Source organism: Rhineura floridana, chromosome 9, assembly GCF_030035675.1.
Source record: "Rhineura floridana isolate rRhiFlo1 chromosome 9, rRhiFlo1.hap2, whole genome shotgun sequence".
NCBI lineage: Eukaryota > Metazoa > Chordata > Lepidosauria > Squamata > Rhineuridae > Rhineura > Rhineura floridana.
This window is the reverse complement of record NC_084488.1, coordinates 86,130,775-86,274,953: the sequence shown is the minus strand read 5'-3', so window position 1 is coordinate 86,274,953 and position 144,179 is coordinate 86,130,775.

Genomic DNA, 144,179 nt, shown 5'->3' with positions numbered 1-144,179 from the left:
TACTAAACGTGTCTTGGGGCAATTTTCAGTCTCACTTTTTTATGTTGGGGATTTGGGTTTCATTCCTTATAGGACAGTAGTATGATAAAATCAGAGAGGAAATGTGAAACTATTATTTTACCTCTCTTTCCTGAGCATCAGAAACTAAATGTTTTAGCTCTATGGTGATTTGGTATAAAAGCAGCCTTCTGAAACAGTCACTGATTGCTCCTAGGGAAATTAAATATTGCTTTAACAAAAGTTATATATAGGCATTATTGAAAGGAATAAGTTACCACTTGAGGGCAGACAGTGGGGACAAGAATACTAGCTCTGCCACCTTCTGGTCCTCCATGGTCTTCCCATACAAGAAGGCTCTTCAGAAACAAGAAGCTGCCTTTCACCTCAGGGAAGGCAACAAAAATGAGCACAGAGAGGAGAGGAACCTAATGCACTCATCCCCACTGCCCCCCTCATGTGGCAACTCTTGCTTGTTTAAATAATGCCAATGTTGAGTTAAAGGGTAGATCTCAAATAAGCTCTTACATTGGGACACTAGGCAGGAAAAGTGGCAGGAATGTCAAGGGGTAAAACTGACATGAAGACATGTACTCCTGCATGACGTGGTGGCCTGAAAGCATCTTCTAACTTCTTTGCTGAGATCTTACTGGGTGGTGGTGGGAGAGATCTTGGAGTTAGTGAATTGATTGAACTGCAGATTCTAGATCTTGTGCTGAGTTAAGGAGGGGTGGGATATTTCATGAACATTTCCAGTACACACAATTGTGAATTGACACTGCTCCCCCCATTTTAAAAGCACATTACCATCTGATGGAGAAAGGATGTGAAACTGTCTGCAACAGGGCATGCTGGTGGGGAGGGGGAGAAAGAGATGGAAGCTTGCCAAGGTAGAAAGCCTTCTGTGTTGGAATTTTTGTCCAAATGCTTACCCATTAAAAGGTATTACAGTGCAGAGAAACAATATCCACACTTCAGTGCACAATAGCATGTGCACCTGAATGCAATGTTTTTCCTCTGCACTGCAGTAATTCCAGTAGGATGTTCATTTGGGTATACAGTGCAATGTAAGGGCAGCTGGATGCTTTCAAGAGAAATTAATGCTCTTTTTCCCACACTCCAAGAAGCCATGGTCTGCCTTCAAGTCGATTCTGACTTATGGCGACCCTATGAACAGGGTTTTCATGGTAAACGATATTCCAGTTGTGTACCGGGCCCAATTCAAGGTGTTGGTACTAACCTTTAAAACCCTATACGGTTCTGGCCCAGTCTATCTGAAGGAACGGCTCCAGTATCACCAAATATGCCGCCAAACAAGATCAGCCTCACAAGACCTTCTCTCGGTCCCACCGGTGAAAACAGCTAGACTGGTGCGGACCAGAGAGAGGGCCTTTTCGATTGTGGCCCCCACCCTCTGGAACCTGCTTCCTTTTGACCTTCGTCACGCCTCCTCCCTGATGGCTTTTCGCCAAGCTTTAAAGACCTGGCTGTTCAGGCAGGCCTATGGGATTTCGGGGGTGGGTTAGGTCTTTATATTGTATTACTGAAGGATGGTTGTTGAATTGCTGTTAATATTGTAACTTGCTGTATGTATATGTTTTTACATTGTTTTTATATTGTGTACATCGCCCAGAGTGTCCGCTTAGGCGGACAGATGGGCGACTAATTAAATAAAATTTTATTATTATTATTATTATTATTATTATTATTATTATTATTATTATTATTATTATTACCATTGCCTTCCTCTGAGGCTGAGAGGCAGTGACTGGCCCAGGGTCACCCAGTGAGCTTCATGGCTGTGTGGGGATTCTAACCCTGGTCTCCCAGGTCGTAGTCCAACACCTTAACCACTACACCACACTGGCTCTCTCTCCAAGAAGCCATAGACCATTGAAACAATGAACAAACACACAAAAGGTGTGCAAAAATGGAAGGAAAAGTTCTTCCTTGGACATATCTCTGCCCCAGCAATGAAACCTTTTGCACTCCCTAGATTTATGGACAGAGTGAAACATCTATGGGGCATGAAGCACGGGGGGCTTTCCCTCATACTGGAACTTTTAGGAAGGCTTGGGGTTACTTGGGGATATAGGTGTAGTGCATATTCACCCTTCTGGCTTGCCATACCAGTAAATGCCTGAGGCAGTTCTCAGTTTTAAGTTTCAGTTGTGTAGTGCAGGCAGCAGGCAGCTGTACGACTTGTGTAGCCACCCTTGGAATACATTGTACAGTTCTGGTTCCCTCACCTATACAGGCACTAGAAGCTTGTAGCACTGGAAATGTTTTTTTAAAAAAGGTGACCAAAACCATCAAGAAGATGAAGCAACTCCCCTGTGAAGAAAGATTACAACATTTGGGGCTTTTTAGGTGAGAAAAAAAGTGAGTAAGAGAAGACACGCTAGAGGTGTATAAAATTACGCATAGTGTGGAGAAAGTGGATAGAGAAAAGATTTTCTCCCTCTCTCATAACACTTGAACTCATAGCCATCCAATGAAGCTGAATGTTAGGACAGGCAAAACAAAGTACTTCTTCAGACAGCACATAGTTAAGCTGTGGAATTCCCTCCCACAAGATGCAGTGATGACTACCAACCTGGATGGCATTAAAAGATAATTACACAAGTTCATAGAGGAGAAAGTATTACTGGCTACTAGCCATAATGGATATGTTCTATTTCCCCTGTCGGAGGCAGCATGCCTCTGAAAGCCAGTTGCTGGGTATCACAAATGGGAAGAGTGCTGTTGAGGTCAGGCCCTGATTTTGGGCTTCCCTAGGCATGTGGTTGGCCACTGTGAGAACAGGATTCTGGACTAGATAGGACTTTGATCCTTATGTTCAATGTATTTATGCTCCTCTGTAAGTCCCTTGCAAAAGGTCTTGTTGGTTATGCTTCCTCTGTGTGGCCTCCTTCCATGATACCTTTTCAATAGGATCCCTGAGGAAGAATCTTGCTGGTCTGCTCTACATAACTATTTTATATATCGCTTCTCTTCCACAGCACTCAGGGAGGTATAACATACACACACACATACACACACAAGGTCTCCTTTGCCTGAGCCCTTTTTCTCCTGTTACCCTAGTAGCGTAGGAACTGCTATGGTGCAGGCTGGTCCTAGTCCAAAAGGTAACTCAGGCAATGAGTATTTTTGAGCTTTCCCTTCTCCTCATTGTAGCTCAACTACAAATTGAATTACCAGCAAAACACTTTGGTCCAGACCGGCAGTAACATTTCCCCACAAATATACTTTTTTATTTTTTAAATGACTCTTAGCACAACATTGGTCATAGAAGCCAATGACCTTTATAAGTGAAGATGAACTGTTTGTACTATTTGTTTCAGCAGCTGAGTTGATAGCTGAGTACCTTGTCAGGTGTCCTGTGAGCCCAGAACAGTGTGTGCTTTGTGGTTATGTGGGACAGGGTCTTCTCTGTAGTGGTGCCCCAGTTGTGGAATTCAGTCCATCTGAAGGCTACCTCGTTAGTAAGCTTCCAATGCCTGGTTAAAACATACCTGCTCTCTCAGTCTTTGAAGATATTTGTTATGTTGCTTTTAATTAGTCATTAAGGTCTTAGTCTGTATACTTGCTACTGTTTACTTGTAATGGGTTTATATTGGATTTATGTTTATTAGCATTGTATGGTCTGATACATTTGTATTATGTTTTTAGATATTATGTTGTAAACCACCCTGGGAGTACTATGTAATGAAATAAATCTTGTTAATAAACGAATAATATCCCTCACCCCTCTGTGCCTGGTACCTCCCATGCACTCTAATTGCCTGCCACTGAATTCATTTTTGCTGCTGCTTCCCATACTTGAAAGTAACTTCAGAAGCCCCTGACCACATGGAAGGAGCTAGTGCTTTACCTGTGTGTGTGTGTGTGTGTGTGTGTGTGTGTGTGCGTGAGTGTGTGTGTGTGTGTGTGTGTGTGTGTGTGAGAGAGAGAGAGAGAGAGAGAGAGAGAGAGAGAGAGAGAGAGAGAGAGCACCGAGTGCTTTATATAGCACAGCAGGACAGTGTTCATACTTGAGGCCTGGTTCAGCTGCTCAGGAATCTTTTTGCTTTTTTAGTATGCATGGTCAGATGGCAGATCCTGACCTTGGTGGATGCAAGACATGGAAAATAAGGTTTACCTGGTCTTCTGTAGGGCTTTGAAGAAAACATCCCTGGTTGTGATGAGACTGGCTTGTTGTGGTCTGCATTAGGAAATGTTGTATTAGGCTTCTGGTGGGATTTTGTGTTTTATTTTTTTTAAGAAAAAGATTTTCCTGTCCTTGGGGGAATTGCAAGGGTGTCTCACAGTGCTCTTTGTTGCAACCTCTCTGGCAAGTTTAAGTGGTATGCTTTTGTAAGTGGAAAATCTTTAATGCCTGAGAGGTTTTTTTTATGGCTTCCCACCTGCCATGTGGAGTGTAAAAAACTACAGAATTCTCTGGGTGAATCCTGCAGTGTTTTAGATACTCTAGACAGAGAAGCAAGCAACTGTGCTGTCAGGAATAATTTTTCTTGCACTAGAACACTGCTAAGCAGAAAAACCATTCCTTTCACCTACAAAATAAAGAGGTGGGTGGAGGTATTTATACCAATACATGAAAGTACTCCTAACAAGGTCCTTCAAAAGCACCTTCTACCCTTTATTCATAGGAAAACCTTCCCAGGATTGACCAGCTCAGCATTCAGTAGGATTTACAACTTACTCTCCAATGCCATTTCTACAGTGTCATGTCTATTATCTAATGTATGCAGTTAAGTTCAAATAGACCCAGCAATAGAGGAATACTTGTTTGTAAAGTTGTTCAGTTGTTGCATGTTTGTCCTGTTCCGCTTACCTGGCGAAGCTGGGCGAGCGGAGCGCAATTGCGGCTGAGGGTGAAGCCGCAGAAGCCATGGAAGTTAAAGGCAGCGTTGCACATTGCGCTGTGATGATGCGTGACATGCAGCACGGAAGGGGGGTTTCCATACAGCATTTTAGGGCTGAACTCTATAGGGCCGATGGCGTTCACCTTTCGGATACAGGGAACGACATATTTTTGCAAGACCTGCAGAGGAGTCTGCTGGAAGTTCTCCTACGCAGTGGGGAAAGGGGGACTAAATAGAGATTTGTCCCCCTTTTATGGTGGTAAAGTGCGGGATGGGGAATAGGTAACAACAGCTAGGTGGCCCCCTTAGGCACCTTTGGAGGTGATTGGTGGTTCAGAAGCCTGCCTCTCAGGGTTTTATGGCCCAAGGGCAGGATATGGGCTGCTTTTGGGGCCATTCTTACCTCATCCACCCGAGGGTTCTACGGCCCCGGGGGGTTGGTGACGTGGGAAGGCCTCCCTACTCACCTACAAGGTGTGTCCAGTACAAGGGATAAGCAAAAGGGGCTTGCCCTTTGCCCCAGCAGGGGCTGGTCACCCGAGAGCTGTAGGGCAAGCTGCTTGCCTAGAGTTAGTTCCCGCACTTAGGTTTCACCTCTGCAAGTCACTTTAAAGATTTTGTTTATAATTTAATAAAGTGGCCCTTTGTTCAACCATAGCTGCTGTTGTCTGCGTATTATTTCACCCATCAACCGCAAGTCCCGTTCAGCTTACCTGGCGAAGCTGGGAGAGTGGAGCACAATTGTGGCCGAAGGTGAGGCTGCAGAAGCCATGGAAGTTAAGGGCAGTGTCGTGCGTCACACTGTGATGACACGTGACGTGCTGCACGGAGGGGGCGGAGCGCCTTGGCCTATTTAAGCCTGTGCCGCACCCTCCTTCTTCCTCTTGGCTCGCAACGCCCATCCCGCCCTCCCTCTTTTATGATGTGTCCAGGGTCGCTTCAGGGCCTAGTAGGAATTTTTATCCTGCCCACCCTTGTTGGAGGGCAGGTTTTTCGCCTACTCCACACTCTTGGAGATGGAGGGAACTGGGTTAGGGGGTGTTGTGATTAATAGGTTATTTTGGCTAATTTGGCTAATTTGGTTTTAAATCAACGCCTACTATGGGCATGTTTTGGGACATGGATATGGTAAAGTGTGGGAAAGGGAATAGGTAACGACAGCTAGGTGGCCCCCTTAGGCGCCTTTGGAGGTGATTGGTGGTTCTGGAGGCTTGCCTCTCAGGGTTTTATGGCCCGGTGGCAGGATATGGGCTGCTTTTGGGGCCATTCTTACCTCATCCACCCAAGGGTTCTACGGACCCAGGGGGTTGGTGACGTGGGAAGGCCTCCCTACTCACCTACAAGGTGTGGCCAGGGCAAGGGATAAGCAAAAGGGGCTTGCCCTTTGCCCCAGCAGGGGCTGGTCACCCGGGAGCTGTAGGGCAAGCTGCTTGCCTAGAGTTCGTTCCTGCACTTAGGTTTCACCTTTGCAAGTCCCTTTAAAGATTTTGTTAATATTTCGTTCTAATAATCACCCTGCTACTCTCCAAAACCTAATTGTACAAAGAAGATCCTATAAAACACTACTTAAAAACAAAAAACACTCCTATTACCAGGCAAACTGGAGGACCTTAGATAACGCAGCTCGAAAGGGAAACGAGGCAGTCTTCTGGCGATGTCTACAGGGGAAACTCGACCCAGAAAACAATACCCCGATGCCTCCTATAATTCAGGGGGCCTGGATAGCTCACTTCACTTCAATCTTTGGCAGTTTCCATCCTACCAAAGCCGTAGACATCCCTGAAATATTGACTGACCTTCCGCTCTGGCCACCAGTTACCATCGAGGAAATTACAACGCTAATGTCCACCTTGAAAGCAGGGAAAGCCCCAGGGGAGGACATGCTACCACCTGATTTCTTCCTCCAAGATTCATCTTGGTGGGCCCCATTGTTTGCAGCTCTTTTCACTTACATAAATAAAACTGGCAATATTCCCCAGGGCTGGCTCACCAGTATCATAGTCCCTATCTATAAAAAGGGCGACCCTATGAAACCAGCCAATTACCGGCCAATCAGCCTCCTGGATGTCTCATCCAAACTCTATGGTCATTTGCTATTAAATAAATTAAACAAGTGGGAACAATCTAACCTAATAATACACGAAGAGCTGGCAGGCTTCAGAGCCAATAGATGTACCATCGACCAGGCCTTTATTCTACACCATTTAATTAAAAAAACAAGATCCAAAGTGTGGCCATCTCTCTATATTGCATTTGTTGACTTTACTGCGGCCTTTGACACAGTCGATAGAGGGCTACTCTGGCAGAAATTGGCCCAAACAAACATTGACCTAAGGCTCCTCTGGTTGATTAGAGCCCTTCATCAATCTAATACGATCCAGGTTCGCCTGGACCAAAATGGCTCTCTATCACCTAAAATTCCTGTCCACAGAGGGGTGAAGCAGGGTTGTACACTTGCTCCCTTCTTGTTTAACTTTTTCATTAATGACTTGGTAACGGCACTATCATCGCCCACCTTCTTCCCCCCCTCCATAGGGACCAAAAAGATTTCAACCTTTCTTTACGCCGACGATGCGGCTCTTTGCTCCCTAACCAAAATCGGCCTTAAAAGAATGCTCTTCAAACTAGAGGAATATTGCCAATCCCAGAACTTAGCGATAAATCAATCTAAATCTAAAATCATGATATGCGGCAAATTTATGAACACCAAAAACAACTGGTCTTTAAACGGGGTCCCCATCGAACAAGTCTCCGACTTTAAATATCTCGGAATTCACCTGTCTAATAGGCTCTCTTGGGCTCCACAGCTAAAAGCAGCGACTTTAGCGGGTACCCAGATTTTGGGCCTAGCTAAAAGGTTTTTTTTCACCCATGGTGGCCAACTTATTCTCCCCATGCTCAAAATTCTCAAAACTAAAATACTCCCGAAGATCCTATATGGATCAGAGCTGTGGGGAACATCTCCTAGAACCACCTTAGAGCCAATTCAAAATCAATTCATGAAACAGGTGCTAGGCCTTCCATCGGGGACTCCGACTCCCCACCTCAGAGCGGAGCTAGGCCTCCCCTCAATTGCTGCATGTATTAATCTAGCCCACATTCGCTACTGGCTTAGAATCCTCAAAATGGATGACTCTGCCTTGGTCAAACAGTGCTGGTACGAACAATTGCGATCTGGTGGTTGGGCATCAGATTGCAGCACAATACTCTCTAAATATGAACTTTCCCAAGATAAACTGCTGGAATTAAACAAAGTTGCCCTCTGCAAATGGTTTTTTGACTGTGATGCTCACCAGGACCGGGCATCCATAATGTCAGCTCCCTTTTCGCCCTGGTATCCCCATTTCAAACTCAACCACTCTCTGACAAACTACATGAGCACGCTCGATAGAGGTAATATTAGAAGGGCTTTTACTGCCCTCCGTTTTCAGGCTATGCCAACAGCTTACTTAGAAGGCTGTTATAGTGGCATACCTGTGGCTCAACGCCTTTGTATATACGGCTGCAAGGCCATAGAGTATTTAGCTCACTATTTACTTTATTGCCCACTCTATGAAAGTCCTAGATGGAAGTTCTTATCGCCTTTTTTAGAGGTTTTAGTACCCTGTCCAGATAAGGAATTGGTCAGTATGCTTTTATGCGATAATTTTAACCCAGTGACTATTGCAGTAGCCAATTTTGCTCTGGCCGCCCAAAAACTAAGAGAATCTTTCATCATAAATTCTCCAAGCTCAATATAGCCACTTATTATTTTACAAAATGTAATAAATTTTTAACGGAAAGCATGTATGTATTTCTACCTGTATCTGTATTTGTGCATAAGGCCTATGGTTCAAAGTCACAATAAAATTAACTACTTTAAAAATTTTGTTTATAAATTAATGAAGTGGCCCTTTGTTCAACCATAGCTGCTGTTGTCTGCGTATTATTTCACCCATCGACCGCAATTGTTTGTTGTCCTATTGTTTCTGAATGATGATGCATGGTCCTTTGCTTTGAACATGTGGAAGTGCATTGTGACAAAATCTGCCCTCCATCTTCATTCATCAATCTGTATGAGTTACAAAAATCTGTTTAGTGGTGGTTGTTTTGCTCAAATACCTAGATCTGAAGAACTTGCAAGATTCAACATCTCTGCATCTAAACAACCTGTCACTTCAGTAAAATATATCCTGTAACTTATTCTCTCCAGGGCTCAGCTAGCATACTGTGGAGCATATAACTTATCCAGTTGCCTCATTAGGTATCCCTTCTGGTTTGCACAGTACATATCCAGAAAGACCATTACATATTTTTCCCTTTATCAAATGGGACTGGGTGTCTCCACCTGAACTCTGGGTATTGTAGTTCTGTGAGGGGAATAGGGGTCTCCAGTCTCAGTAGCCTTAACAAACTACAATCTATTTATTTATTTATTTATTTATTATACTTGTATACCGCCCCATAGCCAAAGCTCTCTGGGCGGTTTACAGTAACTAAAAACAAATACAATTATTATTATTTATTATTTATTAATTAAACTTATATACCGCCCGACTAGCAATAGCTCTCTGGGCGGTGAACATCAAAAAATACAATAAAATTACACAATCTCATAAAACGAAGTATATAAAAACTGTACAAACTGAAATCAGATTACAACAATTTAAAATTAAATTAACTTAAATTAAAATGCCTCAGAGAAGAGGAAGGTTTTAACTTGGCGCCGAAAAGATGATAGTGTCGGCGCCAAGCGCACCTCCTCTGGGAGACTATTCCATAGTTCGGGGGCCACCACTGAGAAGGCCCTAGATCTTGTTACCACTGTCTGGGCCTCCCTATGGGTCAGGACCCGGAGGAGGGCCTTCGTAGTAGACCATAGTGAATGGGTGGGTTCATATCGGGAGAGGCGTTCCGACAGATATCGTGGTCCCGCGCCATATAAGGCTTTATAGGTTAGTACCAACACTTTGAATCTTGCCCGGAAGCATATGGGAAGCCAGTGTAGGCGAGCCAGAACACGTGTTATATGCTCAAACCGCTTGGTTCTTGTTAGCAGTCTGGCCGCCGCAGTTTGCACTAGCTATAGCTTCCGAACCGTCTTCAAAGGTAGCCCTACGTAAAGCGCGTTGCAGTAGTCCAGACGCGAGGTTACCAGAGCATGTACCACTGATGTGAGGTCTTCCTTACTCAGATAGGGACATAGTTGGGCTACCAACCGAAGTTGGTAGAACGCATTCCGGGCCACCGAGGCTACTTGAGCCTCGAGTGAGAGGGAAGAGTCTAAAACGACTCCCAAACTATGAACCTGCTCCTTTAGGGGGAGTGTAACCCCATCCAGGACAGGGTATATATCCACCATCCGATCAGAGAAACCATCCACCAACAGCATCTCAGTCTTATCAGGATTGAGTCTCAGTTTGTTAGTTCTCATCCAGTCCATTGTCGCGGCCAGGCAACGGTTCAGCACATCAACCGCCTCACCTGAAGAAGATGAGAAGGAGAAGTAGAGCTGCGTGTCATCAGCGTACTGATGACAACGCACTCCAAAACTCCGGATGACCGCACCCAGCGGCTTAATATAGATGTTAAAAAGCATGGGAGACAAAACTGAACCCTGCGGGACCCCACATTGGAGAACCCACGGTGTCGAGCAATGTTCCCCAAGCACTATCTTCTGGAGACGACCCGCTAAGTAGGAGCGGAACCACTGCCAAGCAGTACCTCCAACTCCCAACTCCGCGAGCCTCTCCAGAAGGATACCATGGTCGATGGTATCAAAAGCCGCTGAGAGATCAAGGAGAATCAGCAGAGTTACACTCCCTCTGTCTCTCTCCCGACATAGGTCATCAAACAGGGCGACCAAGGACGTCTCAGTGCCGAAACCAGGCCTGAAACCCGATTGAAATGGATCTAGATAAGATATAATATAAGATACATCTTTTAAAAAACAATTTAAAACACAATTTAAAAATTTAAAACAATATAAAACACATGCTAAAATGCGTGGGAGAAGAGGAAAGTCTTGACCTGGCACCGAAAAGATAACAGTGTTGGCACCAGGCGCACCTTGTCATGAATATCTTTCCATAATTTGGGGGCCACCACTAAGAAGGCCCTCTCCCTTGTTGCCATTCTCCGAGCTTCCCTCGGAGTTGGCTCCCGGAGGAGGGCCTTTGATCTTGAACGTAGTGTACGGGTGGGTTCATATCGAGAGAGGCGTTCCATCAGGTATTATTTGGAGGAAGCTATGACTGTTTACAGCAGAATAAATGTATGGTGTGAATTTGGCCTAAGAGGGGATTAGTATCAGACATCAATGTCAGAGGCCACTACAACATTGACAGAATTGATTTTCACTTAAAGAGCATTTTTGGTAGGAAATTATGGTACAATCAGCAGTGGCTGTTCATGTCATCTGATCAATTAAGCTCTAGGAAACCAATATTAAGAGATAGAATAAAGTATATTTCTGAAATACTAATTTGAGGGCATATAAGTTTAGAGTGTGGTTTAGTCTTCTGATTACAGCAGCAAAACATGGAAATCAAGCATACTGATACATATTTAAACATACATTCAGTCCAATCTGATTGTGTCCCAAATTCGAATGTAATTGTAGCTGCTTTCCAAAGCACAATTAATCTAGCTTTTCAGAAGATCTATAAAATGTAATCATAAATATGATTAAGAAGATTTATAGTAATGCTTCTGTGCACAAGGAAGAAGCAGATTTACTGATTATTGAGGTGATGAGAATTAGACTAGACAACAGTCTATTAATTGAGAGGCAGAGGGTTTTTTCCCCTTAAACTACATTATTGTAACATGAATTTGGTTCATATAATCAGTGTTGTATTAAAAATGGGCACCCTTGGAAATGAAAATATTTGTATTTTCACTTTAAGTGGGATATTTATCTAGACGTTTTATTTCTGTTTTATCATTAAAACATCTCTATCATTATATGCCTTTTATATATTTTTGTTTTGTTTGGGGGTTTATGAGAAAATAAGAAGGGAACTGCTAGATCAGACCAATGGTTCACCTAGTCCAGGCTTTCCCAACCTGGTGGCCTTCAGATGTTATTGGACTACAATTCCTATAATGCCTATACGTTGCCTGTGCTGGCTGGCCCAGATGAGAGTAGAAGTCCAAAAATCTGGAGGGTATCAGACTGTAAAAGTTTGAACTTGTGCAGAATGTTTTTTTTGGTGAGGCTTTTTCATGCATTTCTTCCACACAAATAGCCTCCTGACTATGAGTATTTGCTCTGCCATTATTGCCCCCAACATACACACATTAAGCAAAGAGAATTGCACGTAAATGTTCCATGTGATCAGAACCCCATTTCATGCAGCTGACCCAATCATGTGAACCATCTATGTACAAGCAACTGCTCATGTGCAGGCACTCCTTTCCAGACATGAGCACTCAATGTGTGGAAGTTTGGAACAGGCTCACTCCATCCTTCATGTGTTATCCCTATGTGTGGAGGTAACATGTGCAAAAGACTACAACGGCCAACCAGATATTTCTAAGAAGCCACCAGCAGGCCATGAAGACCATAGCGTTCCTTCCTTTCCACACTGTTGCCCCCCACCTCTACAGTCACTAATATTGAGTGGCATCCTTACTGACTATGATGCTGGAGATTGGATATAGCTATGAGCTGTGATCAGTCTGGGAAATCACAAGTTGTCAGGCTTATCCTTGACTGTATGTAGGGATGGGCCAATTTCAGTTTTCTCAGTATCTCATTTTTCCAATCTTCAGTTCTCCACATTTCCACATCAGTTTGTAATGTTTTAAGTCCTCATGAAAATGCATCAGCATTCGTGCAAATTTCTCCTAATGTATGCAATTTTCTCTTGTATGTAATTTTGCCTAATATGTGCATTTTTGCAAAGCAATTTTCCCTAATATAACGTATTTTTGTATGCTGTGTTTATTAATATTTTTTATGCACACTTTACCGTAACTGGCTGGAGAACCATATTGCAAAATTGGAGAAGTGCAAATTTCGAAGGATGGCTGTTCTGGTTCTTGTATTATTAAGGAAATAATGGATTTGGTAGATTCCCCTTTCATTGCAAACCAAATCAAATGTCTCCTCCATCTCTAGCTTTATGTGACATTTGATTTCTCAGAGTCTCCCTCCCTATATTCCTGACACCTATGGTCTTTTACATGTATGCCTAATTATTGAATATTCTATCTTCCAGGAATATACTTGAAAAAAATGCAAATGGACTACCTGCAAGTTGATCCCAACTTATGGCGACCCTATGAATAGGGTTGTCATGGTAAGTGGTATTCAGAGGTGGTTTACCATTGCCTTCCTCTGAGGCTGGGAGGCAGTGACTGGCCCAAGGTCACCCAGTGAGCTTCATGGCTGTGTGGGGATTTGAACCCTGGTCTCCCAGGTCATAGTCCAACTCTCTAACCACTACACCACACTGGCTCTCAAGAATATACTTATCCTCTCCTTATAACCTGTGAGGATTTCCCCCTACCATCTCCCTGATTCCTTAGACACTGGCCTTTTGGGTGCCCATTCCCAGATTGCCCTTCCTCCCTCATATGCAGCATCCCATCATCTTCTTTCTCTAGCCAAAGCTTACCCAGAGTTGAGGGAACTGCTGTAGGAGAAAATGTGCACATCTGGCAGGAAAGGCATTTGCATGGGAATAAAGCCAATGTACTCTAGGCAAAAGTAGGATGGATGGAGTGGCAACGAAGCAGGATCAGAGGAAGTGTGTGTGTGTGTGTGTGCATGAGAGAGAGAGAGAGAGAGTCCCAGATCCAGTCCTTCTAGGTCCTTGCCTGGTCTACACTTGTAGCCCGCACACCTATCCCTGTTACAAAAGGCAGCACCGCCTTACGGAGAGTTAAGAATTCTCATTTGAACTGTCCAGTTTTGCAAAACTTTAACAAACGATGAAAACGACTCACCTCCTTCCATGTATTGATCAACAAACAATTGTAGTTAGGGAATACTGGAAAGCATCGTAGATGCCTGGGTTACCAATGTGAGAACATGCTACTTCACTGTTTGATGGCTGAATGACTACTAGGCGCAGAGTTGCCCGATAGTTGGCCAGCTAAGTCGCACGAGTGTCTGTAGACAGGAAGACTGTGATCACATGCGATCTAGCGGCGAGTCTAATACCTACCATAATTTCAAACTAGTGATGAGTGTAAATGACATTTTGAGATATCTCCAACAACTGTAATGTGATATGAAAATATCTGTGATTTCTATTGGTGACAAAGTCACAGGTACTGCTAATGGTACTGTAGTTTGTTGCCTACATTCATAATTGAAGGAAATGCTAAATTTCAGTTAGCGGCTAGTGAAAATAAAGATGTAATTTTTTTCCCCATCCAAGTTCACAGACCCCCTGAAATCTATCCACAGACCCTTGGGGGTCCGTGGACCCCAAATTAAGAACCCCTGCTCTAGGAGAAGCAAAGATCCTCATCTGAAACTCTGGAAAGCAAATGCTGGTCAACAGACAATACTGAGCTAGATGGGCCAACGGTCAGTATATGTCAGCTTCTTATATTATCGTCACCCAACCATTACATCTATCCTGAGACCATTCTGATCTAGGTAAAAACCTGGCTGTAAATGCACTGAGAGCAGGAGTTAAAGCATATATTTTTTAATGTAGTTATGACTCAGATTGCTAAACTGGCTCACTGTTCTTTTAATCACAAGGTTAAAAACAAAGAAATTGTATTTCCCTTTTACTTCAAATAAACAACATTCATATTTGGTTCAATTAAAAGAGGACGAGATCTTCAGCCTAGTTCTTCTCGTGTTCAGGTTGTTCTTGCTTTTATTAAAAGGAAAGGAAATGTTTCTTTTGTTCTGAGAACCTTATTTTCTCTGTAGTAGGATCAAAGGAGTTTTGTATCTTCAGTTTTTTCTATGTTTGCAGCCTCCAGTGACTATAACTTCTTGACTTCTCTCCTGGTATCTATTTATTATGCATACAATTTCCTATAGTTCACAATTCTTTTGTAAAATCATAATATTTCTTCAATAACAAAATGAAACTAAACAAATGAATAATGCTGAGCATGCAATAAGGAACGCAGCAGACATGGAGCCCCTGAAGTTTCCGAATAGTCTTTAACAGTTTGATCCTAAGGAAGTACTTTAGGTAAAATATTTCGAAAACCTATTTCCACCCTATACTTAAAGGGGAATGACAAGATGTTCTGCCCCCCCCGCATTTACTGGTGGGAGGGAGATGTTCGTTTTAGAATAAGTTCAGATAAGCAAAAAAGCTTGACACCTAGATGTGTTAATCAATATGCTTTATTTTACTATAGCTAACAGATATTGTTATAATTGTAAATAGCAGATAACATACAACTTGATTCAGCAACTGGGGAAGGCCCCCTCCCTTTATACTGTGAAAGGAGCCTTCAGGACACTATTATCAATGTTCAAAGTCTGATATTCAATGAGTTGTGTGCTTCCCTTGCTCCAAGCCTCTATGCTTTATATCAGACAGAGACACCTGTTGTAAGTGGACAATAGGTGGTACTTCCACATCACAGAACACTTGCCTGGATGTTTACTGCTCTGCCCCTACACTTTCTCATGACTTTACCCTCTATAGACATCATAGCAATACTGATAAGTCACCTGTTACTGTTATTGCTTCTGTCTATTTCAAAGGAGCTGTCTTGTGCTTATGATCTAATACAAGAAAGAATCTGAACTCCTGGGAGAGAGGTCACAGCTTGTTTCTACATAGGACCAAGCTGACTCATGCCCTACACAGCTGCTAGCTCTTTACGAGCAGTGTCAGACCCTTACTTGAGGCTTGAAATCCCCCTAAAGGGGGTAGTTGGGGGACTGCATATATATGGCAGACCCTTTTCCAATTCTCAAGAGAGGTATCTTTCTTGATGGTACTTGCAATGGAAAATGGAAGCCTTGCCATCTTCTTATGCCTCACTGTTCATACATTAATTTAAAATATTTCTCCCAGAATTTAGAAAGTCTGAAACACGTTACTGGTTAAATTTGCTAGTTTTCTCCTCATTGCTCACTCTGACAGATGGATGTATATACATTAGCTCTGACTTATCATTCTGGGAGTCATTGGTTTCTATATATCAGGGCTATATTTCTCCACAAAGTATTGACCTTTTATGGATAAAAAGTTGCATGATATGAATTCATCGACATGATGATATATTGAGACCACTTACTAAATTCAGAGTTATATTAAATACTCAAATATTATGCTATACTGCTTGAAGTACAAGAAACAAAAGTTGGTATCAAAAAGAGGTGGGAAACAAATGTTTAAGAATATAAACTTCAGTGGGAGGGCTCATTCCATCTGCTCTGTTGAAAGACCAGTTCTATAAAGCCTCCTCCCTTCAACTGTCATCTGCCTCCTCCCCTCAACTGTCAACAGCCATTCCATCTGGCTGCCTCAGTGGGAGAAAAGAAAAGCAAGGTTCATTCCATCACATTCCATCAACTTTGCCAAAAGACCAGTTCCATCAGGCACTTCCTCCCCCTGAACTGTTTTTATGCCAGCTGGTCATTATAAGAACTACTATTCAAGAATTGGTGCCTGAGTTTGCTTTTATTTTTCTTCTTCCTTCCCTATACCTTTTCCCTTGTGTGTCATGTTTTTTAGATTATAAGCCTGTGGGCAGGGAATGTCTTGTTTTATTTATTGTATATAAGCTGCTCTGGGAGTCTTTTTGCCTTAAGAATGGGGTACAAATTCTCTAAATAAATAAGTAAATAATGACTGGCCATGATTTGCCTATTTTGTATTGCAGTGGTCAAAATATTATATGTCATTGTGGCAAGGGGAAAACTATAAGATATTGTATGCATGATATCTCACTCCATTAGGCTACACAAAATTTACAAGCTACCAACTGTATTATGTTGATGGTATGGACAGGACCAGGCAAAGTTTAGTCGTATTTGATGGTGGTGCAAAATTAAGATATATGGAACCAAACTTCAAAGAAAGATTGATGAGATTATAGGATATAACTTAAAATTTGATCTCACAGTTATATTGCTAGGAAAATTAAATCTCAAATTCCCTTTCCTACTCCCCCAAACTAAGAGACATGGTAGGGAATGTGTTCACAATAACTAGAATGTTGATAGCTAAATCCTGGAAAAGTCAACAACTGACTTCTATATGTGCATGGCCTTAGGAACAGGCAATCTGATGCTTCAATACCATATTAGAAGAAGTAGGATAGTACAGCAATAAAGCAAAAAATACTAGTTGGAATATTACAACACTAGCACACAAGAGGAGACAGAATGACCGTGGCACCCTCCTGGTGGCAGTGCTGCATTCACTGGGACAGTAGCAATATGATGCCACCACTAACCCAGAGCTCCCTTATCCTTGCCTCTGCTTCACCCCATTCCGGTCCTGGTGAACAGGTGAACAGTGTGTCTCTGTCAGAGAATACCTTTGCCACTGCAAGTGAACAGTATGTCTGGTAGAGTATCATGTGTTGGTTATGATTCAGCAGCCACCTCTTACTCTAAGGAATTAGAGAAGATGATGTAAAAAAAAAAAAAAGGAGAGAAAGAGAACTATTTTTGTTCCTGATCCAGATTATTTTAATTTTGGTTCCAGATACTGCCTTCCCAGAAGCCTCTACAATGACACAAAGACCTCCACAGCACCTTCTGGATTAAGAGCAAGACTTTCACACTGCTTTTGGCCAAGCTGGTACCAACTTCCAACCTCTGATCCTTTGTTCAGACGGTGGTTCTCACTTAGTTGAAAGCAAATGCAGAGAAAGCTTGTGTCATGCACCACTTTTCATGCTGAGGTGCACCTCTCTTGGAAAGCAGTGGATGACTGTCTTCCCACACCCTCAAAATTCAACTGCCCCTGCTGCCTCAGAATTCATTCTATCCTAGCAATATCATGAGTCATTGCTATACCTTAAGGAAGTATGTCAGAGGAGAATGGCTGCCACTTTTCCGCAATTCCCCCTTCTCTATACAGGTAGCATATCTGCTGCCCATCAAATCCAACCTACTTTAGAGAAAGGAAGCAGAGTTTTCCCTTCTCTGCTCTTTTAGCACTCCACTTTCCAACAATGTTTAGAAATAAGATAGCAAACTTTCTGAAATCATTGGCTTTGAGTGTAGGCAGATTCATACTACATGATTAATGTGCAACATGTACTTCGGCTCTACATGCGGTTGCACCCCCAGGTAGCACAATCTAATTAATTTGTCCAATAGAGATGCTATTAAAATGGCAATCTGCATGAAAGGATTATTTAAAATGTTATTCATATAATATATCTTAAAACAATGTTGTCCACATGAATACTTTGCATCAGAACACATCTGGACAAAACTTCACCTGCCACCAACATAAAACAGTGTCAGTTGTAGGTTGTCTTTCTTTGTGAATGCTCTTTCAGAAACAATCTCTGCCACAGGTTTTACAGATGGCAAATAAATTGACAGTGGATTATGAGGAAGAAAAGCCTCAAGTACAGATGTCTTATTAAATAGTTATCACATTTATGTTTCTCATGCTCACATTTCAGTGCTCTACAAAGGCAGTTCAAGGGTTTACTAATTATTATATCTTTGCTGACAGAAGCCTGAAACAGAGGCAAGGTGATTTGGCAAAGGTTACAGAGCACATCACTGACAGCTCCAAATGATGACTGTTCTAGGGTTCCCTTCTGACTTACTGTTTTGTGGATGGGACTGAAGCACTTACTGGCAAAGTTTATTTTGCACAATTAAAGTGCTCTGCTGCTCTTAAACAACAAACCCACCTTAAATAAAGTCAGACTTTTTGCGGTAAGGAAGGTGATGGGAAAATGCAGTAGAAAGTGTGGGATAGCAATCATAAGAACATAAGAAGAGCCTGCTGGATCAGGCCAGTGGCCCATCTAGTCCAGCATCCTGTTCTCACAGTGGCCAACCAGGTGCCTGGGGGAAGCCTGTGACAGCCTTTCCTGGCTCTCCCTGTCAGGTTCCTACCTGCGCGTGGCTACTGCCTGTCACTAGGCACCACCAGGGACTCCACCAGTCTGGACTGTCCTTTTTTATTGTTTCTCTCCCCGCTCTAGCACAGATCTCAACAGATCCCCCTGCTAGGCAACCACCAGTCACGTCCTAATACTAGTATTCCCAGAGACTCTGAATACTGGTATTGTTATTCTCTTCACCGCTGCCACCATTTGTTACAGTTTCCCTTCAGCCTTGGTCATTACCTTACCCTCCCTTCTGATCTGTGAAACCCCAGCCAAGGATCAGGCCTTTGGTAAACCAAATTAAGTATTCATTAAAGATAACAAAGCTAACAAGATTAACAAGATTTCTTCTTAAGGCACATAAGCATATGGTTTTACTCAATACTAATCCGAACTCCACCCCCCTCCTTCTCCACTCTCTCCTGGCAAACAACTCTCTAAACCCCACCAAGCAACCCACTCAGTTTCACCTCATCCACCCCCCAGATTCCACTCTCACTCTTCCTTTTATACGTTCAGCCATTTTAAACACTCAGCCAATCATCTAGCATTCTACTGCCCATTCACTCCCCCTCCTCTTTCACTCCACTTACCATGTATCTTCTAAACAACCAACACTTACCATATATACATTAATATAGGAACATCACATTGCCCGCAAGCAGGACCCGAGTGCAAGGACACTCTCCGCTCCTGAGGCTTCCGGCAACTGGTTTTCAGAAGCATGCTGCCTCTGACTAGGGTGTCAGAGCACAGCCATTATGGCTAGTAGCCATTGATAGCCCTGTCCTCCATGAATTTGTCTAATCTTCTTTTAAAGCCATCCAAGCTGGTGGCCATTACTGCATCTTGTGGGAGCAAATTCCATAGTTTAACTATGTGCTGATTAAAGAAGTACTTCCTTTTGTCTGTCCTGAATCTTCCAACATTCAGCTTCTTTGAATGTCCACGAGTTCTATATTATGAGAGAGGGAGAAGAACTTTTCTCTATCCACTTTCTCAATGCCATGCATAATTTTATACACTTCTATCATGTCTCCTCTGACCCGCCTTTTCTCTAAACTAAAAAGCCCCAAATGCTGCAACCTTTCCTCATAAGGGAGTCGCTCCATCCCCTTGATCATTCTGGTTGCCCTCTTCTGAACCTTTTCCAACTCTATAATATCCCTTTTGAGATGAGGCGACCAGAAATGCGGCCGCACCATAGATTTATACAACGGCATTATGATATCGGCTGTTTTATTTTCAATACCTTTCCTAATTATCGCTAGCATGGAATTTGCCTTTTTCACAGCTGCCGCACACTGGGTCAACATTTTCATCGTGCTGCCCACTACAACCCCAAGGTCTCTCTCCTGGTCAGTCACCGCCAGTTCAGACCCCATAAGCATATATGTGAAATTAAGATTTTTTGCTCCAATATGCATAATTTTACACTTGTTTATATTGAATTGCATTTGCCATTTTTCCACCCGTTCACTCAGTTTGGAGAGGTCTTTTTGGAGCTCTTCGCAATCCTTTTTTGTTTTAACAACCCTGAACAATTCAGTATCATCAGCAAACTTGGCCACTTCACTGCTCACTCCTAATTCTAGGTCATTAATGAACAAGTTGAAAAGTACAGGTCCCAATACCGATCCTTGAGGGACTCCACTTTCTACAGCCCTCCATTGGGAGAACTGTCCGTTTATTCCTACTCTCTGCTTTCTGCTTCTTAACCAATTCCTTATCCACAAGAGGACCTCTCCTCTTATTCCATGACTGCTAAGCTGCCTCAGAAGTCTTTGGTGAGGTACCTTGTCAAAAGCTTTTTGAAAGTCTAAGTACACTATGCCCACTTGATCACCTCTATCTATATGCTTGTTGACACTCTCAAAGAATTCTAATAGGTTACTGAGACAGGACTTTCCCTTGCAGAAGCCATGCTGGCTCTGCTTCAGCAAGGCTTGTTCTTCTATGTGCTTAGTTAACCTAGCTTTAATAATACTTTCTACCAGTTTTCCAGGGACAGAAGTTAAGCTAACTGACCTGTAATTTCCGGGATCCCCTCTGGATCCCTTTTTGAAGATTGGCATCACATTTGCCACATTCCAGTCCTCAGGCATGGAGGAGGACCCGAGGGACAAGTTACATATTTTAGTTAGCAGATCAGCAATTTCACATTTGAGTTTTTTGAGAACTCTCGGGTGGACGCAATCCGGGCCCGGTGATTTCTCAGTTTTTATATTGTCTATTAAGCCTAGAACTTCCTCTCTCGTTACCACTATTTGTCTCAGTTCCTCAGAATGTGTTCCTGCAAATGTTAGTTCAGGTTCAGGGATCTGCCCTATACCTTCCACTGTGAAGACAGATGCAAAGAATTCATTTAGCTTCTCTGCAATCTCCTTATCGTTGTTTAGTACTGCTTTGACTCCCTTATCATCCAAGGATCCAATAGCCTCCCTAGATGGTCTCCTGCTTTGAATGCATTTATAGAATTTGTTGTTGTTGGTTTTTATGTTCTTAGCAATGTGCTCCTCAAATTCTTTTTTAGCATCCCTTATTGTCTTCTTGCATTTCTTTTGCCAGAGTTTGTGTCCCTTTTTATTTTCTTCATTCGGACAAGACTTCCATTTTCTGAAGGAAGACTTTTTGCCTCTAAGAGCTTCCTTGACTTTGCTCGTTAACCATGCTGGCATCTTCTTGGCCCTGGCGGTACCTTTTCTGATCTGCGGTATGCACTCCAGTTGAGCTTCTAATATAGTGTTTTTAAACAACTTCCAAGCATTTTCGAGTGATGTGACCCTCTGGACTTTGTTTTTCAGCTTTCTTTTTACCAATCCCCTCATTTTTGTGAAGTTTCCTCTTTTGAAGTCAAATGTGACCATGTTGGATTTTCTTGCCAATTGGCCATTTACATGTATGTTTAATTTAATAGCACTGTGGTCACTGCTCCCAATCAGTTCAACAACACTTACATCTCACACCAGGTCCCTGTCCCCACTGAGAATTAAGTCCAGGGTTGTTGTCCCTCTGGTCGGTTCCATGACAAACTGGTCCAGGGCACAGTCATTTAGAATATCTAGAAATTTTGCTTCTTTGTCATGACTGGAACACATATGCGGCCAGTCTATGTCCGTGTAGTTGAAGTCACCCATTACTACCACATTTCCAAGTTTAGATGCTTCCTCAATTTCATATCTCATCTCAAGGTCTCCCTGAGCATTTTGATCAGGGGGACGATAGATCGTTCCCAGTATTAAGTCCCTCCTGGGGCATGGTATCACCACCCACAACAATTCTGTGGAGGAGTCCACTTCTTTTGGGGTTTCAAGCTTGCTGGATTCAATGCTTTCACGTATAGAGCGACACCTCCACCAATACGTCCTTCCCTGTCCTTCCGATATAGTTTATATCCAGGGATAACCGTATCCCACTGGTTTTCTCCATTCCATCAGGTCTCTGTTATGCTCACTATATCAATGCTCTAAGACCAAGCACTCCAGTTCTCCCATCTTGGTTCGGAGGCTCCTAGCATTAGCGTACAGACACTTGTAAGCAGTGTCTCTCTTCCAGTGTCTTTGGCACTTTTGGTTTGGCCTGTGGTAATTTTGCCCTTGATATCCTGTGCCCCTGCTCTCACAATGCCTACTTCTAGGCCTACCCCTTTTAAAATTTCATCATTTCTTTGGTCTTTATCCCAGAGGGGAGGTTTATTCCAAACCGGACCTTCCTCAGCTCCTGTCGGGTTTTCCCCCTCAGTCAGTTTAAAAACTGCTCTGCCACCTTTTTAATTTTAAGTGCCAGCAGTCTGGTTCCATTCTGGTTCAAGTGGAGCCCGTCCCTTTTGTACAGGCCCGGCTTCTCCCAAAATGTTCCCCAGTGCCTAACAAATCCAAACCCCTCCTCCGTACACCATAGTCTCATCCACGCATTGAGACTACAAAGCTGAGCCTGTTTGGCTGGTCCTGCGCGTGGAACTGGTAGCATTTTAGAGAAAGCCACCTTGGAGGTCCTGGCTTTCAGCATCCTACCTAGCAACCTAAATTTTGCTTCCAGGACCTCACGGCTGCATTTCCCCATGTTGTTGGTGCCAACGTGCACCACGACCACTGACTCCTCCCCAGCACTGTCTACCCAACTATCTAAACGATGGGCGATATCCGCAACCTTCGCACCAGGCAGGCAAATCACCTTGCAGTCTGCACGCCCATCACACACCACACTGTCTATGTTCCTAATGATCGAATGATCCACTACAATGATCCCTCCACCCCCCAAAGATATATCCTTGGCACGAGAGGATAGCTGCTCATCCCCCAAGGAATGGGTCCCTTCTAAGGGATCGTTTCCCTCTTCCTAGGCTGGATGGTCTCCTTACCTGAGACCATATTTCTCCATGATAGCAGGAGAGCTATCATCCTTGGAGTGGGACACAGCTATAACGTCCCTGAAGGCCTCCTCCACACACCTCTCTGCCTCTCTCAGCTTTTCCAGGTCCGCCACCTTGGCCTCAAGGAAATGAAGTCATTCCCGGAGAGCCAGGAGCTCATTGCACCGCAAGCACACCCATGACTTCAATTGGTGGGGAGTCATATAACATCCATGCAACCAAATCAGAATTAATGCTCGATAAAGAGTGGGTGTTGTATACCCTATGCACAAGCTTTGTGCAAACAAATCAGGATAAACGTTCAATAAACAGATGCCTTGTGTCTTAATTCCCATCCTGCTAAGCCATTTTGTCCCACCCCAAAGATCTCTTCTTTTGCAATGCTGCTAATGTATAGAATTGTTAAAACAATGTGAAATCTAAAACTATTTAGACACTGAAGGACATCCTGCCCAAAATAACAATGAATGCTGAATTAGCAACAGCTGAGTGGAGATGTTCAAACAGCATTTTCCAACAGCAAACTTGCATCTGTCATTAACCACCCTGTTCAGATCTTGTAAATTCAAGTCTGTGGCTTCCTTTATGGAATCCATCTCTTGCTTGGCCTTCCGCTTTTTCTACTTCCTTCCTTTTTTCCCAGCATTATTGCCTTTTCTAGTGAATCATGTCTTCTCATTATGTGTCCAAAGTATGATAACCTCAGTTTCATCATTTTAGCTCCTAGTGACAGTTCTGGTTTAATTTGTTCTAACACCCAATTATTTGTCTTTTTCACAGTCCATGGTATGCATAAAGCTCTCTTCCAACACCACATCTCAAATGAGTTGATTTTCCTCTTATCCGCTTTTTTCACTGTCCAACTTTCACATCCATACATAGAGATCGGGAATACCATGGTCTGAATGATCCTGATTCTAGTGGTCAGTGATATATCTGTATGTTTGAGGACCTTTTCTAGTTCTCTCATAGTGCCCTCCCCAGTCCTAGCCTTCTGATTTCTTGACTATTGTCTCCATTTTGGTTAATGACTGTGCCAAGGTATTGATAATGCTTGGCAAATTCAATATTTTCGTCAAATTTGAAGTTACATGCATCTTCTGTTGTCATAACTTTAGTGTTCTTGACGTTCAGCTGTAGTCCTGCTTTTGCGCTTTCCTCTTTAACTGTCAACAGCATTCATTTGAAATCATTAGTGGTTTCTGCTAGTAGTATGGTATCATCTGCATATCTTAAATTATTGATATTTCTCCCTCTACTTTTCATACCTCCATCTTGGCCCAAGTTTGTTCAAGTTTGCTCATTTTGGAAACTCTATGAACAGAGTATCCAAAATGGAGCAAACTTGAACCCACAATTTTTTTAATAAAGCTACAACAGGGTGAGGGCCTTATCCTGTCTACTAGCCATGATAGCTATGCTCTGCCTCCATAGTTGAAGGCATCATGCTTTTGAATGCCCGTTGCTGGAAACTGCAGGAGGGGAGAGTGTTGTTTCACTGAGATCCTACTTTCCCATAGGCATCTGGTTGGTCACTGTGAGAACAGAATGCTGGCCTGATCCAGCAGGCTCTTCTTGTGTTCTTATGTCTATTTTATAGCTTACTCAGAGCTTGGAAAAGTTACTTTTTTGAACTACAACTCCCATCAGCCCAATCTAGTGGCCAGGCTGGCTGGGGCTGATGGGAGTTGTAGTTTAAAAAAGTAACTTTTCCAAGCTCTGACTTACTTAATTACAAAGTGCAGCTGTGGGGGGTGGGAGTGGGGCCTTCAGCATTCTAAAGAAATAATCTTGTCATTAAAACTAAGATAGGAATGTAAAAAGTGAAGCCAAAATTAAATTCAGGACACAATTGAGAAGTGTCAGGTTGAATGTAGTGGATAATAGCAATGGGAAGGACACAGAAAGGAAATGAAGAGTGCTTGGAGAGAGATGCCCAGGGGTTACATGAAACAGAGCAGAAACCTGTACGAGATGAGCAAAGGTGTGAATGCACAAAGCAACACCTAAACAAGGTCAAGAAAAGACTCAGACTTGCAGTGGTTGCACTCATCTGTATAAACATTACAGTAGCTATAACAGTAAAAAGTCAAGTTACAATGATTAGATTAAAAAGACAAGAATTTACAATGACACCATTTCAATTTTTCTTGAAGGGGGCTATAGGATGATCTGCTGACCACCATCATTACCACCTGTTAATCACTACTTTTCTTTATTTCAAAGAATAATCTATATGACTACAGCTCTGGATATCAGATAACAAAGCACAGCCCTCTCTTAACTATTTTCATGCTCTTTTTCAATGGGCAGTTTCATAAAATGTTGGAACATCTGTTCCAGAAAACAGCCGTGTCAAGAAAATAACAGTGGGCTTAGACTAGTTCAAGGCATGAAATTTTTAAATGGGCTATGTGAAATAGCAGCAGGGTGAGTTGGGTCCATGAAAGAACTCTGCAATGTTTTTGTTTCAGGATTGCACAACCATGTGTTTTGAAAATTGCTTACAGAGAAGCAACATTCTTAGAGAGAGCCACATCTGGCATTGCAAGCAGAAATTAGGAAGATGCTTGCTATTTTTTCCATTGGCAGGAGAGAGAGAGAGATACTAATAATGGCTTTTAAAAGTTCTATACCTAATTATTCGCATTCAAATATTTTGCAAACATAATATGATTTTTTTAAAGGAAACAAATGAATACAGAGTTATTGAAATTAAATCTAAATAAAAACATATCTTAATAAAGTATATAAAACTATCTCATGAAAATATTTGTACCAATATGGTCAATAAATAACAACGGTAATAAGAAGGTGAGGGAGAGTATGATTACTCTGCCAGCCTGGAGTTGCTACAGCAATTGGACCAGAATTGATCCTCTAGGATGCACACCTTAACGTGATGAGGGGCTTTGAGAGTGTTGAAGAAGTTGACAGCAATGCCGTCAGGAGTCTAAACCAAGAGGCTAGACTCCTCTAGCAGGGGCACCCACGGCGGAATGGTCAAAGCTGAGACACCAGAGTAAGATGCATCCAAACTCGGAGGAAGGCAATGGTAAACTACCTCTGAATATCGCTAACCACAAAACCCTATGAACAGAGTATCCAAACTGCAACATGAGATAGTGCTGCAAGATGAGACCCCCAGGTCAGAAGGCACTCACTGAAGAACAAAGGACAAGTATGAGTAGTGCTGTGACTAATGATGCAGCTGGGTCAAAGCCAAAAGGAAGCCCAGAGGCTGATGTGCACAGATGCGAAAGGAGAGTCTTGAAGTTGTGTGATGCACACAATAGGAACATGAAATGTGAGAAGCATGAACCAGGGAAAGTTAGAAATTGTCAAGCATGAAATGGAATGCATCAACATTACAATACATGGCGTGAGTGAATTAAAATGGATGGGAATGGGACATTTTCAATCAGGCAAATACAAAATATTTTATGCAGGAAATGAGAAATTAAGAAGAATTGGGGTTGCTTTAATAGTGAGAACTGATGTAGCAAAAGCAAATAAGAGCTATAACACAAGGTCTCAGCAAGTAATATCAATGAGATTTAATGGGAAATCTATTAACATAATTATCATACAACTCTATGCTCCAAGGGCAAATGCAGAAGAAAAGGGAGAAATTTTATGCAGAAGTACAGGAAGAAATTGATCACACACCAAAACAAGATGTGCTGATAATCATGGGGGACTGGAACGCAAAAGTAGGGAACAGAGAAGAACTAGAAATTGTGGGAAAATGGGGGTTAGGCGATAATGAAGCAGGAGACTTATTGAATTCTGTGAAGCCAATAATGTTTCTTGTGAACACATTTTTTGAGCAACCAAAAAGACAACTGTACATGTGGACATCACCAAATGGTCAATATAGGAATCAAATTGATTATATAATTGGTAGCAGAAGATGGAGAAGTTCCATACTTTCTGCGAAAACAAGACCAGGTGCAGACTGTGATACAGATCATGAACTGGTAATATCGAAAACCAGAGTAAAGCTAAAGGAGAACAACAAAGCAATCATAATGCCAAAATACAATTTAAATAACATCCCAGAAGAATGTAGAGATCAAATAAGGAACAGATTTGAGGCTTTAAACTTAGTTGACAGAGAACCAAAAGAACTATGGAGTGATATCAGAGACATTATCAGGGAAGAATGCAAAAAAACAATACCTCTAGTTAAAAAGAGAGAAAGAATGGATGACTGATTAAATGCTTAAAATGGTTAAAGAGAGAAGGAAAGCAAAGGGAAATAGAAACATGGTTAGAACCCTAAATGCAACAGTACAGCAACTAGTACGTAGGGACAAAGAAAACTATTACAATAGTTATTGAATAGATATAGAAGAGGACACAAAAAGGGAAGAACAAGATTAGAGAAATGAAAGGGAAATTTAAACCAAGAGTAGGAATGTTGAATTATCAGCAGGGAAACACACTGACTGACCAAGATGAAACAAAAGGAAGATGGAAACAATACACTGAAGAATTATATAAAAGAGATGCAAGGATGACAGATTCATTCATGGAGGAACCGATGAAGAACCAGAAATTTTAGAATGTGAGGTAAAAGCTGCTCTTAAAATACTTGGAAGAAACAAATCTCCAGGAACAAATGGCATACCAATAGAGTTGCTGCAAGCTACTGAGACTAAATCTGTCCACATTTTGACAAAAAATTGTCAAGAAATATGGAAAACTGAAGAATAGCCCACAGACTGGAAGCGTTCAATATACATCCCAATTTCAAAGAAAGGGATCCCAGGGAATGCAGTAACTATCGAACTATTGCCTTAATATCCCATGCAAGTAAAGTAATGCTCAAGATTCTACAACAAAGGCTCTTACCATATACGGAGCAAGAAATGCCAGACATCCAAGCTGGATTCAGAAAGGGAAGAGGCACCAGAGATCATATTGCAAACATACGTTGGATAATTTAACAGATCACGGAATTTCAGAAGGAAATCACCCTGTGTTTTATAGATTACAGCAAAGCCTGTGATTGTGTAGATCATGAAAAACTATGGAATGGTTTCAAAGAAATGGGGGTGCCACAGCATCGGATTGTCCTAATGCACAACCAATGCTCTGGACAAGAGGCTACTGTAAGGACAGAATATGGAGAAACCGATTGGTTCCCCATCGGAAAGGGTGTGAGACACCTTACTTGTTTAATCTATACACAAATCATACAGAAAGCAGGATTAGTCCAAGATGAAGGAGGTGTGAGAACTGGAGGGAAAAAAACAATAATTTAAGATATGCAGATGATACCATACTACTAGCAGAAACCAGTAATGATCTGAAACAAATGCTGATGTAAGTTAAAGAGGAAAGCACAAAAGCAGGACTACAGCTTAATGTCAAGAAGACTAAAATAATGACAACAGGAGATTTGCCCCCACACCCAAGAAGACTCGTGACACAAGTTGGAATAATGTTATATTTATTAAATATAACATTCTACATCAAATGCAGATAAGCCAATTCATCTGATTAAATTGCTTCGGGCAGGTGAGGCCACCTATATATGTGGGAATACTCCCACGCCTTCTAAAGGCAAATAACTCTCTTCAGACCTTAACTCCATAGTCAAGGACGTGGGGGAAAACCTCCCTCCTTGCTGCTGAAGTCAGCTGTGGTTCCAACCTCTGCACCATGGCCCCGCCGTACAGGCGTTCACCATGATGCGCAAGCAGGTCCCACAAGGACACTCCTCAGTTCGCCACCAGGCATTAAGCTTTGATGGTTCCCTGGGGAGTGCCCCTTACCTGTATACCTTAACCGCCTCAAAATAACCCAATATACCTCACCTGCCCGAATTCCATGCCACAAGAGGGGATCAGCTCAAGCTTGGTCCCCTCAACCCAAGGAAGAAAACAAACTCCCCAAACCCAACCTCAAATCCTCTAAAAACAAATCACATCCCCACTCTGACAGGTGGATGCCGTCGTCCCTAAACAATTGAGGGGAATAAAACCTTATCCTGGCATGGGTTATGCATGCCCCCCCAAGGGATAAAACCAAATCCCTAACCTTCCTATTCATCCATTTGCGCGACCTATCGATCTCATTTGGGTGAAGAGCCCCCCTCCATACTCGTCTCACGAGCATAGCTGACCACACCAAAATTAGAGTAGAATAAGAACACCTAAGCCACGTGAGATCACGAGTGACCTTGAGCAGCAAGTCCATACCGGGGCGCTGCACAAGGTCGTTCTCTCCCAAGTGAATTAACAAAATGTGAGGCGGGGCCGCTGACGCCATGGTACGGCACACCAATGGCAACAACGCATCCCATAACATGCCCCTCCGCGCCTCCCAGCTAACTATCGCTGATGCAGAAAGCTGCAGCTGCGTTCCGGAAAACGACGAAGAGGCCCTCCTATGTGCCCAAAACAAGATGGAAAGGCCACACAGAACGATCCGCACAGGAACTGGAAGACTTAAAATACCTAAAGAAAAACAAAATTAAATACAATATTAATACCGAACATAAGACTGAAAAGCGGAGGAATGCCATCTGCCAATCGCTTGGATGTCGCTAACGCTCATGCCCACGAGGGCAGCAGCTGTGGCCGCTCCAATCTGAAATGAATGCAGCCCATAGACTCCAGCATCGCGACCAGTGGCCAACAAGGCCTGCCGAACAACGGCCCAAAATTGGAACTGAGTCAGGGCAGAACCATCCGCATGTATAAATAGATAACGCAGGCCCGCTGGCTTTAGAAGCAGGAATTGACGCATTGCAGACACAGGGCATAATTCCAAAACTTGGCAGCTGCGTAAAGACACAAGACTGCCACGGCCCTTCTGATCAGTCTTAGAGACTCGCAGGGAAAACCTAACCATATCAGCACCAAACGTGCAATCGCCTGAGCATAAGGCTCTGTAAGACACATCGCGCTTAGAGAGGACTAACACTTCACTAGGGCGAAAGCACCATAGAACATCGTCAGAGTTACTGCGGCGAAAAGGTGCACTTCATACTGGGATGAGCATAAAGAATGAAACAATGCCAGGATCTGGAGGAGGACATCGGGCGTGATTGGCCTCCTCCGGTCAGCGGGCCTGGGAGCGGAACGCGACCAACCCTCAAGGACCTTTCTGACCCTAAAATCTACAGAATGATCCGGCAGTCCTCGTGCCTTAGAGATAAAGGCCAGCGCAGAGAGGTGCCCAGCGATAGTGGAAACAGAAGAGCCGTGCCCTCTCAAAAGCAACATATACTGTAACAATTGATCCGCAGGAATAGGCCATGCCATAGGTAAAGCAGCACTGATTCTGAAAGCTTGGAACTTCGCAAAAGAACGCTGATACGCTTTCTGAGTACTGGGAGCAAGAGCAGATGCAATAGCGGCCCCAACTTCTAAGCGCCAAAAGCTCCACAGGAAAGGAGGTAACGCTGGCTCGTATAGCCTGAATACTATCTGGACACATGCCCACGAGGGCGATGGTCGCTGCCGGTCCACTTTGAAAAGAAATACGTTAGTGCGAATCCATCCAGATGTATGAACAGGTAACGCCGGCTTGTATGACCAGAAAGCTGCGAGAAAGCAGGTCTACGAGGGCAGCAGCAACAGCTGCTCCTGTATGGAAGAAATATAACCCTTTCCCTCGGGTATCACACCCACGGGCCCTCATGGCCCTGGGAATATACCAAAATTAGAATTGAGTCAATGCATAGCCATTGATGCATATAAAAAGATAGCGCTGGCCCGCTGGCCTGACAGAAAGAAAGCTCCTTTAGAGCAAAACCAGACACCAGGTGGGCCATGGGTAGCACCTCAGCTACAACACCCAGCTACTACCCCCCTGGTCCGTAGTGAGTATATGCACTGAAAACATCACAGAAATGTAAGCGCAGGGCTCCACATGACGTGACTTGCCTTGAAGGCTAAGATATTACCAGGGCAAAAGGCTCCCTACAAACCATTAAGGCCACTTCCAGGAATAACTTTCCCTCGTAAAGAGGGAAACACAAAGTGCTGATGGAAGGCAGGAGCATCATGAGTACATCAGGGGTAAATGGCCACATAAAACCGGGTGGCCTTAGGGTGGAGAGCCACAATCACCTTTGAATTTCATGAAGTGGGTTTCAGAATGCGCTTGGCATGAAAATTAAAGGTCAGGCAGAAAGGTGGTTGGATATATTACTTATGATAACACCCTGCCCCTTTTAGGAGAACATGAACTATGAAGGTGTAAAACTGATATCAGCCACGCCCGAAGTGGGGGATACCAAGATGGCACAGCCGCATCTGTCTGCAAACCCGGAACATGCCGAGCCATGAGCAAATTATAAGAATGTACATTGCAGAGCAAACACATGCACAAGGCACATGGCACAAGTAGAGCTAGGGGTCTGGGAATTTACCAAAGAACCAATAGCCAGGCTGGACTGAAAATGTACCATTTAATTCTGAAGGGCAGAAGGCCACACATGTACCACAAGCACTATTGGAAAAATAGCCCAAGAAAATAAAATCCAGGGGAAACCCCATGCCCCTCATGGAAGCCAGCCATTTCTCAGCACACCAAAGGACCTGAAATTAACACCAAAATTCCAGCCACCAACTGCATCAAAGCTTACCTGCAGTGCATCCTCCAGGACAAGTCCGCTTCTCCCAAACAAAGAATGGCTGCTGAGGTCCTTCAAAAAGTAAGCCACAGGGGATATCCACACACCTCCTATCTGAGACACCACTGAAATAGAAAACGTGAGCACACCACTTCCGTGTTCTCACAAAGTCACTGAATTAATGCTTTGTCAGAAGGAAATGACCTAAAAGGTTAAGTACAAGTGACCAAGCAACTCCTACATATCAAAATATTCCTGCCATACTCCTGCTGAATAAATAAGTTTTTATCAGCTAATCCGCTACTAGAGATCCTTAAAGAAAATTACAATTAAACTTAATCCTACAAAAAAGCCATACATCTGATTCAGCGAATTTATAATCTTTTCAATTTAATCATTAGCATAAACCTCTTAGCTCATAATGACAGCCACAATGATGAATTTTAACTGGCTAAGAGCATTTCCTTTAAACTTACATGGCATACATTGCCTTTCACTGAATCTCACTATATTGACATATTTTAAAGAGTGTTCTTGCACTCGGGTCCTGCTTGCGGGGTTCCCCCAGGCACCTGGTTGGCCACTGTGAGAACAAGACGCTGGACTAGATGGGCCACCGGCCTGATCCAGCAGGCTCTTCTCATGTTCCTATGGCTCTTCTTAAATCCTCATAGGAATTCTAGGAGGCAGGATTTTTATTTACCCAGATTAAAACATCTATTATGCCCTCCAAAGGTGATATTGCATAGGCATATCATTTTATTGTTATTTTATTTTAATTTATTTATTATTTTGTATGATACATAGAGCAGAATTAAGAGGCTAAATAATCTAAAACAGCATTATAAGGCAAACCTTGAACTCACCAAGGAACAACAATGAAGTGATTGCAAAACAACCAAATATAACTGTATTGAGTTCAAGCTAATCCAAATGAAACACAAACCACATAAATGGCACTTAATTAATTAATTGATCAATCAAATCAATCAACCAATAAATTATTTATTTATATATTCATATATTTATTTATATTGGAAAAATATGCCCAGGGGAGAAATCAATTAATTGTACCCCACAATGAAATACCCCAAACCCCTAATGAATGAAGCTGCACATAAAAATTAACTTGAAAGCCTGGGAGAAAAAAGGAAGGGGGGGTAATAGAGAAATATGAGCATAGGGCTGCAGGCGCGCTGCAAAACAAAGAAACAAACAAGGTACCCAAAGGACCAGCACCACTTAACCCCCATATTGTACTGCTGTGGCAACTAAATGCAATATGCACGCCAAGTCTGCATGACGTAATCAAATTAGTTACATATACAATTAAAGTGCACACAAGGCACAAGGCTACAGACACTCTAGAGCAGGCTGAGGGCACCCCTCTAAAGCCAATTGCATAACCTACCCATCTGCAGAAAGATATCCTATTAAGTACTTAGAAAATAAAGCTCAGGCAAGGCAGGCGGCTACTGCTTCCGCTCTATAGCAGGCTGGCGAGGCCGCTCGAAGATGCATAGCTCTACCTACACTCCCTTCAGGTGATAGCTTCAAAAGCATCGAAAGCAGGGGCAAAGGCAGGGAACAAACTAAATGCCTGCGTGCAAGTAAATACAGGCGTGCTATGCACCCGCTAAACAGCTGACATGCGGGAATGAAAAGGAAAGAAAACCACCACCTCAACTCTCAACAATTCTCCTAAGCTGGCAGGCAAAAGGAGAAACAAATCAAGCGGCATATTTAAAACGCCTGCATGTTATACTATGAAACTATCCACCCGCTGAACAGCTGATGCACGGAGATAAAAAGGGGGAGGAAACCGCCCCCCCACTCTCTATAACTCACAGAAAAACAAGCAAACGGCACATTTAAAACGCCCGCCTGCTATTATACCGCGAAACAATCCCCCTCTGCAGAGCAGATGCATGGGGATGGGGGAGAAAGACGAATCCTCCTCCCCCCACACACACTCCCTAACACTCCGAAGGTGGTGAATGGGAGCGGAATACGAGGCGAGGAAGGCGGGAAACCGCCACATTACCACAGCCTACTTAAACAATAATAAAGCAAGCCGAATAACAAGAGCCTAAGAAATAACGAGGGGGGATTAAAGCAAGACAACGGGATTAAACTGATACCAATCAAACTAAGTGATCTGTCCATGATATGGCCCCCAGGCTGCTTTCCACAGAGCACACTCTCTTAGTGCCAGATACATTTCATATATGATTGCCTAATCATACTGTAATGTAGACTCTTTCTATATACTCCTGCAATACTGCATTTCCCACCACTGTCTGAACAGGGTAAAAGGGGGAAGTTAAGAATGAGTGATGGGGAGGTAAGAATGACCTAGAAGATTAGGATAAATTGTTACAGAAATAAAGGAGTCAATACTCCTCAATATCTGAAGAGAGATCTAGAAGATATAATATTAGTATTTATTTATTAATTAAATTTATCCTAGAAGGAGCCCAGGGCAGCAGCATGGTGGGGCAGAGGTGCTTGCCTGATCTTCTGACAGGTGAGTCGCTATTGCTTACTGGGAGGAGGAGGAGATACAAGGCAGTGGGAGGATGATGCTGTGCAAATGCAGCAATGGACCCAATCCAACATTCCTGCCAGCGCATTTGCATCATGCCACCTTCCTCACCCCTCCCCTTCCTCCAGGGAAGCAGCAGCGACTCACCTGCTGGGAGGTCAGGTAACCACCCGTGCCCCACCACACCTCTTCTGCTGTGCTACACTTACTCTCATTGCAGGTGTGAAGAGATAGAAAGATGACTCTGATTTTCTTCTTCCCATTTTGCCTCAGTAGGGTGGAAGGAGAAGGGAAGAAAAAACAAAGTCCTGTTGATAACCCCTCTCCTTGTTCATCTCATTCCAGTGGGTCAGAAAACTAGTGGGCTCAGACACTTGCTTACAATGAAATAGTGGCAGTGAGTAGAATCCATGAGGGTCTTCCTAGTTAAAAATGTATCAGCTCAAGGAAAAGAGGCAAAGGATATTGAAAGCAAGCTAACCAGCATTTGATGATTTGTGCAGTTGTTACCTCATCTGTAAGGGACCATCTGTAAAACTTCCTGCGCTACAATATATTGAAGCTTCTCAAAATGTGGATGTGTTTCAGAAGCCACAACCAATGTGGATTCTTCTATTGACACAGTGCTAGGTGCCATACACTGCTCACTGATGAGAACCGTGATCAGAATGCAGTGCAGCTGTTCCATGACAACATACATGACCACAAGAAGTCAGCATTTAGGGATGATGGAGAAATTCAATTCAGTTTGCATTTAATCGATACACGAATTGAAACACATCCATCCTTTGAAATTATGCAGTTCTCAGAATTATGCAGTGTAGTTCTCCAGCCGAATACTATGTAGAAAAAATCATATATTAGGGTGAAGTGTGCATAAAAATACATACATTCGCAAAAATCACATACAAAAATGCATGGTTAGGAAATATTTTCAAAAATACATAAAATTACATAAAATTAGTCAAAATTACATAAAAATGCATATAAAGGAAAATTTGCATTAAAATGCTGATTTTTTTAAAAAAAACAAAGTGATGTGGAAATGTGGAGAATTGAACTGAAAATTGGGAAAACAAGAAACTGAGAGAAACTGAAATGGCCATATTTGCCCACCCTTAACTATGGTACAACTCTGGTAAACAATTGCCTATTCCTAACTCATTGACCTCATTAGTATATCTGAAAACAAAACAAAAACTCTTGCCTCAACATCAGACCACATTATTAAAATTCCTGATTCTAATATTGGCAATTCTTTTGACAAATAAAGCTGCTTTGTGAACAAATGCTTTGAACTGAAGTTTAGACTGACTGTTGGAGGACTACATCTCACTTTAAGCAGTTAAACCCTCACTTAAGGAGAAGTAAGCCTTTGCATCCTGTGCTATTTGTTGTAAATACATAAACCACATATTTGCATATAATTTAGTTTCAAAAGACGTAACAGATTTTTCTACCACCAGAAGGTCCCGATTCATGACTTGACTGTAATGTATATTAACACTATTGCCCTAGATGTTCTGAATTCCTTATGCTTAGCTGATTAAAAAAAAATGACCTTCATTTCTCTAGCAGTATTTTCTGCTTGAGGTACTAAGCAGAAATGTACACTCTAATGTTTCCATTATTAACATCTGTCTCTCAGCTAAGATGCTTTGGAAAAATTATTTGGACTAAATGTTTTCTTTATCCATTGTAGCCAGTAGATATAGAAAGTCAGCCTTTCATTTCAGTAAAAAAATCAACTTGTAACTTCTTATTTTTGACACAATTTTGATTTCAGGTGGCTTGGTTCCTTGCCATTAATGGAATAGAGTGCACCTAAATATCTGCTCTTCTGGCTTGGGGGACCCTCGGTAATGATGTAGGTAATGAGCTCCAGATGGAAGGGGATTTGGCAGAAACTGCCCCCTTTTTATGTGAATGGAGGAACAACTTAGAATTCATTCTACTGTGTATATACTAGTGTGATATGCAGGTATGTTTTCCTGGGGGGACACTCCGGGATGTAGATCCATTACCTTTTTTGAAGCTGGCCCCCTGCCGGAGTCCCTCTATTTGTCTCTACAGCCAATCAAGCCACCGCAATTCCAAAACTCAGAGTGTATGCTTACATTTAAAAGCTATGCCCTTTCCTCTTGCCTTCAGAAAGCTGGAGAATCCAGCAAAGTCAGAAGTCGTTATGAATCTCCTTACATGCTTTTGTTATGAGGAGGAGAGAAACACAAGGAGGGAGGGAGTTAGCAGGAGTTAAGAGAGGGAGGTTTACTGAGAAGAGGAAGGACAGCCAAGCCTGATTTAAGAGGGGAGTCATACTAAAATGAAGGGCTTTCAAACAGTCCTATGCAGACCCATAACAGCAAACACGGAGGGTAGGTGAAGACAGCCATACACTGGGGGGGAGGGAGGATGGGGCTAAGAGTGAGGCAAAGGAGTGTTTTCTCACAGAGAAGGGGGATGAAGGAAGGAAGGCTGAAAGAAGGAAGGCTGCTTGTAAAATACAAGGCACATCGCTTATAAAGCATTTTTCCCTCCCTCAATGGTGCTTTTTGGAGATTGTCTGGGAGAAAGTGGAGTGGGGGGGAGAGAAAGGGCTCAGAAGAGTGGGGGTATTTTGCACACATCACTGCATGAGACACCACACCTTCTCACAGCTGATCTACAAAACACAGGTTTCTTCCCCTTGTAAAATACAGGCAGCCTCATTCTAAGCCTGTTCTGTCTTCCCCCACCCTATATGAGGCTCTCTCTCTCTTCCCCTCCACTTTCTCACAGACAATCTGCACAAAGCTGAGGGAAAAAGAACGGCTTTACAAGCAATTCCCCTTCTGTTTTACAGGCAGCCTTCCTTTGCCCCCTCCTTGGTGAGGAAATGCCACATCTCCTCACTTTCCATCCACTCTTCTTAGCCCTCTTTCTCTCTCTCCCCACATACCCTCTGTTTTGGCTGCAGTGAGTCTGTGCAAGGAGGAAAAAAACACTTGTCCAGCAAGGCCCTTGTATTTTACAGGCATCTTGTGTGAGGGAGAAGGCCTTCTCTCAGCTGATATGCAAAATGCAGAGGGAAGAAACCTGTTTTTTGCAGATCAGCTGTGAGAAGGACCTTTCTTGCAGTCACAGTGCCTGTAAAATACCAGCTTCTTTGTCCCCATCCCCCATGGGAAGAGGAGCAACAACCACTTTGCTAGCTCTGTGTTTGGTGCTTTGGGAAGTGCGGATCACAGGGCTAGCAAGGCCCCATGTGCAGCAATTTCCAAGCACTTAATTACCAGCAGGGTTGTGGCTTGGGAACCCCCTGCAAGGGGTTTTGATAAATGGTTTGGATAATGATGTCATGTGATTGACAGGTGGGTGCCCCTAATTACCTGTCAATTTTGGCCTGTGAGGCCAATTCTGATGACTCATGAAGGGACCCCAGACTTCTATATTTGCCACTACACTGCTGGTGATATGTCACAATATGATCAGGACTTTTTAAAAAAAAAATGTAAAAATGGAGACAATAAGAACAGATTTGTTTGAGACTGTGGTTAAAACATACAAATCCAACATACAAGCAAACAAATAATACTCCAGATTGACTTCTTTGTGATTTTTTAAAGAACCTTCAGCTGCAATTGCCAACACACCAAGGAAGACTCGGGACACATGTATGGTTGAAATGTTATATTTATTAAAATATAACACATAATCAATCAAATTCCAATCCGCCAATTAATAATCTCAAATCCTTCGGGCAGGTGAGGCTCAACCTATCTATGAGGGTCTAGACCCTCCAAACCAGGAGGCAAGTCAGTCACATTGTACTGCAACTCCCCAGACAAGGATGTGGGAAAACTTCTCCCTCCTTGCAATCGGAGTCAGGTTTGTGGTTCCAACCTCCGCATCCTGGCCCCATCGTACAGGCGTTCACCATGATGCGCAAGCCGGTCCCACGTGGACACCCCCCAGATCCACACCAGGCATTACGCCTTGATGTTTCACCAGGGAGTGCCCTTTACCCAAATGCCTCATCCACCTCCATTTTTAACCCCAATTACCTCACCTGCCCGAATCCAACGCCAGCCAAACCGGAATCACCACAACCCACCCGGAACAAGCCAAATGAATCAAACCCAAGCAGTATGGAGTAGACAAAACCAAAGAGATTCAGAAATCAGAATCTCCAAAAAAAAATTCCTACTCAGCCCCCGCAGGCGACTAGCTGAGCCCATACTGACAAGGGAGGGGTGGGTGGGTGCCGCAAGGCAAAAAAGGTGCGCTCTTAAAGTGGAGCAGGCTATATATAGCCACTCAAAACCCTTACCCCATTGGTCAAGATACCCCACCTGACCTCTTACACAATTTCTGGAACCTTCCCAAGCCTTCCTAGAAATAGGGGGTAGGCAAACCCGCCCCTACCAAATGGGCAGGACCGTCATTGCCAACACACCAAGGAAGACTCATGACACATGTATGGTTGAAATGTTATATTTATTAAAATATAACACATAATCAATCAAATTCCAATCCGCCAATTAATAATCTCAAATCCTTCGGGCAGGTGAGGCTCAACCTATCTATGAGGGTCTAGACCCTCCAAACCAGGAGGCAAGTCAGTCACATCGTACTGCAACTCCCCAGACAAGGATGTGGGAAAACTTCTCCCTCCTTGCAATCGGAGTCAGGTTTGTGGTTCCAACCTCCGCATCCTGGCCCCACCGTACAGGCGTTCACCATGATGCGCAAGCCGGTCCCACGTGGACACCCCCCGGATCCACACCAGGCATTACGCCTTGATGTTTCACCAGGGAGTTCCTGTGATGTTCCTATATTAATGTATATATGGTAAGTGTTGTTGTTTTAGAAGATACATGGTAAGTGGAGTGAAAGAGGAGGGGGAGTGAATGGGCAGTAGAATGCTGGATGATTGGCTGAGTGTTTAAAATGGCTGAATGTATAAAAGGAAGAGTGAGAGTGGAATCGGGGGGGAGAAGAGAACTGAGTGGGTTGCTTGGTGGGGTTTAGAGAGTTGTTTGCCAGGAGGGAGGTGGAGTTCGGATTAGTATTGAGTAAAACCATATGCTTATGTGCCTTAAGAAGAAATCTTGTTAATCTTGTTAGCTTTGTTATCTGTAATAAACACTTAATTTGGTTTACCAAAGGCCTGATCCTTGGCTGGGGTTTCACAGACCAGAAGGGAGGGTAAGGTAATGACCAAGGCTGAAGGGGAACTGTAACAAATGGTGGCAGCGGCGAAGAGAATAACAATACCAGTATTCAGAGTCTCTGGGAATACTAGTATTGGGACGTTACTGGTGGTTGCCTAGCAGGGGGATCTGTTGAGATCTGTGCTAGAGCGGATAGGTAAACCATAAGAGAGTGCGGTCCGGACTGGTGGAGTCCCTGGTGGTGCCTAGAGACAGGCAGTAACCACGAGCAGGTAGGAACCTGACAGGGAGAGCCAGGGAAGGATGCCTCACACGTGGTGTCAGTAGCGGTGGGATACGAACAACAGAGAATCCAGATACAGTGGTGTGGCAAACAGAAATAACAAAACAAGATTACTTGTGAGAGTGACTGGCAAAGAGTGTGTGGCAAAGAGTGAGTGAACTCAAACACCATGGCTGAATATATAAAAATGAAAAGAGAGGAGCTGGTGGAGAAGTGCATAACATTCAATTTACCTCACGAGGGTAAAGGGGTAGATGAATTGAGGGTAGCACTTATAGGATTTGCAACTGCCCAGCAAAAACAACCTGTCAGAGAAGAGACCCCAGAAGGATATTTAAGCAATCCCGCATATATAGAGAGTACTTGAGAGAGAAGTTAAGATGGGAGGCTGAGGAAAAAGATAAACAGCGAGAGTTGGAAGCTGAGAGATTGAGGATGGAAGCTGAGAAGTTGAAGATGGAAACTGAGAGAATGAGAATGGGGTTTGAGGAGAGGGAGAAGCAACGAGCAGTGGATGCCGAATTACAAGTAGAAAAGTTAAAATTTGAAAGAGAGAAGTTTCATTCTGATGAAACAAGAAAGGACAGAGATGGAGCAAAAATAAAAATTACTCCAAAGGACTTTGCTGTCTATGAGCCTGGTCAAGATCCTCAAATTTACCTCAGCACCTTTGAAAAAGCAGCTCAGTTGTGGGGGCTACCTGAAGATAAATACATGCAGTATTTATCAAATCTGATTAAAGGGGAATTGGCTGAGGTATACCAATATTTCCCCTCAGACAGGTCCGTCACCTATGCTGAATTCAAAGAAGCAGTGTTTAAAAGATTCAGACTGGGGCCTGATTATTTTAGAAAGCTTTTCAGAAATTGCCAGATACAGACAGGGAGGTCTTTTGTGGAACTGGGAGCAAAGTTGATGGATATATTTGGAAAGTGGATGAGTAGTGCCAAAGCTCAGTCAGTGGAAGAGGTGAAAAGCCTCATGATACTGGATCAATTATACCATCAGTTACCACCAGAAATAAGGCTCCTGGTCAAAGACCGTTCCCCTACATCTGTGCAGAAGGCCGCAGAGATGGCGGATCACTTCGCCTCCAATAGAACTGGCTGGGTGGGGAAAACATCAAGAGAGTTTAAACCCAGACCATATAATGCTGGCAGAAGGGATGTGGTACCACAGTGAGTGAGTCCTCCAGTAAAATCTGAAGGGCACAGGACACCCCAGAGTGAATCTGTGTACCCTAAAAGTGAGGAGAAATTATGCTACAAATGTGGTAGACCGGGGCACCTATGTTTTCAATGTGAGGTTGCCAACCCCATTAGTAATCCTGCTCAGACAAGGGCAGTGAAAACAGAGCCCAAGGCTTTAGAAACAGTGAAAAAGGTTCAGTTCTGCCAGATAAACTGGACAGAAGTAACAGACCTTGATTCAAGTCTGAGAGAGGAAGTGAGTGTACAAGGGGCAAATTATTGGGCATTGCTTGATACTGGTGCCGCTCAGACATTACTGAGGCCAGATTTAATAAAATCTGAGGTAATATTACCTCAGGAAACTGTGACTATCCAAGGAGTGAGAGGTCAACCAGAAAGTTTGCCTGTGGCCCTAAAAACCAAAACATGAATGTAGGAGTACAAACAGAACTAAATATAAATTGATATAGGGAAAAGCATTAAACAAAAGGAACGGGGTGTGTGTTAAATTTACATATATATCTATAAATATATTAAAATGAATTCATGTATTTATCTATTTATTTATTTAATAAAAAAATATATATCTATAATTATCCTAAAATTAAATTATGCAATTATCCATTGATTTAATAATAATAAAATTGTATGATATATAATAAATTAATAAGACAAAACAGACACCCCACCACCCTTTGAAGCAACTCACACCTCCCCCATGAAAGTGGCAAAAGGAACAAGAGGGGGTGCAAGGGGAAGTGGTAAACGACCCAACTTCCCACAACACCCAATAAGGGGTGGGAGAATTACAGAGCAGGCTGAATGGAAGGGGGGGCGTGACAGAGGATACCAACAAGTGGGGGGTGCTCGTGCAAAACGCCTCGACAAATCCCAGTCCAGGAAGGCCCCAGTAGGGCGCAAGGAAGGCCCCTAAAACAAACGGGGGGGAGGAATGGTGCTGGAACGCACTATCAAAAGGCCCTCTTCAACAAGACCTGCACAAAACATGCCGCTCAAAAGGCCCCTAAAAAAAAATTGGCGTGGGGGAATCACTATAACTCACCAACTGTTGCAGAGCAAGCAGCAAGATTTTAAAAACAAAACAAAAAAGGAACGCTTGCCCGCAGTTTTTTGAAACTGCCCGCTATCTACCCGCTGACCAGCTGACGGGCAGGGATAAAAGGGGAAGGAAGCGACCCCCCAGGCTCTAAATAGCGCCGGAGCAGGCAGGGAGCAAAACAGGCAAAGAAAAACAGACAACAACGACAACAACAAAAGCCAAGCAAGCAACGCCTGCCTGCTATTACACAGGGAATTTATTCACCCGCAGCACAGCTGAAGCGGGAATGAGGAGAAAGAAACTACACACACACACACTCCCTAACACACTGGGGTGGCATGTGTGAGGGAGCAAGTGAAGGGGAACACGCAGCAAGGAAGGCGGGAAAACCGCCACAAACCAACACCGACTCTGTAACAGCCCAGCTGCTTCGCTGCAACGGGAGGAAGGAAACACAGGAACGAAGAAATCCAGCGAGGGAAGCTGAAGCCATCCAACAAAAGAGCTAAATGCAAGCGTGCCGCAAGGCAAAAAAGGCGCGCTCTTAAAGCGGAGCAGGCTATATATAGCCGCTCAAAACCCTTACCCCATTGGTCAAGATACCCCACCTGACCTCTTACACAATTTCTGGAACCTTCCCGAGCCTTCCTAGAAATAGGGTGTAGGCAAACCCGCCCCTACCAAATGGGCAGGACCGTCATTCCTGTAGTTTCCATGAGACTTTATTGGGTCAGAGACATAGGAATGATTACTCAATCATGTTCTAGAGCATATGGCTCTAGACATGGGCAACCAGTCACAACCATTCCCAAGCCCCTCCCCAATGTACATACACAGAGGGCCAGCATCAAGAATTGAGATGGTTGGACAGCTGTCAAGGGCTCACATTCCAGGTAAAGGTCCCCTGACAAGGCCTTCCCCTCCGGTCTGTTCTTCCTTTCCACCACTGCAATCTGCTTCTTCAGTCTCCTCTTGCTCTGGCCGAGACAATGGCAGTGGTATGAAGGACCAATATATGCCACTGCCTGCTTGCTCACTGATTTGCTGCCTGGAAAGCAAGCAAGATACAGCAATGATGAGGAAGAAAAGAAGAAGCAGTGGTGGCAGAAGCAGCTGCTTGTGATAATGTGAGGGAAGGTGGTCTCTGGTGGGTTTCTTTCCCAAGGGCTCTCCAAAACCTGGAGCCAGCACTGTGCATACAAATGCTTAGAGGAATCAGGAAACTTTCATTATGCCTAACCTACTTCACATGGTTGTTGTGAGGATGAAACGTAGAGGAGAACCATGTACACCACCTTGAGCGCCTTGGAGGAAAAGTGGGATATAAAAGGTAATAATTACATCAAGAATGTAATTATCTCCAAGGCTGCTTGCAAGGCATTTAGGAACAGAGGGCATTGCCTTGTAGCAGGCCAGGCTCTATGTCCATCTACTACAGCGATTGCTTGCTCTGACTGGCAATAGCCCTCCAGGGCAAAGTCCTTTCTTATCAGCTGCTCCCTGATCCTTTTTTAAAAACTGGAGATGCCGGGGATTGACCCTTGGACCTTCTGCATGCAAAGCACGTGCTCTTCCATGGAACGATGGTCTCCCACCTTTAACAAGAACAAAAAAAAGTGCTGGATCATTGAACTATGGTCGTTCCCAATTCATCAGAAATATTCAGATTTGTAATTCATATATTTGCTGTTTCTTTGGTTGAAGAATCCCAGCATGTTCAAATTTGCAGCGTTTCTTGTCAGAGAGGCATGAAACGTGTCATACACATGGTTTTTCAGCACCAGCATGTTACCCAGGCTATTTCATGGCAATAGCTTAGAAGCAAGGCTGTGGCATTTCTGTCAAGCCTTCCTTTGATAGCCAAACAATGTGCCGCAATATGCTGCAAATCTCTGTTTCTTTCTCAGTCTCTGCCATATTTTGGAGAAGCCCATTTTCCTTTGTTCTTGCAGGCTTTGTAATGCAAAACAGTTTGTGCATTTCCCATCCAATTTAAATGTTTAAAAAGTCTTTGACTGCAATTTCTTTTGTGCACCTTAGAAATTGCTCTTTTTTCATTTTAAGTGGGAATTGCCTTTTCTATTTGTTGCGAAAAGTTGTCCATTTTAAAACTTACAGATCATGTAGTATTTTATCTCAGCTGATGGTTAAAACTTTTTTGGTTAGCCACTAAACTATATGTTGTATTGTAGACAATTTGAGAGAGACACCAGAGATCAGTCTTCATCCTCTTTATTCCAGCCACATTCTGCTCCACCCGTTCAAACTCCTCCCCTTCCTGTTCTATATCTCCCAGCCTTATTTTACTACCAATCCCAATATGCAATTCCCTTAGCACGATATCACATATCCCCTTTATCTAAGAAAACTACTTCCAACCACCCTACCAAACATATATGTAACACAGCAAACAATAACCAACCTAGTAAACTTCTTTGCTTTAGAAATTACATAGTCTTTAGCCCACACAGGTGGTCGCCTGCTGCGTGGCAACTGTTGATCGAGTGGGAGTTCTGGTTGGCAATTTTGTGCATGAGGCAATCCATTAGAGTAATCAGTATGAACTAGGTTATCAGTAATATTATTAGCTGGATCACCACAATCAGGGGCCAGATGCATAGCCCGCCCAATCTGGTCATATGAAGTTGGGTCATGCTGAATAGGGGCCAGATGGCGGGCATTCCATATGTGGCCATCTGACAGTTTATAGGTGTATTTCGCTACTCTGGCAAGTACCTTGAAGGGGAGCGTAAATCGTGGTTCCCCTTTCCGCAGGATGCCTTGTTTCCTGACCCGTACAAATGAACCACATCGTATCCCTGGTTCCTTAGCTCCATTTTGGCAATCTGCATACCTCTTATATTTTTGTTGTTTTTGGTGTACTATTTGTTTCATGCCTGGCTGTAAAGAAGCATCTGACTTAGGCATGAGAAGTCCAGCAACATTCAGCTTTGTGCACATCTCCCGTCCATGTAACAATTCAGCTGGGGACTTTTGTGTTGTGGCATGCCGGGTAGATCTATAAACTTGTAAGAAATCTGTGACAAAGGGTTTCCATGCTTTACCTTCTAGTTCAGCCATTTGTAGACTTTGTTTCAAACTCCTATTAAAACGTTCTATCTCACCATTTGCCTGCAGAGAATAAATTGATGAACGCCTGTGGCAAATATTTCTTTCTGACAGGGAAGTCTCAAATTCTACTGAGGTAAACTGGGTGCCATTGTCAGAAATCAGTTCTGTTGGATCTCCTTCTCGACTGAAAACAGCAGAAAGGAAGGTGATAACAGCAGCAGAAGTAGCGTGGGAAGTAAAAGCCACTTCAGGCCACTTACTAAAATAGTCTATAAGGGTAATGGCATAATGACAATCAGCAGGTGCCCTCTCGAATGGGCCCACAATATCAATGGTCAACTTCTCCCAAGCTGAATCAGGAAGTGGGACAGGCTGCAATGGTGGCACATGTGTGATTGCAGTCTTGTCATGACGCTGGTAAGTCACACAAGATTTAATAGTATCTTCAACCTGCTTATCCATACCAGGCCACCAATATAAATCATGCAATCGTTGCTTCATTCATACAATCCCTTGGAGTGTCTCATGGGCCAATTGTATCAATTTTGCTTGTAACTCTGGTGGGGCAATGAGATGATGAGTACCACGGATTACAAGACCATCATGTAGAGACAGCTCATCACGTATTTTAAAGACAGGCAACAGAGTCTGATCCTCATTAAGCATGTGGCGTGGCCATTTCCCTTCATGGAAATCCCGCAACTTGCCGTGTATTGGACAGGCCAAACAAGCAGCTGTAAACTGCTCTTTGGAAATGGCTGTCGGGGCAGGTGCAATGAGAGCAACCACTTCTGCATCATCTTCATGCTCACTGTCTGTGGACGGCAGAGGTAGGCGGGATAAACAGTCTGCTGTTACATTCTCAGTCCCAGGCCTGTACTCCATCCTGTATGTGAAAGCCAACAGCTTAGCTGACCACCTGGCAATTCTCATTCCAGCTCTCCCTAAACCTTTAGATGTCAGCAAGGTTGTCAAAGGTCTGTGGTCAGTGTGTAATGTGAATGTGCGACCCCACAGATATGTGCGTCATTTCTCTGTGGCCCAAACACATACAAATGCCTCTTTCTCAACTGTAGAGTATGACCTTTCTGCCCCTTATAATGTCCTGGATGCAAATGCAACTGTCCTTTCTTGTTCGTCTCCATGAACTTGAGTTAAAACAGCCCAGAGTCCATAATGAGAGGCATTGGTAGTCACAATAGTAGATAATGCTGGATCAAATAAGGCTAGTGCTGGGCTATGTACAATCAAAGACTTCACTGCGTCAAAACTGGATTGTGCATCTGATGTCCAAGCCCAGGTTGTAGATCCACGGAGCAGCCGACATAGAGGTTCACTATAGATGCGTAATCAGGCACAAATTTTGCATACCAAGATGTAAGACCCAAGAAGGAGCATAGTGCTTGTACATCTTTAGGTGGTGGGGCCTCTGTAACTGCTCTAACATGGTCTGGATCAGGTTTTAACCCATCTTGTGATATATGTCCCCAAAAAGGTAGCTCAGTCCATCTGAAGACGCATTTAGAAAGGTTCAACTTTAATCTTGCATCAACTATACACTGTAAGATGGCATGTAGTCATTCATCATGCTCTGCTGGTGTCTGTCCCACCACAATGATGTCATCCAAATAACACTGTACTCCTGATTGGTTCTTAAGGATGAGTGACATCATCTTTTGAAAAGCACTGGGAGCCGATGCTAAACTGTATGGGATACGCTTAAAACAAAACAAGCCATCATGGGTGATGAATGCTGTGAAGTCCCTACTATCTTCATGCAATAAAACTTGATGATAAGCACTTTGCAAGTCAAGAGTAGAGAATACTGTGTCCCCTCCCCAGTTCAGTGAAGACTTCCTCTATATGAGTGGGTGGCTATCAATTACCACTGCCTTGTTTGGCTCCTTCAAATCCACACAGAGACGAATACTCTTTTTTTTTTTGTAATACCACAAATGGAGAAACCCACTCAGAAGAATCAGTTGCCTCAATGATGTCATTCTGCACTAATTTTTTAAGTTCCTGTGATACAGCCTCTCTCACAGCAAATGGCAACCGGCGTAGCCTCTGTTGTACTGGCTTCACATTATCTCTAATCTTAATGCCATGAATGAACCCCTTTGCACAACCCACAGGTTCCTCCCCTCTGTGAGTGATTATAGTTGCAAGTGATGCTGGCTCCATAGTACTGTTGGAAGGTATTGAAGTGATAGTTCCATTCAGTACTTGCATATGCAATGCAACAAACAGTCTCTGCCCAGAATGGGAGTTCCCTCTGGTACCACATAGAATTCAGCTGCCACAGCATTTTTCTCAAATGCTACTGTTGCTGCTAGACAACCAAGAATTGCAATTGGATTCCTTGAATAACTTATGAGACGCAATTTAGGTGCTGTAAGTGGTGAGCTACAAAAGTATTGCATGTAAACTGACTTGGGTGGTATGGAAACTGCAGAGCCTGTGTCTAACATCAACTCAATATCCTGAGAAGTGTTTTCTGCAAGGACAGACACTATTACAATGCATGTCAGTCTATCCACTATAGAGGCCTGAGCAAGATCATCCACGCTCAAAACAGTAACTTCTGGTACAGCAACTTCATTTGTAGATTGCGAGGACTGGGTACTCTGTCAGACCCGTGCAAAATGTCCTTTCTTTTTGCATTGAGCTTCCTTTGCAGGGCAGTTAGCATAATTTGCTGCATGTTGCATTGAACCACAGCGGTAACATTGTACACATTTTGCAGGTTGCAACGTTTTATTTGCACCATCTTTAACATTGCCCAAAGATCTTTTTTGTTTTCTGCAGTTGCAAAGGCTGCACAGCCTGTACAGGTTCTGTCATGCTTTGACCCATTAACTTTGCTTCTGCCACTGCAGTTTCTATCTGGCTAGCAATTGTCATGGCTTTCTGTAGGGTAAAGTCAGGTTCTAGCAAGAGGCGTTCCCTGATGCGAGGCATCCCTGTCTTCTCTATCAACTGATCACGAATCATTTCCTCTGCCATATTTCCAAAATTACAAGTAACAGCTAATTCTCTTAAAGCAGCAATATATTGATCTGTCTTTTCTCCATGCTTCTGTCCCCGCTGGCAAAATTTATAGTGTTCTGCCACAATATTGACTCTAGGCACAAAGAAATTCCTTAAAGCAGTCAAAGCTGTCTCATATTTATCATCCACAATAGGCAGATTATAGAAGATTCTCTGAGCTTCTGCTCCCAAACAATGAATAAGTAATGCATGCTTTCTTGCCTCTGGAAGTTCCTCATCATGAATGGCTAGTACATATGTATCAAACATTCTAATCCAAGAAGTAAATGGAATCACAGGCTCACCCGGGGTTTGAAGGAAAGGTGGTGGGGGAGACAAAGGCAAAAGCGCCATCCCACCTTCGTCGCCAAAATTGTTGTATTGTAGACAATTTAAGAGAGACACCATCCTCTTTATTCCAGCCACATTCTGCTCCACCCATTCAAACTCCTCCCCTTCCTGTTCTATATCTCCCAGCCTTATTTTACTACCAATCCCAATATGCAATTCCCTTAGCACGATATCACACTATACTAAAACTATTCATCTGTAGACTTAATACTGTCTAACCACTCAAACACAGAGTGCCATGAGACTGTGCGTATTTTGCAGGAGGGATTCAAGCACATATCAGGAAATTCAGGTTTGTGCAATGAAAGTGAATTCAAGTCCTCCGTTGTCCTGGCACAATAAACCCATTAAACACACACACAAGCAGACTTTTTGCAATTAGGAAAGTGACAGGGAAATGCACTAAAAACTATGGAATAAACCAATGTTTGGCAGGTAGACTCTACAACAAATCAGGATGGATGCAGGATGAATGCTGATTGTTGTACAACCTCCCCACAAGCAAATCAGAATGAATGTTCAGTAAAGATCAGATATAGTCTAACCTCTGCATAACTGGTAACATTTGAAACTTTGTTCAAAACTGGCAAGGTATGTTTATCCAACCTTCAAATCATTCTAATAGATATGTTTGAATAGTGTCATTTTATTTTTTATATTTAACCTTTTTAAAGAAAAAAATATGTTGTTAAATACCTACTGTGGCTCATCCGAATAAGGCAGGATACTCACTGACCTTGTGTACATCTGTGAAAGTTGTGTCCCATCTCTGATAGTAGGATCAATAAGTTAATACACTGCCTAGTAGGCTTTTGCAAATTGAAAGTCCATTTTATATTCACTTTATCTCCCAAAGTTACCCTAATAAGAAACTCTCTTGTTAACCTGCCTTTGTATTTTAACTTCCTTTTTCTACTTTTTGATCAAATATATGATAATTTGTATAAAATAAAACAGGAAAGATACCAGAACAGTACCTAATCTGAATGCAAATGAGAATTTTCTAATTTAGAGGGCTTATCTTTTTATTACTATCTCAGAAAGCAGGGCAGTCTGGTCAGAGCCAGGGGCTAAATCAGAAATAACTTGACAACCTACTGATAATATGGCATTTTCAGAATATATTCCCTGCTCTAAACCCAAGTAATGAAGTCTGAATCACAAATTGCACAAGTCAATCAGCCCAGGATTTTGTTTTTACAAGAAGCATTACAAGACTGTCTCATCTAAAACAGGAACTTTCATTTGGAAAATCTATGGCGCATGGTAAGCATTATAGGCCAAAAGCCATATCAGAAAAAAAAATAGATTTGGAATAACTAGAACTCTCTTTTAAACATTCTAAATGCAATCCATTTTTTTTTAACCTCAGTGGGTTGTTCTCTTTAAAAGATTATCTATGGGTCATTTATCATGTCATATTTTCCACAAGCAAATATTCTTGCAAGTCAAAAAATGTGTATACTTGCATATTTTAAGGAAATCAGATGTGCAATCACACCATTCCATGCAGAGAGGAGACAGCTCAGGTGTTATTACTGGACACTTTACTGTGTCCTTGCAAGGATAGCCTTATCCTGCAGTCTGCATGTCTTGCATGGTGAATTTGCATATCCAGAAGGACTGGCTCAAGAACACCACGGACCTAGGCCTACCCAGCTTCTTATGTGCTTGCTTATGCAAAGCATCTCCTTTCCACTAGCATGGTCACCAGAGTAATTGTTTAATAAGGTAATTTATTTTACCAGTACAGTTTCTCTGTATCAGCACCAACCAGGCGAGCATGCAGAGATAGTAATGTCCAGTAGTGGCCAGTGAGGCAGCATGAGTGAGGCTCCATTGTTTTCCCGGCTTCCGAACATAGTGGGTCATTGCCACTGATGGAGAGGGAGAGGGGGAAGTGCAGGGAGCTTGGTGTAGTGCCAAGCGGCAGGAGCACTGGATAAGCCCTGGCACCACACACTATGCCTCTCACCTCACGCCTTGCCCCTACCCCTCTCCCTCAGCAGCAGCAACTTGCTGTGTTCAGAAGCTGGAAGGGCAACAGAGCTCCACCTGAACTGCCTCACTGGCCACTATTGGTCATGTCCATGCAGCCTGCTGCTCTGGGTGAGGATCTGTGGACTGTGGAAGGACTTCCACAGTGGCATTTAAAAAGGAATAAAACATGATCTTTCTGAGCCCCCTCTCAAAGTCACACAAAGAGAAAATTAAGAACAAGGCAGTTGATCTTTCTGAACCATATTCTACTAAATCCCAGAGGGATGACTGGGCGGTAATGGTGACATTCGCCTCACAAACCCAATGTGGATCAGCAAGGATCCACTGCCTTTGGACATTCAACTTAACCAGGTCTTGCTTTATGATCCTATCCCTCCCTGGAAATGTGCCCCCCCCAAGATGCTGGAAAATCACTGCTAAATGTTCAAGAATAGCTCTTCTACTAGTTGCCTGTGATGCATGCTGGAGAAACACATGGAAGGATTCATAGTCTTCTGAATTTGCCCTACATACTCTCTCATTTCCAGATTAGGAGTTGTGCCTTTATCCATATCAACCATAGTCCACTATTTCACCCCCATTAATGATATATCTAAACATTTCAGTGTTCAAGTGAGCATGCATACACATCAGCCCTGGCTGTTGTGCCTGAACAGGATATATCAAGCCATGGAGGAGGTGTATGTGCCACCCTCCCCGCACATCCCTGTGCACATAGGTGCCACCTTTGTACTCACACTTTCCATGTTGAGTTGGGGAGATCTGAAGGGGGATATCTACTTGTATTTGCCTGAATGTGAGTAGGACCCTCCACATGTTAAAACAGGGCTCCCAATCACAAGGCTTCTACTCGCATTCAAGTGAACACAGGTAGGTAGCCCCTTTTGACCGGTATGGAAGAAAGTAAAAGAGTAACCATTTTAACTATTGAAGTAATATATTTTTTATTTGAAAATCCTTCCTGTTTACCGGTGTTGTGCACCACCCCAGTCTCCAAGCAGTGTGAAACTTCTAGGGGTTCCTGTGCTTACCCAGCATTTGCTACCCATGGAAAGAAGGTCAGCAGAGACAATGATGTCTTATAGGATATATGGTTTTTATTTACACATATTCACAACCTGACCTTAAGATGGAGGCATTCAAAGGATTAACAATCCAATAGGTCTTTTTTTTCCATCAGGCTTGTAGGGAGGCATCCCAAAGCCATGGCACAGAGAGTCCTTGCTTCTCCAAACTAGACTAAAAGGGCAAGCTTCTCCTTGGCTCCAGAATGGGGGGGGGACTCCAGGCGGTGGTCCCTTTCCTGAAAGAATTCTAAATGGCTGACACTGCCTCTCTGGCAAATTCTTACATTTGTTAATGGGGACACTTGACAGACCCATTAGCCATTATGTTAGATTAACAAAGGAGACTAGTCTGACCAGTTGTGCAGGTTTCTTCCTTTGCAGATAGTATCTCTTACAGGCACACAATTATAAACTAGAAAGGGTCTCACAGATAATCATCCAAAGCCATTCCCACCATCCTATAATACCAGCTCCTCCCAAACTCCCCTTCCTGATTCATGCTCCAGATTATATCTCCCAAGCCAAACATCTAATTACTACGCTTGAGTATATCCAGATGAAGCAACAATATTGTGTGTGCCATGAGGAAACTCTGTTGAACCAGAATATAATTGTATCAAATATTTGTTCAACATCAAAAGCAGCATTTTCTTTTGTAATTTTATGATTTTACCTTCCTTAATTTAACCTTCTGTATGCTGGAGTTGTCTGTTTATCTGATAGATACAGCATAAGGTGAACATAGTATACATTTATGAATATGAATTCAGATCTTCTATCTATTATGAGAATAAATAAAAGCAAAGTATTCATAAAGTCATCCATAATTTTTGGTTGACTTGCTGGGGCTGGCAGGAACCTTCTTTCCAGTCATTCCCTATCTCTGTAACCTTAGCTTGTCAAATCACACAAATATATTTTCAGGGCAAGAGAGAGTTCTAAGCTTTCCAATTCATTTTCTGTTTCTATGTGATACTCAAACTATTGGGCAGTCTTACATAAAAAAGGTGTCTTTGTAAATTCCTTGCCATTTCTTCTTATCAGTCCCTTCCCCCTTCCTAAATATAGGCGGTGAGGTCTGTTTCACCATATGTTGACAGAATACAAATATTCCATGCTTATTTTACAGCAGCATATATCTTTTCATGACTAAACTGCAAGGAAATTTGTAAAGAACACATCACTGCTCCCATAATGTAGAATTATGACCATATATAGCGACATTATGCAGGGGCGTACTCACAGATCAGGCAATGCAGTTCCTCAAAAAGGGAAAATTGAATTAGAACAGCTAATCAATAGGTCAGCAAAAGGCGAAGATTAATACATCAGTTTAGGGGCCAAGTGTCTACAGTAGCTGTCAAGTGTAATAATGGATTGTAATATCACCCTTGAGATCTATTTTCATTATAGATTTTAGCAGCACTGTTCACACCATTATGACAGGTGTTATACTATTCCCATTTTTAAAAAGTGTGTGTTTGCATGCACACAACTGAACTGACTGAATTAGAATTATTTACTTACCCTGTCCCATATCCTCATGGCTGCACACAATACAGAATTTCTGTACATATGTATCCACATAAAAGATACTGGGGAGGGGGAAACTTTTCCTAACCTCATTTTGAGATTTGCCTTCCCGCCTCATCTTGAAATAGTCTGAAGAAAGGGAATAAAAATTGAATCAGATAATAAAAACAAATAAAATATTGCCACCATTTAAACTCATTTACACAAATAATAATCTAGTCACAACAATGGTCTGAATGGATGAGTAAGGGTGTGGGAAAGGGCTATTTTGTTTGATCAACCAGTTACTATTGTTGGCATTGAGGTACATGTTTTTGTCATGTGTAGGAAAATGCTAAATAGCACAGCCACAGACTGTGATCATGGAGTGGTCTAATTCCCGCCAATCATTAATTAAGAACATAAGAAGATCCTACTGGATCAGGCCAATGCCCCATCCAGTCCAGCATGCTATTCTCACAGTGGCCAGCCAGATATCTATGTCGATACCTGAGATGTATATTTTCAGGACCCACCCTATTTTCTGGAATGTTGTTGAGGTTGCTTTTAACAGTTTTTAATTATGTGTTTTAAAATTCTTTTAACCTGCCCTGAGACCATTGGATGAAGGACAAGTAATAAATTCTAACAATAATAATATGAAATGCTCACAAGAATAACAGCACTCTTCCCACTTGTGATTCCCAGCACCTGCATTCAGAGGCATACTGCCTCCAACAGTGGAGGGGGAACATAGCCATTGTAGCTAGTAGCCATTGATAGCCTTCTCCTCCATGCATTTGTCTAATCCTCTTTTAAAGCCATTGCTAATTCTTAAATCAATTCTGTGTTAACCTCAACTTTTGCAACACCAAAACACCAAATTGTCTTAATACCATTGTTATGCTTAGCTTTGTCCTATGATAACTCACTTGCATGGCAAAACCAAGAAGGTACAACTTGGGACAGCTATTGCATCTGCTGTGTTGACATTTCAAGATGGTGATATCCACTGTCTCTTCTCTCAGTTGAACAATTCAGAAGAGCTTTGCCTATATATGAGAATCTGGGATGTGCTTTGGATAGGCTGAAATCACATAATTTATTGGAGTAGGGAACATTTTTTTTCAGCCACATTCTTTCATGGGAAACTTTTCCAGGGCCAGATGACAGCGATGGGCAGGACCAGAGGCAAAACCTACATTCTAGCTACACAAAAGTCAGAGGTGACTACTCACAGATATCTCTCCATCCCAGAGCTTGGAAAAATTACTTTTTTGAATGACAACTCCCATCAGCCCAATCCAGTGGCCATGCTGGCTGGGGCTGATGGTAGTTGTCATTCAAAAAAGTAACTTTTCCAAGCTCTGCTCCATCCAGTCACGCTATAAGAATATCACAGTTGAAGGATGCATTTCAGCCTGGCAAAAAGAGGAGAGATGGAACAGGTTCAGTGAGGGGTATGGCCTGGTGGGAGTGGAGTGGCCTTGGGAAGAGCATGTGTGCTGGGGAGAATCCCAAAGGCTGGAGAGGCCTGGAAGGCTACATTTGGCCTCTGGGTGTGAGGTTCCCCATCCCTCATGTAGGGAATGTAGAATGGAATGATGTAGAATAGATGTAGAATGGATGTAGAATCTTTGACGTAGAATGGAAAAAGGAGACGTTTGCTCATCTTTTCTCACCTTTGCTCACCTGACAAAAGGAGACGTTTGCTCACCTCTATGTGTGTGTGTATGCGCGCGCCCTTTTCACTTGTGGCATATATGTTTGGCACAGCATGCCTAGATCAGGCCTGCTGAGCCTGTGACTCACCAAGCCAAACAAATGTACCATCTTTATATGTTGCCCCACTGGGGTCACAATACATTTCTGGCCTTTGCTGCCTGCCCATAACTGCAAAAACGAGGGTTTTCTCAACCACTTAGACCAGAATACATTGCTGGTGGGCTGTGCTCAGATTCAAAATAATGAGTCTCAAATTTTACAGGTGTTCAGGCCCTCCCTGATTGGCCCAATGGGCCCACGTGGCTCTCTGCTCCAACCACCCCTCTCTTTGGGAGCCAAACTCCTGAATCTTCCTTGATAGAAGGATGGAGGCGGAGGCAAATGCACTTCCACCCTAAAAGCAGGAATGGCACTGTATAAGATGAAAATTATTGCTGTACCAAACTCTACTGCTACACTACAAGAAAAAACAATTAAATAGCTTCAGGTGCTGTGTGCAGCAGAATAGTACAGCTATTAATATATACCTGTTTGTTTTTCAATTGGGCTTTTATTTTTAACAATGCCTTAGTTAAACTGTATACTGTACTGGCTATATTGTTTATTGTATTTTATTATGTTTTATTGTAAGCCGCCTAGAGTGGCCATTGGCTAGATAGGTGCCCTATAAATTAAAGTTTATTATTTATTATTATTATCAATTGGAACATTAAAATGCAATCCTCATGTTTATAATGCAATGCTTCTGAAACCTATGAGGTAATATTTTGATGTCAATTAAACTAAAGCAAACAGATTGGTTTTAACACTCAATGACATTCTTTTATGGACTCTAATTTTTTCGTAGATCGCTTAGCTATAAATAATGCATGCAAACAGCAATTAGTCTATTTCCTGCTTTTATGTGGGTAGGCTTCATGCCTGTGTGGCATAAAATCTTTTAAAGCACTAAAATATACCATTCTGAGCGCATTTCTTGAAAACATCCGGCACACAGTTTGAAAAGACCCTGGGCTCCTACTGGGAGGGCGGGCGGGATATAAATGTAATAATAAATAAATAAATAAATAAAATATACCACATGGCTTCTGAATGGAGAAAGGCAAGTAGATTGCTGATGATTAGCTGCCAAAAACTAAAGCAACATTTTATTTTATTTTTTGTAAGGCAGGACAGTTTGTGGTCTAGTATATTAAAGATCTTGGTTGTAGCCAGTTTGGGATGGCATGTTTGAATGTTCTTCCATGTGGGGACAAAACCCCTTATAAAAACAACTAATATGACTGTGTAATGTAAGGTTCAGGATTGCCTTCTCCCTGACCTGGGCCCATCTACACTATACATTTAAAGCAATATCATACCACTTTAAGCAGTCATGGCTTCTCCTAAAGAACCCTGGGAACTGTGCTTTGTTAAGGGTGCTGAGAATAGGGCTGTGCACTGGATTTCTACAAATCACAAATCAAAAACCAAATAGTAGGACTGGATTGAGACATGCTGAGGTCCTAAGCCATGTCAAGGTTCAGTGCCCCATACCATTTAAAATAAATACCATTTAAATAAAATAAATAATAAACTTAAAAAATTATAATAAGTAAAATTAAAAATAAAATACCACTTAAAATAAAGAGAGAGAAAGGGGTGGTAGGAGAGTGGCAAGGAGGAGATTAGCATAAATGATGCCTGATGTGGAGCGGGACTTTAGAATGTGTTAGTAGAATAGCTTCCGTTGTCTCCTCTTGAGGTCTGAGGTGAGGATGGACAACCAGTGGATGATGCAAATAGTCAGTAGCCCTGGAAGGGAAGTTGATGGGATTGGATGTGGATTGGGACAGGAGGGGTTCAGGGTTTAGAATTTTTGTGGTGGATTTTATATGAAATGTTGCTTTTGTTTGCACCTATGTGTGTGTATGTGTGTGTGTGTGTAATCATCAGAGGTAAACAGCCCTCCCCAATATCATGCAATAGCATATTTCTTTTTCCAAAATCCACCATTTAATTCTTTATACAATATGTTCTCTTCACTAAAAGAAACGGGACAGATATAACAAGAAAGACACAACAGAAGAGCCATTGCTAAAATGAACCAGATAAATTATCTCCATTGTTTTCATCCATGGATACTGCTTCTTCTCTTAATTGCAGGACAATATTTTCAGTATCTTTTCATTGCTGTCACAAGATTTGCCTTCCATCATTTGATCTGAGTCCAATGAGTAATGGAATTTAATATATTCCCTTTGTCCATTTATGATTGTGGTTATCAGGACAAATCAAATCTGTTCTCTAATTGAAGGGCTATCAGAAAACAGCTTTCTGTTTTAAAGACTGCTGCACTTCAACGGCTGTGTAGTCTATATCTGAAAGACAAACAACCATAAACAGGGACAGCGGAGCTCTTGAAGTTGCCCATCAATAGTTAGCACCTCGAGAATAGACTGAGCACGTGAACATCCCCTCATCACAGTCTTACCCACTATGGTGAGATGTTTTGGGTTTTTTAAAAATTTCAATTATAGTCATTATTTCCAAATGTGCATCTACGCATATAAATTAGCATATGCATATTTTAAAGAAATCCATGTCTTCTTTTGATAATGTGTAAACCCACTGTGCTGTCAATTGCTTCAAGTTCTCTGAGTTTTCTTGTTTGGGGACTTTCAGTCATGAGACGGGGTCCTTCCATTCATGGAGGGAACTGAAATCCAGCACAGGTTCCTACTGGAGGAAGGACGTGGGAGGCAATTCACCACCCCTGGAGCAACTGCCTCCCATATTCAGAAGGTACAGGGGGCTGCAGAGGAATAGAGGAATCCCTGAAAATTACCTTCCACTTCCTCCAGTGGGTGTGTCCTATGAGCTGTGCATTATGTGTAATGGAGCTAAATGGAAATATCAAGCTTCAAGAGGGGGAAGGTACTGAGACAGAAAAGAAACACTGAGCAAAAAGCCTCTGAAATTAGACACTGCTATACTGCTACATCCTGGGGGAAAGACGAATAAGAGCACAATGAATGCATAATAAAATATCTTACCCACCTCATGTTTACAAGTCCTTTATTCCAATGAACCATTCAATTCACACTGGGTTCTCCAGAAACTGGTCTACCACCTTAGTTCTGTTACTCATGAATGATGCAAGAAGTATTGGCATGTCACAAATTGTGCAGTCCTGAGTTAGGCCAACTTATTTGTATTCCTCTTTCAACAAGCCTTTTAAGTAGAGACCTTATCACAGACTGCATCTGTGTTAGAATTGTTTTTTAAGATGTTTTTTTCTCATTAATTTTTTTTATTCAAAGTTTCAAAAAACAAAACAAAACAAAACAAAAACAAATTAATAACTAATACAATAAAATAAAATGTTGACTTCCGATTTGTCGCAGATCAGTTATAGGTCTATAATCAGAGCTTGGAAAAGTTACTTTTTTGAACTACAACTCCCATCAGCCCAATCCAGTGGCCATGCTGGCTGGGGCTGATGGGAGTTGTAGTTCAAAAAAGTAACTTTTCCAAGCTCTGTCTATAATATATAACAAACCTGTCTCTTAATATATTACAAAATCACTTTCCTCCAGTAGTTATCTTAATTAATCATCAAATCTCATTAACTTCACTTTATTCTTTCCGCAAAAAGTCAAAGAGAGGTTTCCAGTCCTTGAGAAATATATCCATCGATTTTTCTCCAAATAAACATGTCGATCAATCCATCTCATCAAGTCTGCTAGGTCCAGTAATTTCAATAGCCATTCTTCCATTATCAGTGTTAATTCCATCTTCCATCCTTGCATCCATAATAATCTTGCTGTCATAGTCATAGTCATATAATAAGAGTCTGATGGGAATTTCCTTCCTCACAAATATTTCCTTGCCATCAATTCTGAATGTGTTACTGAAATATTGTTGTAAAGTCATATCTCTGTTCCTCTTTTTTACGAAATGCACTAGCACATCTCTTGAGAGTTTTTCCATTGTCACATATCTGTAATTAATTCTATAAATTTTCTCTATTTCAAGCTCCATCACATCATTCCAGTCCAGAAATTTTTTCGAAACATTGATAGCTTTATCTCTGATATCTTCATCAATTTCTTCAGGGACAACGCTGAATTCCAAACAGTAACCTTTATCTCTAAGGTCCATAAACTCCAAATCTTTTTCCAGTTCCACATTTGATATATCTATTCGAATCTCCAGGACTTGCATCTTCCCTTTAATTTTTCTTTCTTTTTCTATTGCTTGTCTAGTTATATCTCTGATCTCATCAACCTCCTCTCTCATAAAATCCCCTATTTCTTTCAGCTCCTGCTTCATTTTGCCAAATTCAATTTTCAACTCTTGTTTGCCATGTCTAAGTTCTTGTTTCGTTATCTCAATCTCATCCATTATTTTCTGAAACATATTTACTTCCAGGGTCTCAGCCACTTTCTTAATTGTCATTTTTAAAACCAAGAAGAAGAAAAAAAACCCTTCAATTTCCAATATAGCACTATTCCCAAGCAAAGAGCAATTTATTTCTTTTTCCAGCAACAAAGGAGTTAATATTCCAAACCTGATGACATCATAATGTAGACAGCACAAACTGCCTTATCTCTTATGTGTCCAAGAATGCAAAACAAATTTAGTTCACAGCTTCCAAATAGTTAGTGGCATAAAGAACAAGCAGATTCATCAAAATGAAGTAGACCAGAAAAAATAGTCCCAGACATATAATACTCAAAAGTTCATATAAATCAAAATTTTTCTCCTCAGATTAGATATCTCTCATCTGTTTGTATCTTTATAATTCTCAATTCCAGGCCAGCTTTTTGCAATAAAAACAAAGATAAGCTATTTCGATTTCCTTCCGCCTTAATTCCGTGTATAAAAGAGAAAAGTTTTAACTCACCCAGGGATTCTTTACTGCTGATTCTTTTAACAAATCTCTTTACTGAAACAATTTAAGCCAAATGATAAGGATAGAAAGAAGAATGCTTGCCTGTTAGAATCTGTTTTTCTTTGAAGAAAAGAAAAACGTCTCGCTTAATCAGTTTGAGCTTGCTTGAAATTCCTTGGCTCCGTCCAATGTTGCTGGCTGGTCCTTCGTTCATAGGCAATCCTAATGAATTCAAGTCCCCCAACAAACACAACGAAGCTTGTGGATGATCTCTTCGTTTCTCCCTTGCCTGGGAGAAAGTTTTTACCAGTCAAAAAAAAACTTTTGGCTGGTTTTAAAACTGAAAAAGCTTCCTCTGAGACGAGAGCTCGTCTCAGAGGCAGGCACAAGCGAAGCAATCCTTCCTGGAAGTCGTTTTTTAAGATGTTTTGAAATCTTTGTTAAAAAAGATGTTATTAAAGATGTTTGGTTTTAATATGTTTTAATGTTTTGTTTTAACGTATTTTAATGTCTGTTTTTTGATGTTTTAGAGTGTTTTACTGTTTTTGTTTGCTATTCTGAGCTCCTACTGGGAGGAAGGGCTGGATATAAACTTAATAAACAATAATAAACAGTAATAATATAACCATGTTGTTTAGACTTTGCCTACAACTCCATTCCCCATCTTCTTCTTCTTTTTAGTTCTAGTGGATGAATGTTCTTTAAACAGGAACAATACCACCAGCAGCTCTATATTATTAACACTGTACCCAAGGACTCAAGTGTTATGTGCAGTCCACACACAGCACAATGTAGGCATGTTCTGGTGTAACAGGAGAGTTTTCCATGCAAGATCAGATCAGCCTGCTGAAAAACATTCCTGCAATGCCGTCTACAGTAGAAAAAAGTAGGGGGGTGTTAATTGGTAGAACCAGTTCAATCTTTCTGTTTCTCTCATTGGTGCTAAAGTGAGGAGAATCTGTTTTGGAAAACATATTCAAGGACAGAAGGGCAATGATCAGTGACATTTTAATAATATCTGATAAGGGATTCAAGATATGGAACACTAGCAAGAATATTAATCAGGTTTGCTCTTATGCTTGTTCTTTTAAGCAAATTCATTGTGCAGGGAAAGGTTTAGCATAAGAAAACAGAAGCTTTGAAATACCTGGGCTAAGTATAATAGAGGGAGATGAAACTAATTGGGCCACTTTGAAGATCTTGAAATGAGAATTTAAAATGGGCTACAAGAGTACACACTTATGATAATGAACACACAAGATAAAACGTGGAGGCATTTTACACATTACTAATGCCTAAAATAGTACATCTTCAGCTTTGTGATGGGCGGCTCATTTTTCAACCCAAACTTCTGAAAAAGAGAGTGTGGAAAATGTGAATGCATCTCTCAGGAATGATGAGGTCATGATGAGATACTCGTGGACCTGCTGCAGTGCTTGCTGTGTTGTATTGTACAGAAACAACACAGAAACATAGCACACTCCAAAAACTTTAGGCCAGCCAACATAATCTTCAAGCCAAGAAATTCAAATTCCAATCCCATTCTTAACTAGAAATCACAACATTAAATTTACAGATCTCAATCCCATGATTGAACAATAGGCCACACCAGATGTGATGTGGGAGTTCTGATGGGAAGAACTACCTTAAATGGCCTTAAAATGTGATTAGACAGATTCGTGGAATATAAGGCTATCAAAAGCTAGCAGTCATGATGCTGATAAACTACCTCCAGGTTAGGAGCATTATGCCTCTGACCTTCAATTGCTGGGAAACAACAGCAGGAAAGGGCTATTGCTTCATGTCCTGCTTATGAGCTTTCCTATTGGCCACTATGGATAACAGGTTGTTGAAGTAGACAGACCTTTTGTCTGATCCAGCAAGTCTCTTCTTATGTTCTGATGTATTTTCTTATCCCCAGAGCAGCGTAATTCAGGTGTGTGCATATTTCCATCTCTGTGGCTAATAGCAGCTTTGGGGATGGGGATTGCATTAGGGAATTGGCAAAGAGGCAAAAAGCTAAACACATTTCCAGCTTTTGCCCCCATACCCAAAAGGAAGACTCAGGACACAGACATTGGATTTATGTTATATTTATTTATAACAAATTTTTTGGAGAACCTGCAGGCCAAATCAACCAAATTCAAACTGTCCAGGCAGGTGAAGTTTAAACTAATTCTGGGGGGTAGCCCCTGGGCGTGTGACCAGCCATAGGCTGTGACTCAGCAGCCAAGAAGAGGAAGAAATATCCCCCCTTGCAGAGTGAGACTTGGGTGTGCACCCCACCCACGCTCCTGGACCCCATTGTACTGGCGTTCACCTAGAATGTGCAAGCAAAGCCAGGAGATCCCTAGGCGATGCCCCTGACCCCATAATGTCTCAATATACATACTTTTACACCCCAACCTGTTCACCTGCCCAGACTCCACGCCACAAGCAAGCAACCACACCATTCCAATAGCCAAACAAATTAAGCCCTGCAGGATGGAGAAGGCAAAACAAGAGGGATGCAAAATGCAAACCCCCCTCCCCATAATGCCTACTCAGCCCCTAAATGGTGACAGGCCAAGCCCTTACTGAAAGGGCAGGAGGGTGGATGCAGCAAAAGATACAAAGATGAGAGTTGGGGGTGGAGCTGGCTCTTAAATGCATCTCCCCCACCCTCACCTGATTGGCCAACATAGCCATGTGACCTCTTCCCCTCCTAGTGGCTAAACCACATTTGTCTCCCTTCTGAAAGAAGGGGATGGAGGCGAATGTGTCCCTGCATACAGCGGGAATGACATCCATGGCCTTGATTCATATCTCTCTCTGTGTGTCTCTCCTCTCTCCCACACACACACAAAAATTCAGTTCAGTTCACATTTAAAGGTGAACCTACTTAAGCTGTACTTTCCAAAACAATATGTAAACTAAAACACAGTCTTCCTTTGAAATTTGCAAACCTTTGAATCTTGCGGTGGCAAGTAATATCCCTAAAAATTCATGTACTTGGGTGAAATGTGCATAAAAATGTATATAGTGGAAATAACATACAAACATGCATTGTGTGTGTGTTATGTGCCTTCAAGTTGATTACAACTTACAGTGACCCTATGAATCGGTAACCTCCAGTAGCATCTGTTATAACCCACCCTGTTCATATCTTGTAAGTTCAGGTCTGTGGCTTCCTTTATGGAATCAATCCATCTCTTGTTTGGCCTTCCTCTTTTTCTACTCCCTTCTGTTTTCCCCAGCATTATTGTCTTTTCTAGTAAATCATGTCTTCTCATTATGTTTCTAAAGTATGATAACCTCAGTTTCATCATTTTAGCTTCTAGTGATAGTTCTGGTTTAATTTGTTCTAACACCCAATTATTTGTCTTTTTCATGGTCCATGGTATCCTCAAAACTCTTCTCCAACACCACATTTCAAATGAGTTGATTTTTCTCTTATACATTTTTTTTTTGTCCAACTTTCATATCCATACATAGAGATCATGGTCTGCATGATCCTGAGTTTGGTGTTCAGTGATACGTCTTTGCATTTGAGGATCTTTTCTAGTTCTCACATAGCTGCCCTCCTCGGTCCTTGCCTTCTTCTAATTTCTTGACTATTGCTCCATTTTGGTTAGTGACTGACCCAAAGTATTAATCCTTGACAAGTTCAATGTACAAACATGCATTATACTAGCAGAAATTACTTTGCAAAAATCTGTATATTAGGCAAAGTAACATTCAAAAATATGCATATTAGGAGAAATTCATGGATGAATTTTCATGAGAACCTTTTTAAAAAATCACAAACTGGTGTGGAAATGTAGAGAATTAAATTTAAGTTTGGAAAAATGAGAACTGTGAAACAAACAAAGCAGCTGAGGGAGACTGAGGGGGGAAAGTGACAGATAGGAGCAGGGATAAGCAACTCCTTCCCTTCAAATCACTTGCCTTGCACTTTTCAATAGAAAAATGGTGCCTTGCTTGCCAAATGCTTAGTTAGGCATTAGAATATATCACCATAGTAAGTTTTTAACGGTCAGGCTGCTATGTTTATAACATAGTAAGTTGAGCTACATGAAACCCTCTGTATATGATTGCATACATCATACCTGCACAGTTCCTGTAGCCATCTTTACTTCTATTAACCATATAGGCTATATTATTTTTAGTACAAGGATGGACAACCTGTGGACCTTCAGACCCTTCTGCACTTCAGCAGTAAGTTCTTGCCATGCTGCCTGGGGCTGATGGAAATTGGAGTCCAACACCCTCTGGTGACCACAGGTTCCCCATCTCTGCTTTAGTACTTGCAAGCGGTAATAACTACGTTTATCCAAGAGAATAAAGAAAAATGCAGAAGTGAAGAAACCGAACGAAACTAATTGCAAAATAATGGAGTCCTGGGCATTGAAGAATATGACTGTCATGTGAAAGGTGCTCTCAACCAGGACCACAGTTGCTCTATTTCTAAAACTATATTAAACCCAAATCTTAAATTTATATGTGTAGCACAATAATTTTACATGCAAGTAATCCTATAATGCTCTCATATTACATAACTAAAAGTATTTCTGCTAATCAATAATATTTCTTTTATATTAGTTTCACAGGATTAGAAACTAAAAATGTATTTAGGCGAATTGCATTTCCCCCAGTTCTGTGTGCTGTACAAAAAAGTGTCTTAATAGGATAAATTAAGTGCAGTTTCATTACAGTATCTGACTTCCACCTCATCCTCAGACTTTGTTCAAATTTTGTTGTACTCTTACTAAGATAGTTCTTAAGGCTACAAAGTTTAAAAATAATTGCTGGAGGCATTGCCTAATGGAGGCATTGCCTGATTGTATTACTGAAATGTAAAAAGCTCAAGTAATGACTGGTCAAGTTTTTATTATTATTGTTATTGTTCTGCACATATCTTCAATTGAGGCTCTTCAGCTCCAAATTCTGGTGAAAGAGCATCTATGAAAATAGGGTTGCTGAACATAGCAGGTAAGGTAAGCATACTAAAGCTGGTATATATGGAAAGGAATTCTGATGAAATGAACATAATACTGACACGCAATTTTGTATTGCTGCAAGACTCTTACTGTTTCCCCATTTGGGTGAAATCAGTGGTATTTAAAATTGTAACCTTCTTTGGTTTAAGTGTATGAATTATGGCTCCAATATTATTGTAAGCCATGCTGTTTGGGAGAATGGCTAACTTCAGAACAAACCTGAATTCCTCACACTGGCGTTTCAATTACAACAGTTCAGAGCATTCAGTGAACAGAGTTGCCAATTTAATTTTGCTGAATTTTCAAAATTTGGGAGAAATGCTGCTGGGGTGAAAACTCACAAATTTGGGGCAAACTTGGTGGTTCCACAGTTTTTAAAAAATACCATCTGAATTTTGAGGAAAGCAAAAGAGTTCTGGAAAGGCTCAACATTTTGCATCAGTGTGTGGCAAGTATTTAGTAGTTAGAAGAGCTTTTTTAAAGCTTTAAATAATGGCTTTAACATCAATGAGCATTCCCACATTCTACTGTTAAAGATGGACAAGGTCTTTCCAAGTGCTTTATATTTCCAAGGCATGCAGCAATGAAGTACTTTAATACAAATCATTATTAATGGGCTGTGAACTCTTGAAGCATTTTACATTGGCCATTTGCTCCTGCTGGGAGGAAGGGCAGGATACAACAACAACCTGTGTGGGATCTGCCACTTTACTATGAACTAGAGCTGACAGGACAGAAGGCTCCTAATATGCAAAGGATCCAACTTTTAATTTTATTTTTGAATACTTTTCCTACATGTCCCAGGTTTTTTTCCCAGACTACAAGAATGACACTGGCTGTGTTTGCACATCATGATAAGCCATAAACCATTCACAAGCAAACTGTTTCCACTTTATTAATCTCCACTCATCCTCACTGGCACTGGGAAGAAACAAAGAATAATTCCTTTCTTAGCATTATGTCTGAATTTGAGAGCATGGTTTGTTTCACTTCCAACAGACCATGCTCTGGTGCCTAGGTTTGTTCTTGGCTTACTGATCATGACTTGTTGAAGTAAAGCAAGCTATGATCCTTTGAATACAAATCTATTGCCAAGGACTAATGTGGTGACAGCGTGTGTTGGTGTGTGTGTCATAATTTCTGACTGTCGAAATGTGCTTTCTGTTATACTATGGACAGACCTTTTGCATTCTTGGAGGTCCCTTTGTTTTCAAGATAGTAGTTTTGGGGACAAAAATGTATTTTCCACACAAGCTAACCACCCCACATTCTCGATCTCCATAATAAAAAATTCAGGGACCAGAGAAAATGTTTTTGGGGACATACCTGGTCTCCAGACCTCTAGCTGACTACCTCTGTATTAGACTACAGTTGCCTTCTCCAACCTGGTGTCCTCCAGATGTTGCTGGATTACAACTCCCATAAACCCTGACCATTGGCCACATTGGCTGGGACTGGTAGGAGTTGGAACCAAATAATACCTGGAGGGCACTCTCTTGGGGACGGGTGGACTACAGTATGATATGAAATTATAATACATGCAACTGACAAGATAAAACTTATCTTTATGGCCAAACAATCATATGATGCATCACCAGACACAAAATGATAAAATCAGCTTTTGCCTGAAAATGGAACATCAGATTGACAAGCAATGCTCTGTCTCAAGTTCTGGCTCATTTTCAGCTGTCAACATTTGGGAATTGGGCCTGAATCAATTGATTGTTTGATAGCATGGTGGCAGTAGAGCCATGCTGTCTATGTGTCAATAAATGCTGACTGCTTCAGAGAAACATTCTCTGGGCTATTGCCCAGTTATTGCTCAAGCAGTTTTCTAAAATCGTCATCATTCCTATGTGGGTGCCCTCTCTGACTCCTTTTGTATTTAAAGAGAAAATTGAATTCTTGATGTCCTTCAGTTTTAGTACAGAGAAATTCTTGCCCTAATCTTGCTTTCAAGTCCCTTGTAAATTGTACATGATGGTTCAAATTATACTGCATGTCTCCAATTCTGTTCTTCGTCCAATGGCATTAAATATCATGAACATTTTGATTAAAACTATATATATACTCCAGCATCAACAGTAGATTGTTATTACCTCTGCCACTTATTAATTCCATGCCAGCCCAGATTTATACTAAGCTTTCCTTCAAATGTCTTTCCTGTTAGTGCTCAAAATAGACTATAGTCTAAGCTCTATGATGTCCTGAAGCATACACAGAACTTCACATAAGCAGATGCCATTCACTTCTCTAGACTGACAGGGAACACTACATGTATGCAATGAGAAACTACCAATTTAGGGTGATTCTGTCTTGACATAGCTAATATGAACTTAAATTTTAACAGAACCTTAATAGTCCTTAACAGTAGCTGAAATTAGGACATATCTTCTAACATTTCTAAGATGAAAAGTACATGGGTATATACTTATAATTCCTGTATGATCACATGAATGATAACTGCTTGAGGTGCCCTTTGCAAAATTACACGCTGCTGATGGGTCTTCTTCAAAGGTTTGCACTGCACTCAGAAGTGTATGAAATACACTAGCCATGAAATATTAATGAGAATCCAGCTGGTAAGTGGAAGAGCCTGCATGTGATGCACACTCTTCCACATACAAAAGTCATCTTCAGCACAAGTCATGCTATAATTCCTCATGGACTTGTTCCTGTGTACTGGCAGATAGAACAAAGAGGAGTGTTTCTTGAGACATTCTCTTGCTACATCTGATCACTCTTATTACAGAGAGAGTAAGGCTGGGCCAAATCTTGGAACTGTATTGTGTTTATTTAACACATTTACATCCCGCCTTTCTTCCATGATGATACATGTGGTTCCCAGGTGGTCTTCCATGCAGGCACTGACCAGATCCAGTTCACTTTAGCTTCAACAGGGTGGCTATATTATCTTCTCCCAGATGGGTTTCCCATCTGCTATTTACACTTCTGCTTTCATTCGTAAAAATAATGTTTTGTCTCTGCTGTCTCAAGTAGAATGTCACATGGTCTCAATCTAGAAATTTTTTACATCAGCACTTCTTAAAAACATGCCTGTGAATATAACCTTTTCTGGGGTTTAATGTCAGAAAATAATTAATTAACCATGCTTTTGGAGTTATCAGTTGTATGTTTATTTATTTCAGATATTTATATATCATTCAATATCAGGAATATCTAAACAGTGTACATAATTTTTGTTAAAACCTACAAATTTTTACTTATATTCGTTTATTGTTTTATTATATCTTATACATCACATTCAGACAGATTTTGATGGGAGTGTATAAATATCTGAAATAAATAAATAATTTTATAAAGAGATTATTAACTATTAGAAATATAAAATCATAGGATAATGTCCCTGGCCCAGTCTTAGGAGCAAAGAGCATCACGGGCCTTAAGATGTCCCACTGGTCTCATCCAGCACTCTTAATTCACTTGCTTTTCCCACACCTGATCTCCATGTATTCAATTAAAATAGAATAGGGTTCTCTTCATGTTATCAGCAACCCTGTCAGGTAAGCATTCCTGACTGTGTGGAGATCCCATAGTTGTATATGAATATGAGCAGTGCATAATTTAAACTGAATGTCTTGTTGAGAAGGGATAGTATCCCTGATCCTGCAATGTCAGGAATTAATTTCAGAAATTATCTTTGTTGAGCCAGAATTTAAGAGGTGTTTGCTAATGAAATTATACAAGAACAGAACAAAAGCAATGAATTTATCTTAAGTAGAGACCTTATCCCAGTCTGTGTATGTGTTGGAATTGCTTTTTAAGATGTTTTGAAAGCTTTTTTTTTAAAGATGTTTTAGCAGAAGTTTTGTTTTAATATATTTTTGTAAAGAACTCTCGCCGGGGGGTCAACCCCGAAGCCCAGGGCAATTGATCCCGGCCAGGTACAACCTGTGCCTCCCTTACCAGAGCTGAGTTAAACCAATGCCAACCCTGCAAGGTAGGTAGACTGCCACCACCCCTTAAACCTGGTCATCCACTCTGGGGCAAGGGGAAACCCAAAGGGCCAGAAATAGGCCTGCCAAAGATTCCAAAAGACAAGAGCCAAAGATACACTCCTTGTGGAGCCTTAAGGCAAAATACCCAAATATACGGTAGTGTGTGGTTAATTGGCCAAGGTGCTGGATTCAGAGCCCCCTGAAATGAACATACACTAGTAAATAAGAGGTAGCTTTATTAGAATAAATGCAAAAGTGTAACAGCAAAATAATTCCTTAAACCAAACACTCCAAGGGTTAAGTAAGATACAAAATGCAGAGAGTTCAAGTCACAAGAAAAAGATAACAAATCTGTCCAGCCTATTGTATACAGGCATACCCTGCTTTAACATATGCAATGGGACCAGAGCGTGTATGTAAAGTGAAAATGTACTTAAAGTGAAGCAATTATCTATGCATGTACTGCACTGCAATCGCCACTAGATGGCAGCGGTGTCATGCCATTAAGTATCCGTTATTGTGAAGCGCGTACGTTAAAGTGGGGTATGGTGGAGTATGGAGCATGTACGTTATAGCGAGGCGACTTTAAGTGAAGTGACTTTAAGCGGGGTATGCCTGTACTCACACATTATAGGAAGACAGGCAGAGTAGCTTCATGGTTCGACATCTCCCCAGAGATGGATAGCCTGGATAGCAGATGGATGGTGGAACCCCAACATCAGGTAACATCAAGGAACATTGGAGAACAAAGACCCAGAATCTTAGTTCTACTTTTATGGGGAAAAGCCCAGTAACAGCCAGGAATTAATTAGCCTATCAGGGGCTTTCTGATGATGAAATTGTCCAGAGCTTTCACCCCTAATGGCCACATGCTTCTCCAAATGTCCCAGGCCTGTGGCCTTGAGGTACCAGTCTCAAACTGGTAAGCAGGTGTTCTTCCTCACTGCCTAATTAATTGGATTCACCTGTAGGAACTGTCAGTCTCATAGCCTTCTAGAGGCTCTAATTCAGACAAGATGGTCCCCCTACAATTCCTTGCCACAGAACCATTTTAGTTAACAATCTTAACAAACCAGGCATTCTTGACAATTTTAATTTGTTTTTATGATGTTTTATAGGGGCTGGCTTGTGCAGCTGTGGCAAGCTGAGCAGGCCCTAGCCAGCTGGGGAGGACTAGCCTCAGAGGGAGGCAATGGTAAACCCCCTCTGAATGCCACTTACCATGAAATCCCTATTCATAGGGTTGCCATAAGTCAGGATTGACTTGAAGGCAGTCCATTTCCATTTCTATAATGTTTTTGTTTGCTCCCCTGGGCTCCTACTGGGAGAGAGAGTGAGATAATAAATAAATAAATAAATAAATAAATAAATAAAAGCAGCTCTCATATGTAGTGAAAAGGCTGCATGCAACTCGATCAGTCACAAGTTGTGCAGGCCTGCAATAGATAAATCTCTGAAGCTAATTGCTGGGATACATATTTGTGATTTAAGACTAGTGGCTCACTGAGTAGGGCTAACACACTATACTACCTTCCTGGCAGGTGGGTCAGTGTTCCTTATTGAAATGGGGATAGGTGAGGTGGCGGTGCAAAGACAAAGCAGGAGCACCAGATTGACTCTACCAGTGTATCTGCACCATGCCAACCTCACCCCCACTCCTTCCCAGTAAGCAACAGTGACCCATGTGCTGGGCAGCTAGCATAGTGACTGTGCCTCATCCAGTCAGCCACTTCTGTATACATGAACTATAAAAGTGTCTAATGACCATTTTAAAAAGCTGTTCCAATTATTAGTACTCATGAGAATTCTGGTTTTTCTGCTCCCATTCTCTGTTAGAAATACGACAGAAACAAAACTATTTAAATACATTTGATTTTTCAACTAAGGGAAAAATCACCTGAAACATTTCATGACCTTTAAAACCAATGGACCTTATGCCTTCATTCTAAAAATAAACAAATGGTTTAAGGGTGATAGATAGGTTCTCATTACCCAGATGGTTTGCTGAAGTTATTTTAAATGTATGGCACTGATTAGAAAAGCAGATGTTTGTGGTCATGACACTGTTTTATCTCATTTTTACAATATTTTTTCTCTATAGTGTGGTTTTCTTTTACAGCATTTAATCAGGATTAATTTTCAGATGTCTGTTTCTCTGATAGGCACATCTGATAAAAAGTAGGGTAAATTCAAATGCGTGTCCCATTGAAAGCAATCAGAATGTGCATCCAAGGGTTGATGCAAATGTCTGTTTGTGTGACCATGGTTTCTGATCCAGCAAGTGATATGTGAAGACACCTGCTTAATGGGTCTGACACATGTGGAGAAAATACTAGGGCCGAAGGAAAATTGCCTTCGAAAATTCTCCATGTTATATACGGGCAGCAAAATTGGGATGGGGGATGGGGTTACACAATATTCTCCAAGGGAGAATTGAAATTCAGGTAGGGCATGAAAAAGAAACTTTCCAAAAACTTGTCAGAAAGTTTTGGCTCATTTAATGTTGAATGAAAATATTGTTAGTTCATATTGGTGAATGAAGGAGACAATACAAGGAATTATGGTCAGGCCTATTCACAGTTAATAAAATAATATTAAACATATTAAAATTGGATTCACAGTTGCATGCAAAATTTGTGAATGGTAAAATTGGAAAGACCATTTCACCAAATATTCTCTGGGGGAGAACTAAAATTTCTTCCAGCAGTTTGGAAAGAACTTGAAAAAGAAAATTGGCAGAAATTTTCCAGAAAATTATTTTCTGAAAAATGTCACATCAATCCTTCAAAATACTAGTCGTCTTCCTTTTGAAAGATGATGGCTTTTAAAATAAGGTTTGGGATTTCTGAGAAGGAAGGTCTCTTAATTTTGGGGAAATTATAAATATTGCAGATCCATACCCACTGTGAATTCTGTTACCTCTGTGAGGAATTTAGTGAAAATCCATGTTAAAGATGCATTCCTCCTCCCACCTCCTAACTTGATGGTTGTAACAGAGAACATATCACAAATGTACGTTGGATAATGGAACGGACCAAGGAATTTCAGAAGAAAATCACCCTGTGCTTTATAGATTACAGCAAAGCCTTTGACTGTAGATCATGAAAAACTATGGAATGCTTTAAAAGAAATGGGGGTGCCAAAGCATCTGATTGTCCTGATGTGCAACCTATACTCTGGACAAGAGGCTACTGTAAGGACAGAATATGGAGAAGCCGATTGGTTCCCAATCAGAAAAGGTGTGAGACAGGGGTGTATTTTATCACCTTATTTGTTCAATCTATATGCAGAACATATCATACAGTAAGCAGGATTGGACCAAGATGGAGGTGTGAAAACTGGAGGGAGAAATATAAATAATTTAAGATATGCAGATGATACCATACTACTAGTAGAAACCAGTAATGGTTTGAAACGAATGCTGATGAAAGTTAAAGAGGAAAGCACAAAAGCAGGACTACAGCTGAACATAAAGAAGACTAAAGTAATGACAACAGAAGATTTATGTAAGGGCAGCTATGAGAGAACTAGAAAAGGCCCTCAAATGCAAAGATGTATCACTGACCACTAGAGTCAGGATCATTCAGACCATGGTATTCCCAATCTCTATGTATGGGTGTGAAAGTTGGACAGTGAAAAAAGTAGATAAGAGAAAAATCAACTCATCTGAAATGTGGTGGAGCAGGAGTGCTTTACTCATACCATGGACTGCGAAAAAGACAAATAATTGGATGTTAGAACAAATTAAACCAGAACTATCACTAGAAGCTAAAATGATGAAACGGAGGTTATCATACTTTGGAAACATAATGAGAAGACATGATTCACTGGAAAAGACAATAATGGTGGGAAAAACAGAAGGGAGTAGAAAAAGAGGAAAGCCAAACAAGAGATGGATTGATTCCATAAAGGAAGTCACAGACCTGAACTTACAAGATATGAATAAGGTAGTTCATGACAGATGCTCTTGGAGGTTGCCGATTCATAGGGTTGCCATAAGTTATAATCAATTTGAAGGCACATAACAACAACAACGACAACAACTTTTTTATGGGGTGGAATCATCTCCTAGATTTTGTTCAGGCACATATGAAGTTTGTTGAAAACCAGTAAAGAGTAGGATGCAATAAATATCCATGGTTTTGTTTCTTGTTTCTAAACAGTTGTCACAGCTCCATCAAAAGAGCTGAGGGGAGAGTGGCCATGCATGACGTTGCACTGTTGATCCAATTGCACAGACTGAGGAAAGAAGCACAATATTCTGATCTTTGAGCAATCCCAGCATCATGCACCATAGTGAGCCAATTAGCATGTTGATGGTGTACAGTGTTAATATATAACAAACCAGTCATTTCTTTGATGGAGAACTCCTCCAGCACTGTGAATCTAATTTATGGTCTGGTAGTTTAGACAGTTTTAGTGGTGTCAGATGCCAGCAACAGATCAATTTATAATAAGCTCCTCTTAAATTATATAGAGACAAAATCCATGACTCCTTCACCAGATTTCCTTCTATGTTTCGTTCCTAATTAGATCCCTAGATCTGTTTTCTAATTGCTTTTTTGTCTTTAGTAAATTTCAAAGGATGTTGATAAATTAGAGATGCCTTATCTTTCATTATAGCTTTATTCAGTAATGCTTGCTTTTCAGAGAAAGTGAAAAATATTATACCTTCATTGTGTATATGTTAATTCAGAGATGTCTAATTTGGAATAATAAGAACACTCCACAGGTTTTTCTTTTATTCCACAATTGTTATTCCACACATTTTAATGCTGATTTCTGGTGCTTAATCCAATAAGTCTGTGGCTTATGTGAAACCTTGATTTTATTTATTTATTTATTTATTATTTGATGAGGGTGAAGAATAGAATCCAGCTTTGAAAATAGTATAAAATGTTGAGTACATAAATAACAACATAGAGAAAGAGAAAGAGCTTTCTTTTAGTACTGAGTTCCACCTGCAGGTTCATATTGTAGGTAATTTGTGCTTGGTTTAAAACTGAGGTGCTTGTGAAATCTTCAGGTATCCATCTTGGCTTGGTTGGAAGAAGGCAGCGACCTCAGACAACAACATGTCTTGCGCCAGCCCTGCTGACAGGTGCATAGAAAACATTCCTGAAATATCCCAATTTCCTTCGCTGTAAACTTCCTTCCAATTTACACTAAACACTGCAAATCATGAGGCTTCCTTTTTTTGAGAGGTCTTATAACTAAACACATACTGAGATATTAAGCACACTTGATATTAAGAGGGTGAATAGGCTTACAGGACAAGGGTGACTGGGTTTAAGGTGCAATCTTAGCCTCATTTTGGTAGATGAGTCAGTTCATAGTTCTTGAATGCTGTGGCATCTGCCTATGAACCATAATCAAATAGACAGGGAGAAAAAGAATGTTTGCTCAACGAATATTTGTCATCCTTTTACATCCTAATAAAGTAATTAGTTTTGCTGTATGTGACTTAAGTTGCTTCATAGTAACATCACTCATTACCAGTGAATAATCAAAACATTGCATATAAACTATTTTATTAGCTTATGTTAACATTTCTTAACAAAAATGAGTCATCAGATGAATTAGATGTCTTGCTAGTATAGCTTCCAAAATCCTTGATCAAGTTTTCATAAGGCAGGCCAATATCTTCAATTAAACCGCATGTTTCTTTAACCCACAAGCATAATTTAGTTTCATGCTGTCGTATCAACAAATCTGAATAGCAAGCATTTGCAGGGGGTGAGGGAACAACACACAATTTTAGTACTTTGAAGTGGGGATTCCTGCTATGCTGTATATCCACATTCATTTCTTTCATTTAGGACAATTTAAATGCTTGCTCGGTGGTGGTTCCACCACTTAATGTTGACTGGCTTCAAGTTCTAAGCAATCGTTCCCTGCAGGGAACAATGAAATGCAAAGGCAGATCTACAGAACAGCGTCAAGGCCTCAGTTTAAAAGATCCTTTTTTGGGTAGCTTGCATTACATTTACCCAGAGATGCCTATGACAAAGCATCAATTTTCTCGCAATTTGCTAAGCAAGGAACTACTGAGCAAAAAAGATCAAGAGTGAAAATGAAGCATTTCTTTTTGCCTAGATATTACTGTTTTCCAGTGGCTGAGCTATTTGTTTTAAACTTGGCTACTGTGATGACCTTATGAGCTTCAATGAATAAAATTACTGGGGAAAGCCCTCTTGCATTTTTCTATCAAAAAGGCACATCAAGGTTGTTTCTCTTTCACCAGAGACAGTTACCTAATCCTTTAGCTATAGATTTTCCTGCCAAATTCTTTCAGTACACTCCTTCCTTTAATCCCCTGTTATTTGTTCTCCCCAAAGACCAACAGCCAGGATCAAATAAAGCTTTTTTTAATACTCTTCACTGCTCAGCTGGTGACTTAGAAAGGATAGCTGTGGAGCTTATGTCACATTAACCTCAACCAGAACCTCGCAGAGAAGGGATTACATCTTGAAGACATGCTTTAATATTCTAAACCTGCTCCAACATAGCCAAGTGCTACTGCTGTTATTGTGTTCTGTCATCAAATTTATGAGGCACACTAAGAAGTAAACTCCCATGTGTAATAAACTACCAGAGAGGGTTAGGAAGAAGAAAATATCTGGCAACAGGAAAGAGTGATGGGATTCTTACCAACTGGTTTGAGAGTGTTTGAGGCCGAGTAGAACCTTAGAAGCATTTACAACTCTCTTCATTGCGCATAGGAAGTGTTTTCTCTGACCACAGGATTAATTGCTGACAGAGGCCCATTTCAGGTGTTCAGAGAAGGGAAAACAGGACTGCACACATTGCACACACTTGTCCTTTCCATGCACTCATCTGGAGTTTGGAAGAGAATTTATATAACTGTAGGCAGTCTTTGAGCCTTTCAATGAATGTGTTGAGGTCAAGAATAGGGACACGGCATGTGATCATTTTCCATCTCCCCTTCCTTTCATTCTAAGAATTTCTATAAAGGCTTAAACTGGGTGTCAAAATCTGTAAATATCTTAATCTACCAGGTTCAATATCTTATTGTTTATTTACACAGCACCATGGATGCACATTGAACTTAGTAATATAACCAATCCTGTACCTCCTGGGAAAGAGAAAGAGAAGGGAGGGTAATAATAGAGAGTAACAAGGGGGAATGGGAAAGGATGAGAGCTAATTTGATGGTCCAAGGGCATTTATGCTCAAAGTTGCCCTCCACCATATTAAAGCTCACTGGGTACCTTTGACATCTTGCAGCCTAACCTACCTCACAGAGGTGGTATGAGTAGGGATAGAGGAGAAATTTTGTTCAGTCTGCATTTTTAGGAGAAACAACTTAAAATGAAACTTTCTGACTGATATATGCATTGGAACATAATAATCCTTCAGATTTCACACTTCTCTGAATTTTGCAATACAGTTCTCTTATCGAAAATGTGTTTAAACGGTGTATTTTGGGATACAATGCATTTAGAAATATGCACATTGAGAATACAGGCATTCAATTATAGATTTAAGTACAGGTTTTTTGTATGGATTTTTTATTTTTTAAAAAAGATTAATTTGGAAATGGGGTAGAACGGACTTAAGAATGAAGGCAGGTATAAATGACGTGGTCCGGAACTAGACTGAACCCAGGTCAGCCCTAATTATGAGCATAAAATGTAGGGTGACTCAAATTACTTGAAGGAAGGGTGAAATTAAAATGTAATAAATGAAATCATGAGCAAATGTATTTGCACATACTTAGACTTTGTCTGGTTAAATGCAGACTAAGATGTTAAGAAAAAGAAAATGTGGGTTTTGAGAAGAGATTTTTAGGAAGGAGAACTGACATTGCAGGGGCGGAGTTGGCTTTATACTTGCCAGATCCTGTCAGTTCCACACCTTGTTCACTCCCTTCTCTATCATCCCTTCTCAATAATCAAAATTCATTCCATGAATCTGTCCTCTCCACTGCATTTCCATCTTGCTATATTATATCATCTCCACTCACTGCAGTTACCCCTTAGCTTTCACATCAGACCTTGATGACAACTTCCCTTCTCACTGTCTGTTGCTTGCTCTGGCTTGATTCCTGCTACTTCCGCTATCCATTAAAAGCAGGTGTGGAGGGAGCCATGCAGGCAAACTTTTACCACCACATGGCACTGCTACACTCTCCACAACATCTCCACATTCAAACTACACTAGAAAGTTGCCTTGTATACTGATGTATGTGCATATTCCTTCTCCAGTCAAGGGATGGAGTGCACAATCTTAGAAGATGGAAAAGGGGGAGGAGTTGTAAGAGGAGTTCAAAGAAAGAAAGAAAGAAAGAAAGAAAGAAAGAAAGAAAGAAAGAAAGAAAGAAAGAAAGAAAGAAAGAAAGAAAGAAAGAAAGAAAAAGAAAGAAAAGCCTGCTCTGTATGTTTCATGATGGATAATTTTATTTATTATATCTGTTGGTCACTTTTCTCACTGAGGTGACCCAAAGTGACTTACACTTACAGTTAAAAACAACAGAATCAATAAAGCCTGAAAACACTTCTCACAACCAAAAACTAGTTAAAATAAACACCATCAATACAAATGAAGGGGAGGTATACAGGTCAACCCCACTAGAAGAAATCATCCATATCCAAGACCTCTATGAATCAAGGACAAAAGGCCTGGGTAAAAAGAAAGGCCTTTGCCTAGCACCTAAAGATGGATAAAGATGGTCTTATTAAAACATTTGTGCATGAAATGCTTAAAGGCTATACTAGAGCTCTGACAAAAAATGAAACATCAGGCTTGAACATTTGGATGTATCCTTTTTCACCACTGCCTGGAGACACTGATGAATTATTTCTCCTTGGTTAGTTTTCCCTTCCAGAAATATCCTAGCGGTTCACCTCAGTAACTGTCAAGGATATAGAACCATGTGCTTTGCAGGAACTAGTACTCTCTCTACTGCTCTCTATCTTGGATTTGCCCCCTCAGTATTTTTGTATTTTTCTTTGTTCTGCTGAATTTTAAATCTACAAGATATTGCAACTGAAAAGTCTGTGTCTTAAAACACACATCAAAAGACTTGCAGCTGAGTTCTTACTCCATTTGTTCTGCAGTAGTCCCACAAATTAATCAAAATCCAGTATTAGCTAGTTCCGCATATATCACTGTGGCTGCTTTCAGACATGGGACTTTTTGTTTTAGTTTAACAGATTAAAATAGTAGTTCTTCTGTCCTGATTTCTAAAATTACTTTCACACTGCAGTACCTGTTGCGCTAAGGAACAGTAGTAATGGAAAGGAAACAGAAAGGAAATGTCTTTCACATTTAATGAACAATGATTTGGTTTTGTCCCTCACCCATTAGACACATGTGCACTGTAGTTCCACACTGTGTAGGAGGTCTAAGATCTCATCTCATCACCATGCAACCCCTCTCCCTTTAGCTTATGACTTTTTTTTTAGTTGTATAAATACACAGGGGTGTGTGTGTAAAATGCTGCTACTGCTCACACCTAAGACGGAACACCAGTATAATTTTGATCAGGCAACAAAACCCTGAACCTAAAGGGTGGGAGAGCACTGCATGCTGGGATGCCTGTCACATGAGCAGCTGCAGCTAGCAAAAACTCACATGATTTTCCGGGTTCCCAAGCTTGCAAATGTCCTGCCCAGAGTGTGAATCACAAGACGGAGATGAGGATGGAATTAATTCTTGTTTTATTAGAGTAATTGAGACATCAAAGGCTGCACTCTTCATAGACCTTGCTACGCTAACTCACTACTATCCCTAACGAAGCTACCTAAGCATACTCTACAGCAAGTGAAGAAAGTTGATTCAGCACCCAGGGCAGGGGGGCACTGGCTTAAGTAGGGAAAGTCTTCGCCCGTAATCTCTGATTACTTCGCCCGTAAACTCTTCCTCTGGATGAGGTGCTTCTCGTGACGTCTTGCATGAGGCGAAAGGGGGCATGTCTCTGCCAGCTCATCTGACAATACAGTCTTGATAGGTGCTGGCTCGGCTTCAGGAGGCGGTGATGCATTTGAGTTTCAGGAGGGGATCTCTGGGGGGTTGAGTTGGCACGTGCACCAGGGCATTCTCCAATGGCTCTGTTGAGGTGGCTGGAGGTGGCGCGAAGTCTTCTTCGGCTGGAGAACTGTATGTGGGAACTGGCACAGAGTCAACCACATCCCCGCCTCCATGATCCTCCAAAGTGTCTACACCCTCTGATTCTTCCCATTGCTCTAACTGTGGGATCTGCAACTCATCCAGCCCCCTTCCTTGATTCCCCTGAGGGAGCTGGGGCTCGACAGCAAACTAGGGTTGCCAGGTGTCCAGTATTCACCCGGAGACTCTGGATTTTTGGGGTACTCTCTGGGTCTTCAGGTGAGTCACCTTAATCTCCAGACTCTCAGCTTTCATTTTTTAAAAAAATTAAGTTTCTAGGTGGTCTGGTTCCCAAGATATAAATCAAAATGTCAGTTACCCTCCCCACATTCAGTTAAATGAACTTGTAGCTGGCTGCTCCAATTCTGCCCCTTCACGTTTGTAGCCAATAAGTGAAGTCAGGGTTGTGATTGACAATGCAGTAACTAGAGCCCTTTGCAACTCAGAAAAGTTGCTTTTTTCCTGCTTTTCTGAAAATCTAATCAATTGAGTAAGTATATAGCTTTCAGTTTTTTTCTCTTTTGTGTGCAGGAGTCAAACAAGTTTAAATTTTCCTGGGCTGTTGAAGAGGGCACTGTTTTGAAAACCTTCCCAATATGAAGCTTTAATCCAGTACTTGCTTTTCTGGGAATAAAGCTGCAATACTAATCCCACATACCCAGATTACACTCCATTGAATTCAATAGGGCTTACTTTCGAGTAGACATGGTTAGGATTTTGCCGTAAATTGATGGGACTTTTGACTGAACATAGCAAAGGATTGTGTTTGTGTTGTAAATCTTTCTCTCTCCCTCCAATCCTATTTTAAAGCAATTAGAAAGGGCTTACTTAGATATCACTGCTTTTATTAGGTAGGAAACTAATATTGATTTTTTAAAGTGTTCTGCAATGACCAACTGGTTTTGACAATAAACTATTATATGGGGTGTATGCATTTTTACATCTCTACTGTGTGTATATATATATGGTATCTTTCCAACAACCCTGTGAGGTAAGGTTGCACACTGGAAAGCAGCTCATAATAAAAGATAAATCCCTTTAAAATCCAATAACCATATAATCAAGTATAAACAGTTGCATAACAGCTTAAAGTGACATGATTCTGAATGTTGGGTTGTGTGAATGAAGTTGCTTATCACTTCAGGTTGCAGTTCTGTCCCTCTTTGAGTAAGCCCCACTGAATACATTGGGACTTGCTTCTGCGTAAACAGACATAGGATTGCACTATAAATATCTTTACAGGTTGTGTAAAAAATAAACATATTTGACAGTTATGCTTACATGAATATTTCTTCATATTATGTCCCGATAAGTATCTCATTTCACACTATGGTTGTACTGTATTACTTCCTCTACATTTTCAGTATGCCCTTCTTCCTTGGGGTGTTAATGGTTCCCCTCTGTTGTTTCATCCTGAGGGGCAGATTAGGCTGAGAGATGGTGAGTAGCCCATGGTCACCCAGTAAACTTTTAAGCTCATCTCCTTTTTAAAAAAATAATTAAAACGATCTACATGCAGGCAAAGTTTATTAAGTAGATCCACAAAATACATTTGAAGCACTTCCAACTTGCATTTAAAGCACATGACTTCCTCTAAAGAATCCTGGGAAATGTAGTTTCCTTCTCACAGTTATAGTTCCTACCACCCTTAACAAAATACAGTCCCCATGATTCTGTGGTGTGATTCATGCACTTCAAATATGTTTTGAATGTGCTTTAATTGGATGATGCCAATCTGCACTAGGTATGAAGTACATTCATTAGTGAACTGAAACAAACATTTTTTTAAAAAAAATTTAAAACGGGAAGGGTTGTAGCTCAGCGGTAGGGCATATGCTTTGCATGCAAAGGTCCAGAATCCAATTATTGGAAAAGATGATTGCCTAGAATCCTGGAGAACAAATGCTAGTCCATGTCATCAAATGGCCTGAGCGGTATAAGACAGATTCCTTTGTTCCTAAAAATGGAAAGAGACCCAAGGGCCACAGTGACTCTAAAATATATTTATGTATTTTAATTACAACATTTATATACCATTTTATTGTAAAAAAATCTCAAAGCACTTTACAGAAAAAACAAAAAATTATTGGCAAAAACAATTAAAGAGGTATTTAAAATATTCAAAATAATAAAACCAACAATGAGTTAAAAATACATAAAAACATATTTATTTATTTATTTATTGAATTTCTTAGTTGCCCATCTGGCTGGCTATCCAGCCACTCTGGGTGACGTACAAAATAGACATACAAATATAATAGACATTAAAAATCTGAAAACAATGACGATAAAATCTAGCCCACCCCAAAAGCCTGCCTGAAAAGCCAGGTCTTCATGACCCAGCGGAAACTCATTATAGAGGGGGCATGGCGGATATCATTTGAGAGGGAGTTCCACAGGCTGGGGGGCACAATTGAAAAAGCCCTCTCATTAGTCCTCACCAGTCTGGCTGTTTTGACTGATGGGATAGAGAGGTCTTTTGAGGCTGATCTTGTTGGGCAGCATAGCTGATGATTCTGGAGGCGCTCCTTCAGATAGACTGGGCCAAGACCGTATAGAGATTTAAAGGTCAAAACCAACACCTTGAATTGGGTCCGGCAAGCAACTGGTAACCAGTGCAACTCTTTTAGCACTGGAGTTATGTGATGTCGTCGGCGGCTGCCTTTAATCATAATAGCTTCTACATGACTGGGTAGTCTTGCCTAAACAAAAATGTTTTTAGCAGGTGTCAAAAAGAGTACAATGAAGGCACCTGCTAATGTCAAGTGGGGTCAAGTGGGGAGATCTGAGGGGGCCCCAATTGGCGTGGTGACGGGCAGAGGGAGATATGGCATTGTGAGGAAGTCTTGCCAGGTGAGGGGAACTCAGCCCAGGCAGTTAACGACTGTGCCTTGTTCCGGTCTTCCTCGCACCCACAGGTTTTTTGGTTGTCCTATCAGCCAGCTCTCAGATCTTCGGATGCTGCTCTTAAATGCCAGATTGGTACAAAATAAGATCTCCCTCATCCACGATTTAATTGTGGATGAGGGAGCCGATCTGACATGCATTACAGAGACCTGGGTGGGTGAGCACGGAGGAGTTAGTCTCTCCCAGCTGTGCCCACCGGGGTATCTGGTTCAGCATCAGGGTAGATCTGAGGGTCGGGGAGGGGGGGTGGCTGTGGTCTATAGGAGTTCCATCTCCCTCTCCAAGCACCCTGTCCATGTGGCTACTGGTTTGGAGTGCTTGCATCTTGTGTTGGGCCAACATGACAGATTGGGGATTCTGTTGGTGTACCGCCCACCCAGCTGCCCAACGGACTCCCTAACTAAGCTGACGGAGGTGGTCTCGGATGTACTGCTGAGATCCCCTAGACTTTTGGTGCTGGGGGATGTTCATGCTGAGGCCACCTTGTCTGGGGCGGCTCAGGACTTCATGGCTTCCATGACAACCATGGGGCTGTCTCAATATGCTGTTGGCCCAACACATACAGCAGGACACACTCTAGATTTAATTTTTGCCACTGGACAGGGAGATGGTGATCTGAATGTAGGGAACTTTACATTGGTCCCTTTGTCATGGACAGATCACGGCTTGTTGAGGTTTAGACTTGCAGTGACCTCTTCCCTCTGCAAGGGTGGGGGACCCATTAAGATGGTCCGCCCCCAGAGACTAATGATTCCTGAGGATTTTCAAACGGCTCTGGGGAGTTTTTCAGTTGAAAAGGCTGGCGCTCCTGTCGAACCCTGGTGGAACTGTGGAATGCAGAAATGACCCGGGCAGTTGACACGATCGCCTCTGTGCACCCTCTTCGGTGTAGAGCTCATGCAGCTCCATAGTATACTTTGGAGTTAAGAGCGATGAAACAGCAAAGAAGACAGCTTGAGTGCAGATGGAGACGAACTCCTGATGGATGCAATTATGCACTGGTAAGTGCCTACACTAAGCAGAGCTTGGAAAAGTTACTTTTTTGAACTACAACTCCCATCAGCCCCAGCCAGCATGGCCACTGGATTGGGCTGATGGGAGTTGTAGTTCAAAAAAGTAACTTTTCCAAGCTCTGACACTAAGTTGTACTTGGCGGCAGTGAAGGCAGCAAAGAAGCAACACTTTGCTGCCACCATTAAATCATCGATCTGCCGTCCAGCGGAGCTTTTTAAAATTGTCTGAGGGCTATTATATTCTGGCCCTACGGACATGATGGAGTCATCGCAGGCACGCTGTAATGAATTTGCTAGGCACTTCCAGGATAAAATCTCTTGCATCTGCCAGGGCTTAGACTCCAATGTTGTAGCAGTTGAATCGAATGAGGTGTCCAGCACACAGTCTTGTCCTAATTTTTTGGATGAGTTTCAGTTGGTACAGCTTGAGGACGCTGACAAGGTGCTTGGACTGGTGCGTGCGACCACTTCTAAGTTGGATCCTTGCCCTTCTTGGCTAATAAAAGCTAGCAGGAATGGAACAGCCGGCTGGGCCAGGGCAGAGATTAACGCTTCATTGTGGGAGGGAGTGGTCCCTAGCCTCCTGAAAGAGGCAATAGTAAGACCACTTCTGAAGAAATCGTCCCTGGACCCAGAAAATCTTAACAACTATAGCCCGGTAGCTAACATTCCATTCCTTGGCAAGGTCCTGGAACGAGTGGTTGCCAACCAGCTCCAGACACTTTTGGATGAAACCGATTATCTGGATCCATTTCAGTCGGGTTTTAGACCCAGTTTTGGCACAGAGACAGCCTTGGTTGCCCTGTATGATGACCTTTGTCGGGAGACAGACAGGGGGAGTGTGACCCTGCTGATTCTCCTTGATCTCTCAGTGGCTTTTGATACCATCGACCATGGTATCCTTCTGGGACGACTCTCTGATCTGGGAGTGGGCGGTACTGTGTGGCAGTGGTTCCGCTCCTACTTGGTGGGTCATCTCCAGAGGGTAGTACTTGGGGAGCACTGCTCGACACCCTGGGACCTCCAGTATGGAGTCACGCAGGGGTCAGTTCTGTCCCCCATGCTTTTTAATATCTATATGAAGCCGCTGTGTGCGGTCATCAGGAGTTTTGGAGTGTGTTGCCATCAGTACGCTGATGACACGCAGCTCTATTTCTCCTTTTCATCTTTTTCAGGTGAGTCTGTCAACGTGCTGAACCGATGTCTAGCTGCGACAATGGACTGGATGAGAGCTAACAAACTGAGGCTTATTCCAGACCAGACTGAGATGCTGCTGGTGGGTGGTTCTCCTGACAGAATGGTGGATGTTTGACCTGTTCTGGATGGGGTTACACTTCCCCTGAATGAACAGGTTTGTAGCTTGGGAGTCCTTTTAGACCCATCCCTGTCACTTGAGGCTCAGATAGCCTCGGTGGCTCGGGGTGCTTTTTACCAACTTTGGCTGGTGGCCCAGCTACGCCCCGATCTGGATAGAGAGAACCTCACTTCAGTAGTTCATGTGCTGGTAACCTCGAAATTAGATTACTGCAATGCGCTCTATGTGGGGCTGCCTCTGAAGACGGTCCGGAAACTGCAGCTTGTGCAGAATGCAGCAGCCAGACTATTAACGGGGACCAGACGGTCCGACCATATAACACCGATTCTGGCCCGCCTGCACTGGCTGCCTATTTGTTCCCAGGCCCGGTTCAAAGTGCTGGTTTTAACCTACAAAGCCCTACACGGCACAGGACCACAATACCTGTTGGAACGCCTTCCCCGATATGAACCTGCCTGTACACTACGCTCATCATCAAAGACCCTCCTCCGAGTTCCTACGCATAGGGAAGCTCGGAGGGTGGCAACACGGAAAAGGGCTTATTCTGTGGTGGCCCCCGAACTGTGGAACGACCTCCCAGAGGAGATACGCCTGGCACCAACGTTACTATCTTTTCGGCGCCAGGTTAAAACTTTCCTCTTTGCCCAGGCATTTTAATATGTTTAGTATGCGCTGACACTGTTTTTAATCTTTTTAACATTTTAAATTTTTAATGTGTTTTATATTGTTACATGTTTATTGTATTTTTGATGTTTTCTTGTTCTTGTGAACCGCCCAGAGAGCTTCGGCTATGGGGCGGTCTATAAGTTTAATGAAATAAATAAATAAATAAATAATGTCAATAGGCAGGGAGTTCCAAAGTGTAGGCACTGCGACACTAAAGGACTGATTTCTTACAAGAGCAGAACAAGTACTATGTGGCACCTGTAACATGGAAAGCACACCTTTAACTTGGCCTGGTAGCAAATCAGCAACCAGTGCAGATTTCAGAGCAGAGGTATTATGTGCTGATAGAGTCTCACTCATGTCACGGTGCAGGGAGCATATCACACCTGTGCTTTATCGACTCCACTGGCTCCCGATTTGTTTCTGAGCCCAATTCAAAGTGCTGATTTTGACCTTTAAAGCCCTAAATGGCCTTGGACCAGTGTACTTAAGGGACCCCTTACGTCCATATGTTCCTACCCTGGACTTAAGATCATCTGCCTCTGGTCTCCTCTGCGTGCCTGGAAAGAAAGAAGTTAGATTGACAGGCACGCAGGAGAGTGCCTTTTCAATTGTGGCTCCCAGACTTCGATATTCCCTGCCCTGAGAAGCCCGTTTTGCTCCCTCCCTGATGGTTTTCCGGAAACTTGTAAAAACTATTTTGTTCCGGAGAGCCTTTGGTTGGGACACTGTTTTAAACGTTCTTTATCTTTCATTTTTATCTTTTAAGTTTGTTTATTCTCATTCCTTTATATGTGTATACACATATATACATGTATGCATGTTTGTATGTATGTGTGTACATAATGCATGTTATGTATTTTAATTGTATTTTATGCATTTTAATTTACTGTAATGTTTTTTTATTGTGTATTCTATTACATATGTGTGCAATTTTATTATAGCCACCCTGAGTGCCCTATTGTAGGGTAGAAGGGCAGGAGAGAAATATTTTAAATAAATGAATAAATAAATGTCAGCAATTGTGCCACAGCATTCTACATTAACTGCAGCCCCCAAGTCAGGTTGTGCTGCATGGGGATTTCTGTAACCTTGGCTGACTGGCTGGCAGAATTTTATTTTATTTTATTTTGTTAGGAATCCTGGCTGGTTATGGGATTCTAAGTTTTCTGCCTTACTCATAGGGATCTTGTTGTGGTTGGTATGGTATTGCATTTAGGAAATCATCACCGTCTTTTGTTTTTGTTTTTCTGTTTGCATTTCATTTACCTTTATCCTCACTCCCTTTCATCCATAGAAGCAACAACAGTGGTTCCATACCCTCCGCTCAACCCTCTTAAACCCACTGATGATGCACCTTGTTGATTGTTTCTTGCCCAATTGTGGTAAAATAAATAAAAGAGAATTCACATACTGGGCAGCATGGCTGCAGTTGTTGTTCCCAAGCTGCTGCCTATGAAGATAGACCAAACCATGTGTGTTTTCTCTCTGTCCATTATTGCTCACTGGAGTTGGGTTGGCTGTCAAAGTGAGTTTATAGCAGCCCACAGGGGAGACAGAAAAGAGGAGAGAATTTTCTTACTCTTACTAATTTCTCAGACCTCTTTCTGAAGTGAAGGGTCAAATCTGTAAAGAAATTTGGATGTTAAAAGGCAGGCAGGGGGTTGCCAACTCTACTTGGATATGGATATCTTCACAGAGGATTCCTTGTCAAGCTTTACCGACAACACAATCCAAATCATATTTACTCAGAAGTAAGTCCTGTTGAGTTCTATGGGGCTTAGTCCCTTAGTAAATGTGTTTAGAATTGCAACCCTTCTGAGCATCCATCTTTACTCCTGAGAGCTCCCATTTAACATCTCCACAACACTAGGCTCCTTTCTTCTTACAATGGCCTGCTGGTGACTGGCCTGACCTGAGGACACTTAAACCCTTTTCTTCCAGAAACAAATTGGCTAGATTAAATGTTCCCTACCCAGGCTCAATCTTTTAGCTAAGATTTCTATCTTAATTTCCAATCAGAAAAATGTTTTTATTTGAACTGTATGCACCAAGCAACTGTGGTTGATGCTTAAGGTATCATGCTTAATGACATCACTCAGGCCCACCCCATGACATCACTCAGACCCACCCCTGTGACATAACTTGGGCCCACCCCATGACATCACTCAGGCACACCTCAAAATCTCAGGGTTGACCTGGCAACCGTATAATGCAAACTGATTATTTCTGGTATTTTATATCATGAAAATTAGCACTAAACTTGCACTATATTCCACAAGCAAGCCAGCTTTCAGAGAGCGAGGGAACAAGCGAGCAAACAGGGAGAGCAAACTGGAATTTGACAAAGAAGCTGTAGCGAGGAAAGGAAAAAGGCCAAGAGGGCTCTGAAGCCGTGTGCTCTAAGCCGTGTGCTCTAAAGGGCTTGAATGGAAGGGGTGTGGCCTGATAGCTATTGGGTGGCCTGAGAACTGCTGAGGGCAACAAGCAGCAGCTGTGTGTGCTGGGACTCTCCTTCTGCTTCCTGACTCCTGACAGAGCACAGCAGAGCAGAGGGAGCTCTCCCAGTTGGTCCACAGGTGAGGAGATATAAGCTAGCCAACTTTCAGAGACCGAGCAAACAGAGTGAGCGAACAGGGAGAGCAAACGAGTTTGACAAAGGAGTTCCACAAGGGAGGTCGAGGTCCCAAGTATGCCTAGAAGATCCATGGACTCGCCAGGTATGCTGTCTACCAGGAGGATGGATTAGAGATGCAACGTAAGGGTTGCCATTACTCATCAAGCCCACCAACAGGTATCCCTTTCTCCTCATCGATGTGGGAACAAATGATACTGCCAAACGGAGCTATGAAGAAATCACATCAGACTTTGAAGCTCTGGGAAGGAAACTCAAGAACTTAGGGACCCAGTTAGTTTTGTCATCCATCCTTCCAGTACTTAGAAGAGGAGTAGAAAGGGAAAGAAAAATACTCCGTGTTAATGGATGGCTATGAAGGTGGTGCTGACGTGAGAGATTTGGATTCTGGGACCACGGGCTATACTTCCTGGAAGATGGACTGCTGGCAAGTGATGGGTTGCATCTCACAAGGACTGGGAAGAATGTGTTTGGCCACAGCATGGAGAAGTTCGTCAGGAGGGTTTTAAACTGAATCCTAAGGGGTAGGGAGATGTAAACTTGGTGGTAACGACTGATGAAGGCTTGTGCACAGTAACGGGAGCAGAAAGATCGGCTCTAATGGGGCCCAGTAACAGTCCTCAGAAAAATGTAGTAAGGAAGCCAAGCCATAAATCACATGGTCTTCGATGTCTGTATACTAATGCATAGAGCATAGGAAATAAGCAGGACGAACTTGAACTCTTAATACAGGAGGGCAATTACGACTTGATAGGTATAACTGAAACTTGGTGGGATGACTCCCATGACTAGAATACAGCAACTGAAGGATATAACTTGTTCAAAAAGAACAGAAGGAATAAAAAGGGAGGTAGAGTCATGCTATATGTTAAAAATATACATCCCTGCACAGAAATACAGGAAGATGAGCTTGGTAGCTCCACCAAGAGTATCTGGATTAAAATTAATGGGGCAAGTAATAAAAGGAATGTGGTGCTTGGAGTCTACTACTGACCACCCAATCAAGGAGAAGACGAGAATGTAACTTTTGAAAAGCAAATTGCCAATGTTTTGAGGAGGCATGATGTAGTAGTAATGGGGGATTTCAATTATCCTCATATCTGTTGGGAGACAATTTCTGCCAAACACGGCCCCTCCATGAAATTTCTGACGTGTTGGAGATAACTTTCTCCTACAGAAAGTGGAGGAAGCAATCAGAGGATCAGCTATCTTGGACTTGATTCTAACCAATAGAGATGATTAGGTGGATGAAGTGGCAGTTATGGGAACTCAGGGGGAAAGTGACCACACCATACTTGAATTCTTGATTTTAACAGAAGCAAAAGCTGAGAGTAGCCATACACGCACCCTGGACTTCAGGGAAGCTGATTTTAACAAACTCAGAACAATTGTAAGTACTGTTACATGGCAAGCCACCCTAATGAGAAAAGGAGTCCAAGATGGGTAGGAGTTTCTAAAAAAGGAAATTCTAAAAGTGCAATGTCAAGCAATTCCAACAAGGAAAAAAAAGGGGGGGAACAGCATAAGAAGCCAATGTGGCTTCACAAAAAGCTTAGAGATGACCTGAAAACAAAAAAGAACACATACAGGAAGTGGAAAGAAGGCCAGGCCACAAAGGAAGAGTACAGGCAGGTATCATGGAATTGCTGGGATGGTGTCAGGAAGGCGAAAGCTGAGAATGAGCTGAGGCTAGCAAGGGATGCTAAAAGCAACAAAAAAGCTTTCTTCAGGTATGTCCATAGTAAAAGACAGAGAAAAGAAATGGTGACACAGCTACACAATGAGGATGGCAAAATGATAACAGATGACAAAGAAAAGGCAGAAGTGCTCAATTCCTACTTTGGCTCAGTGTTCTCCCAAAATAGGATCTGTGAACCTCCCGGGAAACATGAAGTAGAAGGGGCAGGATTGGAGTTTTAAATTGATAGACAAATGGTCAAGGAATATGAGTTCAAATCAGCAGGGCCCAATAAACTGCATCCTAGAGTATTGAAGGAACTGGCTGAAGAACTCTCAGAACCGCTGTCTATTATTGTATTGCCCCGGCCATGGGCTTCTAGGTTTGAGAGATACCAAGGAAATGATAAGACAGATTCTAGGTTTGCTTACAAGGAGATTTATTGAGTAACTTTCAGCGTACACGTGTACCCAATAAGTGGAACAGACTGCAAGGTCTTGCACAGAACCAGAGCTTGGAAGTAACTCATTAGAAATAACGAGTTACTTGTAATTTGTTACTATTTTGCATAACGAGTGGGTAACTTTGTTACATTTTGTATGTAACAGAACGAGTGGTAATTTCATTACTTTTGAGCTGCAAATGTAACTTTTTTGCGTTACATTTGGACGTTACTGAGGGGGAAAGCAGGGGAAATCATCTGCTGCTATGATTGGTGGAATGGTGGAGGAAAGATATGTGCCTCAAACTGGGCTTCTGCGCTGTTTAGCTCTTCCCTCGTGCTCTATGAAGGCACGAGGGAGGAAGTGGAGAGTCAGACAGAGCTGGAGGGCAAGGAGGAGTAGAAGGCAGAAGCAGCAGAATGGAAGTGAAGAGCTGTGGAGGTGAGTGTATGTGTTACCCTTTCCAGCCTACTCTCCATGCCCCCCCGCTCATCCTGCCTCCCTCAGCCTGCTCGCCTGCCCCCTCTGCTCTTCCTGGCACCCCCTGCTTGTCCTTGCATCCCCTCTGCTTGTCCTTGCATCCCCTCTGCTTGTCCTTGCATCCCCTCCACTTGTCCTTGCACCCTCTTTGCATCCCCTCCGCTTGTCCTTGCACCCTCTTTGCATCCCCTCCGCTTGTCCTTGCACCCTCTTTGCATCCCCTCCGCTTGTCCTTGCACCTTCTCTGCACCCCCTCCGCTTGTCCTTGCACCCTCTTTGCATCCCCTCCGTTTGTCCTTGCACCCTCTTTGCATCCCCTCCGTTTGTCCTTGCACCCTCTTTGCATCCCCTCCGTTTGTCCTTGCACCCTCTTTGCATCCCCTCCGCTTGTCCTTGCACCTTCTTTGCATCCCCTCCGCTTGTCCTTGCACCCTCTTTGCATCCCCTCCGCTTGTCCTTGCACCCTCTCTGCATCCCCTCCGCTTGTCCTTGCACCCTCTTTGCATCCCCTCAGCTTGTCCTTGCACCCTCTTTGCATCCCCTCTGCTTGTCCTTGCACCCTCTTTGCATCCCCTCCGCTTGTCCTTGCGCCCCTCCAGAGAGGGTGAAAATTGGGAACTGGCAAGAGACTAGGAGGTAGGTGCAGTCTCATACTTCTGTTTGTGTGTTTTGCTTCAGTTATGTGCCTCTCATAGAGCGACTCTCACTAGGCAGCAAGAGATGACTACCCCAAGCAACTAATTTGGGGCACCATGCAACAAATTATTAGCTATTTTAATTTTTGGTTACTGTCAGGAAGAGGTACTTGTGAAATTTTCTGCCTCAAATGCCAACATAACTTTTCAAACTATGGTACTATGACCTTGACTTGGGGGCAGGGCACCATTTGCTCTTCTGCTTCAAGTAGCAAAATGTCTTGGGCTGCACCTGCTTGCAGTCATTTCACATACTGGACAACTAACATGGCTTTTTGGTGAAGGGCAAGAGAGAATAAGACTGTTATCTCAAAAACAGTTGTGCTTGAGGAAAAGATGGCAAACATATGCAGAACTGAACTTTTCTGCAATAATATAGACATTTGCATAGGGTATTTTTTTCTACTCATGGAATATTAAATCTTTAAGTCCTAAATCCTTTGTCATCCCCTCCCCCTTGTGCACACCCTTTACACTGTCTTTCTCCCTATGCATGTAGGTCAAAATGACAACTGGTGTAGTTTGGGAATTAACAGAATGAGACCTGAATTACAACTCAAAAAAGAACTTTCCTGCTGGTGTCTGCTACTGATGTGGGGGGCATTTTGTTAGGGAGAAGTGATGAGAGGGGGTAATTTGCTGCTGAAACTTTTTATCTGCAACCCCTTCCCTGGCCACTTTTCCCTAGCTGATGGAGGTCAATAAGGAAAAACATGGGGCATTGCACTGGTAAAGTGGCAGGCATGGAAAACAGCCCCTTCCATCTATCTCCTGCTTCACCTACCCAAATGCACCCCAGCAAATGCTTTGCACATTGATAGCACACATTTAGTTGGTTTTCTGGTATTTGCTGCTGAAAGTGTAGTTCCATGCTGGGTGCAGCTGGGACGTTCTGAGTTCATATCTTACCACAGCCATGAACTCGCTGGATGACCTTCTGGCCACACCCACGCCAGACATTTATGCCACTTTAAACAGTCATGACTTCCCCCAAAGAATCATGGCAAGTGTAGTTTGTGATGGGTGCTGAGTGTAATTAGGAGACTCCTATTCTCCCGACAGAGCTCCAATGTCCAGAGTGGTTTAACAGTCAGCCCCTCTTCTCAGACAATTCTGTGACTGGAGTTCTGTGGGGGGAATTGGCCTGTCAGATGTGCTTTAACTTGGATTCCTGCATTGAGCAGGGGTGTGGACTCGATGACCTTAAAGGTTCCTTCCAACTCTACTATTCTATAATTTTCTGTTAGCTGAGACATCTCTCTCTCACACACACACTCACTCACTCACTCACACAGCCACTGAGCATTTCATAACAGAGCATGCTCAGTACTCATTTGGGCTGTTTTGGGAGTCATCTCCTTTCTGTTTTCTCTCTCACTTTTTTGTATACTGCAACACTTGGGGTTCCCTCTTGCCCACTAATACTTATTATGTGTGGTATGGATGGTGATACTATGGCTACATAAGCAACAACACTTCCAGCCTGAGCTTCAGAAATAGAGGGAATGACACTTTGACCAGTTTAAGTGGTTAGTATTTAAATCTGATTGGAAACTGTTCAGTTTGATACAAGGTGGCTATTAAGCATGACCTAAAAGCTGCAATTCCAAGCATACTTACTTGGAAGTAATTCCCATAGCAGTAAATAGGATTTACTTCTGGGAGTATAGAATCAATCCGTAAGAGTCTCCCAGTATACACCATACATGTAAGCACATGGCTTTTCCCCAAGAATCTTGGGGACTGTAGTTTACTCCTCACAGAGCTACAATTCCCAGCACCCGTAACAAACTACAGTTCCCAGGATTCTTTTTTGGGGTGGTGGTGGAAATGTGCTTTAAATCTGTCATGTGTGTGCAACTTTGGTGAGATAATAGCTGAAGGTAATCAGCCCAAAATGATAACAAATAATCAGTAGGCATTCCCAAAAGACATTCAAACAGTGGGTAAAAAAAGTGAGAATTACAGAGGCAAACACAGAATGCAGTTAAGCAATAAAGTAATCCAAGAGAGAGGAGACACCTTTGTCTCTGCTCTCTCCCTCCTGAGCCAGGAGGGCAACTCCCAAACCTGAGTGTTGCGCCTCCAAGTTAGTTAGAACTAGGTATGCCTTTCCTATCTACGATGTATTTCTATAAATAAAATAGCTTTTCTTATTTTACTAAGTCTTAAGTCTCAGTGATCTCAGTGCAGGGTAAAAGCCTGCCACTTAGGTAAACGCACACATTGGCACACACACATCTCAGACTGTTGACAATCTCTGCTAATATCTATACAAATTTACATAACATGCATCACCTGAACTCACATGATCTAGAGTTACCTTAGATCTTGCAATATTTGCAAATGAGAAGCAATAGGGTTTTATATTAGTTCTGATTGTCTATTGGGCTATCATAGGGTATGTATTTTTTGCCTTTTCTATGGCAAAAACTCCAACTTCAGTGGAATTTATGTGATGTGTTCTAACCATTTGAATGTGGCTAATGAATGCTTTATTCTTTCATCAGAACTTTAGCAGTAGTACTAAAATACTAATAAAAAAGGGAAAGAGAAAAAATACTTTACATACATCATTCAGCTGTATTGTTAATTATAGATATAGATATAAAGGATAAATGGCATTTTGTCAAAAGTATTTTTGCCTACATTTTATACCTCCTCCTTGCTTTTCCGAACTTGGCATGGAATGCTTGTCATACAGAATTAATTTGAAATGCTGCATTATCATAATCATCTTCATCAAAATAAAAAAATAAATGTACTGCCTTCAAGTTGATTCCGACTTATGGTGACTCTATGAATAGGGTTTTCATGAGAGGCAGTGACTGGCCCAAGGTCACCCAATGAGCTTCATGGCTATGTGGGGATTCGAACCCTTCTACTACCCCCTGTGTGTGTGTGTTTAGTTTTAATATTGTTTTAGGCTACTTAGATGTGAAGCAGCCAAGGCCAGCACCTTGTAGGCATTTTTTAAAAAAAAGTAACTGAAATGTAATTGTAGTGATTACTTTTGAGAAAAAGTAAAGCAACTGCAATTGTAACTGTAATTACTACTTTTTTGGCCAAGTAATTGTAACTGTAATTTATTACTTTTTAAAAGTAATCTTCCAAGCTCTGCACAGAATGTTGACCAGTCTGAACCCCTCACTGGGCATCAAGAGTGACTTATATAGCAAACTTATTGACAAGGCACAATGGTGATGGATAAATGATTAATTGCTAACTTACATCAAATCATTGCTTCTTAGCATAATACATGATTAATTCTCCTATTTCAAGCTAGGCATCAAATGTGATTTTATGGATACACCTATTTGCAAATCCCTGCAATGATAACAACTCATGGCTATTATCTTTGAAGCATCACAGCATTTGATCTTATAGCATCATAGCACTTGACTAATTATCTCATTTGCATACATTCAAAATGAGAAAAAATTGCACTAATTAGAACTACTAACAAGCAGATCATCTTGACCTCTTGAAACTACTCTCTTGGCAGCATTCGCTCATTAGCCCTCCTGGATAAGGCTTGGAGCTGCTCTTCTTGGCAGCACATCAGACAGTCAGACCACTCCCTGGTAAGGTAAATTTGTTAGCCCCTCAGATAAGGACCAGGTGAGCTGTGAGCTCAGCTAACTGTACACATTGACCGTACTTTGACCATCTACCAAGCTGCCAAGAAGATGCTGAATCATTACAAACGCTGACAGATACCAAAGCTCAAAGGAGAGAGAAAATCACACACAAGCTTCCATGCCTAAAGCAGCTATATATTTGCCCACCGGCCTATACAATTATCTTTGCGAAATCATGGAGGACTGGTGAAGTGCCAGATGATTGGAGGAGAGCTAATGTTGTCCCTATCTTCAAAAAGGGCAAGAAGGAGGAACCGGGGAACTACAGACCAGTCAGCCTAACATCAATCCCTGGAAAAACTCTGGAGCAGATTATAAAGCAGTCAATCTGTAAGCACCTTGAAAACAATGCAGTGATTACTAGGAGCCAACATGGATTTATCAAGAACAAATCCTGCCAAACTAATTTTATCTCATTTTTTGATCGGGTAACCTCCCTTGTAGACTGTGGGAATGCTGTGGACATAATATATCTCAACTTCAGCAAAGCTTTTGACAAAGTGCCCCTTGATATTCTGATTAGCAAGTTAGCTAAATGTGGGCTGGATGGAACAACTATCAGGTGGATCCACAGTTGGCTCCAGAATCATACTCGAAGAGTGCTTATCAATGGTTCCTTCTCAAACTGGGCAGAAGTAACGAGTGGGGTACCACAGGGCTCACTCTTCAACATTTTTATTAACGACTTGGATGAGGAGGTACAGAGCATATCAAATTTGCAGATGATACAAAATTGGGGAGCATAGCTAATACCATGGAAGACAGAAACAAAATTCAAAGGGACCTTGATAGGTTGGAGCATTGGGCTGAAAACAACAGAATGAAATTCAACAGGGGTAAATGCAAAGTTCTATACTTAGGAAAAAGAAACCAAATGCACAGTTATAAGATGGGGGATACTTGGCTCAGCAATACGACATGTGAGAAGGATCTTGGAATTGTTGTTGATCACAAGCTGAATATGAGCCAACAGTGCAAAGTGGCTGCAAAAAAGGCAAATGCTATATTAGGCTGCATTAACAGAAGTATAGTTTCCAAATTGCGTGAAGTACTAGTTCCCCTCTATTCAGCACTGGTTAGGCCTCATCTTGAATACTGCGTCCAGTTCTGGTCTCCGCATTTCAAGAAGGATGCAGATAAACTGGAACAGGTTCAGAAGACAGCAACAAGGATGATCAGGGGACTGGAAACAAAGCCCTATGAGGAGAGACTGAAAGAACTGGGCATGTTTAGCCTGGAGAAGAGAAGACTGAGGGGAGATATGATAGCATTCTTCAAGTACGTGAAAGGTTGTCACACAGAGGAGGGCCGGGATCTCTTCTTGATCATCTCAGAGTGCAGGACATGGAATAATGGGCTGACGTTGCAGAAAACCAGATTTCGACTGGACATCAGGAAAAACTTCCTAACTGTTAGAGCCATACGACAACAGAATCAATTACCTAGATAGGTAGTGGGCTCTCCAACACTGGAGGCATTCAAAAGACAGCTGGACACCCATCTGTCAGGAATGCTTTGATTTGGATTCCTGCATTGAGCAGGGGGTTGGACTTGATGGCCTTATAGGCCCCTTCCAACTCTACTATTGTATGATTCTATGAAGTTTTCTGGAAAAAGCTTGTACGTCATGTGAAAGATCAAATATAATGTGCAAATTATGAGGTAAGAAATAATCAGAATAATGGAATAAAGTGCAATGTGAAAGCAACCTCTGTCTAAATGGTAATAGAATTCAAAACAGTGATTATCACTCATTGAAGAAGAAAGTGAGAGAGAGGCCTTACCATCAGGCCCGCAAATTAAGACACACAGGATTGGGCAGCGTTTCCCAACTAGTGGGCCACCAGATGTTGCTGGACCACAATTCCCATCTTTCCTGACCATTGGCAATGCTGGCTGAGGCTGATGGGAGTTGTGGTCCAACAACATCTGGTGGCCCACTAGTTGGGAAAGGCTGGGATAGGGGAAGGGTTGAGGAGAAGATCAAATCTTCACAGCCAGTATAAAGTGGTGTGCTGCAAGCAGGCATTTACCTACTGTTCAGACCAGACTGATCTTCTCTTACAGAAGTTCTTACTTTAACACCGATTGATGCCTCTTGCCCCTTCGGCTGATGGATGGGGTCAGAGTGTCCTCTCCACTTGCCTACCCAGTCCCAGGGCAACTGGCAGGTGAAGCCAAATGTTCTTTCTTTTGGCTGATGGTGGAAGCAGCTCCTTGCAACTGTTCCTTCTCTAGTCAATGCATGTGGCCAGGCTGGTCTTTACCATACCATGATGTTTATTTTGTTTAATTATAAGATTCCTTACTACCTTTTGCGGTAAAGTCCCAGGGTGCTTTACAACCTATGATATCATACAGTATAATATAATATATACCATTATAAAAACAAGGAAAACAATGCCAAACAAAAGTCACATGGTACACAGTAAACAAAAGAGAAGAGGTGGGCCCCACATAAATATCTTAACTGTCAAAAGCCAGGGTAGTATCTTCCAGTATTCCTGTGATGTGATGGGTGAAACCTCCCCATGGCTCATGGTGCTCTGTCTTGCATAGCGCATGGTTCTCTGGCTTATGACTATGCTGTGCAACTTGTTTGTGCTGGAAAACAAGCCTGTTGGCTCTTCTACAATTGAAAGCAGACAGAAAAGCTGGAGGAGCCTTGTTTTTAAATTGTGATGGAGTGACATTGTGCTACTTGTTTTTACTTTTCCTGTCCTAAGCATGAAGAACAGTGGAAAGAACATTTTCACTGGCTGCATTTCTGTTTTGGCTGGGCCAGTCACTCAGGATGACATCTACCACTGCCCTTGACATGGGAGGATTCTTAACCGCATAGGACTTGAACTGAGTAGGCCAGATTCTTGCCTTGATTTGACACACCTGCTCAGAGGATTGGCAGTTCTTCCAAATACAGAGGAAGGGCTATGCTGTGCTCCAGTGCATCACACTTCACCATTTCTTCTCATTTTAGCAACAGAGGAAGAAAAAACTACTGGACACTCTTATTTTGTTTATACTGCTTAATCAGAAAAGCCTCGTAAGTTGTTTACATAAAACAATATGAAATATTAATGAGAAAATACCAATAAAACCAAACTTTAAGTAGATATATTGATCCAAAGTAGATATATTGATCCAAAATTGATCCAATATAGATAAAATCAACAATTGTAAAACAAATATACTGAATAAAATTACAGTTTCTTGCTTGTAAAAGATCCTATTTCTTGGTCAGAAATCAGGAGGTACAATTATAAGTTGTTGCATTATGTGCTTTGCGCCAACTAAGAAAGCACACAGATCATAAATGCTGAATAACAGCCATTACTCTTAAAACAAATAAGGACTAATTTATTTTATTGCCCTTTTCATCTCTGCTTCACAGCTAGTGATGGGTGAGAATTACAATTCAGTTCACATTGCAAGTCAGAATTATCAAATTCATACTTTCCAAAGCAATATGAGAACCAAAACACAATCATCCTTTGACAGTTGCACTTATTCAAATTTTGTGATACAGTCCGCCAACTAAGCAATGTTTACAAAAATGCATATATTAGGGGAAAGTGCATACAAATGAGTGTATGAGTGAAAATAACATGCAAAAATGCATTACATGATGACAAATGGCCTGCAAAAATGTGTTTATTAGAAAAAATCCACACTAAAATGCTGGAGAATTTTCCTGAAATTTCCTCAAATTGCTGCAGAAATGTGGAGAATGGAATTAAAGACTGAACAATTGAGAAACTGAGACAACCAAAATTGACAGATCCTTCCATCACTACTCTGAGCTCACATATGGCATTTAACTGGTGGCCCAGTTCAGATGAAATGATCTTGACCCAATAATACATGGATTTTCAGATGGAGAATAACCATTGTGCCCATGCGCTCCTCTTCCTTTTCCTCCCTTCTTGTACGGGTCTTAACACAGTACTTCTGGGGGTTTTGTGAAATAGAAAGTTGGGCTTACTGTGAGGTTCCTTTCTGTTCCTCCTTGTAGGTATATAAGAAGGCATAATTTTCCAGTCTACACCATATTTGTCAGGTGCAGCATTGTTTCCAGTCCACTGGTGCCAAATATAATTATATAACCATTACATGATGCTACACCATTCATTTTAGTGGAAAGAAACATCAGGGAATGGGGGAAGATGCCTTCAATCATGTTACTTTTGGGGAATGATACAGAATACTATGTTAGAAAAATGACAGCAAATACCAACTGTATTCTGTTGCCAGATTTCCTTTCCAGGTTGAGAATGAAAACATGAACTGATGTGATTTCTGGTCCCATTTCCAAATCCATTGGAATCCTCTGCCATCCCTAGTTAGAAGAGAGGGTCAAAGGTCAAAGAGCAGAGCCCTCTCAGATCCAGTACTTAAGGACATAAGAAGAGCTATGCTGGATCAGACTAAAGGCCCATTTAGTCCAATATCCTGTTTCAGATGCCCATGGGAAGCAGGATTTCAGCACAACAGCACTCTCCTCATGTGTGATTTCCAACCACTGGTATACAGAGGCACATAGAATCTAACAGCAGAGACAGAACATAGTCATCATGGCTGGTAGCCATGTACAACCTTGTCCTCCATGCAAGGGAGGCTAGTGACTTTGATGTCAGTAGGGCAGTGAATCCGCTCCAGGTTTTAGTCTGAACTTTCAAGGAGCTGTCCAAGGTACTGAGCAGGACTTATCCTTGCAGAAGGCATGCTGATTCTACCTCAGCAAAACTAGTTCTTCCATCTTCAGTAAGCTTTTCCACCAGTGTTTCTGGAACAGGTACTAAGCTAGCAGGCCTGCAATTTCACAGTTCCCCACAGTAACCCTTTTTAAAAATTGGTGTTACATTAGCTACTCAGGTATGTAGGATGATCATAGAGACAAGCTCCATATTTTTGTTAGAAAATCAGTTATTTCACATTTGTGTTCTTTAAGAACATTTGGGTGGATGCTATTCAGCCCCAATGATTTGTCTTTGACATGCATGTTTACCCAATAGTCCTTTGGCCAATCTGAGTTGCTATCATGTGGCTAGGGTTGCCAAGCTCAGGGCCTGAGAATGATTCTGTATCTTTAAGAGAAGAGAAAATTCAGCCAAGTGCAGGTTTTCTTGCAACACCGTAATGGGAAAAACCACAAGGTGAAATTCTCCCTTCCCCCTACACAACTTTTAAAGATACACAAGACCTCTTGGAGGCTGGGCCCGGCAACCAAGAGGTCTTCTGTATCTTTAAAAGTGGGTTTCCCCCAGGCATCTGGTTGGCCACTGTGAGAACAGGATGCTGGACTAGATGGGCCATTTGCTTGACCCAGCAGGGCTCTTCTTATGTTCTTATGCTCTTATGAATCCTGAAACAGGGCTTCCAGTGTTTGGCCCAATACAGGTAGTGTTTTTCCTGACTCTTGTACCAAGTTCTACATGCTAACTTATTTATTTCCTATGACTTTTTTAATTTTAAAAACTGCAAAGCAGCCTCAGAAGCCTCAGTCAGCACTCTCCCCACTTGTGATTCCTAGCAACTAGCATTCAGAGGCATAATGCCTCCGACTTTGAAGCCATTGTGGCTAGTAGCCTCCCCTTAGGGAGACAAGATTTGCAGCAAAGTTCAAAGAAAGATTCAAAATGAAGTGGTAAACAAAGAGTGGATTTTAAGAACATTTGTTGTAGCTACCTTTTTAATATCTCTTATTAAAAGGATAAGGATGGACGGTTCAGCCTATTTCCAGTTTGTATCAAATATACACATGTATTTCATGAGTACATTCATACATCTGTTCTGTGCTACTTCCATGTCAACCTATGAATTAACAAAATTCAGAGAAGTGCAAAATCTGAAGGAGAATTAATTACACTCCAATCCCATCTGTGTATTAGTATGTATATTAGTCCAGGAGGTGCAAGTTAGATTTGTTCACTTAAAATGAGAACAGAACAAAATTCTGCTCCATCCCTTCTTTAGGGGAATAATCACATGCTGGACTGAAAAGGAGACTTCCCTATACACCCTTCAAATGCAGTGCTGTGGATAACTAAGAAGCTTTTGAGTTGAACAGGACCCTTCCTCAGGCTGAACCTGTAATTTAAAGAGATGTTTCACACCCAGTTTTTAAGCCCAGCCTGACGTTTATTTCAATTTTAAATGGTAATGGATGGATGGAACTTTTCTAGTTTTGACTGGATGAGGAATGTGCCTTGTAGGAAGATAATAGCTCACAGAGTCATATTCAAACAAAGAAGCAGCCTATCTGCTTCTATAATATTATCTTCTCTCTTTATTTATTCTCCGTCTTCTATGTCTCAAATGGCTTGGTTGAAGCCTAGCTTTGGTTAACTAAGGACATTAACTCTCAACGTTATATGGTCTTACACTGCCAGCACTTTTATTCCATAGTTCTGTTATTTGTCTTTAAATGGGTTGTGGTTCTTCTCATCACATAATTAAATAACTGTGATGCTGTTCAAAAAGCATTTATTATTTCTACTTTCTCCTCCTACTCAACTAATTTTTAAGGCTAGAAAGCAAATAAGGTAATATCTAAAATGCATTTCTCCCAGTTTTTGTTCTCTCAGATTTACTTCACGTCCTGTTTCAAACATGGTGTTTTCCATTTTGAAGCTTCTCTGCTGTGTCTCAACAGCATATGTGAAACACTTGAAAGTCTAGAAATCTACTGTTTTATCTTTGCTTGATGAAACCACTGGGAGAATCATAAAAATGATTTCAGAGGTTACTTGGAGCTTCAATATGTTTCAATAAGTCACATTCTGTGCATTTTGCACTGATTGAAAAGTATTTCCTCATACCTTTCTTTTTGTATAGAAGAAAATATAATAATGCACAACAAACAAGCAAGAGGAGTAGAGTTGATGATACATTCCAGTAGGTCTGGACTCAATGGTTTTAAAGCACACAGCTTTATGGCAGGGATGGAGAATGTGCTACACTCCAGATGTCAGACTATAGCTCCTATCATCGCAGACTGTTGGTCATGCTGGCTGGGGCTGATGAGAGTTACTATTTCAGCTGTAAACTGCAGATTTCAGAGCTCCATGAAGTTAAAGAAAAGCCTAACTTCCAAATGTTTGTATTCCCAAATGGATTCTTTCTTTCCACCATGCATGCCAAATGCTGTAACTGTCCTGGGACCTGCTGCTGAAAAGTGGGAATTAAATATAATACTAGTAATAATAGCTATAGCCAGGACAGGCATAACAAGTTAATAGCCTATCTGAGTGTTATATGTAGGCCTATATTTTTGACACTGCCTTGCTGATAGTGATACCAGACTAAAATTGTACATGTAATTACAATTTTAAGTGGTCTGAAGCAAACAAAGAAAACATATTCTTCACTTGCATTTGTTCATTCTTCCTCCCTGAACTTTCCTTTTAAATTTTCAATGTCATACAGATAATATGGTTTTGGCTACTCATGGAACTGAGACCGTATTGGTGGCCTTAGTGGATGACCTCCGGAGAGAGTTAGACAAGGGGAAAGTTTCTTTGTTAGTCCTTCTTGATCTTTCAGCAGCGTTTGACACGATCGACCATGACATTCTCTTGGGCCGCCTCTCCGAGATGGGCTTACGAGGCACTGTTTTTCAGTGGCTCCGCTCTTTCTTGGAGGGCAGATCACAGAGAGTACTATTTGGGGATTTTAGCTCTGATCCCTGGCCGTTGTCATGCGGAGTACCACAAGGCTCGGTGCTTTCACCGATGCTGTTTAACATTTACATGAAACCGCTGGGAGAGATCATCCGGAGGTTTGGAATTCGGTTTCACCAATATGCTGATGACACCCAGCTTTATTTTTCCTTCCCTCCGGATATGAAAGATGCCATCCTTCCTTTAAATAATTGTCTAACAGCAGTTAAGACCTGGATGACACAGAATAAGCTGAAATTGAACCCAGATAAAACAGAGGTGCTGGTGGTTGGGCACCGAACCAAGTTGGAAATAGGGAATGTACCGTTATTAGATGGAGTTTTACTCCCTTTAAAGACCCAGGTTCGTAGTTTGGGTGTCCTTCTGGATTCGCCCTTGACTTTGGAGGCCCATGTCTTAGCAACTGCCAGAAGTGCCTTTGCCCGCCTAAAATTGGTTCGCCAATTGCGCCCTTTTCTGGAACTCTCTGACCTAACCACGGTTACCCATGCCTTGGTTACGTCTAAGTTAGACTATTGTAACTCGCTTTATACTGGACTTCCCCTTAAAATACTTCGTCAACTGAAATTAGTCCAAAGAGCGGCTGCCAGGATGTTAATAGGAGCAGGTTGGCGAGTTCACACTACTCCGCTCCTAAAACAACTACACTGGCTTCCAATTTCTTATCGAGTTCAGTTTAAAATCCTGGTTTTAACATTTAGAGCTTTATCTGGTTCAGGCCCTAGTTATCTTTCAAATCGTATTTCGTTTTATGAGCCTGCTCGTTCTTTAAGATCTTCATTAGACCCCGGCCTTAATATTCCTTCTTTTTCCCAAATTCATCGGACTGGTATTAGGAATAGATCGTTTTCGGTGGTAGCACCAACTCTTTGGAATTCTCTTCCGCAGGAAATTCGTTCTTCCCCCTCTTTAATTAGTTTTCGTCGCCAAGTTAAGACCTTTTTATTTCGGTTAGCTTTTGAATTGTAATGTGAGAGATAATTTATATTTTTTTATATATTGTATAATGTGTTTGCACTATGTTATTGTTTTGGCTGCTTAGAATTCTTTGGAACTGAAGCGGGATATAAACTTTTTAAATAAATAAATAAATAAATAAATTCTGAATAGCTCTCTGTTTCTCCCAGAATAGTAATGGAAGTGTGAGGGGAGGAGAGAGGAGGCGGTGAGTTAAGATATACCCTAACACAATGCCAGTGCAAGACATATTGCTGCCTAAACATAAGAAGAGCCTGCTGGATCAGGTCAATGACTTATCTAGTCCAGCATCTTGTTCTCACAGCGGGCAACCAGATGCCTATGGGAAGCCAGCAAGCAGAACATGAGCGCAACAGCACTCTCCCCTCCTGTAATTTCCAGCAACTTGTATCCAGAAGCATGCTGCCTCTGACCATGGATGAAAAGCATAGCCATCAGGGTTAGTAGCCACTGAAGCAAAGGACAAGATGGTGTCACCTCCCCATTCCACCTATGGGAGCCAGCTGGACTGGCAACTTCAACAGACCTTTAGTGTGGCGGCACCTACCCTTTGGAATTCCCTCCCTTTAAATATTAGACAGGCACCATCTCTGTTATCTTTTCGGCGCCTACTGAAGACCTTCCTTTTCAACAAGCCTTTTAAGTTGAGACCTACCCCAGTCTGCATCTGTGTTGGAATTGCTTTTTAATACATTCTTGAACCTTCTTTTTAAAAATGTTTTAATCTTAGACGATGTTTTGAAAGCTTTTTTTAAAGAAACGTTTTTAAAGGTGTTGTGTTTTAAAGTTTGTTTTTATGATGTTTAAAGTTTTTAGTGCTTTTGTTTGCCACCCTGGGCTCCTGCCAGGAGGAAGGGCAGATATAAATAAAATAATAAATAAATAAATAAACACTGCTGACAGGATAGCATCCACCACATCTGAGGCAGCAGGCCAGATTAGGAGGCTCAGTACAGGCTGTGACAACACAAGTAGTTTGACTGGGGGGGGGGGTTCAGGAGGAACAGTCAGGGACTGCAGCTGCTTCCCCCCAGCTTCTGTCACTGGAATCCATTGCATCACTCTAGCTAATGGTATTACTGGCCCTGCACTACCCTGATTATCCTTTTTGTAAAACTGACCCAGTGGATCGCTCTTAGATGTAGACACTTATGTAGAAGAGGGTAAGAAGACAGCAAGAACAGACACATCTCCTGAGGTGAAGCCTTGCATCATGCTGCCTAAATCCAAATGAGTGGGTTTGAAAATGGCATCAGTATCAGTTGCCACAGCGACAAGTCAGTGGCACATTTGTGCCAAATGTAATGTATGCTTTTGTACTTTACAAGTGGAGGGCAGGATATGAATTTTTTTTTTAAACTTTTCATTTAGAGTATCTTAGGCCCCATCTGCACCATACGTTTAAAGCATTATTATACCACTTTAAATAGTTATGGCTACCCCCAAAGAATCCTGGGAACTGTTAAGGGTGCTGAGAGTTGTTAGAAGACCCCTATTCCCCTCACAGAGCTACAATTGTCAGAATGATTTAACAATCAATCCCTCTTCTCAGGGAATTCTGGGAATTGGACCTCTGTGAGGTACATGATTGTTTAAAGTAGTATAATAGTGTTTTAAATGTATGGTGCAGATGTGGCCACAGCGTGGAATAAAACTATTTAGTTTTCAGAGCTGTTTATCCATGCCTGGTTTCTGTATTGTCACAGAACACTGAATATTTTAATGTCTCTCTTTTGCTCTTGCGCATCTTCTGTTACATCAATATATATTAAAAGGAAAAAATACTGTAGTAAGCATATGTTTTATGAGTCCATATTACTATTATTCAACAAAGCCTACAATTAGAGCTAAATCCCAATAATCCATCTCTAAAAATGGTCATTGCTGTATACACTACAGTAACCAGAAAGTAAATAATTTTTCTTTATGTAGCTAAGCTTAATAGCTCTATTTCTGAATTTTATTTCCATTGCCTTTAAAAGAAGAATAAATGATTTTATGCATATATATAACACCGAGGCAACTGATTCTCCTCAGACCAATATAATTTCATTATCATTAACAATTAACAATAACCATCAACGATAAACATTTAATGATGACCATAAAAAGATCCAACCATTAGAAGACCAAGTAAATACATAAAGAACACTGCAATAAATATTCTATTCTACATACAAGTAAATACATTGCTCTTTTTTTGCAGGACACTAAACAATAAGCACTGATCCTTTAATTACCGCACAGTAGCTTAAAATGCCTTCATCCCAGTCAGCGCATTTTGGAGACTTTTGCTGCGCAGTCAGAATGCAAGGTTTTCTTTAGAAGTAGCAGTCTTCTAATTTTCACATATAATGCAAGTTATGCCATCTTGCAATATAAGCAAATTGGTCTAATTTAATGTTTTGCCAATTTTGTAACAGAGCCAATTACCAATTGTCTCCCCTCACTTTTCTTTGCTCCTGTTTTTTTCCCTCCATGACCTTTACAACTAAAGGGCAGAAATCCAACCGGTACAGCTTCAGTCCAGGGAAAATTTATCTTTTCTGCAGCTGTTTCAAAGCTCCTGTGTTCTTAGAACTCATTTCATCTACACAACATCCTTCAAAAATGTGAGCAAAAAAACCCTGCTTCTAGATCTAATCAGTTCTGCACCATATAAAAAAGGGTAGACATTATTTCTATTCAGGATTTTTGGTTGATACATATGAAGAAGATATCTATATTATTAAATTCATATTCACCGCTTAAAGCCAATAGAGTTGGTACATAAGATCTAAGGGGGGTTGGGAGATGCTATTCAACAGATGGTACAATAATAAACTAGATGTACCATAACAGGAAATATAGTCTGCCGGTGGTTAGCCTACAGCAAGAAAAGAAGAGAAAGCTGACATTAAGGGCCTATATGAACTGGGATGTACCTAAATAAACATCTAGGGACTTTTTGAAACATTTGACTCATGGAATGTTCATGTGCTAGATACCCAAGGTATCTGACAAGGTCATCATTAGGAAGAAGGGGAATGTTTTGGAGGATGCATTAGATACTGGCAAGTCCATCACTGCAATAAATGAAATACTCAAAGCTGTATAAAAAGGGATGAAAAATTAAGCTTAGAGTGATCACTTGACTTGAACTCTAGTGGATTGCTACCGTGTTGGATTATCCACTGGGATGAGCTGATGGGTCATCACTAGAAAAATAACTGTGTGTGTCTTTGGATGTATAAGAAACTTTTTATTTATATTATCTTTATATGTTTTTGTGAAGTTTTGTGTGCTCTCAATAAATCCTTTGTTAAATGTTCACTCAGTTGTCTTGACCATGTCAGTTTGGACTCAGTGAGTGAATGAATCCCTAGGGACTAGAGAAGGTAAAATTGGTAAGGAACTGGAGGATTCCTCCACATCAAGATCTGGTACCAAATTAATAATCACAGAAAGTGAAATCCTATACATACCATAAATGCACAAAATGTGCATCATTCATTATCAACCATGCAAGGTGGTAGCTGCAGTGTCAGATCACTGATAATACATTGGAGTGGTTTTAGCTAGGATCTGTAAGCTCATGGGCTGTAGCATTAGTCTCCCAAGGCTTTTCTCACCAACCACACTAATGATTATTTGGGGCATGAAGGCTTTAATCCCCAATGACACCACTGGGAAAAGGGATTGGACTCAGAAGAAGCTTCCTCTACACCTAATCCCCTAGTGAGCTGACAGAAGGAATTGTATTTACAGAAACTCATATCCCTTCAAGAGCTAGTTGAAAGGTAGAGGTTTAAAGAATAAGATCCCTTAGCTCCTTCTTACTTCCCTCTCTGCCCACAAATGCTTGCAGGTTTCCACTTCTTTTGTTTGTTTTGCACCTTATGGTCCCTCCTTGTTCACCATGCACTACTAACATCCTTTGAACTCTTTTGAAGCAAATAGAAATAGTTCAAGGTGTTTGGAATTTGTTTTCTCTTACACTCAGCTTTCATATAGCCTACAAAAACTAACTTGTAAAGCTATCCCTCTCACATGAAGCATTTGTTTAAGGAAGGTGTTTGTGGTAAGCAGGTAAAAGCTAGGGATTTCTTATTCAACATATATGTTTCTGATGCAGACAGTTCACAGATAACAAACAGCAAAAACCTATACAGTATATATCTACTCAGAAATAAGTCCCACTGAGCTCCATAGGGCTTACTCCCAGGAAAGTGGGTATAGGACTGCAGCCTAAAATGAAACTCTTTGAGCTAGGTAAGAATGCTATAGACGTTTACTCTTGATAATGAGGACATCATAGATTCTGCACTCATTTCTCTGAAGACTCTCACCTAGGGCTAGAGCAACTCCACTTTGCAGGAAAGTCTGACTATGATCCTCTTCATGGAACAACAGCCCCAGAGAGGATATTTTAAGTGGCATCTGCATTATCTACAATGTACAATGGCCCGATTTTGTGTATGTAGCAGAATGCAGGAATCTGTCCAAGTTTACTGTGACCAGAGAGTGAGCCAAGGTAGACTGAATAGCTTAGATTCAGCAACTAGCCTTTCTTTCCCCACATACTCACACACTGTTTTTTTTTTACAGCAGAAACAGCAGGGTAATTTGTCAGGGACTTTATCCTGGTGTTAGAGTGTATACAGTATATCAGTTTCTGTACATTCCAGCAGAGTAGATGGCCAGAACAAGTGTCATAAAACTCAGCAATTTGCTGTACTCATAACTAGAGGGCTATGTACACATGCTGAGAAAACATCCATAAGGAACAATGTCATTACCTCAACATTGCAGGTTGGTTTAATGAGCTGTTTGTTCCAATTAATCCAGATAGAAAATAGCTCGGTAACTACCAACTTCTTTTAGAAAGTTGTTGTACTCTTGTAGCCAGAGTATGATGAGTTCTGCAACAAAGAGGGCAACATTTTAAATACTGTAAACATTGCACACACACACACACACACAAGACATGTACTACCGTCTTATGCTGTAAGCTTCAGGAAAGGATAGTCCTTTAGAAAAAGAGGAAGTTTATTCAGGAAGTTAGGAAGTTCATCGTAAAAGGGCTTCACCAGCAAAAATGATTACTTGTTCTTGAAAATGCCAACTCCAAAATGATCCATGTTTCTTTAAAGAGTCAGGACCCTGGAGTCCAGCTAGTGACCAGGGTACCGAGCCAGAGGCTGCAGTGTTACCAGCTAAGCAGCTAGACTGGGTTCCTGGTTCAGAGCCTGATGCTTATGATCACAGAACCTGACAGTCAGAAGCCTGTTGAACCAGATCCCACAGTACCAGAGCCTGTAGAAGTGGAACCAAAACCCTTATGGGCACTTTCTCCTGGGCCTAAGAATACTAGTGCCTCCCACACTACCTCACCAATCTAGCAGCAATGGGAGCACACCAGGTGGGGGGGCTATGAAATGCAGGAGTGCCCATCTTCAGGCCAGACAGTTGGCCCTTTACAATACTTGTGTTCTCTAAAAGGAGGCAAAGCCTAGATAAAGACTCAAAAAGCCATAGTTCCTGTCCAACACTTGTTGGAGTGAGTTGTTCATTAGGAGCTCTCTTTGGTACCATGACAACTGACCCACCGTGGTGTCTTGTCTTGTGGGTTCCTCTGCAGGACCCAAATAGGACAATTATGTAAATCACAATGGGCATATAGACAGCCACCATGGGGAGATGGCACATCTCACAAATGTTGCCTCCACATGAGTACTACCAGGCTATGAACCTAATGTGCTCTTTCTCATGCAGGATGCCAATAGGTTTGAATATTTGCATTATGTGTTTATTTGAAATATTGAAATAAAAAAATACTCCTGAGGGAAGTCACATTGTTTTGGAATAATAGATACAGATTTCAGATACTGCAGTAACCTGCGAAGTGTTATCTTGCAACTGCTAATGCAGACAATTATCCTGAACCTTCTTCACGTCTGATTCTATCCATTGCACTTGTTAGCTGGATATACAAACTGTCACTCCAGCATGGAGAGACAAAAGTTGAACCAGCATCACAATAACGCATTAGATTTGTATCTGTATGAGAATATCTACAAATGCCACATTATTCTCAATAAGATGTACATTCCAAGGTACATTTCCCATCCAGTCCTTGTACAGCATGCATGCACTCATCCACAACTGTAACGCTCATCATTATGTATGTGCAACTCTTTTTCAGCAGAGGGGCAGGAGACAAGAAACCCACATGATCAGAAGTTGATCACAAAAGCAAAGATATGCAAGACAGATCATCTCCTCAGCCAACTGCTGTTCTCAGTCTAAAGAGAGAAGGAGGTGGAAATCCCTTTTCAAACATGAATGAATTATAAGCAACCAAACGTATCAGTGTTGTGGGTGACCTCTGGGAACGCATTAGGAAGTAAGAAGTAGGCAAATTAAAAACGAATGCAACTTAAAGATGTAAAAAGGTCCATAATGGGTTGGTTGTTCTAAACAATATTCTTTAAATATATTATTAGGACAGAATGAGCCACAGAGCATTTACAAGTTCTTTAATTATTTTTTTAAAGAGGATTAATATGTCTATAAGGAGGAATACCAATATAAATGCCATTCCAATCAAGCAGCATAAGAACATGTAATTGCATTTGCACCCATTCATCCCTTTCCTTCTGTTGTCTATTTCGCATGTAGACTTAGACTGTAAGTTCTTCAGGGCAGGAATCTGTTGTTTTGTCTTTTGTTACTATGTGAAACAACAATGTGCACAGATGACACTATATTGTGATCACTATCATGGCTTTTCAGGGTTTTCCCCACCTTTTTATTCTACAGTAGGCACATGTAGCCTCCCACCCAAATTTAAACCGAAGCTGTCCCTGGCCACATCCACATCAGACTTTTATTTCACTTTGGACAGTCATGGCTTCTTTCAAAGAATCCTGGGAAGTATAGTTAGTGAAGGGTGCTGAGAGTTGCTAGGAGACAACCCTGAAAAGCCATGAAAGTGATCACAATATAGTGTCATTCCCCTCACAGACCTTCAATCAGAGTGGCTGACTGTTAAACCAGAAACCAATATTTCTGAATATTTTCCAGTTCTACAATATCTTTTTTGAGGTGAAGTGACCAGAACTGTACACAGTATTCCTATGGGAACATATAATGAATTTGTATGATGGCCTTTTTTTATTGGCAGTTTTGTTCTCAATCTCTTTTCTAATGATCTCTAGCAGGAAATTTGCCTTTTTCACTGCCACACACTGAGTCACTATCTTCATTGAACTACCCACTACAGCCCCACATTCTCATTCCTGGTTAGTCATCACCTCCAGTTCAGACCCTGTGAGGGTATATCTAACATTAAGATTGTTTGTTCCAAAGTATGTTGGTTGGACCATGGGGTGAGAGTGCTATTTATCAGAGGCCACATTCCCTCAGGGATAATCTGTTGGGGGCACATGCAAAGAATGGTTCTGGATTAACTAAACCAGAATAAAGACTACCCTGATTCAATTTTCACAATGGCTCAGATTAGAATTTCCAATCCTATACAGAGAGCCAGTGTGGTGTAGTGGTTAAGGTGTTGGACTATGACCTGGGAGACCAGGGTTCGAATGCCCACACAGCCATGAAGCTCACTGGGTGACCTTGGGCCAGTCACTGCCTGTCAGCCTCAGAGGAAGACAATGGTAAACCCCCTCTAAATACTGCTTACCATGAAAATTTTATTCATAGGGTTGCCATAAGTTGGGATCGACTTGAAGGCAGTTCATCATCATCATGGAGATCTACTCAGAAGTATCCCCCACTGGGATTGGTGGGGCTACTCTCAAATCAACAGACTGTGAATTCTTTTCCCCCAGAGGTATAAGGAGGAACAGAATGGAAGAATGAGGCAACTTGATGCAGCACCAGGAGCTGCTTAAAAGGAATCTAGGGGACTACATCCCTGCTTGTGCTATAAACTGAGAGCCTACCAGCTCTTAAGGTGCAAAGATTAACATGCTAAACTCTTCTTGCAAATAATTCCATTTAATTTTAATGAGACTGATTTAGAACAACAGATTTCAGGATAACAGTACAGATCTCAATAAAGTTCCAAAACTTCCCTTTGTTTTGTATGTGGATTAAATATTATTTATATTGGAAAAAATCCTGCACATACTTCTTCATGCATAGATCTCATTGCTTTCAACAAGACTTGCACACATAATCAGGACTGAAGACATTATTTCCTGACAAACAATAAATGTTGAAGACTGAACTTAACAACTGCTCATCAGGTTCACAGGGGAAATGTTTCCAGTCACTTTCCCTATCTGCATTTATTCCATAGCCTTCAACAGAACAATTCTTAATTTACATAAAGCTCATTACTGGTTTCATTCTTTCTTCAGTCATAATAAACTTATCCTGATAAAAGCAGAATATAGATATAATCTCTCCATTAAAATCCAGGGGAGTTGCAGTAAAACAAACTGTTCTAAAGCTTTCCGTGTGGTTGTGTTCTGTTATATTTTCAAGACTTAATTTAATCACTTTTGTAGGGCTGTTAACTGTGCTCTGAAAGAGAAGTTAAAGGTTTGTCTTTAAAAGCTTTACTGTATAAATCTGCCCTTTCTAGAAAAAAAGGAAGTTGCCTTACAGCAGGTCAGTCTATTTGTCCTACTGCCTACTTTGACTGGCAGCAGTTCTTCAAGGTCTCAGGCGCAGTCTTTCCCATCCCTGAGCCTTTTCAAACAGGAGATGCCAAGATCTGAACTGGAGATCATCTGCCTGCAAAACCTGTGATGGTCCCTTGGATTTCCAGATGCTGTTGGACCCCTGGTAACTTTGACTTTATGTAAGAGATGAGCCTTATCATTTCAACTATGTGCTTACTTGTATTGAGAAGTAAGTATTTGTTTATTGTAACATCCATATTGAACTTTATCCTTGGTCAGGAATTCTATTCCCCTGCTGCACATTGTGTTATCTATGTATCTGTAATCAATGTGCATTTGCCCATTCATTTACACCTGCTCACACTGTATAGAGTTTATGTTATCTCTTGTTAGTAAATGATTAAAATGATGACTGGTGGCATTTTTTAAAAATAATGTCCTGTTAAGAACATGAGAAGAGTCCTACTTGACCACACCAAAGGCCCATCTAATTAGCATCCCACAGTGTTCAACTAGAAGTCCACAAACAGGGTCTGAAGCAAACAGTACTCCCTCATAGTTGCTCCACATATGATATTCATGAAATATCCTTGAAATTATTCTGTATTAGATACCAGGCAGAGAAATACTGCAAAAGCAGTAGTCAAGAAATTATGTAGGGGAAAGCATGAAATAGCAGGAGGAGTAATCAATCATCCATAAGAACATAAGAAGGCCGTGCTGAATCAGATCAAAGTCCCCTCTAGTTCAGCATCCTGTTCTCACAGTGGCCAATCAGATGACAATAATGTTGATTTATTAATTTATATACTGCTTAATGTCCAGATGCCTATGGCAAGCCTGCAAGCAGGACCTGAGTGCAACAGCTCTCATCCCCACTTGCAAATCACATGAATTGGTATTCAGAGGCACAATGCCTTTGACCATCAAGGTAGATTATAACCTTATCCTCCATTAATCTTTCTAACCATCTTTTAAACCAACCAAGTTGGTGGGCAGCCCTATATCTTATGGGACTGAATTTCATAGTGTAACTAGCCATACATTGTGTGAAGAAGTCCTCTTGTTTGTCTGACCAGAACCTTCCAACATTCAGCTTCATTGGATGGTCCTAGGTTCTAGCACTATGATGGGGTGGGTGCGACTTCTCTCTATTCACTTTCTCCGCACCATGGATAATTTTTTACACCCTCTATCATGACCCCACTTCTTACCTTTTTTTCTAAACTACAAAGTCTAAAATGCTGTTGCTTTTTAACATACAGAGAGTTTGGCACCATGAATTCTCAAATATTCAGAAAAGGGCAGTCAGGCACATGATATCAAATTAAGGGATGCCTATGGCTTAACACCTACACTGGGCCCACACAACTGGTCACTCACCAAAGCTGTAAACACACTAGTCACCAGATCAAAGTGTTTCCATTAGCCACACCTGGAAGGGAAACAGGTTGAACTGCTGATCACTTGTGAAACCTCTTTGAAGCTGAATTAAAAGAAAAATGCACTCAAGCTACATTCACCAGATTGTACAGTAAAAAGGGTCTGGGTTTGACTAGCATTGTGTGCCCCCATTTTCAGAAGACGGAGGTGGAGGTGCACTGGAATTGGCAGAACAGTGAGTGTGTTTCTACCCCAGGTCAAGCACAGCCTGCAAGCCATGTATCTTTGCATGCCAGGTCTCCCTGCTTTTTGCAACTCCAGACAGACAGCAACACTAGGAGCCTTATTGAGCCACCATGTATAACTTGTAGCAGCCCGGTAGTCCATGCCTACATGACAGGTTGTTTCAAACAATGTCCTCAAGGCAAAGGTGCAACCACATCATAGTATATCTCATGCTGATAGTATATCTCATGTTGATAACCTATTAAGTTAGGAACTGGCCCTCAATGTGTGAACTGATTCCATTTATATTTCTTCCATATCACTGCACTGAAATGACAGTGTGAACATCTTTCACTTAAAACAAACTTACAATACCAGGAATGGAAAAGAATTCCAGAAAAGGAGTTTTCAGAGTGAGGGGTTGGTGAACACATTCCACAGTTCAGAGAAATCCCTTGGCCGTTAAGGGCCCAAACTGCTTTCTAGTTTCAGCACATAGTGATTGACACCAGCCCTCTCAGCCATTGGCTCCTACAAGCCACTGGCTCCTTATCAAGTTGTGAGACCAAGGAGGAAGAAAAACAGCAATCAATGCTAGCACCAAAAGTGGATTCTAAACTGTTCATGCTGCAGATGCATGGTCTTTAAAATTATTCATTATTGTATCTCCTAGTTTATCATTAACTTGTAGATTTTATTTTTTTTAAAACACAATTTAGTTCCCTGACTTAAAATGAAGATTGTTTCTTCTAAGCAATTCTTCACTCTGCACTGAAAATGCTCAGACCTGCAACATTCCCTTTGGGAAGTGTAGTTCTTTATCCCTCGAAGAAGAAAAAATAGAGTTCCCAAATATCCTGTGGGCTATGGACGGTTTGAACATGTTTAGAAGCTTTCATTATGGACAGCCTGAAATGCAGGGGAAATCTTGGCTTTTGCAAACACTCTTCACTGCATTTTCTCTCCTCCAGACAACTTTTGAGATCCCCATAATCCAGAGCTTGGAAGATTACTTTTAAAAAGTAATAAATTACAGTTACAATTACTTGGCCCAAAAAGTAGTAATTACCGTTACAATTACAATTACTCTGAAAGTAACTGATTACTTTACTTTTTCTCAAAAGTAATCACTACAATTACATTTCAGTTACTTTTTTAAAAAAACTCCTACAAGGTGCTGGCCTTGGCTGCTGCACATCTAAGAAGCCTAAAACAATATTAAAAATAAACACACACACACAGGGGGTAGTAGAATAAAAAAAATTATCCATAAGATTAACATAATGGCATAACAGAATCTCACATCCCCCCAAGCAATGAAGATACCCCAACTCTTGAAATCAAATTTTACACTTGAAATGCTTTTATAATATGTTTCTGTTATGTCTCAAAAGAACAAGATGCTCAAAGAGCATGTCAGACAAGGAATGTCTTTTTACAGTCATTACGTTGCCACCAGTACTGAACAGGCGTTCTACTGCGGCGCTTGAAGGCATGCCTGTGTTGTGCTGCAAAAAACACCGCAGCACACGTGGAAAGCCATGGAGTGATGACACTTCCCTGCTGGGAGACCTCAGGTACCTCACCAGTTCCTCCTCAGCAGTGTCCACTGCTGACTTCTTGCCCTGGGGCAGAAAGTTAAAGAAGTCATCTTCTAAGTCATCTCCTTCCTGGTCTTTATCTGAAGACTGATCACTGTCCTCATTAAGTACACCCATCTTTATTTCAGCTTTCAACAAGGCTTCCATTGTGTATCTAAGAAAGAGAGAGGATATGTTAACACATATATGTTAGGAAACCATCATCTGCTCTTCATTTCCTGATGCTTGTCATGTCCCCTGGTTCAGGGTCCAGCCTGAGCCTGTGGATGATGACATGGAAGGTAGGAAGATGACCAAGTCACCACACTCATGGGGCAGCACAGCAGACCCTAAGGATTACCTGCAGCAACCCAAGGTTGTGATGAGGAGCCCCAGGAAGAAAAGGCCCAGCCCCTGCCTACCACCTTAAGCCCTCTGATGCCTCCCTTGAGACAACATTTCCCTTGGAGTAATCCACCCAAAGGGCTTCCCTAATGTTCTTACTTGTTGGTATGGGTGGCGGCCTGACACGATTCCAGCCAATCTAGTTTGAAGCAAGGGTGTAGGCAGGCTGCCAGAAGAAGCCTCTTGTCCTCCCAGATAGCTGCAAAGCGCTTTCTTAGGGCTTCGCGCACACCTCTCAGCAGCTGAAAACAGTATGTGTACCTCTCAGGTTTGTTTTCCAGTCCTTACAACTTGCGGTCCAGATTGTAGAGCGTTGGTAGCAAATACCCCATGAACATGCCGTTCTCCCGTTGCAGGATATCTAGGGACTGGGCTAGTGGCTCCATAATCTCTGTGTATTCCTGTACCACTTCAATCTCAGCAGCTGTGATCCTGGACAAGGAGCAGCGGTCCATTATGGCGTGCATTTTTAGTGACACAGTTGACAGGAGCTCATGTAGTTGCTTCAACGCATCAAAGGTGGAATTCCACCTGGTCTTATTCGGTACCTTCAGATACATACCACATTGCGCACGGATATACTCAGCAATCTGTGCTGACTGGTTCTGCTTGGACCACAACTTGCTGCACTTTCCCATCAAGGAACGAAACTGTTTCTTGAAAGGACCAAGAAGACTACTTTTGGAGGAGTCAGAAAGCATGGCCTCTATGTCTTGTGTTGCCACAAGGTTGAGGGTGTGGCTAGCACATCTCTGGTGTGGTGGTAAAACAAAATCCTCTCCTGAGTCTGCAGCTTCTTCCTCTGCCTCAGGTCCTGTGTCCAGGATCTCACAGATAGGCACAAACTCCACCTCAGCCTCCTCCTCCTCCTGGTTATCACCATCATCGTCACTGGTGCCTGCAGCTTCCACTGGTTCTTTGGCCATGAAAACTCTGAACGCTTTCACAAAGTTGGAGCCATTGACTGTAGTAGTGCACATAACTTTGTTGTGGATCCTGTACTGCACATGTACATCATGCAGTGCTTTTGAAAGGACATCGTATGTATGGCGCCCCTTCAGACGCTTACAAGCCAAGGCCCCGACCTCACATTTCAGGGTAGTTGGGTTGATCCAGTGGGCTGTTACCCCAAAGTAACTCTTCTTGCCATTGGTCCAACAATCTGCAGTGGTTGCTATATATGCCACAGCACCCATTCGGTTTGCAAGAGTTTCTCTCATGTGGCATGCTCTCTTCTCAATTCTGTCTCTCAGAGTCTTGGTACATATGATGGTGAGATCTTTGGGGAGTCCAATGCAAACCAGATTAATGAATGATGGTTTGTCCACAGTCTGAAGTGGTAATGTCTCCTCTACAATGAAATCAAAGATTCTCCTGTCGAGATTGCTCTGGGTGACAGGCTCCCTGCCAGATCCCCACCTCTCAAGGGTTGTCTGCTGCTACTTCAGCATTTTGGGAGGAGGGGTGTCATGCAATGGTTCAGGAAGGCCATGTCTCCTTGCCTTTATTGCTTCTTCAATTGCTCTCAGCTTCTCAGGGTGTGCTCTCTGAGGAAGAAGAACAAAGCATGAATCCAAGAAAAAATGGAAGAGGAACTTCACAATTTAAACATAAATAGACAATGGACACCCTTTGAGGACCAGCATGACAAAGGCTTACCTCAAAATGTTTCTTCACATTGGATGAGGAGGAAACAGCTGATCTCAGATTTTTGATCCTTGGAAGGCAGTAATTGCATCGTACAACAACATTTTTCCCACTCTGGCTCACAAATGTACAAGCTTTCTCAAAGCCAAACCATGGTACTTGCTGTTCTGCAGATGTGGCTGTGGGCAACTGGCACTGCTTCATGCCCTCCTCCTCCTCATGCACAGGGCCTCCTTTCTGAACCTCACTTTCTAGTTTTGCCTCCTCAGGATCAACAAGCTGTGACTCAAGTGGCCGCACTAACTGACTGCTGCTCTCAGCAGCAAAACCTGCAACAGGCGTCTCTGTAATAAACAAGAGATAATGCTCCTATATGGGTGAACTTCAGCTGTGATGTGCCCCCATCTCTTCCCCATGCTGCAAGATCCCCCAGTCAGAGTGGAAGTAAGCAGGTCGATAGCACAATTAAAAGAGATCCTATTTGCATCATTTTTGCTCACTGAATAACCCTGCCTGGGCCAGTCTAACCTACTATCTCACAGGGTTGTTGTGAGAACAAAATGAGACTAGGGTTCAAATCCCCACATAGCCATGAAGCTCACTGGGTGACCTTGGGCCAGTCACTGCCTCTCAGCCTCATGAAAACCCTATTCATAGGGTCACCATAAGTTGGAATCAACTTGAAGGCGGTACATATATTTTTTTATTTTGAATATGATGATTATGATAATAAATATGCAGCATTTCAAATTAATTCTGTATGAGAAGCATTCCATGCCAAGCTTGGAAAACCAAGGATGAGGTATAAAATGTAGACAAAAATACTTTTGACAAAATGCCGTTTATCTTTTATATCTATATCTATAATTAGCAATACAGCTGAATGATGTATGTAAAGTATTTTTTCTTTCCCTTTTCTTTTTTATTAATATTTTAGTACTACTGCTAAAGTTCTGATGAAAGAATAAAGCATTCATTAGCCAAATTCAAATGATTAGAACACATCACATAAATTCCACTGAAGTTGGAGTTTTTGCCATAGAAAATGAAAAAAACATATAACCTATGATAGCCCAATAGACAATCAGAACTAATATGAAACCCTATTGCTTCTCATTTGCAAATCTTGCAAGATCTAAGGTAACTCTAGATCATGTGAGTTCAGGTGATGCATGTTATGTACATTTGTATAGATATTAGCAGAGATTGTCAACAGTCTATCTCTCTCTGGGACTGGGAATCTCTCTCTTTCTCACAGAACATGAGTTTGAGAGCTGGGGGACTGAGAGGAGGAGCTGCAAGGACCCTACTTCTCACCTCATCTCTGCCAAGAACAAAAAAATCAGCCTTAAGCCATTTATTATACACCTAATGATTTTTTATTTTTATTATTATTATTATTATTACTGAGACAGTTTTTGTCCCACATACAATTCAGTCTTGTGATTAAACAGGACAAAAATACAAATAAAAAGAAAGATGGAGTTCAAATAAATATACAATAAAAAGCTAGCCGGCATTTTAAAAGGCAGGAGTGCTCTGTCTGGATAAATACAGCACACAGGTATACATGGGAACAAGGGGGAGAGTTCAAAAAGGGGGGGAAGGAAGAGAAGTAGGCTGAAGTTTTGCAAGTGCCTTGTGATTGATGGAGGGGCGGCAGAGGCAAGGAGAGGCAGTGGGGGGGCAGAACGGTGCTGTGGGGGGGCGGGGGGCAGAACAGTGCTGCAGGGGGGCACACACACACACACACACACACACACAAACACAAATCGTCACTCACCTCCGCAGCTCTTCGCCATTCTGCTGCTGCCTTCTCCTCCGTTGTCCTTGCCCTGGCTTTTTCCTCCGGCGTCCATTTTGTCCTCTCAGACGCTAGCAGGCCCTGCCTATTCACCTCTTCCCTCGTGCATCCTAACACAGATCACGAGGGAAGAGAGAGTCTGCACAGAGGTCCAATCAGTGTGAGGCACATGTTTTGTGTTAACCAATCACAGTCAGGAGCTGTCTTCCCCTTGTTCCCGCCCCCAAGTAACATGCAACCTAACGTGGAAACGTTAAAGTTGCAGCTGAAAAGTAGGGAAATTACTATTCATTCTGTTACTTGCCAAATGTAATGGAATTACCCACTCGTTATTTAAAATTGTAACGAATTACAAGTAACTCGTTAAAAATAACGAGTTACTTCCAAGCTCTGCCATAATCTCAGTCATGTGTACTTCCTCTCACCCTGAGTACAACAGCATATGCAAGCAAGGTACTTTGGAGGAATCTGGAGCTCACATAACTTTTCTGAGTGACCTCCCAATTTCAGGCATATCCTGGCTTGCTGTGTGTGTGCACAACCATGTACAATAGATGCCTGCAAGGATGGGAAATAAGGATGGGAAAAAGGGGTGGGGAGAAGGGTTTGCTGGAGCCTTATGGGGAGTCTTCCATGCATAGACACAGGAACTGCAAAGGTAAAGACTGTACCTTTAGCATCTATTCTAAGAAATGCAATGAAGTATTGCTATTGTTAAGACTTAAGTTATAATACACATGTTTAAATGACACCTTAACCAATTTATTATGGCATAAGTGTGTGTGGACTAGATCAGAGGTTCCCACATTGTGATCTGTGAGCTTCATTCAGGTGGTCCATGACATGTCTGTGGATTTGTGGTTGAAGACAAGAAATGACACATCTATCACATTAAATACTCATAATGATTTTAATTGTGTTTTTATTGCTTTTATTTCTTATACTGCATTTTTATTGTATTACACTTTAAATTGATGAAATTCAAATTGTAATACAATAAAATGCAACGAGTTATATTCAACATAGCACTGAATTAAATGTTCCATCTGTGCAAGGATTTTTCCTTGTGCAATGGAACTTTCATCTCCTCTCGTCCCACTGCATGCCCCCAAATCTGTTCTGGGGCTTCCCTCAACCCTCCTGAGCTAATTTGAGGATGGCTTTTGGGGTGCACGCGGAGGGAATAGATGAGAGGAAATCTTGTAAGAGCTAAAGTCATTGCTCCAGTTTAGCTGAATATCACCCAATATAAAATAAATAAAAGAAGCAATTATAATACAATTTAAAAGCGTACTGCATCTAGCACAGCACATTACAATTGCTACAGCAGGCAGAGTAATTAAGTATAAATAATTAAGTGGGCCGCTAAGACCCTCAGCAATTTTTAAGTGGTTTGTGGGGGAACAAGTTTGGGAACCACTGGACTAGATGCATGAAATGTAATTTTCATTTGGAAGACAAATACACATGTATGTTTACGTACCATAAGGCAAGGGAAATCTTTTTAGAATTATTTGAGTCTTATGTTCACTTACATTTACATGATTTGAAGCTCTATCAGAAGTGGTATGCTAAATGGCAGTGTTGCTGCCCACACAGAGTGTTCTAAATTTGATAAATAAGTAAATGAATAATGAGACATTTTAGCAACATAAAAAATCAGTATTCTCAGGTTTTCTGATTTCCTTTTTTTAATGGTGATATGAAACTACTGCACGGAAGTGCATAACAGTCACTTGGCAATTTTGGAATATTTACCAAGTTTACCTGGAAATATGCTTTTTTAGAAAAAAAAAGAAAATGTAGGTATTGTTATTCTCTATAGAGCATGTGAACAGCAAGAAAACTATTTGCTAGCTACCTGCCTTTCTTCCAGCAGTACGTTTTCATATCTTGACAGGTCTGTAAGTAATATCCTCTCGAAGCAATTGACCTGAGAGACACAAGGGAGGCAAAGAAACACGACAAACACAGCCCTACACAGTGTTATTGCATTGCAGCTTCCTACATTATTGATAATGTTCCATTTTGTCTGGGCCATAAGAGTTTTTACTTCCTGTTCCACACTTGCTTGTTATTATCAATAGGTAGTTTCCAAGACTGAGCAGCTTTACAACAACAAAAGATACAAATATATTTGGATTAATGAGATTAGTTCACCACATTATTTAAGGGCCAACATGTATATCATCTGATTACTTAACACTTGTTGATTCATAACTGAAGGCTTGTTCATATGTTGTCTGCAGTTATATCGGATTCCCCTCTCCCATGCCAATGGCAGTGATGCTTGAAGTAGCTTCATCACATGGATTGGAAACACTGTTACAGGAAGCAACCACATCACTGGTTCATGCCTACATGAACAGGTTGTTTCAATTGCCATCAAGGAACATCACAGTATATCTCATGCTGATACTCCTGTTAAGTTATGAACTGGCCCTCAACGTATGAACTGATTACATTTACAAGCCTGCAAATACTGCCCCATGCCAAATATCCAGGATTATGCACATATTGGCAGCAGAGCAAGATCATGCCTTTTTGCTTCCTTCCTGTGTCCATTCATGAGTTCAGCCAAAACAGTGAACAAAGGAATTCTGCTTTGAATATTAAGAACATAAGAACATAAGAAGAGCCTGCTGGATCAGGCAAGTGGCCCATCTAGTCCAGCATCCTGTTCTCACAGTGGCCAACCAGGTGCCTGGGGGAAGCCCGCAAGCAGGACCCGAGTGCAAGAACACTGTCCCCTCCTGAGGCTTCCGGCATCTGGTTTTCAGAAGCATGCTGCCTCTGACTAGGGTGGCAGAGCACAGCCATCACAGCTAGTAGCCATTGATAGCCCTGTCCTCCATGAATTTGTCTGATCTTCTTTTAAAGCCATGCAAGCTGGTGGCCATTACTGCATCTTGTGGGAGCAAATTCCATAGTTTAACTATGCGCTGAGCAAAGAAGTACTTCCTTTTGTCTGTCCTGAATCTTCCAACATTCAGCTTCTTTGAATGTCCACGAGTTCTATATTAAGAGAGAGGGAGAAGAACTTTTCTCTATACACTTTCTCAATGCCATGCATAATTTTATACACTTCTATCATGTCTCCTCTGACCCGTCTTTTCTCTAAACTAAAAAGCCCCAAATGCTGCAACCTTTCCTCGTAAGGGAGTTGCTCCATCCCCTTGATCATTCTGGTTGCCCTCTTCTGAACCTTTTCCAACTCTATAATATCCTTTTTGAGATGAGGCGACCAGAACTGTACACAGTAATCCAAATGTGGCCGCACCATAGATTTATACAACGGCATTATGATATCGGCTGTTTTATTTTCAATACCTTTCCTAATTATCGCTAGCATGGAATTTGCCTTTTTCACAGCTGCCGCACACTGGGTCGACATTTTCATCGTGGTGTCCACTACAACCCCGAGGTCTCTCTCCTGGTCGGTCACCGTCAGTTCAGACCCCATGAGCGTATATGTGAAATTAAGGTTTTTTGCTCCAATCTGCATAATTTTACTTATTTATATTGAATTGCATTTGCCATTTTTCTGCCCATTCACTCAGTTTGGAGAGGTCTTTTTGGAGCTCTTCGCAATCCTTCTTTGTTTTAACAACCCTGAACAATTTAGTGTCATCAGCAAACTTGGCCACTTCACTGCTCACTCCTAATTCTAGGTCATTAATGAACAAGTTGAAAAGTACAGGTCCCAATACCGATCCTTGAGGGACTCCACTTTCTACAGCCCTCCATTGGGAGAACTGTCCGTTTATTCCTACTCTCTGCTTTCTGCTTCTTAACCAATTCCTTATCCACAAGAGGACCTCTCCTCTTATTCCATGACTGCTAAGCTTCCTCAGAAGTCTTTGGTGAGGTACCTTGTCAAACACTTTTTGAAAGTTTAAGTACACTATGTCCACTGGATCACCTCTATCTATATGCTTGTTGACACTCTCAAAGAATTCTAATAGGTTACTGAGACAGGACTTTCCCTTGCAGAAGCCATGCTGACTCTGCTTCAGCAAGGCTTGTTCTTCTATGTGCTTAGTTAAGCTAGCTTTAATAATACTTTCTACCAGTTTTCCAGGGACAGAAGTTAAGCTAACTGGCCTGTAATTTCCAGGATCCCCTCTGGATCCCTTTTTGAAGATTGGCGTTACATTTGCCACTTTCCAGTCCTCAGGCACGGAGGAGGACCCGAGGGACAAGTTACATATTTTAGTTAGCAGATCAGCAATTTCACATTTGAGTTCTTTGAGAACTCTCAGGTGGATGCCATCCGGGCCCGGTGATTTGTCAGTTTTTATATTGTTCATTAAGTCTAGAACTTCCTCTCTCGTTACCACTATTTGTCTCAGTTCCTCAGAATCCCTTCCTGCAAATGTTAGTTCAGGTTCAGGGATCTGCCCTATATCTTCCACTGTGAAGACAGATGCAAAGAATTCATTTAGCTTCTCTGCAATCTCCTTATCGTTCTTTAGTACTCCTTTGACTCCCTTATCATCCAAGGGTCCAATCGCCTCCCTAGATGGTCTCCTGCTTTGAATGTATTTATATAATTTTTTGTTGTTGGTTTTTATGTTCTTAGTAATGTGCTCCTCACATTCTTTTTTAGTATTCCTTATTGTCTTCTTGCATTTCTTTTGCCAGAGTTTGTGTTCTTTTTTATTTTCTTCATTCGGACAAGACTTCCATTTTCTGAAGGAAGACTTTTTGCCTCTAAGAGCTTCCTTGACTTTGCTCGTTAACCATGCTGGCATCTTCTTGGCCCTGGCGGTACCTTTTCTGATCTGCGGTATGCACTCCAGTTGAGCTTCTAATATAGTGTTTTTAAACAACTTCCAAGCATTTTCGAGTGATGTGACCTTCTGGACTTTGTTTTTCAGCTTTCTTTTTACCAATCCCCTCATTTTTGTGAAGTTTCCTCTTTTGAAGTCAAATGTGACCGTGTTGGATTTTCTTGGCAATTGGCCAGTTACATGTATGTTTAATTTAATAGCACTGTGGTCACTGCTCCCAATCGGTTCAACAACACTTACATCTCGCACCAGGTCCCTGTCCCCACTGAGGATTAAGTCCAGGGTTGCCATCCCTCTGGTCGGTTCCATGACCAACTGGTCTAGGGAATAGTCATTTAGAATATCTAGAAACTTTGCTTCTTTGTCATGACTGGAACACATATGCGGCCAGTTTATGTCCGGGTAGTTGAAGTCACCCATTACTACCACATTTCCTAGTTTGGATGCTTCCTCAATTTGATATCTCATCTCAAGGTCTCCCTGAGCATTTTGATCAGGGGGACGATAGATCGTTCCCAGTATTAAGTCCCTCCTGGGGCATGGTATCACCACCCACAATGATTCTGTGCTGGAGTCTGCCTCTTTTGGGGTTTCAAGCTTGCTGGATTCAATGCCTTCTGTCACGTATAGAGCGACTCCGCCACCAATACATCCTTCCCTGTCCTTCCGATATAGTTTATATCCAGGGATAACCATATCCCACTGGTTTTCTCCATTCCACCAGGTCTCCGTTATGCTCACTATATCAATGCTCTCCTCTAAGACCAAGCACTCCAGTTCTCCCATCTTGGTTCGGAGGCTCCTAGCATTAGCGTACAGGCACTTGTAAGCAGTGTCTCTCTTCAAGTGTCTTTGGCACTTGTGGTTTGGCCTGTGGTAATTTTGCTCTTCTGAATTTATATCCTGTGCCCCTGCTCTCACAATGCCTACTTCTAGGCTACCCCTTTTAAAATTTCATCATTTCTTTGGTTTTTATCCCAGGGGGAGGTTTATTCCGAACCGGACCTTCCTCATCTCCTGTCAGGTTTCCCCCCTCAGTCAGTTTAAAAGCTGCTCTGCCACCTTTTTAATTTTAAGTGCCAGCAGTCTGGTTCCATTCTGGTTCAAGTGGAGCCTGTCCCTTTTGTACAGGCCCGGCTTGTCCCAAAATGTTTCCCAGTGCCTAACAAATCCAAACCCTTCCACCCGACACCATCGTCTCATCCATGCATTGAGACTGCAAAGCTGAGCCTGTCTGGCTGGTCCTGCGCGTGGAACCGGTAGCATTTCAGAGAAAGCCACCTTGGAGGTCCTGGCTTTCAGCATCCTACCTAGCAACCTAAATTTTGCTTCCAGGACCTCACGGCTGCATTTCCCCATGTCGTTGGTGCCAACGTGCACCACGACCACTGACTCCTCCCCAGCACTGTCTACCAAACTATCTAAACAACGGGTGATATCCGCAACCTTCGCACCAGGCAGGCAAAACAACTTGCGGTCAACACGCCGATCACACACCCCACTGTCTATGTTCCTAATGATCAAATCACCCACTACAAGGATCCCTCCACCCCCTGGAGATATATCCTCGGCACGAGAGGATAGCTGCTCATCCCCCAAGGAATGGGTCCCTTCTAAGGGATCTTTTCCCTCTTCCTCAGCTGGATGCTCTCCTTCCCCGAGACCATCGTTCTCCATGATAGCAGGAGAACTATCTTCGTTGGAGTGGGACACAGCTATAACATCCCTGAAGGCCTCCTCCACACACCTCTCTGCCTCTCTCAGCTTTTCCAGGTCCGCCACCTTGGCCTCAAGGAAATGAAGTCGTTCCCGGAGAGCCAGGAGCTCATTGCACCGCGAGCACACCCACGACTTCTGTCCAACAGGCAGATAATCGTACATGCTGCAGGCGGTGCAAAACACTGGAAAGCCCCCACACCCCTGCTGGCTTCTTACCTGCATAGTTTTGTTTAAGGTTTACTACGTCAATGGGTTGGAGACTGTGGTTTAGTTGAGGTTACGGAATGGACGGGCAGAGTGGGGGGCCCTGGCCTCCTCGCCCTGCTGCCGAACTCGCTCTGCTGCTTAACTCGCCTTGACGCTTTGTCAGCTGGTGCCTTGACGCTTCATTAGCTGGGGCTCCCTCTAGCTCGTGGACCAGGCTCCCTCGTTAGGGTGCTCTGACTTTATATGTGTGGCTGGTTCCTCCCAGCTACTGCTGCCAGCCAATGATGTGTTTCTTGAGGCTGATGGCTCAACTATCAGCTGGGGCTTAACTCTTTAGGATTATCTCAGGCTTCCTTCCTTTGAAGGCAGGAAGGCAGGCTTCCTTCCTGAGCGAGGGGTGGGTCTGTTTAAGCTTTTGGCTGCTTTTAATCTAAGCAAGGGGCTGCAACTTCCAGGCAAGTCTTTTTTGTTTGTTGTTTTCCCACCTAGAACAGTCTGACCTTTCTTTAACCTAGGGAAACAGAGCTTGTGGTTGTGTTTCAGGAAGGCTAAAGCTGCCCTTTTTAGCAAGGACTGAGCTGACTCTCTCCCTGTATGTATCGGTGGAGTTTCCTTTTTCCCCTTCTGTCCGTCTGGAGAGTCCAATTTGGGGGGCAAAATTTGGGAGGAGTTTCTGGGCAAAATAGGGGGTGAAAAATGCCTTTCCTCTTTCACTTTTTAGGGGTGGGAAATGATGTAGGATTGTTCTGAGAGTCATTACATGGGAAAATGGTAGCCAGTTTTTCTGGGAAAAGAAAAATGGTGCCCACCAGTCAAGAGGAGGATTTTCTTGGTTGATGGACACTATTTTTCTTTCCCTGGAATGACAAGCTGCCATTTCCCTTAATAATGGCTCTCAGAACAATCCTACACCATGACATGGGGACATTCTGGAGAAGGAAGTGGTGGCTTGGAGGATCTAGAGCATTTTGTGGAAATGAAAATGACAGGAGCATCCCCCCGATCTCTGAAATGCCCTTCTTCTTGGCCTTTAAATGGCCGTACAAATGGAAGGGAGAACAAAGCCTATGCATGTGCAGCTTTACACATATGAACTCTGTTTGCAATTTTGGTTGAATTTATTTATTTTCTTGCATTTATATCCTGCATTTTTTCCATTGTGCAATTCAGGGTGGCATACATGTGGTTCCCAGGAAGTCCACCAATCTGCTGACCAGATCCAGAGCTGCTTTGCTTCAGTGAGATGATGGCCGCAGAAGCAGAGTTTCTCCCTGACACGCCATACATTCATTTTCATCCCAGAATATGTAATGTGAACAGTGCTTGTGTTTCCGATTATTGAATTTTTTAATATCTCAACCACAATTTCAGCTTGCTTCCAGAACAATTTGAATCATCCCTTAGCTTCCTCTAATAGGATGGAGGCATTGGCTACATTCCAAGGAACTCAGGAGAATTCAGCAAGCATGTTGAGAAGTGGTGTAGGGGGTGGGGTGGAGGTACACATTGTAACAAGCTTTCTATTTCTGTATAACACATAATGGAAAACCATCTGTGCATTGCTTTTTTTTGCCAGAAATCTTGTCTAGCATACCATTCCTCTATTTTTGTGTTTTTTAAAAAAGAAATGGGATGTATATGATGGTTTCTCATTCTAGGAACAGTCACCAGACTAAAACTTCTTCATATACCTCAGCTTACACTAGTTGTATAGATACAAAGAAATCTTTATGCTTGCATTTGGATCAGGGGTTTGTAAGAAGGCATTGACTTCCATGCTAACCCATGTTTGTTGCATGCAGCACTGTTCCTGTTCCACTTCATTTGGGCTTCCAACCGACTACATTATTTTTCTCGCTACTTGCCAACAACCATTTTTTAAAAATGAAGAATACATGAAAGTCATCAAAATCAAATAATGAAGAGCAGTAGGAGGCAGAAAATCAGTTGTAAAAACTGTATCCCAAATATGCATGGGATCTGCATTTCAGTGCTAGTTCCATTTTTGCTCCATTGAACTTCCTTCTGGTACTGCCTCGTAAGTTATCAACATTTTCTATTTGCAATTAGGGTTTCCCCCTGCAAAAATACCAATATTAATATCAATATCTCCGGGTCCCAACCCATAAAGAGGCCCGGAGATCAACAACTAGATCTAGGGCCTTCTCGGTGGTGGCCCCCGAACTATGGAATGCCCTCCGAGATGAGATACGCCTGGCGCCTTCTCTGTTATCTTTTCAGCGCCAGGTAAAACCTTTTCGCCCAGGCTTTTTAAATTTTGTAAATTTTTAAATATTTTAATTTAACATTCTAAACTTGATATGATCTTAATTTAAATCTCAATGGCAATTTTATTAATGTTTTATAATTGTACTATATATATTTTTTTTTTCCACACTTGCTCATATTTTAATTGTGATTTTATTTGTTGTACACCGCCCTGAGAGCTTTCTGCTATAGGGCGGTCTAGAAATGTAATTAAATAAATAAATAAATAAATAAAATGTTTAAATCTATATTTATAGATTTAAAATAATTAATCTTGATATTTTGAGGAAAATATCGATATTAATATTGATATTTTTGAGGTGAATATTTTTTAAAAAAATCTGTTTCAGTCACAGAAAACTGCTAGAAACAAACACAATCCCTCAGGACAAAAAAGCACAAATAAATAGGAAATCCAGTGTCATTCAAATTTTGCAAAATTCAAGCACATCCCTAATTTCACATGTTGCTTGAAAATAATAGTCTTAACTACTTGCTGAAGAATAAGCTGCAATTGTTACCAGTGAGTAAATGTTTTAGATCCTCCAGGAAAACAGGAGAGGAATGAGTTAATGGGAAGGCTGAGTGATTAACCTTGGCAAACGTTACAGACACAGCTGCGGGAGATTAGCTCTTCAGACTTTAGCCCATAAAGCCGAGAGCTAGAGAGCAGCCTGTGTGGGGGTGTAAAAGGAGAGAAAGGTGTTGATGTGTAAAAGGAGAGAAAGGTGTTGATGTGTAAAAGGAGAGAAAGGTGTTGATGTGTAAAAGGAGAGAAAGGTGTTGATGTGTAAAAGGAGAGAAAGGTGTTGATGTGTAAAAGGAGAGAAAGGTGTTGATGTGTAAAAGGAGAGAAAGGTGTTGATGTGTAAAAGGAGAGAAAGGTGTTGATGTGTAAAAGGAGAGAAAGGTGTTGATGTGTAAAAGGAGAGAAAGGTGTTGATGTGTAAAAGGAGAGAAAGGTGTTGATGTGTAAAAGGAGAGAAAGGTGTTGATGTGTAAAAGGAGAGAAAGGTGTTGATGTGTAAAAGGAGAGAAAGGTGTTGATGTGGAGTGGTATGCTGGCAACTTTGTTGGTGACTTGTGCTAGTGAGTGTTTGAACTCTACTAATAGGACCTGTTGGTGCTACTTGCCAATAAAAGTCCTTCTTACTTGAAGTGCTTCTGTGTGTGACTGGCATTTACTCTACATTACTGGTACTTGGCTATAGACCTCATAAATACACGCTAACATTTAGGGTCATGGGCCCAGAATTTGAGGGCTAACCCACAGTACCAGTAAGCCAGAACATGCTGAAAAAAAGGAAAAACCAGCAGGATGACCGTGGTCAAGCTAAACACCTGGAGAAACCAATATGGCAATGTCCTACACCTCAGGTATGCCATTGGAGCGTCTAAATGACATGAATTACACAAGCTGGCAGATAAAGATGCAGATGCTGCTAATCCGAGAGGACCTGTGGAACGTCATTGAGGCAGATGCACCTTCTAACCCCACGGAGGAATGGCTACCCCAAGACCAGAAGGCAAGAGCTACTATTATACTTGGTGTACAAGACTCTCAGCTACTGTACGTAAGAGAAACAGAAACTGCAAGAGAGGTCTGGGAGGAGCTGCGGAGCGTTCATATTAAAACCACAGCTGGAAGTAAAGTTCTACTCATGAGAAAGCTATTCCAAACACGCTTAACAGAGGGAATAAGCATGCGTGAACACATACAAACTATTCGAGGCTTGTTTGTACAGTTACAAGAAAGAAATGTGGAATACTCGGACTTACAGCAAGTTTTTGTGTTACTTTCCTCATTGGATAAATCCTACGATGCTCTCATTTGCACATTGGAAGCTATGCCCGAATGCGAGCTCACAATGAGTTATGTCTCTGATAAACTTTTGTGTGAGGCGGAACGTCGCACAGAAAGTTTGCAACATTCCACAAAAGGCACAGCACAGAGGAGAGAAGACACCAGGGAAACATCGGTAAAGAAATGTTTCAGATGCGGTTCTGAGAAACATTTACGCAAAGACTGCAAGTCACAAAGAAAAGCCGAGCGAGGTAAAGAGACTATGTTTGTACGAGTCGTAACAGCAAAAGACAAAGAAGAAGGAGAGAACGAAAATGCGGAATGGACTATCGATTCTGGATCATCTCATTTTTTATGCAACAACAAAGCTATGTTTAGAGAGCTTAATGCCACTTCTGAACAAGTTTACTTAGCGGATGGAAAAACGCGTGAGGTACTTGGGAGGGGTGTTATATATATACACTGTCTTAAAACGTTAGTCACAAACGTATTATATGCTCCTACTATTTCATCAAATTTAATGTCAGTTTCTAAACTGAATGCAATGCAATATGATGTATTATTTTCTAATGGAGTGTGTGAAATAAGGAAACAAGGGAAAGTATTAGTAAAGGGATATCTAAAGAACTCACTTTACGTAATAGAGCAAATCCCTAAGGTGTCTGTTAATGTAACAAGAAACAAACCTAAACATGAAGGATGCATTCATGATTTTCATAAAAAACTGGGGCATACAAGTTACTCTATGCTGGAACTAATGCCTAAGCACAGCGCAGACATAAAGTTTAAACCCTGTAATACCTTTGTTGAGTGCACTGTATGTAAAGAAACCAAAGCAATAGCAACACCTATTAGCACTAAATGTGATTGGAAATCCAAAAGAGCATTCGAGTTACTCAGCATGGATTTAGCTGGTCCATTTAATAAATCTAAGGGAGGTGCAAAATATTATTTGGTGATTATAGATCATTTCAAAAAGTTTAGTTTTGTGTACCTATTGAAATCGAAAAATGAAGCGGAAAGACACATAAAGCAATTTGTAAAATGGGTAGAAGCTAAGCACAATGTTAAGGTAGCGCAGCTTCATTCTTATAGAGGAGGTGAATTCCTTTCAGGATCATTTCAGAGATACCTGAAAGAAAGGGGCGTTAAGCATTCCTTAACGGCTCCAGGCTCACCACACCAGAACGGATCGGCGGAACGCCGTAACCGGAGCCTTCAGGATATGATGCGTGCTATGATGCATGGCTGTAATCTATCATCCGGGTTTTGGGGTGAAGCAATTATGTATGCGAATTATGTTTTAAATCGACTGTATTCAAGCCCTATAATGAAAACACCCTACGAAATGCTGTATGGTAAAATGCCGAAACATGCACACATAAAAGAATTTGGCGCAACATGCTGGGCTCACGTGCAGGAGGCACAAGGTGAAGATGAATGTGAACCACGTAAATGGGTTAAAGGGAACATTCTGGGATGTGAAAGAGCAGCATACAGAGTGTGGGTAGCAGGCTCACATAGAGTAGTACTAAGCAGGAAAGTAACAAACCACTCAGAGGTGGTGCATACAGAAAGGAAATTAATGTAACCACTGAACCCTTAAGTTCACAGGATGACATAGTGATTTTTCATAATGGAACGCTGACACACAGTCATGATGCTAACCAGATGCAGCACGCACGGGTAAATGAATCTGAGTCTGATTCAGAAACAGAAACGGAGACAGACACAGAGAATAGCAATAATGAGGAAGAGAGTATAGAACAAGCACAGAGTACAGAGCATGACAGAACGTTGATAAAACAAGAAACAGTTAATGTAAAGGTAGAAGGGGAAATGGAAAGCCAGACAGAAACAGAAACCGAGCCGAGTCAGTCAGAAACTGAGCCCCGAAGATCACAAAGGGCAACCCGGGGTAAGCCACCTGACAGGTTTACGGTAGCTAAAGTAAATACCCAGACAACCGTAGAACCGGTACAGTCCGATGAAGAAGAGGATGATTGGACTGCGCAGGATTATAAACTGTGGTTCGCTATGTTAGACGGGGGGAGAAATTGGATGGATCATATGGATGAAAATGTACCTTGATTGATTTACTGTATGTAACAATGTAACAGAAATGTATCTGGATCAAAATGTATGTTAAAAATGTATGTTAAAAATGTGACAAACAAAAGAAGTTATTATGTAACAAAACCTGTATTTCCTTGTGAATCCAAAAGTGGGGGAATGTTACCAGTGAGTAAATGTTTTAGATCCTCCAGGAAAACAGGAGAGGAATGAGTTAATGGGAAGGCTGAGTGATTAACCTTGGCAAACGTTACAGACACAGCTGTGGGAGATTAGCTCTTCACACTTTAGCCCATAAAGCCTAGAGCTAGAGAGCAGCCTGTGTGGAGGTGTAAAAGGAGAGAAAGGTGTTGATGTGGAGTGGTATGCTGGCAACTTTGTTGGTGACTTGTGCTAGTGAGTGTTTGAACTCTACTAATAGGACCTGTTGGTGCTACTTGCCAATAAAAGTCCTTCTTACTTGAAGTGCTTCTGTGTGTGACTGGCATTTACTCTACATTACTGGCACTTGGCTATAGACCTCATAAATACATGCTAACAATAATATGGTCAGGTAAATGTGTTTTGACATGGCATTTTTCAGCAATAATATACTTGTATTCCATCAGAATTTTTCTCTGCATCCAGAAGCTGCTGAAATAGAAATGCATTTTCTTCTGCTAATTGTTCAGTCCATATGTTAGAAGAAGCAACATGAGTACTAAGCTTTTTAATATATATATATATATAGCAAAAATATTTTGTAGTGCATGCTAAGCAAAGATCATATTTAGTTTGGAATCCCAAATCCTAGCCCTGAAAACCTACCTTTTACACTCATTTGTTTGGCTTCTGGAAGACATTAAGATGGCCTGTTGCTTACTAGAAATAAAATATTAACACCAACAATCCTAGTTTAGGCAGATGTTCTGCAGATGCAGAGGAAGATTTAGAATGTGCTTTAAACAAGCAGTCTGAAAATTACTCTCTCACAGATGAATAAGCATAAGTACAAACACACTGTCACAATCCTTGTGTTTCTGTATAACACATAATGAAAAACCATCTGTCCATTGTATTAATTTGCCAGGAAGCTAGTCTAGCATACCATACCTCCATTTCTGAGTTCTGAAAAATCTTGGTATGTGATATTCACATATATACACGCAGGCAGAGACACGCACAGACACACACACAGGATTCCTGAACTGCATTTCATATTACTGGCAATCACCAGAATGAAACTATCTCATATAATAAATGCTGGCCATGGAGATAACAAAGAGATTGGCACTTTATTTTTATTTTTTAAATTAGTTTTTCTTCTCCAGTGCTTGGTGAGAAAACAACAAAAAGAGTTTTGATTGAAACCACTTTGCAGCCCCTTTTTTCTTTTGGTGTACTTTCCTGTACTTAAATAATGCATGAGGAATGTTTTCAGTGTCACGGAGAAAGCCACTGGAGCGGTATTTGTATAGTATTTGAAACACATTTCAAAGCAAACAGATAGGAACGTAGATATTTGCAATCATCTGGGACTGTACATTCCCCAGTTAAACAGATGGCTATTTTATTAAATTCTAACAGCATCACACTCCTTATATTCAGATCACCACCTCTCATAAGACATAGAGAAACAACCATCTTAGGGAGCTATTTTCATGGTGAGCTGCAGCCCAGCCCAATTTCACAAGAGCTGGTTGTAGTACACTGCATTTTAAAAGGGCCAATCACATTCAAGTGCTTTTGGAGGGGTTGGAAAGAATTAGCGCTAGAAGAACTCTCCTTGGCTTATCTAGAAATTCACTTGGTAAGGGTTTTTTGTGTTTGGGGGGGTAATCTTTTCTGAGAGTGCTCTTCCACCTCATAACTGAGCTGGAGTATGGTCTGAAGGCACTGTGACGCCCTTCCCTGGCTCTCCCTGTCAGGTTCCTACCTGCTCGTGGCTACTGCCTGTCACTAGGCACCACCAGGGACTCCACCAGTCTGGACTGTCCTTTTTTATGGTTTCTCTCTCCGCTCTAGCACAGACCTCACCAGATCCCCCTGCTAGGCAGCACCACCAGTCACGTCCTATAACCAGTATTCCCAGAGACTCTGCCTGAGTTTCTCACAGTCAGGTTACCTCTGTGACTGCGTGCTTAAGCTGTCCCAATCCCTTTGATCTATATAGAATGCATATAATTCTGGGTTGCTCTGGATACTTGTGGTGTTATATTCTTCCCTTCACCGCTGCCACCAATTGTTACAGTTTCCCTTCAGCCTTGGTATTTACCTTACCCTCCCTTCTGGTCTGTGAAACCCCAGCCAAGGATCAGGCCTTTGGTAAACCAAATATAGTATTTATTAAATAACAGAGATAACAAGATTACTTTATAAAGGCACATAAGCATATGGTTTCTTCTATTACTAAGATACTTGACTTATCATAAACTAGAACTCCCACTCTCTCTTTCTCCACACTCTCCTGACAAACACCTCTCAAACAACTCTCCAAAACCCACCAAATCAACCCACTCACGTCCACACAGATTCAACTGTCATTCTTCCTTTTATACTCTCAGGCATTCAAACACTCAGCCAATCATCCAGCATTCTACTGCTCATTTACTCCCCCCTCCTCTTTCACTCCACTTACCACATATCTTCTATACAAACAGCACTTACCATATATACATTAATATAGGAACATCACATTCCCCCCCCCCTTAAAATAACGGCAAAGTATTATTCCTGTTCCAGGATTCATACGTCGTGTTAATAAGTAAAACAAGTCTCTCTGGGGAAAATGTCTTTCTTTGTTCCTCCGTCTGGTCACGTCACTGCAGTCCCAGCCACCTGCCTTGACAGTCCATCGGCCAATACATTGTCCTTGCCTTTGATGAACTGGAAGTCCACTTGATAGTCTTGTAGGGCCCAGGACCACCTCTGCAGCATAGTATTATGGTTTTTCATAGTCTGTAACCATAACAAGGCCCGATGATCCGTTCTTACCGTAAATCTTCATCCCCACACGTATGGGCACAACTTGTTCAGTCCCCACACAACTGCTAGTCACTCCTTTTGGACCGACAAATAGTTTTTCTCCCTCGGCGTCAGCTTGCGACTCAGATACGCCACTGGATGTCTGGTGCCTTCTCTCTCCTGCAGCAAGACGACTCCCAGCGCAAGGTCTGACGCATCTGTAGCCACGATGAATGGTTGCTCATAGTCTGGTGCTATTAATATAGGTCCTTTGCACAAGGCTTGCTTCAGCAGATCAAAAGCCTTCTGACATTCATCCGTCCATACCACACGCTCAGAACACTTTTTCTTTGTCAACTCATGCAAGGGGGTTGCTATTTCCCCAAAATCTTTCACAAACTTTCTATAAAAACCAGCCACACCTAGAAATGCCCTAACTTGTTTTTTAGTTAAGGGGATAGGCCATGATTGTATTGCCTCCACCTTGCTCCATAAGGGGGTGATTTTCCCACTCCCCACCTTATGTCCTAAATAGATTACTTCACTCACAACTTTCCCATTCACACGGTATGGAACAGATCTGATTGGGGCATGATCTCCAGTATCAATGGAATGTTTGGCTATACTGGTTCGGCCAGGTTTATTACTAAAGAGATTCCCATAGTTTTTCAAAACTCTCAGAATCTCTTCTTTTACTTCCTCCTTCACCTCCTCTGCCCATTCCAATTGATCTATCCCTCCTTTGTCTTTGCTTTCCTGTACCAAATCTGGAAGTTCAGGCCCACTTCCCTCAGGGAATAAGGTAACTTGCAACACCTTTGCATCCCTGGTATGGTAAGGCTTTAACATATTTACATGAACCACTTTGCTTTTGTTTAATTGGTCTGTGGTAATTACATACGTCACTGTGTCAAGCTTTTCTCTTATGGTATAGGGTCCCTCCCAGCTGGCCTGTAATTTATCATGTTTCCTGGGTATGAACGCCATAACCATATCTCCCACATCATACACACGTTCCCTGGCTGTTCTGTCATACCAGTAACTTTGCTTCTCCTGTGCATGACTCAAATTCTTTTGTACAGCTTCCATCATCGATGTTAATTTATTGCGGAAGTCTAATACAAAATCAACTACAGATGTTTTGTACTCTCCCAGGGTTCCTTCCCATGAATTTTTTAACAGTTCCAAAGGTCCCCTCACTTTTCTAGTGAACATCAGTTCAAAGGGTGAGAAGCCTGTTGACTCCTGAGGGACTTCTCTGTACGCGAATAAGAAGCACCCCAAACGTTCATCCCAGTCTTGTGGGTGATATTGAACATAGCTTCTTATCATGCCCTTCAGAACCCCATTAAATCTCTCGGTCAATCCGTTAGTGGCTGGATGGTAAGTGGTGGTCTTTAGATGTTTTAGACCACAACACTTCCACATACATTGCATCACGTCTCCCATGAATACACTGCCTTGATCCGTCAGCACTTCATGAGGGAAACCCAGCCTCATAAAGATTTTTAACAAAGCCTCTGCCACTACAGGGGCTTCTACGGATCTTAATGCTTCCGCGTCTGGGTACCTGGTGGCAAAATCCACCACCACCACTAGATATTTCTTGCCATGCCTTGTGGGTTTGGAAAAAGGGCCCACCAAATCTACTCCCACTCTATAAAAGGGTTGTCCAATTATAGGAAGGGGCTTTAAGGGTGCCTTAGTCTTTACTCCACTTCTTCCCACCTTTTGGCATATACCACAAGATAGACAATGTTGTTTTACATCTTTGGAGATATTTGGCCAATAATAGTGTGCAGCCAATCTCCTCTTGGTCTTTTTTATTCCCAGATGTCCTGCACATGGGACATCGTGGGCTACCTCTAGCAATCTGGTTCTGTATTTGCTAGGTACTATCAATTGCTTCACTGGTTCACATTCATCCTTTCTCGGGCCGGTGAGGATCCTCCCCCGGGTAAGACACTTATCCAGCAGCTCGTGGAGCTAGTAGCAATTATATCTGAAATAATACCCAACATAACTTGGAATTTTGAATTTTGAGTCTCCTTTGCCAAGCTGATTTGCTGAGGTTCTTTATTACTCAAGACAGGTTAAAAGTAATAAAAGAGAGGCAGCAGAGCGAAGCCTCATATACTTGGACTAATTGCCGCCATTAACCTGACTAACTGCTGCAATTCACTGCTATAATCTATGCTGCAATCTATGCGAGAGTAATTAGAACGCCTTCTAATTTGAGTACAAAGCGGTGTGAGGCAAACATATCAACAGATAGATTGGAGTGAGGGGTGTAAGAACCCCAGTGCATTGACTGCAAGTAACGATTTAAAGGAAGATCTTTGCTAGTATAAATATAAGGAAGTGGGGAAGTGCTCAGTTATGGAGGACGGAACTGGATTAAAGGATCGACAAACAAAGATAACTAATTATTTTCCCCGTGCTCAAGAAATACCCTGTCCTTTTAGGACTACACAAATCTCTCAGTTAAAATACCCTACACGGGCAATGCCTCATGAATGGCCATTGGGAAAATCCTTCTTAGTAAATAAATATACAGAGAATGCTGCTAGAATATCAGTTACAAACTTAGAGGAGGAGCTCATAGATGCAGGCTTCAAATGTTCTTATGACCCTTTTAACTTATCTGACGATCTACCACCTTCGGAACCTGTCACTATTGACTCTTATCATGAGCCACTCAGTGGAAACTCCTCCATTTTCAACTCTCCTGGATCCCTTGAATTATGTTCGTCAGTATCTGCGGCACTTGATGATTCTAAACCAGCAGAACCTGACTGGCAACACATTATCTTTCAGGAACTGAGATTAATTAAATCCTTTATCACTGAAACTAACAACCTACTTACCACCCTGGTGAAATATAAGGGGTCTCTTACTGCATGTGATAATGTGGAGCAGTCATTGCCGCCCGTGGTGGATCCTGTCTCTTCACAGCAGCAGCCATCTGTAAAAGAAACAGATAAAAATAAAAAGAAGAAGAAGAAGAACAAACATCAGCAGCCCAAGGTCATTTCTGGTGGGAGAGGAAAGTTAAGGCAAACAAAGAATACAAAGAAATCTAAAAACTACAAAAACTCAGAAACCCCAGCACCGGCAAAAATGAACTTTAAACCTTTATTTAAACTGCTTGAACAACCAAGACCGGATCCCAAGCTAAGAGAGCATGTTTTATCTAAACAAAACAATCATCAGACTGTACCCTCCACATACTTCATGGATAACTCTGCAAGCGAAACTACAATAACATCGGGGAACGAGAGCCTTACCTTAGAGCTCACTCAACTGGACAAAAAGACATGCTGTACCAAAACGTATTCCAGACCTTGGGAACTAGTTTTGCAACCTGATAAATTGGCAATAACGTACAACTCTAGGACTTTAAGAAGATGCCCCCCCTTTCCAAGTGTGCCCTTTCTGGACAATTATTTTGCTCGCTTTTTACACCCTGGACAACCCACTAACTATGTCAGATCTTTGATTAATGAATCTTCTAAATCTGGAGTGTGGCGTTTGATTGTGACATTCCATTCCTCGATAATAGCTAATCAGATATATCGTGTAAGAGAGGAGCTACACTATAGCGGCCTCTTAATACAACGTTATTACATTAACGCCTCTGCCCCAGTACCCTTATGGACTCACACAGGGAGATCAGTGAGTTCTTCCTCCGCAGAATCTGAGATAGATATGAACTATGCTTATTCTCAAGACAAGGAACGATCTCCTGTTGCACCACCTGTTTCGGCCCTATCGTTTTCGACCTTGCTGGGTGAATTGGAACCGGAAGAGATCCAACTTACTGCATTATGTTCTCAAATATCAGATCTGGAAAGAGACATGGTTATCCAAAGACTATATGGCCTGATACAACGTCTTACAACTACGAACCAACAAAAGGGCTCCATTGGGGACAAGTCTACTTCTTGCAATTCTGGGAGGACTACGCCCTCATATGTAGTACCCCGATCCCAGGTTGCAACTCGGAAAATGTGCCCATCTTCAGGGGCGGTATTTAATGACAATCTGGGCATTCTGAATCACATAGAAGAGTTACATTGACAGCCCCAGATTATATCACCCTTGCCAGCTGTGGACTCCAAGCCCATCCGTAAGTGTATTACCTCAGTGATGAATGACACTCCATTACACCTGCTGTCCTGGAATATAGCAGGATGGTCATCCAAACAAAATATTCCAGATTTTATTGATTTTTTAAATCATCAAGATGTAATTTGTTTACAGGAAACTTGGTGTATTAATGACCTAAACTTAGATGGTTTTAACTCTACAACTTTACCAGCTGTTAATCAAATAGACAAAACGAAAGGACGCCCTAAAGGAGGTCTGGCAATCCTCATCTCTACAGGGCTAAATGTACACTGTAACAGTATCCCAGCATGCCATAACTTAGCTATGGCAGTTCACTTGACGTTTGACAAACTAGCCTTTCTATTAGTAAACGTCTATATTCCCCCTGCCACTTCCAGAATAATTATGGATCAAATATGGGAAGAATTAGACCACTATATCACGGAGCTGGAGTCCCGATTCCCCAGAGCCTTGGTAATCATCATGGGTGATTTTAATGCTAGGATTGGCCAGGATAATGAGAGTCTCCTGTCCTCCAGATTATGGAGGGGGGAAACTAACTCTCATTTAGTTATGGACCTAGAGAGAACCTCAAAAGATCATACTGTGAATTATCAGGGAATTTGTTTAACTCGTACTGTCGGTAGCCACAACCTTGTCATCTTAAATGGACTAAAGCCCCTTGATGCCTGTGCGGAATATACATACATTTCAAATAGAGGAAGCAGCGTGATCGATTATGCTATCACGTCCCCCCATCTCCTGAATTTAATTACAAAATTCTCGATTGGCAAGAGACTAGACAGCGACCACTTACCTATTACCCTTCTACTACAACCAAAGGTGAACTGTAGGTTAGTGGCAGAGTATAACCCGGTTATTAACCAAATGTATTTTAAATACAAACGGCCCATGTGGACCTCATTAGTTGCCGCCAAAATTGAGAAATTCATAGATTCTCCCCTGGCCAAGAATATACAAGAGTCTATTGAGAATTCTTCCAATCTTTCTCAAACTTTAATTATATTTGACTCCTTGGTTGAGACTCTCCAACCTTTGCTAATCCCGAATAAAGTGCCCAGCAGAGCAAATATTTACAATGGCCCACATAAATGGTTTGACCAAGATTGCCTAAATCTAAAAAGACAACTCAGAAGCATATATCTATGCTATCGCCATCAAAATGCTAAAATCTTGCCTGAGGCCTACTATAAAACCAAAAGGATCTATAAAGCCCTTATAGCTAATAAAAAGAGACAAGCATTACAGCTGGGATGGGAGTCCTTAAGACAGGCAGCCAAAGATAAAAATTCAAAAAAGTTTTGGTCACTAGTTAATGGCTCTATCAGACCCTTTAACCTTGCCACCTGTAACATCCTCCCAAGTGTTTGGGAACAACATTTCGCCGACTTCCAAATGGACTTTCATTATTTTCCTTTAAAGTCCCCTCCTGTAGCTGATCACGGATCCCTTCCCATCTGGCCGCCAGTCACACAGATAGAAATACTCGATTTGATTAAAAACTTAAAACTGGCTAAAGCTCCTGGTGGAGATAATCTCCCCCCTGAGCTTTTAAAAACACATCCAGATTGGGGGGCGCCTATTTTAGCAAATTTATTTACTTTGATTAATAACAAGGGTCACTTCCCACAGTCCTGGAAGGAAGCCATAATTGTGCCAATCTATAAGAAAGGTTCCAGGACCGACCCTGCCAGTTATAGACCAATCAGCTTACTTTCTGTGATTGGAAAGCTATATGCTAAATATTTAAAGAACAAATTGGCCAACTGGATGGAGGAAGAAAATGTCCTGGGTGCGAAACAGGCAGGCTTTAGGAGTGGTAGATCGGTTATGGACCATTGCCTCCTTCTTAATCACCTTGCGGAAAAATATAGCAATCACGTAGGGAGTGGTTTATACGTCGCTTTTATTGACCTGAAGGCTGCGTTTGACTCAATTCCACGGGATTTGCTGTGGGCAAAACTGGCTAAAACATCGATGGATAAAAGATTACTGTTTTTGATATATAAGTTACACCAGAACACTTCCCTCCGCGTTCGCTGCGGCCAAAATGGTGATCTCTCCAACTCAATCATCACATCAAAAGGGGTCAGACAAGGCTGTGTGTTGGCCCCGCTCCTTTTTAATCTTTTCCTTAATGATTTGGCCTCCAATTGTCTCTCTGCTGACCTTCACTCGCCTAAAATTAAAGGAAGTAGATGCCCCATCTTGCTTTATGCTGATGATGCAGCCTTGCTCTCCTTTTCAAAAGTTGGCCTAAAACGTTTGATTAGAATTTTTATGAAATATTGTTCAGAGAATGTATTAACAATCAACTTCTCCAAAACTAAAATTCTAGTCTTTGCAAAATCATCATTAACTCCGGAATGGAAAATCAATGGCCATGTAATTGAGCAAGTTAGAGCATATAAATATTTAGGCATCTTATTCCATTCTTCCCTTTCCTGGGTGCCTCACATCAGTGCGGCTGTTGCAACGGCCCGAACAGCGATGAAGAGCATTGTCCGATATTATTATAATAATGGGGGGCAATACATTCCAGCAGCATTACAGGTGTTCAGAGCTAAAATATTACCCCAACTTTTGTATGGTGTCCAGATTTGGATATATGCTTTCAACCCTAAAGTGGAGTCAGTGCTATCTATTTTTTTGCGTCGAATTTTTGGAGTCCAAAATTGTGTTCCTAACGCCGCCTTGAGAATGGAAGCGGGATCTTACTCAGTTGAATGCTTAGCATGGTTATTTTCCTTTAAGTTTTGGACCAAAATCATGTATGCATGCCCGACAGGTTATCTTTCATCTCTTGGGGAAGAAGGTCACCTATCCACTTGGATGAAATGCTTTTTGGACAAACTACCCTATTTAGGCCTTTCGATTGAATTTCTTTCTTCTATAGAGTTTAGTAAGGCCAGACAGATTATTAAGGATAGGCTTAAGGATATTGATAGACAATCCACAACACAGGCGGCAGCTAAAACATGTTCCCCTTCCCAGCATAATCTCGGTTTTCACTTTCCAAAATACGCCCCATACCTAGATGTCCTAACGAATCCTAAATTCCGTCTAGCCTTTACCAAGGCTCGTTTCAACTGCCTGGAGTCTGCGCTCTTGGAGGGCAGATTCAAGGGCATGCCCTTAGCCCAACGTTTCTGTATATGCAGAAAAGGACACTTAGAAACACTTCACCATGTCCTGTTTGCCTGCCCACTTTATATTGAGGAAAGGGACTTATATATTGCACCCCTTATACAAAAACAATCCAATAGATCTCCAGAACAGTGGTTAACATGGCTTCTATCTGGCAAAAATAGCTCTTATTTTATTCCAGTCGCTAAGTTTTTTTATACAGCACAACGCAAACGTATGTTATCTAATCCTATATTGTAATGTCTATTGCTTTTTTATCTTGTATGTAACTGGCTGTAATTTTATTTTCTTGACGGGTCATTGACCGTAATAAACATAACGGGATCCTTTCTCTCAGCAGGCATCCACAGTCTATATAAAATCCCATTCTCACACACAACTTGATTCCTCAGTTTGTCAGTGAAAGGAATCTGTTGGGTCAGGGCTTGCTCCTTTATTTGCCTCAAACTTGTATCCCTATTCAGTTCTTCCCTGAACTGCTCTGTCTCTTCACTAGAGACCACTTGATACAAGTTGTTTCTTTCAGCAGGCCTTCCAGGGGTTGCTATGGTGACCTGAGGCTCGATAACAGATTGTACCCTGTTTTCTTCAGCCTCTGCTAACATGGCTTCTGTCTCTCTGCCAAGCTGTTGTCTGGTCACCACATATATTTTTCCCTGTGCCCCCATCACATCTCTTCCCAGTATCACTGGTTCTTGTTGTTGGGCATTAATACATACTTTATAATTTCCCTCTTTGCCTCTCCACAGTATTTTCACTAGGGCCATAGGGCCATTTACCCCTCACTCCTTGAATAGTCACCGTTTCATGAGGTAATATTTCCTCAGATTTTATTAAATCTGGCCTCAGTAATGTCTGAGCGGCACCAGTATCGAGCAATGCCCAATAATTTGCCCCTTGAACACACACTTCCTCTCTTAGACTCGTATCCAAGTCTTTTACTTCTGTCCAGTTTATCTGGCAGAACTGAACCTTTTTCGCTGTTAGATCTTTTGGTTCTGTTTTTACTGCCCTTGTCTGAGCAGGATTACTAATGGGGTTGGCAACCCCACATTGAAAACGTAGGTGCCCCGGTCTACCACAGTTATAGCATAATTTCTCCTCTGTTTTAGGTTACACAGATCCACTCTGTGGTGTCCTGTGCCCTTCAGATTTTATTGGAGGGCTCACTCGCTGTGGCACCACATCCTTTTTGCCGCCAATATATGGTCTGGGTTTAAACTCTCTTGATGTTTTCCCCACCCAGCCAGTTCTATTGGAGGCGAAGTGATCCGCCATCTCTGCGGCCTCCTGCACCGATGTAGGGGAACGGTCTTTGACAAGGAGCCTTATTTCTGGTGGTAACTGATGGAATAATTGATCCAGTATCATGAGGCTTTTCACCTCTTCCACTGACTGAGCTTTGGCACTACTCATCCACTTTCCAAATATATCCATCAACTTAGCTCCCAGTTCAACAAAAGACCTCCCTGCTTGGATCTGACAGTTTCAGAATAACTTTCTAAAATAGTCAGGTCCCAGTCTGAATCTTTTGTATACTGCCTCTTTAAACTCAGCATATGTGACGGGCTTTTCTGAGGGGAAATATTGGTATACCTCAGCCAATTCCCCTTTGATCAGGTTTGATAAATATTGCATATATTTATCCTCCGGTAGCCCCCACAATTGAGCTGCTTTTTCAAAAGTGCTGAGGTAAATCTGTGGATCTTGTCCAGGCTCAAACACTGCAAAATCTTTTGGTGTAACCTTTATTTTGGTTTCATTTTTGTCCTTTCTTGTTTCATCAGAATGAAACTTCTCTCTTTCAAACTTTAACTTTTCCACCTGTATTTCAGCATCCACTCTCATTCTCTCAAATTCCAACTCCCTCTGTTTTTCCTTCTCTGCACCTTCCATCCTCAATCTCTCAGTTTCCATCCTCAACTTCTCAGTTTCTAACTCTCACTGCGTTTCTTTCTCATCCATTTCAAAGACCCTCTGCTTGTCTTTTTCCTCAGCCTCCCTCCTCAATCTCTCAGTTTCCAACTCCCTCTGCTTGTCTTTCTCATCAGCCTCCCATCTTAACTTCTCTCTCAAATACTCTATATAAGCGGGATTGCTTAAGTATCCTTCTGGGGTCTCTTCCCTGACAGGTTGTTTTTGCTGGACAGTTGTAAATCCTATTAGTGCTACCCTCAATTCATCTACCCCTTTACCCTCGTGAGGTAAATTGAATGTTATGCACTTCTCCACCAGCTCCTCTCTTTTCATCTTTATGTATTCAGCCATGGTGTTTGAGTTCACTCACTCTTTGCCAGTCACTCTCACAAGTAATTTTTATTTGTTATTTCTGTTTGCCACACCACTGTTAGGGATTCTCTAGTATTTGTACCACCACTACAGCCAACACCTGTGACGTATTCTCCTTTGTTCGTATCCCACCGCTACTGCCACCACATGTGACGCCCTTCCCTGGCTCTCCCTGTCAGGTTCCTACCTGCTCGTGGCTACTGCCTGTCACTAGGCACCACCAGGGACTC